The sequence below is a fragment of the Nelumbo lutea genome, chromosome 1 (genome assembly GCF_056320005.1).
Source record: "Nelumbo lutea isolate HS-2025 chromosome 1, American lotus-T2T, whole genome shotgun sequence".
Classification (NCBI taxonomy): domain Eukaryota; kingdom Viridiplantae; phylum Streptophyta; class Magnoliopsida; order Proteales; family Nelumbonaceae; genus Nelumbo; species Nelumbo lutea.
Genome location: NC_142684.1, coordinates 100,844,366 through 100,988,544, shown reverse-complemented (window position 1 = coordinate 100,988,544; position 144,179 = coordinate 100,844,366). Strand labels below are relative to the sequence as shown.

Here is a 144,179-nt window from a genome sequence, read left to right as displayed (position 1 = left end):
ATTCCCTCCTGCAGGCTTCTGAAGCCCTGTCTCCTGGACGATCCAGTGCAGGATTCTTTGCCACCTTATCTAGTTTTTTCTGAAGTCAGGACCAGCATAAGGTTTATGTACCAGTCGGCATAATTGGGTCCCTTAAGCTTGTTGTCATCAAGCAACTTAGCAAATTGTTCGTTTTCCATTTTCAGGTAAAACAGCAAAACGTTAGTCCACAACCTTAATTTGATTCATGTTATCTACATAGATATGGCTTTTAATCTATGTTCCTTTTTCCATTTGTTCATCTCTAAGATTTCCCTCTTACCTCAGTGATAGAGATGGCAATATGTCTCTGGAAATGTAGGAAATCACATAAGGTGCGTGGAGCCAACTATTTCAGCTGCATAACCCCACCACCTTTCTGTGACGGATCACATCCACTCATCGTATGATTTTTCCTTTGTCCACTATCAGACAAGGTTCAGAGCCATTTTCAGGAAAACCTTTTTGTCCAGTGAGTGCTCACCCATCATATTCATGTTACGCCAAGGTACCGTGAGAGAGTTCCCATTTTTTGGTGAAGCCCCTCCCACATCGTTCTATGACGCCCCTATCATCTTATGAAACACTCTAACGCCCCTATCATGCTAATGATGGAAGGCCTTTAGAGAGCCCATCATATGGATCTTCAAATCATAGGCACTCATATTACTGGAGGGAACAAAATTATGCCCTAGTTCTAATTTAGGTCAAACCAAAGTGGCTCCCACTGACTTTCATAAAGTCAGATTTCTGGTGGGCCTAAATCGGGTAGGGGTTCCACACGCGACCCTTTTCAGGGTTGTGGGGCCCACCATTCAAGGAAGGGGTCATCCAATGACCTTAGGGGATACCATGGCAATGATGTGCATTCAGCCATGGTGTGTGCAAGAGCCACTAATGTAACATCATGGGCCAAGTGCTTATGGCCCATGGTTGCAGCACATCAAACATCCACACATCACATGATATGGAAGAATTGATCCAATCAATCACTAGCTGTAAAGCCCATTAATCAGCCCAACAAAAACACAATATTAGCAATTAATATCATCTAGGTATATGGGCTAAATAGCAGTTAGCATTTCGGCCCATGTAGCTTTTCTCACAAAAGTGGGCTTTTGTAGTATTAACTATTTAAAACTGGCTTTACAGGTTGGGCTGAATTAATCCCTGCAATTGAACATCAGATTTGGGCTTGAAAGTTTGAGAAATCTGGATTGAAAATAGTCCCCTTTCGAACCCTAGATTCGGTCCAATATGGTCTGAGATGGTCCGAAACTAATTTTCAATTTAAGAATTAATTCAGGAAAGATTTGAAATTAATATTTCTAATTTTAGACAATTATAAATCAGTCATGGACTGTTCACACCACCTGCAAAACAAAGTTACTCACTAGGGTTATAGTTTCATAAACTGCAAAACGCAGAATGCGATCCCTCCATCTGCAAATCTCTAGCGCCGCCGCCTTCTTCAATCAAGAAAATAAAATAAAATATAAATCCTATTTCTATTAATTAATTACATTATTGATTGAATCCTATACATTCAGTCTAGAAAAAAAAAGTATTTTACAAACCGAATTGAACAGAAATTACGCAAAAAGAATGTGCAAAAAATTTGCGCCAAATCTACACTTGGATCTCCATGTATGAATAGTCCATTAAATCAAGAAATAAATAAAGAACAATTCTAAATAAATTTCAGATTTAACAAAAATTAATTTTAGATCAATCGCCCTCAACAAGAAATAGTTTCTTGAAATAAAACAGCAAACTGTGCATACCCGGATAAAACAGCTTCTACCGAGTTGCACGGGTTCAGATCTGATCTTTTGGTTCAAGATTCGAACATGTAGCTCTGATACCACTGAAAGGGATTGTAGGATCCATCACATGGATGCCAAAACTGTTGTGGAATGGGTGGGCGAATTTCAAAAATTTCCTACCTTCCTTCCAACTGGGAATCGTATTCCCTGGTTTTAGAATCAAATTCAAGGATCCTACTTGAACCAAACCAAACCAAATTTGAACCAAAAGAGAATGGAGTGATTATACCTGATCCAGAGAAATAATATCTCCCAAAGTTGGTGTTCATGCCCAAAAAAGACACCAAGATCGCTCCTATTGAAGATGGCATAACAACTATGGAACAAAACCAGTAGAGTGCGTCCTACGCACTGAATCCTTTACAAGAATCCTTTGGAATCAATGAACACCGAACTGAATCAGCCTTTCAGCAAAGACTGATATCAAGAACTCTTTCTTGATCTTTCCCTCTCAGAGAAATCGAACTAGTGGTGGTTGGCGGCAACTGATGGAGAAGAGAACTAGAGAAGAAAGTGGCAAACAGCTTTTTCTTCTCTAGGGTTTCTGAGATCCTATCTCTAGAATGCAGGTGTGTTCTCTGCGAATTCCCTTGGATTCGAATTCTTGTAATTCAAATTAGGGTTTCCTCCACTTGCTTAATGATAAAGAAAACCTCCTAATCATATCAGGAGTTGCCCTTATCCAAATCTGTATTTGGATTAGGACTCTTCTTAATCTTATCTGTAGATTAGATAAGCTTTTGGGCTCATCCTAATCTCAGATCCGCCCCCTTTTAGTGACTAATCAAATCAGCCCAGATCAAAATGGGCTTTAGGCCCATTAAGTAATAAGTGCTCAATAGTCTTCCAAACTGCTGCCCAGTTGGACTTCTTTGTATGGCATGGGACCCAAGCATTGATCTACACACCAGCCACATGGGATCAGCCCAGCCTCTGTTACAAGGCCTAGCCGAATTCACTAGTAAGCCAAGTGAACCCCTTGAGCTCATCATATGGACCCTATAGGCGCAACACTTACACTAAGTGGTCTCTAGGCCAAGTCATCTTATAAAAACCTAGGGACTGTGGGCAGATGCAAGATTATCTCATCAGGTATTATCCTATATGGCCTTACACTTAACCTCTCAGCCCATAATGATCAAGCACTGCCCGACAAGAGAGGACTTCTCCCTCGACTGCAAGGAACAATGCTGCACTCTCTACTCATATGGATCCCGAGAATTAAAACCATTTGCAAATATTTTCAAACCATATATATCTATATATCATATATATATATTTTGCAAAATGAAATTCCAACGATTGAAATCAACCGCTGGCAGGTTGGTTTCCATCAGAGAGAGTGCATCCCCGATCATTACCTTTGTCTAACAAAGGGGTTGATCCTGTCACTATGATCACTCACTCAGAGGAATTCTCAGACTGTCCCAACATACCCAGGTTTTGACCCCCGCTAAGGATATCACTGATTGGCATATCAAAGACAACCCAATCTGACACCTAGTGCAGTACCATAATCAGGTCTAGGGGTCAGGTGAAACTTTCCAGTTTTGCCCATCAATCTCCAAGGTCCAGGGCAATACTGGAAATCTGGTCTGGTTCAAGGGTTTAATTAATCCCACACTGCGTGTACCTTGGGTCTCACCCTGGCGGCTGAGACAAGCCACCCCAACAGTTGGCAGCACACCGGTGTCAGCCTTGGCAGGACAAATCGCCCTAGACTTATCCAACGGCTGTGAACATTTAAAACCAACACAAGTCTCATTAAGTGTCCAGTTTTAGGGTCTTACACAGAAGTATACCACACAACATGAATCAAACATGTTCTTTATTTATTTACATTAAATATCAAAAGTACATCAGAACTGATTGAAGCTAAGGGCATACAAAAAACTGTCTAACAGATCGTACTCCTCAGGAATTCCATATAGTGCTTTGATTCGAGCTACACCCCCGGGTGTCAAACAGCACGGAGTAGTCCCGAATCGACAACCAACCCGCGGAGGAAGGTCAACCTCCCAAGTTGACAGATAGGATCGAAGGCCTCAAACTCCTCAGCCTCAGCCCCCTAGCCACTTGCCTCGCGGGTATTGAGCGCAACAACCTCGACAAGACACCCCGGCTCAGACCCATTACAAGAAAGGGAAGCAGAAGAAGATGAAGCAAAAGAGGAGGAAGAACAGGAAGAATCAGAAGACGAGGAAGACATCTTACTGAACTTCGAAGGTTAGACCATAGAACTAAAGCAAACACCAAGCCGAAGACTACCTCTTGCCAAGCTCCACAAACACTTCTTTCGCAAATGGTAAATTAATGCTCTTCACCCCCCCCCCCTTTCATAGGTCTCTTGGTGATTCAGATTAACGGTGAAGATCAAACGCTGCTCTCTGATAGCTCGGGAAGACGAAACGATGCCACTAACCTCCACACGCATGTTGCCTTGGGAAGGTGAAACAACTCTTCCATCAGCATGACACGAACGTTAAGTCGGCCAGTTCACCCAAAAAACTGGTTCAATCAAGTCCCTCTACTCAAACAGTGTGCTCAACCAACTTCAGAATCAAGTTCCTTAGCTGAAAACCGAAGAGCTCTTCTACGTCACACCATGTGTCACCTACATGGCTGCCTTATCACTTCAGCCACGTCGGCACCACATCATCGGGTAAGCATGACCAAGACATGAGAGTTCCGTACGGATGATGACAGCTCCACTGGGGATTAGGCCTCGGTAGACAACCTCATCCGATTAGGACACAAATCTTCGGCTATAAAAAGGTAACTCCCGCTCAAGGTAAGGGACTTTTCGACTTTCGGCATCCATACTGTTACTCTACTCGGACCAGCATTGTTCTATCAACTGCTCGGCCCGACCACCTGCTCTCTTCACTAATTTGAACATTAGAGTACCTAACCACGGAATAACTCTTAGGGCCTCTGACCACTTTTTTGGTTTCAAATCTTGGAGTACGACTTCGTCCTTCCACCTCGGCTATGCCTAGTTCGTAGAACTATCTAACTGCAACCTTGATTCAAGAAATACCTCGGATCGAGAAGCATTAGAAACCATGGCCGATGACAATTCAACCCGGACAATTCTTTCTAGATGAAATAGTTCGGTAATTATTTTCATATCTTAATTCTCCTATTTCTTTTAAATATAAACTTTGTTTTTTTCCCCTTCTAATTTCCTTTGAGGTAAATGAAAGAAAATAAATTATGCATTGTACAAGTTAACTCATATTAGCTGAAGGCAATGTTTCTACAGTGGGCTGTGAAACCAATGACAACATCCTTCACCAATGATAAAATACATGGAGTCCACAGTGACAGATTTAATGGTTGTGGCCCTATATATTAAAAGAAGCTGGTGTTATCTCTGTATTAAGTTTCTAAATTAGAGCTCAAGTTCATGCTTTCTTTCATTTTTCTACAGAGAAAGTCTAACACGTAATTTGTTCCCAAATTAATTAAAATTTATATATGACCGTTGATATCCTCTTCTGGATGCAATATCCCGTGGTAGAGCGGTGCACTTACCAATCAAGCATGAGAAATATTCTACTTTGGTTGGGACAAAGACAAGCTGCATGTGTTTCTTTATTTGAAAAGCCAGAACATAAGATCGCTCGAGGACCCAAACTAGACCTGTATTTGACGTTTGTGTTTACAGCATATATTTGAAGTTTGAACAGTTGAGAAAAATGATCAACGTGGTTCCTGAACTGATCCTGAATGAGAGCATGAGATGAGGATCTCAAACTGTTGCGACTTCTAGAAGTGATAACTTGAACAGGCTCAGCCGCGAAGTTTGAAGTTTGAAGTAAGAGATAAAACTTGCTAAAAAATAAAAACTTATTCAGAGACGTCACTAAAATCTTAAACAGTTTTCATCTTCATCGTCTCCATTATAACATATCTTATGAGGGGGCGTGTTAATTAGAAAATAAAATCATATTCATCAGGTCGCGGTTCATTGAAAATTGAAAGGAATGAGCTGGCCGGTTTTGAAAGACCGAGAAAGACAAACCTTGATTCTGATCCTGAATAACCAATGACGTCAGACATATTTCAATCAAGTCTACAATGCCAACGGTCTACCTTACCGAGTTACCTATTTCCCTTTCTTTGGTTGGTCATGCAACCCGCTTCAGTCAAATGACGCTTTCGCTAGCTGTTGCCTGTATCACGAGTCCTTGCAAATATATCTATATCTATACTATTTTATAAAACACCAATGGCTTTAAGAATATTTCTGAATTTTTTTAAGGACAAAATTTATTCTTCTGTATTTAAATTTATTGATAAAAAACGAGAGAAAATAGGGTAATCAGTTATTGATATTAAATGAGTTGAAAATAGGGAATTTTAAAATATTCAATCATTCAATTTCCTCTCATTAAATCCAACATTTAAGTTATTAACTTGCATTCATGTTCATTGAATCATACATTTAAGTAATTTTTATTTCTTCTCATCATTAAGTTCAATTAATTAAATCCATACTTAATAAATTAATAATTCTAATAACATAAAAAAGAAAAATACCTAAAAAAAATAGTGTTTTCATCTAGGTGGTGGTAAGAAATTAAACCATTTTGGGTCAAATGGGTCAATCCAGGTTGCCATGATTAAATAATAAAATGAAAAAATAGATTAAATGAAAAAAATTAGGAATTAAAAAAATTGGGAATAGTTTTAACATACATATTAAATAAGAAATGTTTTTATTAATGATGGAAATGGAATGTAAAGTTTAAAACCAATTATAAATAAAAATATTTTCCAATTCTCTCTCATTAAATCCCATATCTAAGATATTTTTTCTCATCATTAAATTCTTGTAATTAAATCCACAATATTAATAAAAATAAATATTTTGAAAAGTAATTAGAAAACAAAAGCATTTTTCCCTTTCGGTGGTGGGCAAACAATTCGACCATTTGGGGTCAAATGAATTAATAAATAATGCCATAATTAAATAATAAAAAATTAAAATAAATAAGTATGAAATGTAAGAAGTATTTTTATTAACGATGAAAATGGAAGGCCAAATTTAAAATCTACCTAGAAATGAAATGATGTCATAGTCAAATAATAAAATTTTTAAAAATAGAAAATACAAAGAATCACAAAAATAAAAATAGGGAAAATTTTGGGCGCATATCTAATGTTATATATTTATAAAAAATAAAATATTGGATACATCTCCAATATTATGCATTCATTATATTGAACAAATATAAGTATTATACATAGGAAATAATTTTATCGATGATAAAATTGTAATACAAAATTTAATGTCTACCTAGAAATCAAACTATTTTTCTTTTTAGGTGGTGGTCAGTGGTTGGGGTCAAATGATAACATAGACAAACAAAAATTAAGTATAATAAGTAAAAATTATATATATAATGTACATGAAATATATAGTTTAAAGAGAAAATAATAGTCAAAGCCAATTGTACATTTAAAATTAGGTTGTAGGATGACCAAAAACCAACAAAATTCTGACAACCGGCTCTGCATTTCAAATTATCAAAACCCACACCATGTCATCAAAGGCTTACATGGTTGTTGCCAACATGGGACTCTTAATCCATGTTGAACATAGCAAAAATCATATACCAGAAATAGGTTTTCAGTTTTTCTCCCACTCCCTTTGTCTCTCAATTTCCCTCCCTTCTCTCTCACTCTCACAGTCATGCCTTGGTCTGTCACTCCCTTTGTCTCTCCCACTCTGATCTGTAGCCAAATCAAAACCTCTGCTTTTCCCTCTCTCTCTCTCTCTCTCTCTCTCTCTCTCTCTCTCTCTCAATCTTTCTCATTCTTCTCCCCCACTCTTCCTCTGGATCAATATCTCCTTCTCCCTCAATCTCTACTATTCTTCCTTAGTCTTTCTCCTGCTTCCTCTCTCATTCTTTTCTTTTTATTTTTCTTACAAACTTATATAATATTAATTAGACCATATAAAAGAACTAAAGGGACCAACCACTTGTACAATTAAGTTATAAATTTTTATCAAGTTGGTGTAAATTTCATAGCCAAGAGTTTCTTATGAATTTTTATCAAAATGGTGTAATGATACCAATTTGATAAAATATTGTATTAATCATCCCTTTTTTATTTTTCTTGTACACTTATACCACTTGTACAATCAAGCTATTTTCTTATCTAGATGGTGGGTCAATGATCTAACTTTTTAAAGAAACCCATGATGTCATAATTGAATAATAAATATTTAAAAAAAAATAGAGCACCAAAAATGAAAATTGTAGTGATACAGTGGACCAAACATGATGTTTGTTGTTTATGTGGCCCCATAAGTTTAGTCTTATTTCTTATTTCTTGTCTTTATACTTACTTACTTGTACTATTATAGGTAGCAGGGCATTTTTGTCCTTTTACCTAATGTTATGTTGAACATATAAATAATACTACCTTGGGCAATAGTAAGTGATTTTGCCCATCACTCTCTTGCTCTTCCTTTTCTCTTCTTCTCTTCTTCTCTCTTCTTCTTCTTTGATTTTTGTTTTTATTTTGAACCTAGAAGTTCTACAAACAACAGTAACTTCAAGTTGGTATCAGAGCAGGTTTAGGTCTGCTTGTGAATATCATGTACGCTCTTCCCAGCCGGCTACATGAGAGTTTGATAGGGTTGGATTTCTAGTTCAGTCCAAGGCCTGATTCTTGGAGATTAGTGGAGTTCGAAGCCTTGCCTAGGATGTTTCTGTTCTTGGAGTTTTCCCAGCAGTCAGAAGAATCAGAGAAAAATTCTTGAAGTGAGATTTAGGGTTTAAATCTCAAGTTGAAGGTGTCGCCCAGAAATTTCTTGGTAGTTTTATTTCCCCTTAACCCTCCAAATGATTGTTACTGAAGGGTGTTCTTTTCTAAAATGTTTGAGAGGTGTGGCTACCTTTTGGAATTTACTGGACTGATTAGGGTTCTGAAGTTTCTCTTTTTTGAAACCTCTAAAAGGTGCGGCAATTTTTTTTGGGAGTTCACTAGATTAATTAGGGTTTCTATTTACTCTGAGTAGCTTACAGAGTGATTAGGATTTCTGATTTCTCTAAGCAGTGCATGGACTTATTAGAGTTTTCTAATATCTCTGAGTAGTGTGCTCATTTTTTTGAAGTTTTTTCGTGGACCGAATAGTTGTTGTTCTTCTATTCTGTCTATGTTTTGTCTCAGAAGGAGAGTCGAGTGTGGTTTTGTTCTTCTTTGTCTTGGTTTTAGCATGGAGTTCTTTGGGGGTGAATAGAAACCTACTGGAGAGGGTGCTGAAAGGGATGTTAGTATGACTAAAAACAACCCTTTCTAGGTTACCACAATCAGATTTGATGGTTCTAACTATTTGGAGTGGTCTCAATCTGCCAAGATAGCAATTAGAGGAAGAGGAAAGTTAGGCTTCTTAGATAGTGAATGCCCTTAGCTCCAATCAGTATGATATACATTATGACATTTATTGTAAATGAATAAAGTACATGTTTGATGCAGGTTATTGTGGTGTGTTTCTGTGTAATACCCTTAAACTGGACACATATGAGATTCGAGTTAGCTTAGAATCTTCACCGTCGTTGGATAGATCTAGGGAGATTTATCCTGCCAAGGCTGACACTGATGTGCCACCAAGTTGGTTCGGGAGGTTTGTCTCAACTACTGGGGTGAGACTTGAAGTACATACAACCAATAACCTAGACCTTGGAGACAGATGAGCAAAACAGGAATGTTACACATGACCCCTAGACTCGATTATGGTACTGCACTAGGTGTCAGATTAGGCTGTCATTGTGTTAGACAGTTTTGTATGCCCTTAGCTTCAATCAAAATGATGTACTTTATGAGTTTATTGTAAATGAATAAAAGTGCATATTTGATTCATGTTCCCTTGGTATGTTTCTGTGTAATACCCTTAAACTGGACACTTAATGAGACTCGTATTAGTTTAGAATGTTCACAGCCAGTGGGTCGGTCTGGGGATACCTATCCTGACAAGGCTGACACTGTGGTGCCACCAAGTCGGTTGGGGTGGCTTGTCTCAGCTACCAGGGTGAGACCCTAGGCACATACAGTGTGGGATTAATTGATTCTTTGAACTGGACCAGATTTCCAGTATTGCCCTACACCTTGGAGATTGATGGGCAAAACTGGAAAGTTACACCCGACCCCTAGACTCGATTATGATACTGCACTAGGCATCGGATTGGGCTGTCTTTGATGTACCAATCAATGAGATCCTTAGCGGGGGTCAAAACCTGGGTATGTTGGGGCAGTCTGAGAATTCATCTGAGTGGGTGATCATAGTGACAGAATCAGCCCCTTTGTCGGACAAAGGTAATGATCGGGGATGCACTCTCACTAATGGAAACCAAGACTGCCGGCAGCCGATTTCAATCGTTGAAATTTGTTTTGCAAAATATATTTTATATGAGATATAAAAGTATATAAATTATAGTTTCAAAATGATTTGCAAAAGGTTTTAATTCCCGGGATCCATACTTGAGAGAGTGCAACACTGTTCCTTGCAGCCGAGGGAGCGGTCCTCTCTTGTCGGGCAGTGTATGATCATTATGGGCTGAGAGGTTAAGTGTAAGGCCATTGAGGATAATACCTGATGGGCTAATCTTGCATCTGCCCACAGTCCCTGGGTGTTACAAGGTGGCTTGGCCCAGGGACCACTTAGAGTAAGTGTTGGGCCCATGGAGCCCATCTGATGGGTTTCAGGGGGTGCACTGTCCATAACAGTGTATTCGGCCAGGCCTTGTAACAAAGGCTGGGCTGAACCCATGTGGCTGATGTATAGATCAATGTTTGGGTCCCATGCCATACAAGGAAGCCCAACTGGGCAGCAGTTTGGAAGGCTTAATGAATACATAACCCTAAATGGGCCTTAAGCCCATTTCGAACTGGGCTAATTTGATTAGTCTTTAAGGGGCGAATTCTGAGATAAGATCAGCTGATAGGATTGGGCCCACACCCTATCCACTCAGAGAGTCCAAGATCTAAATGAGAATTAGATTTGAAAACTTCCTAATTAGATTAGGAGCTGGCTGATCTAATCCACAGATAAGATAAGGATTATCCCTTATCTTAAAGGGACTTCTAATCCAGATATGATTTGGGTTAGCAACTCCTAATGGGATTAGGAGCTGATCCCTTTAAATCTATAAAAGGAAGAGGGGGCGGCAGCCTTTAGACAACCATCACTCTTGTCTTCAGAGCTGAGATCATAAAAGAGAGAATTCTGCACCCTGCAAATTCTCTTTAGCCGCCTCCTTCCTGCAGCCGCCGCCTATAGCAGTTCGATCTCCATTCCTTGGGAGAAATCAAGTTTGGATCTTGATTCCAATCTTTTGGAGAAAAGTTTGGTAGGAGTTGTATTCACAAGCCGTCCAGATGATTCTTGGGAAGAATCAGGTTCTTATGAAGGACACTGTTGATTCTGCTCCACCTTGCACTACGCCATCTTCAGTGGGAGCAAATTTTGGTTTCTACCTTGGGCATGAACACCTCCATTGAGAGATATTATTTCTCTGTATCAAATATTATCTCTCTCTCCTCCTTTTGGTTCAGATCTGGTACAGTTTATGGTTCAAGAATGATCATTGAAAATATGATTTTCTAAATAGGGAATTCGATTTCCAATTGAAGGGAAAGAAAAAATTTTTGAAATTCGCCCCCTTTATTCCGCAATCTTGGGCGTCCATATGATGGATTTCCTATCCCTTAAGGGGTTTCAGAGCCAGGTTCAAATCTTGAACCATTCTGTTTCAGATCTGAACCTGCGCAAATAGGGAGAAGGCATTCTACCCAATTTGCGCAGATATGGGTTTTGGGAAATTTGTTCCCAAAACAGATGGGCAAATAATCTGAAATTAATTTTAAATGAATCTGATTATTATAGTTCTTTATAATTTTTTTTATTTATGGGCTGTTCGTACAAGAAGAGATCAAAATCTTGGTTTGCGCAGGGAGAACTGCAAGATTTGTAGTTTATTGAATTTATTTATTACATTTGGTCTGTAAATAATTTTTTTTAGACTCAATGTATAGGCATTCGATCTGATATAATAATAAATAGAAATAGGATTTCTATTTATTTTTTATTTTGGATCGAAGATGGCGGCGCAAAGAAGGAGATTTCGCAGATGGGAGATTCGCTATCTGCGATTTACAGTTTGAGAAACTGCAATCTGTGATCTAACCTCTGTTTTGCAGGATGGAGTGTGTGAACAGCCCTGATTAACTGATTCTTGTTTTTCTTTTATCAGTTATTTAATTTTAGATTATTTTCTTGAATTAAAGATTTAATTAAAAATCAAACCCCATACCCATTTGAACCAAGATTGGTTCAAACAGTTTGGACCAAATCTAGGGTATAATCAAGGCAGAAAGTCGGCCCTTTTTTTCCCACTAATGGTCCTAAGGATTGATATTTAATTAAATGGTTAATTCGGCCCAACCTGTAAAGGCCCATTTTTAAATAGTTAAAACTGCAAAAGCCCACTTTAAAGGATAAAGCTATATGGGCCGAACTGGGTAACCCTAATTCAGCCCATATACCAAGATAATATTAATGGTTAATATTATGGAATTTTAATGGGCTTCCAATGGGCCTTGCAGATAATTAAATGATTGGATCAATTTATCCCTGCATGAGATGTATGGATGTGTGATGTGCTGCGTACATGGGCCATAAGTACTTGGCCCATGCTCATTCGACAGTGGCTCTTGCGCACACCATGGCTGAATGCACATCATTGCCATGGTGTCCCTTTAGGTCATTGGATGACCTCCCTCAGTGGTGGGCCCCACACCTCATCAAGAGGTTACGTGTGGAACCCTAGCCGATTTAAGGCCCATCGAAATCTGGCTTTATGAAAGTTAGTGGGAGCCATTTTGGTTTGACCTAAACAAAACTAGGGCGTAATTATTTGTTCCCTCTAGCTAATATGAGTGCAAGTGATAGGGAGATTCATATGATGAACTTTTTAAAGGCCTTCCATCATTAGCATGAGGATGGGTCCTTCAGTAATGAGAAACGCACCAGAAAATGGGTTATCCATTTGTTGTTGGGCTTGTTTGAGTGTTTCATAAGATGATACGGGCGTCATAGACCGATGTGGGAGGGGCTTCACCAGAAAATGGGAACTCTCTCACGGTACCTTGGCATTGACGAATATGATGGGTAAGCATTCACTGGACAGAAAGGTTTACCTAAAAATGACTCTGAACCTTGTCTGACAGAGGCCAAAGGGAAAACTCATATGATGAGTGGATATGATCCTTCACAGAAAGGTGGTGGGGTTATGCAGCTAAAACAGTTGGCTCCATGCACCCTATGTGATTTCCCACATTTCCAGAGACAACCTGTAGTCTCCGTCACTGAGAAAGGAGGGAAATCTCAGAGATGAATAAATGGAAATGGATCATAGATTAAAAGTCATATCTATGAAATGAACATGAATCAAATTAGGTTGTAGACTGATGTTTGCTCTTTTATCAGAAAATGGCAAATGGATCTTTTGCAAACCTTCTTGATGACAACAAGCTTAAGGGCCCAAACTACGCCGATTGGTATAGGAACCTTATGCTAATCCTAGCTTCAGAAAAGCTGGCCAAAGTGGCAAAGAATCCTGCCTCGGAGTGTCCGGGAGACAGGGCTTCTGAGGTCCGAAGGAGAGACTTTCTGGAATGGGAGGAGAAAAACTCCCTAGCCCGGTGTTACATCATCACCTCCTTGGACTACCCAATACAGAGGCAGTTCGATCAGATCGAACTTGCCAATGACATATTGGACAGCCTGAGGAAGATGTATGAAGAGCAGAATCGTTCTACTCGACAAAAGTCTTGAAGTAGTTCATGACCACTCAAATGTCCAAGGGCCAACAAGTTCACGACCATTGTCTTCAGATGATGGGTTACATCAACGAACTGGAGGCTCTTAGATCCGGGCTAGACCGCGCAACCCAGATAGACGCTATCCTTAATTCTTTGCCTCCTTCCTTTAATCTGTTCATCATGAACTATAACATGAACAAGCTGAATGTCAGCTTGCAAGAGCTTAGCAATATGTTGCAAAGAGTTGAAGAACTGATTAAAAAGAATGAGCCTGTAGCTATGCTTGTTGAAGCTAGCAAAACGGGCAAGAGAAAGATGAAGGCAAAGAAGCCTCAGAAGAAAGCCACCAAGGGAAAAAGGCAGAAAAAAGACAAAGCATCAAATGCATGTCACTTCTGCAAGAAGACCGGCCACTGGAAATGGAATTGTCCTGCCTACCTGAAATCCAAGAAAGGTAATTTCGAAACTTGTGTTATAGAAACCAATCTATTGGTAGCTTCTGCGTTCTGGTGTATTGACTCTGGGGCTTCAACTCATGCGTGTAACTCACTGCAGGGGTTCAAGGTAAGCAGAATGCTGAGTGAAGGAGAAGTCACTCTCTACTTGGGGACTACTGCAACTGTTGCAGCCGCAGCAATAGGAATCGTGGAGTTAATTTTTAGAGAAGGAAAAGTTGTACTGAAAGATTGTCTTTATGTACAAAACATAAGAAGAAATTTGATTTCTGTTTCAAAGCTGTGTGCAGATGGTTATTCTGTCTTCTTTAGTAATACGATTACTATTAAAAGAAATAACAAATTCATCACATACGGGGAACTGGAGAACGGTCTCTATGTTCTACATCCTTCTCTAGAAGCTAACATAACCGAAACTACGTTGGCTGAAATCCCCAAGAAGAGAGCCCGTGATACAGTTAATCCCACGTGTCTGTGGCATTACCGACTTGGCCACATCGGTGTTGACCAAATCACAAGGTTGGTAAAGGATGGTCCTTTGGATTTTCTAACTGTAGAAGATCTTCCCACCTGTGAGCCTTGCCTACAAGGCAAGATGATGAAACGGCCATTTGACGGTAAGCTTGAAAGATGTACAAGCACACTTGACTTAAGACATACTGATGTATGTGTTCCCCTGAGTGTTAGGACACGGAATCAACACGTGTATTTCATCACCTTCACAGATGATTTCTCACGATATGGTTAGGTGTACCTAATGAGACACAAGTCTGAATACTTTGAAAAGTTCAAATGTGTTTAAAATTTGGTTTTGCAAAATATACTTATATAGAGATATACTTATATATTATGTTTTCACAAATTGTTTGCAAGAGGTTTTAATTCCTAACATCCATGTGAGTGGAGAGTGCAGCACGGTACCTTTCAGACGAGGGAGAGGTCCTCTCTTGTCAGCTAGTGCTTTTGATCATTATGGGCTAAGAGGTTAAGTGTAAGACCATTGAGGGTTATACCTGATGGCCCAATCTTGCATCTACCCACAGTCTTTGGGCCTTCATAAGATGGCTGGACCCAATGACCATTTAGTGTAAATGTTGGGCCCGTTAAGAGCCCATGGTGATGGACTCAGGGGTTTACTATATTCAGTAGTGAATTCTGTCAAGTCTTGTAACAGAGTTTAGGCTGAACCCATGTGGCTGATGTGTTGATCAATGATATGGTCCCACACCATATAAAGAGAGCCAAGCTAGCCAGCATTAAAAGGAAATGAGCCTAAAGGCTTAATGGGCCTAAAGCCCATTTTGAACTGGGTTAATTGGATTAATTAAATAGGGGTGAATCTGGGTATGGATCAGCAGATAAGGATAAGAGGATAAATCTTATCCACTTAAAAAGTCTAGATCCAAATTTGATTAGGAAAGGCTGATCTTGACATGCAAATGTGATAAGGGATTATCCTTATAACTTAAAGAGTTCAAATCCAAATAAAGATTTGGATCAAGAAACTCCTAATCAAATTAGGATATTATCTCTTTGTGGCTATAAATAAAGAGCAGGGCGGATCTAAAGAATTTACAACATAGAAGATAAATCAGTTTGAGTATTTCTACCTTCAATTCCTTCTCTTCCTACTCTTGCCGCCCTACCCTATTTGATCTCCATTTCTAGGAACTGATCAAGATTTGATCTTGATATTGTTTCTTGCTAGAAGGAACAATTCTGAAGTTGTGCTCACTACCCCATTTGATTCTTGCAGAAGAATCAAAGGTTCTTGGTGAAGAATTACCTACTGATCTTGCCTCATCCTAAGTTGTGTCATTTTTAGTGGAGAGATGATTTTGTACATTCTTTGGGCGTGAACACCTGCGTTGGGAGGAGCTTTTTTCCATGGATTCCATATCACATATACTTCTCCCTAATTTTGGTTTCATATTTGATCCGGTTTGGTTACAAGAACGAACCTTGAAAATGTAGTTTTCTAAATTGGGAATACAATTCTCGAATGGGAGAAAAGAAATTTTTGAAATTTTGCCCAACCTTCCTATAGGGTTCGGCCATCCATATGATGGATCTCCCATCCCCTTCAATGGTATCAGAGTAAGGTTCAAGTCTTGAGCCAAATTAGATCAGATCTGGATCTGTGCAAATGGGTAGAAGGCGTTTTACCCGATTTGCGTAGTTAGCGTTTTTTCTGGAAATTAGTTCCCAGATTTATGGGCGTATGATCTGAAAAATAAATCTTTATTATTCTATTATATATAAGGAATTATTCTATGAATGTTTCTTGAATATTTGGGCTTCACGTGTGATGGAGATCGAATCTTTCATGGTGCCAAGATTTGTGCACCCTACTATTTATTTTCTATTCGATTTGGTCTGTAAATATTTTTTTTAGACAAATTGTATACGAATTCAATGTGATGTAATAATAGAAAAATTAGGTTTTTCTATTTTATTTTCATCTAAAGATTGCTGGAGTGCGCAAAAAATGAGAAGAAGATTTTGCATAAAGAATTTTTGCGATCTACGATTTTGCAGATATCAATTATGCAATATGCGATTAATTTTTCTTTGCAGGTTTGCAGGATGTCAAAGAAAATCACAATGCAACCCTCTGATTTCGTTTTCTTGATATTTTGATTGTCTATATTTAATTTATTTTTCAGATCATTATTCTTGAATTAAATCTTGAACTAGACACCAAAACTTGGGCCAATTTGTACCAGACTTGGTCCAAACTGGTTGGACCGAATTCTTGGCTCGATAGGGTTGGTTTATCTGACCCAATTTTGATTTTGGCCAAAGGGTTGATGGCCCACTTCAAGTTTTAATTTGGCCCACCTCTGTAAAACCCAGTTTTAATATATTAAAATTGCATCAGCCATAATTCAGCTATATGGACCGAACTGCTCTTTGCAATTCAGCCCATATACCTAGATAATGTTATTTGATAATATTATGGGATTTATTGGGCTGATACTGATTTAACCTAATTAATTTAGGATTTTATAGATATTTTAATTGATTGGATCAATTTGTTTCATGCATTTGATGTATGGATGTGTGATGTGCTATGTACATGGGTCATAAGCACTTGGCCCATGCTTATTCAATAGTGGCTCTTTTGCACACCATGGCTGAATGCACATCATTGTCATGATATCCATAAGATGATTGGATGATCTCCCTACTTGATGGGCCCCACATCAGCTTCCTCCCAAAGAGGAACCGTACAGAACCCTAGTCGTTGAGGGCCCATTTAAATCTAACTTTGAAAAAGTCAATAGGAGCCACTTTGGTTTGACCTAAATTAGAACTATGTCATAATTATTCATTCCCTCCAGAGAAATATAAGTGCATGTGATAGGGAGATTCATATGATGAACTCTCTAAAGGCCTTCCATCATTAGCATGAATATGGGTCCTTTAGTAATAAGGAGATGCACCATAAAATTGGGTTATACATTTATTGCTGGATTTGTTAGATTGTTTCATAAGATGATAGGGCACCATAGACCGATGTGGGAGGGGCTTATCCTAAAATGGAAGACTCTCTCACTGTACCTTGGTGTTTATGAATATGATGGGTAAGCACTTACTGGACAGAAATGTTTAACCTAAAATAGCAATGAACCTTGTCTGACAAAAGCCAAAGGGAAAGCTCATAAGATGAGTGGATATGATCCTTCACAGAAGGTGGTGGATTATGCAACTGAAACAGTTGGCTCCATGCACTGTATGTGATTTCCCACATTTCCAGAGACATATTTCACAATCTAAGTCACCGAAATAGGAGGGAAATCTCAGAAATGAACAAATGGAAATGGAGCATAGATTAAAAGTCATTTCTACGTAGATAACATGAATCAAATCAAGTTGTGGACTAATATTTACTTTGCCTTTTATCAGAAATGGCAAACCGACAATTCGCCAAACTATTAGACGATAATAAGCTTAAGGGTCCAAATTACGCTGACTAGTTTCATAACCTTATGCTGGTTCTAACATTCAAGAAATTGGATAAAGTTGCTAAGAACACTGCTCTGGATCATCCGATAGGGCTTCTAAGGCTCACAGGAGGGAATATCAAGAATGGGAGGAGAAAAACTCTCTTGCCCAGTGCTACATCATAGCCTCCTTAGACAATCAGATACAATGACAGTTTGATCAGATCGAAGTGTCCAATGATATCTTGGATAGTCTAAGGACCATGTACGAAGTGCAGAATGGTTCTACTCATCAAAAGGTCTTAAAGCAGATTATGACCACTCAAATGTCCAAGAACTAGCTAGTTTATGACCATTGTCTTAAGATGATGGGATACATTAATGAACTGGATGTTTTTGGATCTGGGCTAGATCATGTCACTAAAGTTTATGCCATCCTGAACTCTTTGCCTCCTTCCTTCAATCGGTTCATCATGAACTATAATATGAACAAGCTAAATGTTAGCCTTCATGAACTCAGCAATATGTTGCAAAGTGCCTAAGAACAGATAAAGAAGAATGAGCTCATGGTCATACTTGTTAAAGGTGGCAAATCGGGCAAAAAAAATAGGAAGGCAAAGAAGAAACCTCAGAAGAAAACTATCAAGCCTAAAAAGTAGAAGAAGGACAAGGCATCAGATGCATATCACTTCTACAAGCAGACCGATCTCTGGGAGATGAATTATCCTCAGTACCTAGAGACCAAGAAACAAGGAAATTTTGAATCCTTTGTTATAAAGATCAATAAGTTTGTCACTTCTGCTTCCTGGTGTATTGACTCTGGGACTTCTACTCATGCATGTAATACATTGCAGGGATTTAAGACAAATAAAAGACTGAGTGGCGGAGAAGTGATTCTTTACTTGGGGAGTTCTGCAAGTGTTGTAGATACAACCATAGGAAATATAGAATTGTGATTCATAGAATGAATTATTACATTAAAAGATTGTCTTTATGTACCAAATTTGAGAAGAAATTTGAATTTTGTTTTAAAACTGTGTCGATGGTTATTCTGTTATTTTTAGTAATCTGATTACTATCAAAAGGAATAACAAATTCCTCACATATGAAGAACTTGAGAATGGTCTTTATGTTCTCCATCCTTCTTTGGAAACAAACATAACCGAAATTATGTCAGATAATATCCCCAAGAAAATAACTCGTGATATAGTTAATCTCACATGCCTATGGCATTACCGACTTGTCCACATTAACATAGATTGTATCATAAGGTTGGTAAAGGATGGTCCTTTGGATTTTGTAATTGTAGAAGATCTTCCAACCTATGAACCATGCCTTTAGGGTAAGATGACGAAACAACCATTTACCCGTAAGATTGAAAGATCAATAAGCACGCTTGACCTTATACATATTGATGTATGTAGTCCCATGAATGTTGGGACACGTAACCAGTACGTTTATTTCATAACATTTACCGATAATCACTCACTATATGGTTACGTGTATCTAATGAGAAACAAATCTGAATCCTTTGAAAATTTCAAAGAGTTCAGACAAGATGTTAGTCAATAAATAGTTAGGAAGACACATTAAGGCCCTTCGATTAGATCAAGGAAGCGAGTATCTCTTTGACGAATTCAAGAACTACTTAAAGGAAAATGGAATAATATCACAACTAGCTCCTCCTGCTATACCATAGTTAAATGGTGTATTAGAGAGGAGGAACCAGATGTTATTGGATATGGTCCGATCACTTCTCGTCCACTTGGAATTACCTACATCCTTTTGGGGATACGGATTAGAGACTATGATATACATGTTGAATCGGGTTCCAACTAAATCCGTTCTGAAGACTCCCAATGAGCTTTGGACCGGTAAGAAACTACGTATGAGACACTTAAAGGTTTAGGGTTGTCTAACACATGTTAAAAGAACAAGTGCTGACAAATTGGAATCTAAGATCAATCGTTGCCTATTTGTAGGTTACCCCAAAGGCTCTATAGGGTATTTATTCTATGACCCAGGAGAGCAAAAAGTGTTTTGTAGTCGAAATGCACATTGCTTGGAGGAAAATTACATCCTTAACAATCATTGTCAAGAAGTTGTTCTTGATGATGACAGCTTAAGGGTAGTGGGAAATGTCCCACAAGCTTTAGGTAATAACCAACCTGGGAGATCTGCCCAGGTAACCAGGCCAGTCCATTACGGCTATGACCAAGAAAGTTACTTGGTGGAAGCCACGACAAGTAAGGAGGATCCCGTGACTTATACGGAAGCTATGTTGGACAAAGATTCCTTGAAGTGGATAGATGTCATAAGAGCTGAAATGGACCCAATAGAGGCCAATGGAGTCTGGACTCTAATAGATCCACCCCTTGGGGTAAAAGCAATTGGTTGCAAATGGAACTATAAGAGGAAGAAGGGCCCCGATGGTAAGGTTAAGACCTATAAGGCTCGTCTTGTGGTGAAAGGGTACACCTAGAAAGAGTGAATCAATTGTGAGGGAACTTTTTTGCCCGTGGCCATGCTTAAATCCATTAGGATCCTACTAGATATAGCAGCATACCATGACTATGAGATTTGTCAAATGGGTATCAAAACTGTGTTTCTGAATGGAGATCTTACTAAAGATATCTATATGCAGCAACCGCAAGGTTTCATAGCTGCAGGTCAGGAACACATGGTATGCAAACTTAATCGATCCATATATGGACTTAAGCAAACTTCTAGGAGCTTGAACATGCGGTTTGACTCTACCATCAAACAGTTTGATTTTGAGCAGAATCCAGATGAACCCTGTGTTTACAGGAAAACTAGTGAGGATAAGGTTACGTTCTTGATTTTAACTACGGTGAAAGTATGGCGTTTACAGCAATTATCCATGAAAGATCTTGGAGAAGCCTTTTATATCTTGGGATTTCAACTATATAGAGATAGATCAAAAAGGATAATAGGATTATCCCAGTCTACTTACATTGACAAAATAGTCAAGAGATACAGTATGGAGAACTCTAAGAAAAGAAATGTTCCTTTTAGGCATGGAGTCACTCTCTCCAAGCGTATATCACCCAAAACACCTGAGGAGATTGAGGGCATGAAGGAAGTTCCCTATGCCTCTGCCGTAGGGAGCATCATGTATGTCATGCTGTGCACTCGGCCAGACATTGCTCAGGCTATGAGTGTGGTAAGTAGATACCAATCTAACCCAGGACAAGAGCATTGGACTGTTGTGAAAAACATACTGAAGTACCTTCAAAGGACAAAAGAGTTTTGTCTGGTATTCAATGGCAATTAACTATAAATCATTGGGTATACAAATGTTGATTTCCAGTCATACCTAGATGATAGAAAGTCCATATCTGGATACATCTTTATGATGGGGTCCTGCGCAGTTAGTTGGAAAAGCAGCAAACTAGGGTCCACTATAGATTCCACAACCGAGGCCTTACCGCAAGTGAAGCTGCCAAAGAAACCATCTGGATGAAAAAGTTCATTCAGGAATTAGGAGTTGTCCCGTCCAGCACATCTCCCATTTCACTGTTGTGTGACAACACTGGAGACATTGCTTAGGCTAAAGTGGTACAAGCTCACTCGAAGTCAAAGCACATCGAAAGAAGTACCACGTACAGCGGGAGTTAGTTGGATGAGGGGACGTCCAAATTCAAAAGGTAGCGTCAGCGAAGAATGTAGTAGACCCATTGACTAAGCTACTAACGCAGAAAGTGTTTGAGAAACACGCAGAAAGTATGAGACTCCGACTTATACCCGATTGGACCTAAGTGCAAGTGGGAGCTATTAGACAGTGTATGCGCTTAGATCCAATCAGTATGATGTACATTATGACATTTACTGTAAATGAACAAAGTACATGTTTAGTTCATGTTATTGTGTTGTGTTTCTATGTAATACCCTTAAACTAGACACATATGAGACTTATGTTAGTTTAGAATCTTCACAATTGTTGGATAGATCTAGGGAGATTTATCCTGCTAAGTCTGACACTGATTTTCCGCCAAGTTTGTTGGGGTGGCTTGTCTCAACTGCCAGGGTGAGACCTGAGGTACGTACAATGTGGGTTTTCTTGAAACCTTGAACCAGACCAAATTCCATTATTGCCCTAGACCTTGGAATTAAATGGGCAAAACTAGAATGTTACACCTCACCCATAGACTCGATTATGGTACTACACTAGGTGTCGGATTGGGTTCTCTTTGATATGCCAATCAGTGAGATCCTTAGTGGGGGTCAAAACCTGGGTATGTTGGGACAATCCGAGAATTTATCTAAGTGGATGATCATAGTGACAGGGTCAACCCCTTCGTTAGACAAAGTGAATGATCGGGGAAATGCATTCTCTCTGATGGAAACCTAAACTGTCAGCACTGGATTTCAAATGTGTTTGAAATTTGGTTTTGCAAAATATATTTATATAGAGATATACTCATATATTATGTTTTCACAATTTTTTTGCAAAAGGTTTTAATTCCTAGGATCCATGTGAGTAGAGAGTGCAGCACTATACCTTGGAGCCAAGGGAGAGGTCCTCACTTATCGGGCAGTGTTTTTGATCATTATGGGCTGAGAGGTTAAGTGTAAGACCATTGAGAGTTGTACCTGATGGCCTAATCTTGCATCTGTCCATAGTCTTTGGGCCTTCATAAGATGGTTGGACCCAATGACCATTTAGTGTAAATGTTTGATCTTTTAAGAACCCATGGTGATGGACTCAGGGGTTCACTGTATTCAACAGTGAATTCAGCCAAGCCTTGTAATAGAGGCTAGGCTAAACCCATGTGGCTGATGTGTAGATCAATGATAGGGTACCATGCCATACAAAAAGAGCTAACTTAGCCAACATTAAAAGGAAGTGAGCCTGAAAGCTTAATGGGCCTAAAGCCCTTTTCGAACTGGATTAATTGGATTAATTAAATAGGGGTGAATCTAGGTATGGATCAGTAGATAAGGATAAGAGGATAAATCTTATCCACTTAAAGAGTCTAGATCCAAATAGAGATTTAGATCAGGAAACTCCTAATTTGATTAGGAAATGTTGATCTTGACCTATAGATAAGATAAGGGATTATCCTTATCACTTAAAGTGTTTAGGTCCAAATAAAGATTTGGATCAAGAAACTCCTAATCAGATTAGGAGATCATCTCTTTGAGGCTATAAATAAAGAGTATGGCGGATCTGAAAAATATACAACCCAAAAGACAACTCAGTTTGAATGTTTATGCCTTCAATTCCTTCTCTTTCTACTCTTGCCGCCCTACCCTGTTCGATCTTCATTTCTTGGAATTGACCAATATTTGATCTTGATATTGTTTCTTGCTAGAAGAAACAATTTTGAAGCTATGCTCACTACCCCATTCAATTCTTGTTGAAGAATCAAATGTTCTGGGTGAAAAACTACCTGTTGATCATGCCTCATCCTAAGCTGTGTCACCTTTTGTGGAGGGAGGATTTGGTACACTCTTTGGCCATGAACACTTGCTTTGGGAGGAGAATTTTGCGTGGATTCTATATCATGTATACCTCTCCCTAATCTTGGTTTCATATTTGGTTTGGTTTGGTTACAATAACGAACCTTGAAAATGCAATTTTCTAAATTGGGAATACGATTCCCGAATGGGAAAAAATAAATTTTTGAAATTTCACCCAACTTTCTTGTAGGGTTCGGCCATCCATATGATGGATCTCCCATCCCCTTCAAGGCTTTGTGACTGGAGATACTAAGGAACCAGCCAAGGATGACTCTTCCCATTCCAAATGGGTTCAAGAAAATTATCTTGTGATGGCATGGTTGTGCAATTCGATGCAGCCCCATATTAGTAGAAATTATCTTTGGACAAAGACTGCCTAGGATATTTGAGACAATATGAAAGAAACTTACTCCTACCCACTTGATGTGGCTAGGGCTTTTGAGTTAAAAATGGAAGTTAACAATCTAAAGCAAGGGGAGAAACCTATATCTGTTTATTACAAAACTCTGAAATCCCTATGGCATGAGATAGATCACCTTGAAACAATTGAGTGGAAGAGTAATAAAGATGCAGTAACCTATAACAAGCTGGTTGAAAGGAATAGAATTTTTGAATTTCTTGTGAGTCTGAATTCTGATTTTGACATTGTTAGGCACCAGCTTTTCACTAGGGAAAATGTTACCTTTTCTCAAGCCTAATCTCTGGTATATAGTGAAGAGAGTAGAAGGAAGGTTATGCTTGAAAATTCTCTGACGGAGTGGCATTAGTAGCTGCAAGACGCAAGTATAGTGGTGAGAGGGAGAAAGAGATGAAGAATGAAGGAAAGAAGGGTCTGTTTTGTGAGTATTGCAAGAAACCTAGGCACACAAAATATACTTGTTGGAAACTTCACTCAAATCTTGTGTCGAAAAGACTCAGGAATAAGAAAGGGAATGCAAATGCTATTGTTATATTAGATGGCTCTTCTCTTCAAGGACCTCGATCCACTTCTTTAGAGGCCATTGTTGCATTCAGGGCAGCATTGACTCAGCTGGAGAATGAATTGGGCTTGCAGGATCATCTCAATCTGTCTCTACTACTACTGCACCTCCTTCCTCCACATTAGCATTTGCCCACTCAGGTACAAGAGCCACTACTTTTCATGCCACTACCCTAGGTAACACTAACCCTACCTGGATTATTGACTCTGGTGCATCGGATCATGTGACAAGTTTTTCTTCATTATTTACTTCTTATAACTTGTTTTCCGACAAGGATAAAGTATCCATAGTTGATGGCTCCCTTGTTCCCATTTCTAGCATGGGAAACATCAGAATCTCTGATGCCATTATTTTATCATCAACTTTGCATGTACCCAAGCTTAGTACTAATTTACTGTCAGTTAGTAGCCTTACAAAAAGCCTAAATTGCTTAACAACCTTCTCACTTGACCATTATATTTTCCAAGATCTAGTGACAAGGAAGGTGATTGGGACTGGCCATCAGATGAATGGAGTCTACCTGCTCTAGCACCCCTCAAGAAGTGATAAAAGAGTTGCGAAGTCTTTTGTTTCTAAATCTGTTAGTTAGATTATGTTTTGGCATAATTGTTTAGATCATTTGTCTTTTGGATCTTTGAAAAACTTGTTTCCTACTTTCTTTAAGTCAGTTCAGATATCATTTTTGAAGTGTGAGAGATGTGAACTTGCAAAACATTGTAGATCTTCATATTTTTTGAGTAATAAAAGAAACAATACTCCTTTTGAAATTGTGTATACTGATGTATGGGAGCCATATCATATTCCTGCTATGGGGGGGTACAAGTATATCTTATTGTTTGTTGATGATTACTCCCACTTCTCATGGGCTTATCTTATGCATTCTCGAGATGAAGTCCCTACCTTAACCCGTGCCTTCCATCAAATGGTTCTCACTCAATTTGAAGTTAAAATCAAAATTCTCATATCTGATAATGCCAAAGCATATTTCACTAAACATCATAACTCATATCTTCTTGAGTATGGGCTTGTTCATCAGAGCACTTGTCCTCATACACCTCAGCAAAATGGGGTATCCAAGAGGGAAAATAAGCATATCTTGGAAGTTGCAAGAAGTATTATGCTGAATTCTCATGTTCCCATTCGTTTCTAGGAGAGATGCTATTAATACAACTATGTACCTCATCAACTGAATCCATTCTCGTGTTCTAGATATGAAAACTCCATTTTCATTGTTGTATCCTGAGAAAGATTTGTAACCATCCCTCTTAAAGTTTTTTGCTGCACTTGTTTTATTCAAATTCTAGGACCCTATCATTCTAAGTTTGATCCTAAAGCTGCAAAGTGTACATTCCTTGGCTATACACAAAATCAAAAGGGATATTGTTTCTATGATCCTAGTTCTAGTTCTCGGTTTGTATCCATGGATGTTACCTTTTTTGAGGATGTCCCCTATTACCCAGGTGTTTCTTCTTAAGGGGAGAATATGAGAAGGATCATCCCTATCTTGGAGTTCCTTTACCTATCCCTGTTCTTAAAGGAGAGTTGTGTAAAAAGGGTACTTGTCAAAGGTGTGGGGAGTTGAGAGTTTACCACAGGAGGTGGAGGTAGGTTAATTTCAGTGCCCATAACCAGTCCATGCCAGTTCCTCTCTCCTCTGTAGTTCCAGATTCAGGTACTTCTCCCTCATTGCCTGTTGATGCATTATCCTCATCTTCTGAGCCTCTACCCCCTCCAGATGATCTTGCTTATCTCAGTTTATCACCTATGGTCATCTTTCACCATCCTATAGGTCCTTCTTGGCATCTATCTCTGCTATACCTATTCCTAGATCTCTATAGGAAGCTCTTGCAATACCTGAGTGGAAGAATGCAATGGAAGAAGAGATGGGTGCCCTCATTAAAAGTAAGACTTGGGAGCTAATTGACAAGCCAAAAGGAAAAAAAAAAGTGCAGATGGGTGTTCACTATGATGCATAGTGCAGATGGCTCGATTGAGAGGTATAAGGCTTGGCTGGTGGCAAAGGGATATACTTAGACTTATGGCATTGACTACCTTGAAACCTTTGCACCTGCTGCCAAGATGAACACCATTAGAATTTTACTATCCCTTGCAGCAAATTTCTCATGGTTTTTATGAAGCTGCTATAGGAAAGAAAGTTTGCAAATTGCAAAAGGCTTTATACGGTTTAAAGCAATCTCCAAGAGCTTGGCTTAACAAATTTAGATTGGCTCTTGAAAGGTTTGGCTATGTACAGGCCCACTATGATCATACTTTTTTCATTAAGAGAAATGGTGCTTCTCTCACCCTTCATGCAATGCATGTTGATGACATTGTTATGACCGGTTGTGATCCTGATGAGATTGATTCTCTCAAACTTCATGAAGAATTTAAAGTGAAAGACCTTGCTGGTCTACGCTATTTCTTGAGGACATTGGAAAGTAGGAGTTAAACCTACAAACACACCAATTGAGCTTAATCATAAGATAAGTGTTGAAGGGGGTGAGCCTCTTGAAGACAAAGCAATGTACCAACGACTAGTTGGAAAGCTCCTTTATCTATGTCTCATTTGCCTTGACATCTCTTATGTTGTTAGTGTGGTCTGTCAATACATGCATTCTCCTAGAACCACTCACCTATTGGTTGTAGAAGGAATCTTTGTTTACTTGAAGGAATGTCCAAGTCGGGGAATACTTTTTAAAAATAATGGTCATATGAAAATTGAGATGTATACTGATGTTCATTAGGCTGGATGTGTTGATGATAGAAGATTGACTTCAGGATATTGTGCTTTTGTTTGAGGTAACCTTGTGTCATGGCATAGTAAGAAGCAAAATGTTGTTGACCGTTCAAGTGCTGAGGCAGAATATAGGTCCATGGCCCATGGTGTGGCTAAAGTATTATGGTTGAGATCTCTTGTCAAGGAACTAGGGATTGAGTATTGATGAACCTACAATTTATCTATATTTTATGAGGTCTTTGCATGAAATTTTATGATGGTTTAATTAAATTTTGCCCTATTTTAGCTTGATTGCAAGAAAGATTTCAGGGGAGCCAAATCAACAAAAAGTAGGCAAAAGTAAGAAAAGAAAACCCAAAATTTATCAAGATCAGCCCGGCCCAGCCATGAGAGCAAGAGAATTTCATTCGGCCCAAGAAGAGCAAGTGAAACTCTTTGGAAAATCCAAGGGAAGAAGCCTAGCAAGAAGGAAATTTCGGCCCAGCCCATTTTTAGCCCAAATAACAGCCTAGAGTGTAGCCCACATGAGCTCAAAAGCAAGCTAAGTTGTAGCCCAAATAGCAGCCCAAAGGGAGTTAGGGGCGGCAACTTCTAGGAGTTTCTTGAAGAGAAGGAGGGAGCACTCTAGAAGGTTCATGAGGGGTGTAATACACCCCATTCTAGAGGCTTCAAGAAGAGGCAAGAGCCCCCTTGAAAAACTATATAAGGAGGCCTCTAGGAGGGGAGAAAGTTGTTCAATCGCTTGAGAGGAAGGCTCTCCCACTCTTAGAGGTTCGGCCACCTTGAGAGAAGAGAAGAGAAGAAGGTGAGTTCGAATTGAGGGTTTGTGATTCAAAGATCTTTTGTAATAAATCATTTGTAGTTTCATTCTCTTTTGATTTGAATTCAGTTTCTTAGTTATATGTTCTTTCTTCTTTCTCCTTGTTTCCATTCTTCCTTGATGTATTTTAGCTTGTAAAATTTCAGTTCAGCAATCTAATTCTTTTTTATTCATTCAAATGGTCATGCATTGTACTTGAAGTTTCTTGAATAAGGGTGTGATTGTAGAGTAATTCGGCCAACTAACCTTCAAAACTCAAATCTGAATTCTCAGATCTGAGATTGCAAGATCTGAATTGCTTGAAAGAGAATTCAGATCTGCAATTTTCAGATTGGGTGAATTAATCTACAGCTTGGAATTCCTAGAGTGCTTGAGAGAGACTCTAGGAATTCAGATCTACTATTCAAGAACTGAATTGAGTGCAAGGTTAAAGATAACTTGCACAATTCAGTTGGTGATCAATTCAGATTTGAATTGATGCCTTAGAAGTGTTTGAAGAAATGCATGCATGGGGATTAGATTCTTGCTAGAGATAGAAGAACCGTCACTCATGCATAGGATGAACATGTGCTTGAGAGAGGTTGTTCATGACCATGGGGTTTCACCAAACCAAGGCTCAATCATGATTTATTCGAATGATCCAAATTGATAGATTGTTGAATTCTGAGATTGACATTTACTGCTTACTCTTCTAACCTGAATTGAAGGCAATTGGGCCAATGATTTAGATAGATTTTAATTTAAGATTTCTTAGCTTTCATTAGAGTTTTGATTTATTTATTGATCAGATAAGAAGTGCTCAATTTAGTATTGGTAATTGTTTCCTAAATCCTCGTGGGAACGATACTTCACTCTCTACTTTATTATTTGAATGGCTAGTGCACTTGCTAGTGTCACAATGAGCAACACATCAAGTATGAGAAACCTTAGAGGTTGTATTGTGATAATCAAGTTGCCATCAATATTGATCATAATCCTATCCAGCATGACAGAACTAAACAAATTGAGGTTGACTGTCATTTCATCTGCGAGAAAGTTGCTTCTCAAGATGTTTGTTTGCCCTATGTTGCCTCTGATATGTAGGTTGTTGATCTCTTTACCAAAGTAGTCACTAAAGTCAAATTGGAATCAAATTTGTGCAAGTTAGGAATGATAAATACCTATTCCCAACTTGAGGGGCAGTGTAATGATACAATGGACCAGACATGATGTTTCTTGTTTATGTGGTCCCATAAGTTCAGTCTTATTTCATATTTCTTGTCTTTATACTTACTTGTACTATTATAGGTAGTAGGGCATTTTTGTCCTTTTACCTAATATTATGTTACTGCCTTGGGCGGTTGTAAGTGATTTTGCCCATCACTCTCTTGCTCTTCCTTTGCTCTCTCTTCTCCTTCTTTCTTCCTTTTCTCTTCTTCTTCTTTGATTTCTCTTTTTATTTTGAACCCAAAAGTTCTGCTAACAGCAGTAACTTCAAGTAAAATGTACAAAATTTTGTCAAAAACATTTGAGAGCATAGTTCCTGTTCATCAACTTAGGATGAGGACATCACTTTCTATTCTTTGAAAGGAGTGAACTGAGAAACCCTATTCATCCACTCCAATGAGGTCATCTTTTATACCTAATAATCTGTATTGGTGACCCCAAATTACAAAACAATCACATGATGATTTGTCCATGATTAGAGGTGGATTCAAGCTAAGTCAAATATCTAGCTATTTTAGCTTGGCTTGCCAAAAGAATGTGAGGCTCGAGTTAGAGACTTGAGCTTGAATTTGGCTTGACTCAAAAGCTAGTATTGATGTTGCATGATCCGGTGCTCCCTGCTGGCAAACAACTCGGATGACAAACTAAGTAAGTCGCTTGGTTGAATTGCAAGAGAGAAGTGATCAAAGTGTTCAGGTTGCGCTACCCGAGGTAGGCACTCCAATGCTCAAGTCAGTGAACTGATGTTTGATAGCAAAAAAGTTAGAGAGCTAGAGTGTGAGAGATAAATATCGCATACCTCTTCTGTGAAAGGGGATGCCTTTATATAGGCCATCATCCATGAGCTCCACAAAAGCACGTCCAAGATATCCGGCCCATCTAGTTTGGAGGTGGTTTCACGCCTAGAAACGGACTCCACGTAAGAGGGTAGTGCCTATCCAATTGTGCCCAAAGTGGGCAGGGTGATAACAAGCTCTTCTAACATGGCATCATGATCCGGAGGAAGTCAAAGGTGACAACTCACTTGAAGAGGAGCTCACATGTCATGTCATGTAAGCGACTAACTGAGTGGTTACTAGGTCGGCAAGGACAGATCACATCTTATGGCGACCTGGCATAGTCCGATATATTTGCAAGTCGTCCTACCGATGTAAGGAAGAGGAGTCCGCGATAGGGGCGAGGTGCTTGTTGTGCTTCTGAAGTCTGCTTGCATTGTGTTGACTTGCCATCTGACAGTTTTTGGAGCCATGTGTCATGATGTCAGTGGAGGGCCTAATCCGCCCTCATCAATTGCCCCCATTCCCGATCTAAGGTCAGCTTAGTAAAGGGAGTGGCTCGCTGCTTGCTCTTGGCCTGGAGTGACGCTTTTGATCGGTCTCTACGGGCTTAGTCTTGGCCATCCGCTTGGTCTAGGAGGATTGTCGCGTACATTTTGAATTCAAATTTTGAATTTTGTCACCAAGCATCGACATGGCTTGATTGGGTAGGCAAATTCAAAATGCAAATTCGTCACTAAGTGTTGAAAGGGCGTGCTCCTCCTATGGGTCATTGGATGGAGCACATCTCCACCATCGATTTCAGAACAGTCTCGCTATATATAGCCCCCCCCCCCGATGGCGACGGGTCCCCACTGCACTATTTTTTGAGTCTTCCAAAGGATTGCTTGAACGAGATCTCGAGCAGTTCACAAACAAGTTCAGTTTTCTATGCAAGGCTAGTCTTCTCTTAGTTCTCAGTCAGTTCTTATTTTTACATTATGCCTAGTGGGTCAAAGAGGGAGTATGCCCAGGTCACTCGAGACAAGGAGGGGACCTTGGCTTGAGAGCAACAAGGATCCCATAGAGGGGCCTCGACCTCTCAACAACCTAAGACCAGATCAGAGTTCATGTTAGAAAGTTTTGTATGCCCTTAGCTTCAATCAAGATGATGTACTTTATGAATTTATTGTAAATGAATAAAAGTGCATATTTGATTCATGTTCCCTTGGTATGTTTCTGTGTAATACCCTTAAACTGGACACTTAATGAGACTCGTGTTAGATTACAACGTTCACAGCCAGTGGGTCAGTCTGGGGAGACCTATCCTGACAAAGCTGACACTGTGGTGCCACCAAGTCGGTTGGGGTGGCCTGTCTCAGTTGCCAGGGTGAGACCCTAGGCACATACAATGTAGGATTATTTGAATCTTTGAACTAGACCAGATTTCCAGTATTGCCCTGGACCTTGGAGATTGATGGGCAAAATTGAAAAGTTACACCCAACCCCTAGACTCGATTATGATATTGCACTAGGTGTCGGATTGGGCTGTCTTTGATATAATAATCAGTGAGATCCTTAGCGGGGGTCAAAACCAGGGTATGTTGGGACAATCTGAGAATTCATTTGAGTGGGTGATCATAGTGACAGGATCAGCCCCTTTGTCGGACAAAGGTAATGATCGGAGATGCACTCTCACTAATGGAAACCAAGACTGTCGATAGCCGATTTCAATCGTTGAAATTTGTTTTACAAAATATATTTTATATGAGATATAAAAGTATATATATTATGGTTTTGAAATGTTTGCAAATAGGTTTTAATTCCCGGGATCGATAGAAGAGAGAGTGCAACAATGTTCCTTGCAGTCAAGGGAGAGGTCCTCTCTTGTCGGGCAGTGTATGATCATTATGGGCTGAGAGGTTAAGTGTAAGGTCATTGAGGATAATACCTGATGGGCTAATCTTCCATTTTCCCATGGTCCCTGGGTGTTACAAGGTGGCTTGGCCCAGGGACCACTTAGGGTAAGCATTGGGCCCATAGAGCCCATCTGATGGGTTTCAGGGAGTGCACTGTCCATAACAGTGTATTCGGCCAGGCCTTGTAACAAAGGTTGGGCTGAAACCATGTGACTGATGTGTAGATCAATGTTAGAGTCCCACGCCATACAAGGAAGCCCAACTGGGCAGTAGTTTGGAAGGCTAAATGAATACATAACCTTAAATGGGCCTTTAAGCCCATTTCAAACTGGGCTAATTTGATTAGTCACTTAAGGGGCGAATTCTAAGATGGATCAGCTGATAGAATCGGGCCCAGACCCTATCCACTTAGAGAGTCCAAGATCTAAATAAGATTTAGATCTGGAAGCCTCCTAATCAGATTAGGAGATGGCTGATCTAATCTGCAGATTAGATAAGGGTTATCCCTTATCACTTAAAGGGACTTCTAATCCAAATATGATTTGGGTTAGCAACTCCTAATGGGATTAGGAGCCAATCCCTTTGAGATTATAAAAGGAGGAGAGGGCGGCAGCCTTTAGACATGCAATGCTATCCAAAGATCCTTGTCTTTAGAGCTGAGATTACTAGAAGAGAGAATTCTGCACCCTACAAATATTCTCTTGCCGCCTCCTTCCTGCAGCCGCCGCCTACAACAGTTCGATCTCCAGTTCTTGGGAGAAATCAAGATTTGATCTTGATACCAATCTTTTGGAGAAAAGATTGGTGGGAGTTGTATTCACAAGCTGTCCAGTTGATTCTTGCGAAGGGTCAAGTTCTTTTGGAAGAACACTGTTGATTCTGCTCCACCCTACACTGCGCCATCTTCAGTGGGAGCAGATTTTGGATCATTCATTGGGCGTGAACACCTCCATTAGGAGATATTGCTTCCATGTATCAGGTATTATCCCTCCCTACTCCTTTTGGTTCAGATATGGTTTAGTTTATGGTTCAAGAATGATCCTTGAAAATATGATTTTCTAAAGAGGGAATTCGATTCCCAGTTGAAGGGAGAAAAAAATTTTTGAAATTCGCCCCCTTAATCCGTAATCTTTGGGCGTCCATGTGATGGATATCCTATCCCTTCAGTTCAGACCTACCGAACCAAGTGGGGAGGAGTTAATTGCCTTGGTGGCAACCTTCAGATCCCTGAGTCCTATGGCTTCATCCTGCCCAGAGAGAATTAACGTCCTTGGAACCATGGACTGACTTAGGTATGCATCTTCAAAGAAGCAGTTATTATCGGGCTTCATTTCCCACTATATCCTTTTATTTGAGAGGAGATTGCACATTACGACATCTTCTTAGGGGAGATCCACCTAAACTCAATTAGGACACCGGTAGGGATGATATCCATTTGTTTTCACCTCGGCTTTGAGCACAACTTTGATATCTTCTTCAGGCTCTGCCAAATAAAGAAAATGATCTAGGAGGCTTACTATTTTTATTTGAGCTACCGACTTGTTTACAAGCTTTTGAGTAGCTTCCCTTCAAAAGTGGCGAACTGAAAGTTAAGGTACTTCTTGTCCCAAGAAGACAACTGGCCCATGGATACCACTTGGAGGAGTGAGTTGAGGAAGGTTCCTGACATTGAGTTCAACGGCGAGCTAGCAGACCAAGTTTTGTTCCTCATAGAGCGGCAGCCCTTGGCTAACGAGTTTTTGGCCAAACCGATGCTCGTTGGGGCTGGTCTGAGTCTTGTGTGTAGGTTTCCTACATTACTCTTTTGTTTTGCTGATTTATTGTGATTTTTCGGTCTGACCAATCCCTTCTTTTGGCAGGTATGTTGAGTACGACATTTGTTCTAGCCATAGCGAGGAGGGTGGCCAATTCCACCTATGCTTCAGAGACATGTAACATCATATAGATGAAGGCTGAGATCAAGTCCCTTTGGTCACAACTGGAAAGTGCTCGGTTGGAAGCCTAGGAATATTGTTGATGGTTCCTTGACATGTCATCCAACCTTACTCACCAACTAGATTAGGCGAAGGGAAACATTGCCAACCTGACCACCGAGGTAGGAGAGCAAGCTCAACAACTCGAGGATAGGCAAACTAAGTACACCAAGGATACCCAGTGCATGAACTAGGTCAATGCCAAGGAGTTCCAAAAGGCGGTTGAGTTCAAGCATGCGAAAGAGGAAGTTGTTGTGCCACCTTAGGAAGTGATTTCGCCTATGTCGTTGCTACCTTTGAGAATTGCATCTGAACTACAATTTTGGCCATGCCTTGGTCAGGTCAGCTCTAAACAAGGTGAACAACCAGATGGACGTTGTGCTGGACACTTCAAATGACCTGGTGGAGGATGGCGAGGATGAGGCCAAAGAGGGTGTTGGAGAGCATGATGCTGAGTATGAACTATAAACTACCTCTTTTCTTGGAACCCCCCCCCTTTATATATTGTACTCCATGCCTCCGAGCTCATTTTCTATTGAATGAACTAATTTTCTATTTTTTTTTAGTAACGGTGTACTTCTTTTTCCTTTTTTTAATGAAGTTGACCTTTTACACATGCTATATCACCCTTTGCACCTTTTATTTTCTATTTTAGAAAATAGGCTATGTAAAATGCGAGCTGAGTTGATGAGGTGCACCAATGCCTAGGTGCCAAAGTGACTAGACTTACAATTTTGGCTAAGTCAAAACGCTGTCAAACTATACATCTTATTGATTAAGTCAAATCATTGTCGAGTTGCTAATCCCTTCGGAGGTCGGCATAGGGGGCCTTAGAGCTTAAAGCGGTTTGACAAGGTTTATAGCTCGTACATGCCTTTGTTGGTCGCCCTTAAGACTCTCTAGAGGCCTTCATAGTTTGGACCCAGCTTTCTCATGCTGGGCTCAAGCACCATAACTTTCTTGAGTACCAGGTCACTAACTTGAAATTAACATCTCTTAACTCGAACGCTATATTACAGAGCTACTCACTACTGGTACACCACGGTGTGGATGTAGGCCAAGTCACAAACTTCTTCCACTATGTTGAAGTTACTCTGCAGCTCATCCTCGTTAGCCTCTTCGTCATACACCTCATACCGCAAGGTCAACACTTCGATCTCAGTCAGGATGATGGCCTCCATCCCGTACACCAGGTTGAAGGGAGTCTCATCGGTCACTGTCTTGATGGTAATTTGGTAGGCCCATAGAACACTGGCAACTCATCCACCAAGAAACCCTAAGCTCGGGAGAGTCGAGCTTTGAGTCCACGGAGTATTGCCTTGTTCATAAGTTTGTCTTGATCGTTCACTTGGGGGTGGGCTACCGCGGTGAAATTCTGTTGGATTCCCATCTCAGCGCACCAATATTGGAACTTAATATCCTTGAACTGATTCTCATTGTCTTATATCAGCACCCTAGAGAGTCTAAACCTGTAGACAATTAGTCTAAAAGAAGTTCTGGACATTCTGAGCTATTACCGATACAAGCGGCTCGGCTTGCACCCACTTCGTAAAATAGTCCACTGTGACCACTGAAAACCTCCTCTACCTAGTCGCAGGTGGGAAGGGATTGAGGATATCTATCCCCCATTGTGTAAATGGCCATGGGGTAGTACGGTACCTCAGGTTAGCGGCAAACTGATGTGGTATGTTAGCGTGTCACTAACACTTTATGCACTTCCAAACGAGTTATGTTGCATTTGCCTTCATATTTGGCCAGTAATAGCCTTGTCGTAGAGCTTTTTGGGCCAGTGCCCTGCCCCCTAAGAGTCCTACACAGAGACCTTCATGGATCTCATGTAACACCTGATTCACTTTGTTGGGTACAAGCAACGCAAGTAGGGGAGCGTGAACAACCTGTGATATAGTTGCTCGTCAATGATTACATAGCGAGCTGACTACTGAATCTACCCTCAGAGTTGGATTGTGTTCTACTGGTAGGGTCTCATAGAGCAAATGGTCAACAACCTGCTCTACCACCCTTTCTATGCTAGGTTGTGGCAAGTCTTCAATGTAAACCATCCTCTTTGTATTGTCTATAGCACCGACCAACTCTAAGAGCATGTCAACTTTGGTGTTTTCAAACCTCTGGACTTGCTGGATATACCAAGAGCTGAATTTGGGCAGGAGCTCTCTAACCCTGGCTAGGTAGGCCAACATGGTGGACTTTCTAATCCTCATACTACCCAATCACTTGGTTCACCACTAGTAGTGAATTGCTACACACAACGAGATGCTTCACTCCGACCTCCTTTGCCAATAATAGTCTGATTACCAGTGCCTCATACTAAGCTTCGTTGTTCACGGCTTAGAACGTAAATCAGATAGCGTACTCTAGTTTCACTTTGCTAGACCCGTAGAGGATCAATCATGCTCCACTACCATGTAGTTAGAAGAACCATCCACATGGAAGATCCAGGGCTCCTCATCCCAAGTCGAGTCAGGTGCCACACTAGTAGTAGCCTCCGAGGTGGTCACAGGCTCCACAACCTTAGGGGTTGGCATGGTAAACATGTACTCAGTGACGAAGTCTTCTAGAACCAACGTCTTGATTGCTAGGTGCGGTCAAACCGAATGTCGTACTCATTGAGCTCGATTGCCCATTTTGTCAACCTTCCCGAGACCTTGGGCTTCTGAAGAACTTGCCTCGAAGGTTGATTGGTTAAGACTATCATGGTGTGGGCCTATAAGTAAGGGCACAGCTTGTGGGCTGGTGAGAAGGTCAGCTTCTCGATATTGGGATACCTAGTCTTAGCGGCACGCAGGACCTTACTCACATAATAGACAGGTCACTACACTCTGTCCACTTCGGGAATTAGTACCGAGCTGACTACCTCATCACTCGTAGAGAGGTAAAGTTTTAGCTTATTTCCAGATTCTAACCTGGTTAGCAATAGCGGTGAACTTAGATACCTTTTCAGCTCGTTAAACGCAAGTAAGAACTTTTGGGTCCACTCAAAGTCCTAGTTCTTTTTATGGATTTAAAGAACGGAAGGTACTGTCCAACTGACTTGGACATAAACCAGTTCTAGGCGGTTATCCGACTTGTTAGCCTTTGAACCTCTTTAATTGACCTAGGGGGTCTCATATTTAAGATGGCCTGGATTTTATCCAAGTTGGCTTTGATGCCATGTTAGTTCACTATGTACCCGAGGAACTTGCTCGATGTGACTCAGAAGATACAATTGTTCGGGTTGAGCTTCATGTTATATTTTCTTATAATGTTAAAACCAATATTCATATCGAAAATTAGGAAGTTCAAAAATGGAGTTTTGACAACCATATTGTCAACATCAACTTCAATTTTATTGCCAATTAATTCAAAAAAAAATTGTTTACAAGATGTTGATAGGTCGCTCCAACATTTTTCATGCCAAAGGGCATCACTTTATAACAACAAAGGCATGTTTCAGTTACAAATGTCGTCTTCTCCTAGTCGGTTGAATCCATCTAGATTTGGTTGCAACTGGAATAGGCATCCATGAAGCTTAACAGCTCGAACCCTGTGGTCACATCTACCAAGCGATCTATCCTAGGGGGTGGGAAGTTGCCCTTTTGATAGGCTCTGTTGCGGTCATGAACTATTTCAAGACCTTTTGTCGAGTAGAACGATTCTACTCTTCATACATTGTCCTGAGACTGTCCAATATGTCTTTGTCAAGTTTGATCTGATCGAACTGCCTCTGTATTGGGTTGTCCAAGGAGGCAATGATGTAACACCGAGCAAGGGAGTTTTCCTCCTCCCATTCTTGATAGTCTCTCCTTCGGGCCTTAGAAGCCCTATCACCCGGACGCTCCGGGGCAGGATTCTTTGCCATTTTGTCCAGCGTTTCAGAAGCTAGGACCAGCATAAGGTTCCTGTACCAGTCAGCATAGTTTGGGCCCTTCAACTGTTGTCATCAAGCTGTTTTGCAAAAGATCCGTTTGCCATTTTCTGATAAAAGAGCAAACATCAGTCCACAACCTAATTTGATTCATGTTCATTTCATAGATATGGCTTTTAATCTACGATCCATTTCCATTTATTCCTCTCTGAGATTTCCCTCCTTTCTCAGTGACGGAGACTATGGGTTGTCTCTGGAAATGTGGGAAATCACATAGGGTGCATGGAGCCAACTGTTTCAGCTGCATAACCCCACCACCTTTCTGTGAAGGATCATATCCACTCATCATATGAGTTTTCCCTTTGGCCTCTATCAGACAAGGTTCAGAGCCATTTTCAGGTAAATCTTTCTGTCCAGTGAGTGCTTACCCATCATATTCGTGAACGCCAAGGTACCGTGAGAGAGTTCCCATTTTCTGGTGAAGCCCCTCCTACATCGGTCTATGACGCCCCTATCAACTTATGAAACACTCAGACAAACCCAACAGCAAATGGATAGCCCATTTTCTGGTGCGTTTCCTCATTACTGAAGGACCCATCCTCATGCTAATGATGGAAGGCCTTTAGAGAGTTCATCGTATGAATCTCCCTATCACATGCACTCATATTAGCTGGAGGGAACAAAATTACGCCCTAGTGTGATCTAGGTCAAACCAAAGTGGCTCCCACTAACTTTCATAAAGCCAGATTTCGGTGGGCCTTGAATCAGCAAGGGTTCCGCACATAACCTCTTAATGAGGTGTAGGGCCCACCACTGAGGGAAGTCATCCAATGACCAAAAGGGACACCATGGCAATGATGTGCATTCAGCCATGGTGTGCGCAAGAGCCACTGTCGAATGAGCATGGACCAAGTACTTATGGCCCATGTACGCAGCACATCACACATCCATACATCTCATGCAGGGATAAATTGATCCAATCAATTAATTATCTATAAGGCCCGTTGGAAGCCCGTTAAAATTCCATAGTATTAACCATTAATATTATCTAGGTATATGGGCTGAATTAGGGTTATCCAGTTCGGCCCATATAACTTTATCCTTTAAAATGGGCTTTTGCAGTTTTAACTATTTAAAACTGGGCCTTTACAGGCTGGGCCGAATTAACCATTTAATTAAATATCAATCCTTAGGCCCATTAGTGGGAAATTAGGGCTGACTTTCAGCCTTGATTAAACCCTAGAATTGGTCCAAACAGTTTGAACCAATCTCGGTTCGAATGGGTCTAGGGTTTGATTTTAAATTAAATCATTAATTCAAGAAAATAATCTGAAATTAAATACTGATAAAAGGAAAAACAAGAATCAGTCAATCAGGGTTGTTCGCATAATCCTTCCTGCAAAACAGAGGTTAGATCACAGAATGCAGTTTCACAAACTGCAAATCGCAGATAGCGTTTCTCTCATCTGCAAAATCTCCTTCTCTGCGAAATATCCTTTTCTGCGCCGCCATCTTCGATCCAAAATAAAATTAAATAGAAATCCTATTTCTATTAATAATTACATCAGATCGAATACCTATACAATGAGTCTAGATAATAAAAAAAATTATTTACAGACCCAAAAAAATTCAAGAACTGTAAAATCGCAGGTTCCCTGCGCAAACCAAGAATTCGATCTCCTCTTGTACGAACAGCCCATAAATCAAGAAAATTATAAAGAACAATTCTAAATAATAATCAGATTTATTTAAAATTAATTTCATATTATTTGCCCATCTGTTTTGGGAACAAATTTCCCAAAAAACCATATCTGCGCAAATTGGGTAGAACGCCTTCTCCCTAATTGCGCAGGTTCAGATCTGAAACAGAATGGTTCAAGATTTGAACCTGGCTCTGATACCACTAAAGGGCTGAGAGATCCATACCATGGACGCCCAAAGATTGCGGAATAAGGGGCAAATTTCAAAAAATTTTCTCTCCCTTCAACTGTGAATCACATTCCCTATTTAGAAAATCATATTTTCAAGGATCATTCTTGAACCTTAAACTGAACCAGATCTGAACCAAAAGGAATAAGAGAGAATTATACCTGATACGGAGAAGTAATATCTCCCAATGAAGGTGTTCACGCCCAAGGAAGGATCCAAAGACTGCTCCCACTGAAGATGGCACAGTGCAGGATGGAGCAGAATCAGCAATGTTCTTCCCCAAGAACTCTGTCCTTCGCAAGAATCAGTAGAATGGTACGTGAGCACAACTTCCTTTTCAATCCTTTCTCAAAGAACTGATGTCAAGATCCAATCTTGACTTCTCCCACAACTGGAGATCGAACTGGCAAACAGGGCGGCAAGAACAGGGAGGCGGCAAGAGAGTATTCGCAGGGTGCAGAATTCTCTCTTCTTGATTTCAGCACTAAAGAGGATCTGATGTATGTCTCCTAAAGGCTGCCGCCCCCTCCTTCTTTTGTTAACTTAAAAGATCAGCTTCTAATCCCATTAGGAGCTGCTTATCCAAATCATATTCGGATCGGCCTTCTCTTCTAGTGATAAGGATAAACCCTTATCTTATCTGCAGATTAGATTAGCTTTCTCCTAATCCCATTAGGAGGTTTCTAGATCTGAATCACATTCAGATCTAGACTCTCTGAGTGGATAGGATTAAGACCCTATCCTATCTGCTAATCCATCTCAGAATTCGCCCCTTTAATTAACTAAATAAATAACCCAGTTCGAAATGGGCTTTAGGCCCATTAAGCTTATGTGCTCACTTAACCTTCCTAACTGCTGCCCAGTTGGGCTTCCTTGTATGGCGTGGGACCCTAACATTGATCTACACATCAGCCACATGTGTTCGGCCCAGCCTTTGTTACAAGGCTTGGTCGAATACACTATTAAAGACAGTGCACCCCCCAAAACCCATCGAATGGGCTCTATGGGCCCAACACTTACCCTAAGTGGTCCCTGGGCCAAGCCACCTTGTAACACCCAGGGACTGTGGGCAGATGCAAGATTAGCCCATCAGGTATTATCCTCAATGGTCTTACACTTAACCTCTCAGCCCTTAATGATCATACACTGCCCGACAAGAGAGGACCTCTCCCTCGGCTGCAAGGAACAGTGTTGCACTCTCTACTTATATGGATCCCGGGAATTAAAACCTTTTTGCAAACATTTTAGAAACCATAATATATATACTTTTATATCTCATATAAAATATACTTTGCAAAACAAATCTCAACGGTTGAAATCGGCTGCCGGCAGTCTTGGTTTCCAACAGTGAGAGTGCATCCCCGATCATTACCTTTGTCCGACAAAGGGGTTGATCCTGTCACTATGATCACCCACTCAGATGAATTCTCGGATTGTCCCAACATACCCAGGTTTTGACCCCCGCTAAGGATCTCACTGATTGGTACATCAAAGCAACCCGATCCGACACCTAGTGCAGTATCATAATCGAGTCTAGGGGTCGGGTGTAACTTTCCAGTTTTGCCCATCAATCTCCAAGGTCCAGGGCAATACTGAAAATCTGGTCCAGTTCAAAGATTCAATTAATCACACAATGTATGTGCATAGGGTCTCACCCCGGTAGCTGAGACAAGCCACCCCAACCGACTTGGTGGCACCACAGTGTCACCTTTGTCAGGATAGGTTTCCCCAGACCGACCCACTGGCTGTGAACATTCTAAACTAACACGAGTCTCAATAAATGTCCAGTTTAAGGGTATTACACAGAAACATACCAAGGGAACATGAATCAAATATGCACTTTTATTCATTTACAATAAACTCATAAAGTACATCAATTTTTATTGAAGCTAAGGGCATACAAAACTGTCTAACTGCTCCCACTTGCACTTAGGTCCAATCAGGTACTAATCGGAGTCCCATGCTTTCCACGTGTTTCTCAAACACTATCTGTGATAGTGGCTTTGTCAATGGGTCTGCTACATTTTCCGCTGACGCTACCTTCTGAATCAGGACATCCCCTCTACCAACAATCTCCCGCAGTACGTGGTACTTCCTCTCGATGTGCTTCGACTTCGAGTGGGCTCGTGGATCCTTAGCTTGAGCAATGGCTCCATTGTTGTCACACAACAATGGGATGGGTGATGTGTCAGACGGAACTACTCCCAACTCATGAATTAACTTCTTCATCCACATGGCTTCTTTGGCAGCCTCTATTGCGGTAATGTACTCGGCCTCGGTCGTGGAGTCTGTAGTGGACCCTTGTTTGCTGTTTTTCCAGCAAACAGCACACGATCCTATCGTGAAAACATATTTAGATGTAGACTTTCTATCATCTGGGTCTAACTGGAAATCGGCATCTGTATACCATTGGATCTGTAGTGAGCTACCGTCGAATTCTAGACAAAACTCTTTTGTCCTTCGAAGGTACTTAAGTATGTTTTTCACAGCAGTCCAATGCTCCTGCCCTGGGTTGGCCTGAAATCTGCTTACTACAGTCACTACCTGAGCTATGTCAGGATGAGTGCACAGCATGGCATACATGCCATCAATCTCCTTAGAAGTCTTGGGAGATATCTTCTTGGAGAGAGTGACTCCGTGCCTGAAAGGAACATTTCCTTTCTTGGAGTTTTCCATGCTGTATCTTTTGACTATTTTGTCAATGTAGGCAGATTGGGATAATCCTATTATCCGCTTTGATCTATCTCTATAGAGTCGAAGACCCAGTATATAGGAGGCTTCTCCAAGATCTTTCATTGAGAATTGCTGTGATAGCCATACTTTCACCGTAGTTAACATACCTACATCATTCCCAATGAGTAGAATGTCATCTACATACAGAACCAATAAGGTAACCTTATCTCCACTGTACTTCCTGTAGACACAAGGTTCATCCGGATTCTGCTCAAAGTCAAATGATTTGATGGTAGAGTCAAAACGGATGTTCCAACTTCTAGAAGCTTGCTTAAGTCCATAAATGCATCTATTAAGTTTACATACCATGTTTTCTTGACCTGCAGCAATGAAGCCTTGCGGCTGCTACATATAGATATCTTCAGTAAGATCTCCATTCAGGAATGCAGTTTTGACATCCATTTGCCAAATCTCATAATCATGGTATGCTGCTTCAGTAAGATTTCCTCATAATCGATGCCCTATTTCTGAGTGTACCCTTTCGCCACCAGACGAGCCTTGAAGGTCTCAACCTTACCATCGGGGCCCTTCTTCCTCTTGTAAATCCATTTGCAACCGATTGCTTTTACCCCGGAGGGTGGATCTACTAGAGTCCAGACCCCATTGGTCTCCATTGAGTCCATCTCTGCTCTCATGGACTCCACCCACTTCTGGGAATCTATGTCCAACATAGCTTCCATGTAAGTCACAGGATCCTCCTCAGTAGTTAAGGTTTCCACCAGGTAACTATCCTGGTCATAACCATAATGGACTAGTGGTCTGGATACCCGAGTGGATCTTCTAGGTTGGTCACTACATGGAACTTGTGGGACATCTCCCACTGCTCCTGAGCTCTCCTCATCAAGAACAACTTCCTGACGATGGGTTTGCCTTTCCCTTTCAGCGCGGCCATGTAGAACTTTCAAGACTCAAGTTAATCATGCCGCACCACTCCAACTCCATAATCTGTTGGGAATTTCATTGATAGATGATAGGATGACACCAAGACTCTAAGGGAGTGCAGGATTGGCCACCGTAGAATTGCGTTGTTGGGTGAGGGAGTTGCAACCAATAGGAAGTCATGGTTGAAGTGTACTCGGTTCGGTGTTGAGCCTGCTATCACTAGTACATTAATTTGGCCTAGGGGTCATACAACCTCTTCGCTGAAGCCGACCAGAGGGACGTCGGCTGAGAGCAGGTCCTTCCTTCTAGCTCCATCCATTCGAACGCCTCCATGAAGATAATGCCCGCCAAGCTGTCAAAGTCAACCAGAATCCGCTTTACCTCAAAGTCATTTATCACTAACTTGACCGTGAGGGCATCATCATGCGGATACTGGATCCCATGAGCATTATTCTCGGTGAAGTAGATCACTTCCTCCACTTGAGGGCACTTCAATGGTCTTTGTTCTAGTCTCTGCTCAACCATGGTACTTCTATAAGCTGGTCGGCATGTCAACTTCGGTCCTCTTGCTTGATGAATTTCTTAAGTTAACCTCAGCAAATTAGCTCCTTGATCTTGTCCTTGAGGTTACAGCAATTTTCAGTGTCATGGCCAATGTCGCAGTGGAAGTGATAGTACTTGCTTGGATTCTGGTTGGTAGGGTCCCCCCTCATCCGAGGTGGCCATCTAACATACTCGACAAACTTGACCTGCATGAGAATCTCCCTGCTCTTCGCGTTCAGTGCGGTGTAGTTCCAATTCTGAACAAGAGGGGTGCAAGAGCAGCGGCCTGAGGATCTATTGCTTCTATAGGGAGACCTACTTCTTCTGCATGGCGACCTATTGCAGGGGGATTTGTTGTGTCGTGGTGGCCTACTCTTTTTCCTTTTCTTGCTACTCCCTGATTCATCCTCCGATTTCTTTGGCTTTCTACTAAGCTCTAATCAAGACCCAAGCGCTTTTTTGGCCTTTGTGAACTTGGTGGCCTAATTGAGGAACTCCTCCATAGAGGTTAGAGGGTTCAACTCAACCTCCCAACGCAAGTTAGGGTGCTAAACGTCATTGACTGCTACAATGAGATGAACGACTGGGCTGGGGTTAGGGATCTATAGCCACTCCAAGTTGAATCACTTGATGTAATTCTAGAGCTTTTCGTTAAGTTGTTGGACGATGTTGAGTAGGCAGGTTGCTGACTTAGGACATTGTTTGCTTGTTGTGAAGTGAGTAGTGAAGAGGTCAGCGAATTGACTCCAATTCTTGATTGAGTCGGTGACTAGTCCCGAATACCACATCTGAGTTGTACCCCAGAAAGTGGTTAGAAAGGCCATTGTGAATGTCAGAAAACTATTGGTTGTTCACTAAATGGTCGATTAAATGGAATCGCCACCCATCATAAACAAATAATTGGGAGTGATGGGCCTCTTGGACTTAAATTTTGTAAAATAATTAGAATAAATAGTGACTCCATGCTAATAAGCCAAGATGAGGTTAGCCTGGGTAAGCATAGAGGGAGAGAGGGAAGGGGTTAGGAACCCTCTCTCCGGTTGGTGCAAATATGGAATTTCTCCTTTTTCCTTGGATTTGATGTAAGAATTTGGGTTCACCCTAATTTGGGAGGATTTGAAAGCTTCTCTCCTCTCCTCTAGACCAACCCCATTTTGGATGTAGGGGTTTGAGCAAAAGGATGAATTCTCACCCCTTTTCTATCAGGCCCCACCTTCGGGCTTGGCTGTTTGGCTTGAAAAGCGTAAAGAAATTCTTCACCCTCTCAAGACATTGGAGGACATGCTAACTCTTACATCCAAACTTAAACTCAACACAAAAAAACTAACTAGCAGAAAGCACTATAAAAGCATATAAGAATGATCTATAGCTATGCTATTAGATAAAGCTTCATGTGGAAATAAAGGAGATGAAGTAGAACATTTTACCTCCTATAACCTGAAACAATTGGAATTCACTGATTTTGGAGCTTTTGTCAGCTTGGACGATTGTCAAATGGATTTTTATAGGTGGTCTAAGAAGGTTGATGACACAATAGAACTGAAACGGTTGTAACAACAGGAAGAATAGTGTCTCAGCAACCAAGAACAGAGGAGGAAGGCTAAGTTATGTTCCATGACATAGCCTCTCGATCGTTCACTCTCTTTTTTCCTCAAAGAGGCTTCAACCCAAATCTTCTTTTTCTCCTATTCGTTTTCCATCTCCCTCTCTCACTCAGTCTCTCTCTTCGAATCGCTCTGCTCTAGCCCGAGATCTATCTCGGCTCTCTTTCTCTTCCTAAACTTGAGAGTCTCTCTCCGCTCTCAGCATGACGATCCCTCTCTATTTGAAAATCACTATCTCTACTCTTAGTTCGGTAGCCTTTGAAAAGGGGAACCATCGACAGAGCCCCTCTTCATTGTCCTCTCATTCAAGAGAGCCAAAATGATCCTTCTCCCTCTGAGAACTCCCCTCTCCCCCTTGGGAACAATGATTCTCTTATTTATAAAGTGGGGGAGAAGCATAACACCCTATCGAGATGCCAAATCAAGGGATGGGGTTCTAATGCCGAAGGCGAAGGAAAGGTAATGGTAGATTGACATGGGGTTTTTCAGGGAGTTTAAGAAGGGGTCTAATTGTAAGAATTGGTTTTCTCTATGGGTCTTTTATGGATTCTTAGGGTGTGAGGAAGGAGAGATTAGGTTAAAGAAGGGGTATTTTGGGAATTTCGGTCAAAGGGTATTTTGGAACATTGATTTGAGGGTATTCTAGGAATTTGGGAGAAAAGGGCATTTTGGTAAATTGGAATGGTATAAAGGTAATGTAGGAGGGGTACTTTGATAATTTGGTATGGAAGGGATATTTCGGTAATTTTGATAAAAGGGGTATTTTGGAAATTTAGGGAGAAGGTATTTGGAATAAGGGTATTTTGGGTAGAGGGGTATTTTGGTAATTTGGCATGGGGGCATTTTAGGAATTTGAGGGGTATTTTGAAAGTTATGAAGGAAGGGTGTTTTGGTAATTTGGTTAAGGGGTATTTTGGGGATTTGGAATAAGGATTATTTTAGGTAATTTAGATAAAGGGGTATTTTGTGTAATTTGACAGGAGGGGGCATTTTAGGAATTTGAGGGGTATTTTGAAAGTTTTGAAGGAGTATTTTGGTAATTTGGTCAAGGGGTATTTTGGAGATATGGAATAAAGGTTATATTAGGTAATTTGGGTATAGGGTATTTTGGTAATTTGACATGAGGGGCATTTTAGGAATTTGATGAGTATTTCAAAAGTTTTAAAGGAGGGATATTTTGGGGATTTGGAATAAGTTATTTTGGGTAATTTGTGTAGAGGGGTATTTTGGTAATTTTACATAATAGGGCATTTTAAGAATTTGAGGGGTATTTTGAAAGTTTTAAAGGAGGGGTGTTTTGGTAATTTGATCAAGGGGTATTTTGGGGATTTGGAATAAGGGTTATTTTACATAATTTGTGTAAAGGGGTATTTTGGTAATTTGATATATGGAGGGGTATTTCAGGAATTTAAGGGGTAGTCCAGAAGTAAATTTGTAATTTTGGGAAAGTTTGGTCAAACCTAGTCTAAAGGTGGTCGAATCGGGATTCTAGATGGATGGTTGGGATTTGGGGTCAAAATGAATGGGCGATATGGATTTGATAATTGAGAAGAGTTTTATGTGTAGGAACCAATGAGATTGGTTGAAATAGAATCTTTTTAGATGTATGAGTAATCGTGGGTATTTTTTACTGAAATTTGGTAGGGTGAGGTGTTTTGGTGTGTTTGGGGGGGTTCAATGATGATGTTTGATTGGTTTAAAGGGGTTGAGATCATAAAAAATTGGGTTAACGAGGAGATTCGGAATGGAATCTTGGTTTGATGGAGGGGCAAACAAAGGTAGTTTTGGGTGAAATTTCACAAATTAAGGTTTTTGGACAGTCTAAGGTGATTGGCAGGGTTTAATAGGCCCAATTGGGCCTAGGTTGGGGCTGATTTAGAAGGATAGTGGTTCGATCGATCTAGGGCTTTAAAATGAAATCTTGGTGCGATAAAGGGGCAAATAAAGGTGTTTTGGGCTGACATTTTATAGGTGGGGATTTGGAGATGTTTGGGATCTGATGGTGATGTCTAATCTGATAATTGAGGTGCAAGTGGGTGTTGATCCGGACCATCGAATTGGTATCGAGTAAATTTAACAATGGATTTAAGGACTTTAGGGCTAAAAGTCAGGATTTTAGGGTATTTTGGAGAGGTTATATGGATTTGATTGGGTGTTTGGGGTAAATTGGAGGTTCTGGTGGCGGAACGAGCAAAAATCGGGTGTTGATAGCCATGCATAGGCTCGCATCATTGGCCCTGTGAAGATTCATCAAAGCTTGGAAGTTGTCAAGGTGGTCAACCAATTCGGTTGTTCCATTGTAGGACTCCAAGCTAGGGACCTTAAAATCCTTAGGCCATGGGGCCATGAGGTTCTCAACAGCTAATGGTAAGGTGCAGGTCACTGATTATGCTGACGAGGTAACGATCTAGCTCACCTCTTTCTTTTCCTCTTCCTTCTTTGCCTCCTCATTATCATTTGGGGTAAGGTAGTCCTCCCTACGTTGCGGTGTGAACATCTACGATGCCTTCTCCTAAATCCCTCAGTGGAGCTAGTAGCCTTAGACGTCTTGGGTTGACTTGATTCCATAGTAGAACCTAGCTCAAATCGTCGTGATAGCGAGGTGGATCCAGTACTTGGTCTTGGTTCTAATCACCGGGCTGTTGGTTCTGGTTCACGTTTTAACTAGCAACTTGGTGTTGTTGGTGATGTTGTTGATGTTAATGTTGTTGTTGTTGTTGTCGTTGTTGCATCCCAGCCATTGCTGCGAAATGACTCTTCCATGTTCTCATTTGTAGGTCTATCCCATGAATGAACTGCACTAGCTCATAGAACTGGCGGCCATGAATTCCAACAGGAACCGGGGAGGGATCGACCACTAGAAGAGGCACATTTACAATGGGTAGAGGAAGGTTTAGATTATGTACAGGGGGAACACCTAGTAGGGTCAGGAGAATTGTGAACTGCCCAATCATGACAATTTGATTCTCCTAATTTTGTGTGGGCTGGTCCTGATCCCCTACGATAGTGTTGTCAATGTGTATGTTGTTGTTGTTGGCGTTGTTGATGGGGTTGTTACTTCTGGATGCCATTAGGTTAAGATTTTAGTAGACATGTGAGAACTCAGCTTTTGTGTAACGTGTTCCCACAAACAACGCTAATTAATGTTGCACAATTCGGTGCTCCCTATTGGCAGATAGCTTGGATGTCGGACTGAGTAAGTCGCTTGGTCGAGTTGCAAGAGAGAAGTGATCAGAGTGTCCATGTTACTTTACTCGAGGTGATCACTTTGATGCTTAAGTTAGTGAACTGATGTTTGATAGCAAGAAAGCTAGAGAGCTAAGCCATGACCTCAATGAAGCACATTTGAGATCTCCAACCCGTCTAGTTCGGAGGTGGTTCCATGCTTGGAGACGAACTCCGCATAAGCGAGTAGTGCCTATCTAGTTGCGCACGAAGCGGGCGGGGTGATAACTAGCTAGCTCTTTTGACATGGCATTGTGATCCCGGGGAAATCGAAGAGGAGCTCGCCTGTCGTATCACGCAAGCCACTGAGTAATTACTAGGTCGGTGGAGGCAGATCACTTGTTATGCCGACTTGGCGTAGTTTGATCTATCTACAGGTCGTCTTGTGGAGGTAAGGCTGAGGAGTCCACAATAGGGGTGAGGTGCTTGTTGTGCTTCTGAGGTCTGCTTGCGTCGTGCTGAGTTGTCATCTAGCGGTTTTGTGGAGACACAATGTCACGATGTCACTAGAGGACCAAATCCGCCCTCATCAAGTATGTTCTAGCTTAGTTCGAATCGAGCTCAACTATGAGCCAAGCTTTTTGTAAAAATTAAAATTTATACATATAAAAATTAAAAATATTATACATATAAAATATTATATTATAATAAAAATTACGTATATGCATGTATATATGTATGTATGTATGTATGTATGTATGTATGTATGTATTAAGCTCAATAAGCTCGTGAGCCTCATGACTTGAGTTTCATTAGGCTCAAAGCTTGGCTGGATTAGCAAACAAGCCTATATATTGGGCTTGAGCTCGACTCAAAGCTTGGTCTAAATTAAGCCAAATTAAGCTTTTCATGAGCCAAGCTTTAATAGCTCATGAAAAGATCTATTCATTTCCAACCTATCCACAACCTGTTTGCTAACTTGAAAACATGTCTTATCTCCTCTTGCAAGGTGATTAATAGTCTTCTTCAATTTGTATAAATATTTAGGTTAAGTTTGCATCTTGGTAAATGATTTACCTAGGTAAATGTATTTATCTGGACATTTGTTTCTTGGGAAAAACTTACTTGGTTAATAGCACTTATTAGTGTTCTTTTATTCCCCAGGTAAAGGTATAGAATGACTAATTTATCCAAAAAGTAACATAATTAAAGGGACAATATTGTCTCATGGTGTTCATGAGTAAGTAATTTACTTAAGTATGAAGAGAGTATTATTTTTTAGGTAAATGAATCGTTTGGGAATCGTTTTGTCCCATAGGATCCATTAATATTAGGAAACAAACATGGATTATTATTTTGTGTGGGACCTGCCAACTTACCTAACCCTACTTTTCGAGAAACGAAAGAGACCTTAGTACCTACAATTCTACAATGAAAGATGCAATGTTAACTTTGATAGCTCTGAAAAGTTAAGTTTTTTACAAAGAGAACAAACAAAAGAAAGGAAAGAACTTTGCAATCCTCTGATTCTATGGCCTTGTTTGCTTTTCACTTATTTACCTGGGTAAGTGTTTCTCAGGTAAGTGCATTTACCAATACAAAAATCCATTATTAAAAGGGTGTTTTTGTCCTGTCCAATTGTTGGCAACTTTCCCCTATGTGGGAAAGTTATTTGCCCACCTCGGAAATGGGTCACTTACCTAGGTAAATAATTAGTGGTACCTAGGAAAATAAACTTTCCATAGTCTTCACATAAATCTGAAAAAAAGAACATGGATTTCATGATCAATGGGATTCACTTGACCAACTTTTCTTTTGCTCTTAAAATCTAAAAACCCCTATGAGACAAATCTGCATGAAATAGTAGAAAACCACAAAAAAAGTAAAAACTTTGACTATTGGGGGCATTTTTGAGAATATCACATTACCATGAAAATGAGTAAACTAGTAATTGCCAATTAAATTATTTTGACCAGAAACAAAGACATGGGCGTGAATAGGTGAACTGCCCAATCCAAAAAACGCTCTCAACAGTATAGACCAACAGCCAAAGTTATCTCAAATGAACAGGGATTTCTAGTTTCTTCCTTTCTATGTATGGAAATCCAAGTGAAAGAAAGGCATCTTCATCGGAGTGGATGAATTGGGGTTTCTCAGTTTGTTCATTTCTATGGAAATCCAGAAGACCAGATATGAACGAAGGCGTCTTTCATTTGAGTGGCTGAACAGGGTTTTTTCGTTTCGACTTGTCTCAAATTACGTGGATTCGAACGAAAAATCCCTTCGACTCCAAACGCACCGGATTTGGAGTGATTCGAGTCCAAATGCACCGGATCCGGAGTGTGTCCCAAACCCAAAAGCCAAAATTAGTGTACGCGAAGCAAAAATGCCTTCGAGTCCAAACGCAGAGGATCCGGATTGCCCCTTGTGTCCCCCTTTTTGGCTCTGTAACCGCCTCGCGCTTGTTTTGGAAGCATCAGACCGGATTAATTCACTTTCTTTATCTTTTTCCCCGGAGTTTCGTCCTCTTGGACATGCCATTCTCAAGCCACCTTATTCTGAAGAAATATTCTCTTCATTTCTCTGTTCTTCACACCCGTCTGAAGTGCTATTCCCCAGCTAAAGCTTCAACACAGCATGAGGAGCAGAAAAAACGAGAGTTTTATTAAAATGAGGATAGCCATGTCGGATGTCATCTGTTTTCCTTCGCATTAAATTAAGACTTATCGCAGAAAAGAAAGGTCTTTTCGGTTGCGGGGAATCGAGGAGAAACAATGGAGTGGACAACGGTCCAGCATCTGGATCTTCGCCGCGTCGGTCGAGGCCTCAAACCCTTGCAGCCTCACGCGGCAGCATTTCATTCCACTCAGGCGCTCGTAGCTGCCGCCATCGGAAACTACATAATTGGTATGCCACTTCTGCTTCTGCTTCCAATGCATTGTTCTTTTCTTTTCTATTGTTATTTTTTGAATGGTATGTCACGCTTCCCGAAATGGAGAAATTTACATTGCGAGAATAAATTTGTTGTCTGACCTTATCATGTCATGGTATCCCAAACTTGAGATCTGGTCATCTCATCCGTCAATATTTCGATTGCTACAACTCTCCCAAAATCGATCAAATAATTTTGAAATAACAGAGTTCGAAAGTTGTTCCTGAAAGAGATCTTGTTAATGATAGAGGGTGGATTTAAGATATCACCAATCTATTGAAAAGTACTTGAGATAGTCCAACCATGAATAAGGGAAGGGCGACAAATCCAATTTCATTAGGTTGTTGGTGGTGGCAATGGTAAGCGGCATACTCTATAATAATTATGCTACAGCAACTTATTGCAATTAATACAAAATAGGATAAACATAACCCAACTTTCATGTGTTGTGGTGGCAATGCTTTGTGGAATTAATGTGGCTTGAACAAACTTCCAAACTATCGTATCTCATAAATGAGTCAGGATTCTTGTATTCTCACTGATACTGAACTAAAGGAACATAGAAAAAGATGATAGAGTCACATGACTATCTTAAGAGAAATCTTGTTTCAAGAATTCCAAGAATTTGCAGAAAATTCAAGATGCAGATTACATGAGGTGCTTACAACCCCGAAAGACAACTCCAATTCTTATTGATTAGGAAAGAAATCCAGATGTTCTAAAAAAGATAATCTCAGAAAGATTGCATAAAGAAAGAGGAAATAAAAATGGGCATAGATTTGCTCTTTGGGGCAACCAGTTATAAATTTTGTTTACAAAATATCTGTGTGCCATTTGATTTTGGCACTCCAAAATGTCACATAATATGGTGAAAAAAATACTATGGCATTGTACAAGGGCAGCAATTTAATGGGGATTGTGAGGGAGAGAAATGTGAGAACCTTTGAAGGCAAAAAGCTTGGGGTTGGTTTGCTAAAGGACTGTATAATAGAAAGAACAGTGATTGAGAATGTGTGCCTTAGGCATGTGTCTAGGTGCATGGATGAGGTGCATTTCAAGGCTTGTGCTTCGCTGTTATGCTCCTGGACTGGCGTAACAGTGTTTGGCTGCTCACTGGTGGAATAACAGAGGGGAAGGGAAGTTTGGCAACAATAGAACCCCCTCTTCCATTTATTTATTAAGAGCTTTATATGACCAGCCTAACAGATTTTCCTGCCAATACAAGAATATGTAGTATAGCAACTAACTGACTCAAATCACTCTGCTAGCAAACTTATACAAGACACTGATATTCTGACCTAGTGTTGTTACATTCCCCTCCCCTCAAAAGGACCCTTGCCCTCAAGGGTCAAAAGAAGGAAAATGGGACTGAATAAAGGACCAGTCTTCCAAGGTGACTGGAACATTATTTCATTTAACCAAACACCTCTTCAATAAAACAACAGGTTCCACCTTGAAATTTCCCTCAGGATCAACCAATGGCAGGGTAGAAAAGGGAACAATGTGAACACCAATCTTGTTCTTAAGTAGTGAGGCATGAAATATAGGGTGTACTTGAGCCTGGGAAGGTAAATCCAGCTTGTAAAGCAACTGAGTCAAATTGTTGGAGTACTTTGAAAGGCCCATAGTACATTGCGGTAAGCTTGAAAATCTTTCTTAAGGAAAAATAGCTTGTTTGAAGCTGCAACTTCAGATAGATCCAATCCCCAACCTCAAAGCTTCATTCTGACCTTTTTTCATTAGCTAATTGTTTCATTGGATTTTGAGCTTTGGCTAAACTTTCCTTGAGGATTTGAACCATCTTCTGTCATTGCAAGACTAAGACCTTTGCAACTGGTACAATACTACAATAGTCACCAAGTAAGGTTCCAGTGACAGTTATAGAGGAGGGTAGCCAAATAAGGCTTGGAAGGGAGGCATGCCAAAAGCACAATGGAAGTTAGAGTTGTACCGCCACTGTGCTAATGGCACCTATTTAGTATCAAGGTCTTTTGCTTCTGGCCACACATACATCTTAAGTACATTTCCAAGCATCTGTTAAGCCTTTCAGTCTGCCCATCTGTTTGGGGATGATAGGCAGAACTCATCCTGAGTTGAACTCCCATGAGTTTGAATAATTCTTGTGAAAAAGTACTGATGAAGACTTTGTCTCTATCAGAAAAAATGCTGCTTAGAACGCCATGCAACTTACAGATGCTATCAATGAATAACAAGGCCACGGAGTGGGTGGTATATGGGTAAGACAAAGGGAGAAAGTGGCCAAATTTGGTAAATCGATCAACAACAACCAAAATGGTATCTTTACCCTTTGACTTGGGAAGACCCTCAATGAGATCCATAGCTATTATCAATCTAAGCTTGCTGGGGAATATACAAGGGTTGTAATAGTCCTGGGTAGGGGAATTCTCTGATTTAAATTATTGACAAATATCACAGGCTGAAACATACTCTTTGAAGTCCCTCTTCATTCCAGGCCAGTAAAAGAGTGACTTGACTCTCTGGTAGCTTTCATTAATGCCAGAATGACACAGCTGAAGCATGTAGTCTTTATAATTTGATTCTTGATAGTTCCTCGCTGTCCCACGTAAAGCTTACCCTTGCACCTCAGTACACCTTGGATGTAAGTCAGGCTTGGTTTGGGGATCAATAATCAATGCAGATATTAGTTCTTGAGCTTGCTCATCATCTTCCTAAGAGTCAATGAGCTTGGAAAGACAATGAGGTAGGACGGTGGAAATGCTACAATAACCACTTGTCTCGTCCTCTAGCCTTCGTGATAGAGCATTGACAACTACATTTTCTGATCCTTTCTTATAGCTGATTTCATAATCTAACTCCAATAGCTTTATTAACCACTTCTGTTGCAGGGGCTGTAGTGACCTTCTGCTCCAAAAGGTATTTTAAACTTTGGTGATCTGTCTTAATGACAAAATGATTTCCATATCAGTAATGCCTCCACTTGGTGAATGGTGACAATTATAACTAGAGCCAATTTTTTTTTTTTCATAAGTGGACAATCTAAGATGTCTCTTGCTCAGGGTCTTTCTTAGGTAAGCAACTGGCCTTCCATCCTGCATAAGGACTGCTACAATGCCATTGTAACTAGCATTAGTTTCTTGCACAAATGGCTTGGTAAAGTCAGGTCAAGGGCCTGCCGGTTTCTGCATAGTGTCATTATTCCTGTAGAGATGATAGGCCGAATGAGCCATAGGACATTATTGTTTCATTTATTTCTGTCCATGTTTTATTTCTTAGTTAGTGGGCTTGTTTTATTTCTTTTATTAGTGTTTTAGTGCTGGCTGCCCTACTAAGGGTATACTTGTAATTGTTACTCTTTTACAATGAAAGATATAAAAGATAATTGTGGGGGCTGGAGAGAAGTTCGACTTTTCTCTCTTCCCTCTTCCCTTTTTTCCACCTTCTTCCTCTATTGTTTCTCTCTCTCTCTCTCTCTCTCCCATCTTCTTTTCAATCTTCTTCTTTTCTTCTATTTTCTATCTTATTTCAGATTATTGCAGATGGAATCTACAACTTGGTATTAGAGCGGTGGTCCTACCTTCTTCCTTTTTCTTCTCTTTAATCCCATACATAGGTTGTATCTAGAGTTGATTGGTTAATTGATTAGCAAGTATTCAGCCCAATTAGAGGAGGTTTTTGGAGAAGAGTGTAGTGCTTGTTTGGTGCCCAATGCAGGTTCTTGGAGTGTTTCCCAAAAAACCTAGCTAACTAGAGAGTTTTTAGACTAAGGGGTATATAGGGAGTGTGAAAGTGACGCTTGGGGCTAGAATAGAAGCATTCTGATTATCTTTGAGATCAATCCAAGTTGGAAGATTTTTGGAGCCTTTGGTAGGAGTGGCTCGACTTTCTCCCTTTCTTCCATTTTGCTAGGTCTAGTGAAATCCCTGTTTTGGCCATTTGAAGAGCAATTTTGTCCTTAGGGAAGTAAATCTTGACTAGTAACACCATATTTTGATTTTTGTTTGTCTCCATTTGATCAATGGAGCAAACTGGAGGTGAGATGAAACACTCCATAGATTTCTGGTTTGGCCTAGAAGGGTCTATGGAGACTCTGTTGAGCGCAGTAACCTCTGTGAAGTGGGATGGAACCAATTTTTTGGCATGGTATTAGTTTATAAAGATTCATTTATGTAGCAATATTTTAAAATGCGGAGGCGTGACACGAGGCATTCCACTACCTAGAGGTGTGTGGCGTAGTTTAGAACGTAAGAGGCGTAAGCCTCCTTAAGAGGAGGGGGGTTAAGAGGAAGAAGGGAGAGGAAGGGGAGGAGGAAGAAGAGGAAGGGGGGATCTCATTTTTTCTTTTTTTTTTTTTATAATAAAAATCTTTTATATTAAGAAGAATAAAGATGCATAACACTAGTTAAAAGGAGGGGTCTTGTCGAAGCGGAGGTGAAGCCTTCCCAGCCGAAGCAGAGCAAGACCCCCCTAACACACACACACACACAAAAGAAAAACAAAAAAGAATGGGCAGCATTGAAAAGGGGGGTGGGGTGTGAAGCCTCCCCAGCCGAAGGGGTTAGGGGCAAACCACTTTCTTTACCCTTATCTTTTCTTCCCTTCCCTTCCCTTCCCTTTCCCTTTCCTTTCTTTTATTTTCCTTTCCTTTACTTATTTTCTCTTTTCTTTTTTTTCCTGTCTTTTTATATGAGGTGTGCATAAGGCACATGAGGTGTATGCCTCTAGCACGCCTCATGAAAAAAGCACATGGGGCGTACGTCTTAGAGGTGTCAGCGCCTCTAGCATACGCCTCAGGGTGTTTTGTAAGCGCCTCTCCTCCAAGCATACGCCTCCCACACCTTTTAAAACACTGGTATGTAGTAGAGGGGAATTGGGGTAAATCACTACGGCCAAGAAGAAACTTGCGGAGGATGATTCTACCTATGAGAGGTGGATGCAGAAGAACTACACGATAGTAGGCTGGTTAGTGAATTCCATGAAACCTCATATTAGTCATCATTATTTGTGGATGGAAGCTACAAGAGAGGTATGAGACAGTGTTACAGAGACCTATTCCTAGAAGTTGAATGTTGTTAGGGACTACAAGTTGAAGAATGATGTAAAAATTTAAGACAGTGGGAGAAACCTTTGGTTGTTTACTTTTCTATGCTGAAATCTCTTTGGCAGGAGATTGACTTGGAGATTGTTGTGTAGGGGTGTACTAAAGATGTTGAGACTCATAGGAAGTTATTGGAGAGGAATCAAGTGTTTGAGTTTTGCATTGGACTCAATCCCGAGTATGATATTGTCAGACAAAATATTCTAGCAAAAGATAAAGTGACCTTATCCCAAGCTTATGCCATGGTTGAGCAGAGTCGGGGATAGGTACAGGTTACAGAAGTCTCAACGGATCAATTTGTCAATACTAGGATGGAACTAAGGGTTGGTACTGAGAAGAAAGATGTAGTATGTGAGTATTGCAAGTAACCTAAGCACATGAAGGATACCTTGCTAGAAGCTACATCCAGAGCTTATACCTCCTTGATTCAAGAACAACAATAATGGTAAGAAGAGTGAAACTGGGAAGAGTGGCAATGCCAAATCCACCTCTCTTGAGGTTGAGAAAGCTTCCAATGATGAGAAATTAGTGGAAGAACAATTTGTAACTACTAAAGTAGAGTATGAGAATATGGATGACTCATTAGCCACTTAGAGTCTGCTACTGCAACTAGTACATCTTTAAGAAATGGTTCCTCTTTTGCCTATGCTCATTCAGGTATTTGTGTATTGCGAACCATGCTTCTATCTCAAGTAATTGTAGGATCTCTTGGATAATTGATTATGGTGCCTATGACAATATGACTAATGTGTCCCATTTATTTTATACTTACCAACTTTTGTCTAGTTGAGACAAGATCTCCCTTGCTGATGGATTTCTTGCTCCTATATCTGGCAAGGGAAACTATAGAGAAGATGGACCTAATGGCCCATAGACTGTTTTCTTATTTCTTTTCTTTATGTTCTTTGCTGTAATGGGCCTTTCTTATGTTATGTCTTTTTTACAATTATTCGCCCAGTTAAAGGCCTCTCGGTAAACTATTGAAATTAAGTTCATGAAAAGGAATTAGGGTGTAAGAGGAGATTAGATTCGAAAATCTCTCTCAAAACCCTTATTGCCGCCACCTTCTTCTTCCTCTTCTCTCTTCTTGATTCTCTGTTTCTGCTGTTCTCTATCACTTATTTGCACCTTTTCAAACAGTCCGTTTATTTTAGAAGGTTGTTTTTCTTCTTGGTATTGAGCAGGCTCTTCTTTTTTCTCTTTTCTCCTCTTTTTTCCCATACACAGTGTGTATGGAGAACTGAATCGAATGAATAGTTAAAGAAAATTGTTCCAACCTAGTTGTTAGTGGTTTTTTGGAGAGAAGGAGGCTATCCTTGTCGTCACTTTGACAATATCAAGTGTGTTGCCCGAAACCCTAATTAACTAGAGAAGTTTGCTTGCAGGCCCCATAGGGAGTTTGACCTAGGCGCTTAGTGATTGAAAAACTTCTTGTACTTCATCTTGAAGATCGATTCAAGTTGCTTGGTGTTCTGTGAAGTCTATAAGGTGCGACTAGGTTTTCTCTATTTCTCCTGGGTTTCTGGTGATGTAGTTAATAGGTACGGCTACATAGAGGTTGATTCACAACACATTTTTTCCTATTTTCATTGATTGTTAATTGAAGTTGTTAGAAGTTATTTTTGGAGTGTTTTGAGAAGATGGATCCTTCGGAGGTTGAAAACAAGCATGTTGCTGAATCCGGACAGGTTCTAGGGTTCTCTGTTGACTCTCTACTGGCTGTGACCACAGTAGATGGAACCAATTATTTGCCATGGTCACAATCAGTAAAAATTCATGTCTGTAGTAAAGGCAAGTGGATTATATCTCCGAGAGCAAGGAGGCTCCCTCAGAAGACGATCCGTCCTATGAAAAATGGATGCAAGAAAATTACACTATAATTAGATGGTTGGTAAATTCAATGCAACCTCAAATCAGTCAACACTATTTGTGGATGAATTCAACGAAGGAAATATGGGACAGTGTTGCTGAAACCTATTCTCAAAAATTGAATGTAGTTAGGGCATACAAGCCGAGGAGTGATGTGAAAAATTTAAGGCAGGGGGAGAGACCTTTGGCTGTTTATTTCTCAATGCTGAAATCCCTTTGGAAAGAAATTGACTTGATGGAAACTGTTGCCTGGGAAAGTACTAATGATGTTGAAACCTACAGAAAACTAGTTGACAGAAGCAGGGTGCTTGAACTTTTGACTGGGTTGAATCCTGAGTATGACATCACAAAATAGAACATCTTATCCAATGATAGTGTTTCATTGTCTCAAGCCTATGCCTTGGCAAGTAGTAAAGAAAGCAAGAGACTAGTCTAGGTTCAAGGGGCTGGTCTAAATGACCACTTTGCTAACATGGGGTTGAAACCTAAGGGAACTACAAGAAGTCTAGGTGGTTCAGGTGAGAAGGAAGTTATTTGTGAGTACTGTAAGAAACCAAAGCATACAAAAGACAAGTGCTGGAAACTGCATCCGGAGCTTCTTTCCTTTCGTTTCCAAAAGAAGACTGATAATATGAAGACAGGAAACGCCAATATTGCTGCTGGTCCAGATAATGACAGATGCCTAACCGAAGAGAGGACAGTTAGCAATTGTGAAGGCAGAGTATGAGAAGTATGGAAGGATGATCAGTCACTTAGAGAGTGTTGCCTCTTCTTCCAACTCTTCGGGAAATTCAACATCTTTTGCATTTGCTCATTCAGGTATATGGGCTTTTGCCAATCATACAACTATTTTAGATAATCGTAGGATCCCTTGGATTATTGATTATGGTGCTTCTAACCATATGACCAGTCTTTCCACCTTGTTTATTTCTTTATGATTTTGCTCCTATCTCTGTCAAGGGAACCATCAAGGCTACAGACTCTCTATTACTTCCTTCTGCTCTTCATGTACCCAAACTAAATACAAATTTGTTATCTGTAAGTAGCCTAACTAAGTCTTTGAATTACAATGTAACTTTTTCCTTCCTACTGTGTTTTTCAGGATCTAGAGTCTCAGAAAGTGATTGGGAGTGGCCATGAGGCGAATGGAATATATCTGCTAGATACTCCTAGACAAAGCCTGGCCTTTGGATCTACATCTTAAGAGTTTGTCAGTTGTGTCATGTTATGCCAATTTTTGTTTGGGTCATCTTTGTTTTATTGCATTGGGTCATTTATTCCTAGAACTATTTAGGGAATTAATTTGTCAAGTCTTCATTGTGAGTTGTCAAAACATTGAAGAAGCAGTTACCCTTTAAGTAATAAAAGATCTTCTTCTCTATTCCATATTGTGCACTCTGATGTGTGGGGGCCTTACCACTTACCCTCTATGGGTGGCTAAAAATATCTTATCTTGTTCATTGATGAATTTTCACGATATAGTTGGATATTTTTGATGAAGTCCCGTGATGAAGTTCCCAGACTTGTGAGGCAGTTCCATGAATTTGTTCTAACCTAATTTGGTATTAGAATAAAAATTTTCAGATTCAACAATGCAAAAGAATATTTTGAGAAAAACCTAACATGTTATCTCACTGATTTAGGGGTTATTCACCAAAGTTCCTGTGTTAAGACTCTAGAACATAATGGAGTTGCTAAAAGAAAAAACTGACTTTTTGTTGAAGTTGCAAGAAGTATCCTGTTTGTGTCACATGTCCCTACAAGATTTTGGGGTAGAAACTCTTATTCTACAAGTAATAAAAGATTTACAAGTTCCGTTTCATATTGTTTACTTTGATGTGTGGGGGCCATACCATTTACCATGCATGGGTGGTTATAAATGCTTTATTCTATTTATTGGTGACTTTTCTCCTTATACTTGGCTTCACCTTATGCGTTCTCATGCTGAAGTACCCAAACTTGTGAAGCAATTCCATGAATTTGTACTTACCCAATTTGATACTTGCATCAAAATATTCCGATCAAACAACACAAAGTGCTGAACTACATGGCCCCTCATCAGTTGTTGTTCCCTCAGTCCCCTTTATTTTCTATTCCCATGAGAGTTTTTGGTTGTCATGCCTTTGTCCATTTGTCTCCGTCTCGAGGTAAGTTAAACCCTTGGTCCATTCCTTGTATCTTTCTGGGGTATCCCTCATCTCAAAAAGGGTATTGGTGCTTTGATCCCGTTAGTCATAAGTTTTTTGTGTTTATGGATGTGTCATTCTTTGAGTTTGAACCATTATTCCCTGCTTCTCCTCAGGGGGAGAGTAGTAGTGTAGAAGAGGAGAAGCAGGTTCAGGTCCGCCAAGTCTCTCTTCCTTCTATTCCGGACCTTGCTCCCTTTTGTGTCCTCCAACGGGCACGCCGTAGAGATCAGCAATGTGATAGAGATGTGGAGCAACCAAACATTGGGCAACCGACACTGTTAGACTCCCAGGAGTAAGTCCAAACCTTATTGCACCTACTGATACTCCTACTCCTACTGTGGATGACCTTGACATTCCTATTGCTCAAAGAAAGGGAGTCAGGTCATGCACTACCAAACACCCCATTACCCAGTATGTCTCCTATGGTCACATTTCCCCCTCATACTGAGCCTTCTATCTGTAGTTCATTGCATCCCTATTCCCAGAAATGTTGCAGAAGCCTTAAAATGCCTTGAATGGACAGATGCTATAAAGGAGGAGATTAATGCCTTTCATAAAAATCAAACTTGGGAATTAGTGGATCTTCCAAGGAGGAAAGACCTAGTGGGGTGTAAGTGGGTGTTTACAGTTAAACACAAGGCAGGCGGGATAGTTGAAAGGTACAAAGCAAGATTAGTAGCCAAAGGGTACACTCAAGTGTACGGGGTTGACTATGATGCAACTTTTGTTCCAGTAGCTAAGATGAACTCAATTAGGGTCCTCCTGTCATTAGTTGTTAACCTTGACTGGGAATTGCATCAACTGGACATAAAGAATGCTTTTTAAATGGTGACTTAGAGGAGGAAGTATACATGGTTCAACCCCTTGGATTCTGTGCCAAGGGAAGTGAAAATAAGGTGTGCAAGCTGAGAAAGTCTCTTTATGGTTTAAAACAATCTCCCAGAGCTTGGTTCAGTAAGTTTCACATGGCAGTTTAGTAGGTAGGCTTCAAACAATGTCAGTCTGATCACACACTCTTTTTGAAGAGATGTCAGGAACAGGTTGCTGTATTGATAGTGTATGTGGATGATATCATCATTATAGGAAATTGGAATTCAGAAATACAAAAATTGAAACAATTCCTTGCATCTAAATTTGAAGTGAAAGATTTAGGTCCCCTAAAGTATTTCCTAGGAATTGAAGTCGCCCGCTTAGAAAGAGGCATCTTCATTTCTCAAAGGAAATACACCCTTGATCTATTACAAGACATAGACAAATTAGGAGCAAGGCCAGCAAATACTCCCATGGATGTTGATTACAAGTTGGGTGACTGTGATAGTGAACCTCTGAAAGATGTGAAACAGTTCCAAAGGTTAGTGGAAAAGTTGATTTATTTGTCCATGACCCGTCCAGACATTGCCTATTTAGTTGGGGTTTTAAGCCAGTTCATGCACTCTCCTAAGAAACCACACATGGAGGCAGTAGAGAGAGTTCTTAGATACTTAAAAAAGTATCCCGAAACAGGTCTACTATTCAGTAAACATAATCACCTAAAGGTGAAAGTTTTTACAGATGCTGACTGGGCAAGTGCCGTGGATGATAGAAAGTCCACAAGTGGGTATTGCACATTTGTGGGAGCAAACCTAGTGACCTGGAAAAGCAAGAAACAAAGTGTGGAAGCAAGGTCAAGTGCTGAATCTGAATATAGAGCTATGGCACATGGGGTGGCTGAAGTCCTTTGGCTAAAAAATCTTCTAGGGGAGCTTGGAGTTGTTGTTCATAATCCTATGTCTCTTTATTGTGATAATAAGGCAGCCATAAACATCGCCAGCAACCCTGTCCTACATGAGAGGACCAAGCACATTGAGGTGGACAAACACTTCATAAGGGAAAAATTGGAAAAAAGAGAAATTTGCATCCCTTATGTCAACTCCAAGGAACAACTCGCTGATGTCCTCACAAAAGGACTTCCATACTCGCGACACAATGAGTTATGTGACAAGCTGGGCATGATAGACATATTCAGCCCAACTTGATGGGGAGTGTTGTGAGGCTTATTTAATTGTTATTTTACAGTTGCTGTTAGTGTGCTGTCAGCCTACGATGCTGTCAGCCAGTTAGTTTCTTTCTTTTTTATTAGTTTGTTACTAGGGAGTGCCACCAGGGGCATACTTGTAATCTCCCATTCCTTTTATATTAAGTTAATATAAATAACTAAACTGGTGGCAGCCAGAATAGTTTTTTTTGCTTGTCTCTCAATCATATCTTCCTCTTCTCCTCTTTTCTCTCTTCTCTTCTCTTCTCTTTCTCTCTCTCATCTCTCTCTCTCTCCATCTTTCCAATATTATTCTTTTTTTCTATTTTCTATTTTCTATTTTATTTCAGATTATTACAGGTGGGATCTACAACTATTCCTTAGCCACTCAGTCTCCAGATTTGTGTCCCCCTCAATGAGTAGTCTATTATCATTCAATTAATCTTTTTTTCAAGGATATTTGATCTATTTATGGGGCTTTCTTTTCCAGAATTCTTTTTCCTAATTTCTTTTATAAACATTTAATGCTGCTTGTATGGTTCATTTCTTGACTAATGTCCATTTTTCCAGATTTGATTTGCTATCTAATATCTCTCAATATTTGTACGTGCAGAATTTGATGCACTTACAGGAAGCAAGATCTCTTCTATTGATATTGGTGCTCCTGTTATACGTATGTCATACAGTCCCACTGGTGGGCATGCTGTGATTGCTGTTCTTGAGGTTCTTCTTCTTTACAGATTTTCATTTACCTTCCACTTGGTTTTCTATTATCTTATATTCCTAAATAAGTCAAGAGGGAATAAGAGTTTTTCCTTTCAAAACTCTGGTGTGGAAACTTGTTTGATCAAGTGTTTTCTGGTTGAAATGCTGGAGGTTAAATCTGTATCCAGTCCAACCCTCCCAAGACCCTGGATATCTGGGATTAATATTGGGTTGCGGCCTCTTTTTTAATTAGTGAAGTGCCTATTTTCTTTATTTCTATGCCTTGTTAGCACCAACTTTGAAAATTTGGATTTCAAATACGTGTATATAGAAGTATAGAGAGTGGGTTTGCTAATCGGGTCATTTAATGAGCTTCTGTAAATGACCAACGACTCTAACATGTGGCAAGTTAGTTTGGGGTTCAAGAGGAGTCTCTGAGTTCCACTCCCCATCTTCTGTTCATGGAAAAACATTTTTGGTCCAAAACACTGCTATGTCTGGAAAATAAGTCCACTTGGATAAAGTAAATTTCAATTAAAAAATTAAAACTCTGAATAGTTAATAGTTGTATATAACCACCAATACAAGGTGGCTCCATGGTTGAGCTGAATTGGCCACAACATCCCTCATGGAATTACAGAAATAGGTTGGTTCATGTTTGGAAGCGCCCCACATGACCTACTGAATTTCTGCCATATGGAGGGAGGATGTGCTCAATCTCAATAATCCACCAAGTAGGTAACCATTTGGATTGGGCAATTGTCCAACCTATACCCCATATTGGATTATTGTTTTCCCCAAGTCATAATTTGTTGTAACTTTCAATTTTTTTTGATCAATAACAAACCTTTTCATTAAATGGAAGACTAGGGAATTACAGAGATGGGGAGAGGTAAACTGTCTTAACTCTCCCCAAAACTGAAAAACTAAAAGTTACAACAAAGCCCAAAACAAATGATTTCTTCCCACCCCTTGTTTGGGCAGTGCATCTGCAAAGGAATTAGCACACCTTTTGACCCACTACAGTCTCACTTCCATCCCCTGAGTCAACCATTTGAACTATCTCTGTTCATTAATGTAAGACCACATACTATTATCCTTCTTTTTAAGCCATCCTATCACCACTTTTGAGTCACCTTCAATGACCAATCTACTAATATTTAGTTCCTTGTCCCCTTTTGCGCCTTCCAAGACTGCCAAGATTTCAGCTTGGAGTGAGTCCCCTTCTCATTCTTGTCCTGAAAACAAAGCAGTGACTACACCATCCTCATTTCTGAAAACCCCTCCAATCCCTGAAGGCCCAGGGTTACCTTCACTACTGCCATCAAAGTTCAATTTAAGGAAACTTGAAATTGGAGTCCACAAAGGATGGGAAACAACTCTACTAGGAGCTGAGTCTGCAACTTCCTTCAAGCTATTTGTAACTTTCAATATTTTAATATTACATTTACTAAAAGAAGGGTCTATTCTGGCAATGTGGCAAGTGTTTTTGGCTCAAATTTGATCCACAATAGAGAATAGAGAGAGAGAGAGGAATCTGTAGGGTCATTTTGAGCTCCAAATGAATTTTCCATATAGAGAATAGGGAGTGGAATCTGTGTGCGTGTGTATGTTCAGGATGAGCTTTTATGCCTATCTGTAACTAAGTTCTCTTTATTTTATAGGATTGTACAATCCAGTCCTGTGACTTTGACACTGAGCAAACTTGTGTGTTGTATTCACCTGAAAAGAAGATGGAACAAGTTTCTTCTGATACCGAGGTCCATCTTGCATTAACACCTCTCCAACCGGTTGTATTTTTTGGTTTCCACAAACGGATGAGTGTAACAGGTTTCTTGTCTTCAGTTCCTTACTTATCAATTTTCTCTTTTGCGATTGATTATGGCCTATAATTGTTTATAAATCTTGAGCTTGCTGGGCTGCTTGAAGTTGTTGGAACTGTTGAAGGTGGAAAGGCACCGACAAAGATAAAGACAGATCTGAAAAAGCCTATCATCAATCTTGCTTGTCATCCTCGCCTACCTGTTCTGGTAAAATGCTTAGTCTGACTTGAATAATTTTAATTTTCTTCTATCGGACAATAAATATGGACTGTGTGGTTCATTATGCTTGATCTTTTCCTTTGGGAGAGGTTTTGACAATTTTCCTTGTTGGTTTCAGTATGTAGCATATGCTGAAGGTTTGATTAGAGCTTACAACGTTTATACTTATGCTGTTCATTATACACTACAACGTATGATGGGCTTAACAATTTATTTTATATACTATCAAATTATTTTATTCCATTTTAAGGCTCTTTCTGTTGAATTTCTGTAGTTATCTCCAATAAATAAAATTCCTTTCATTCCTCTGATGCAGTTGATACTACTATTAAGCTCATTGGTGCTGGTGCATTTGCCTTTCATCCAACCTTGGAGTGGGTATTTGTTGGTGATAGACGGGGTACACTTTTGGCATGGGATGTATCGAATGAGAAACCAAGTATGATTGGAATGTAAGTTGCTTGTGGTTAGGTTTAATAGCTCTCTAGTTTTCTGCTTTTTTTTGAGGATATTATGAGATTTTTTTTTTTCATTTATGTCCATGTTACCATCTTTTGCTTAGTCAATAATATTACTCTGCGTGTTTGTGCACGTAAGCACTACTGTACATTTGCTCTACAGTAATTATAGAATGGCTGAGAAAGTTGTCCACATCTCAAAGGGAATTAAATTGGAGCTTAAAAACTTCAAAGATAGTATTTAATAATATGCTAGTGCTGGTCTATCATATTGATTAGCATAGGCAATGGCCTAGATAGACTCAATAAATGGTTAAACCAATCATTCAAGCCAAGGATAGCATGCACTGCCAAATTGCTTGATAAACAAGTAGTCAAGATCAGTGTTAAAAAGCTGTTGATAAGATGTATTATGTAGGTGAGCAATTAGTAGTCTATTATGAGATAGACTGCTGTCTTGAAGGTGTCATCCCAGAATGTGGGTGGAGAAGATGCGCCAGATAATAGCACAAGACCAGTCTTGATCACATGCCAGTGGTGCTGTTCAGGTGCTCCATTTTGTTCATGTGTATGAGGATATGAGGCCCTATGCATAGTGCCATGAGAATGAAGGATCTTAATAGAGTTTGGAATTCATCACCTCCATATGTTTGAAGTGATATAATATTCTTACTAAAGTAGGTTTCAACTGATTGATTAAAATCAAGAAAAACTGATGCAAGCTCAAATTTAAGACGGAGAGGAAAAGTCATATGTATTTGCTGAAATGATCAAGAAACAACACATAGTAATGAAAGCCATTCAAGGAGGAAAAAGGGGCTAGGCCCGACACATCAGCAAATATCAAATCAAGAGGACCATTACTAATAGAAGAAGAAGATGACAATGAAAGACAATGCATCTTTCCTTTCTGAAAAGCATTACAAACAGAAGAAATTGACTTATTTGTAGAAATTGAAAGATTACAATGAAACATAATGTGATGAATCGACTTCGTGTTAGGATGACATAATCTACTGTGCCATCCCAAGATAGTCGTTCTTTCTCCAACATAAGCTATCGACTTGAAGTTCATAAAGTCCATAATTACTCTGGCATCAAACAAGGCGACTTCCCATTGTTTGGTCATTAATCACAAAGAAGTCAGTGCCTCAGTGGGAATTGGTGACTCTACAAGGGCTGAGATACTAGCTGTGGTACGAGGAATACAAGTTGCTAGCCAGCTTGTAGTAGAGAACCTAAGTTGATAGTTGAAAGGGGACTCCAAAGTGGTAGTGGGCTGGCTGTCAAAACCAGAAGTAGCACATTGGGGTTACAGGGATCTTCTGAAGAAAGTTCATTGGCTTACAAGGAATATGTCAATTCATTTTCAGTGGGTCAGCAGATTGGCAAATGCCATGGCTGACTCTTTGGCTAAACAAGGGTTATCAAGGGATGATCTGTTCTGGGCTACCTTATAATTGTAATTCATGATAGTGTGTGTGCTTAATTGCTTAGCTTTAAGGGGAGGTAACATCTCGTGCCTCCTTTTAGGATGACTGTACACCTTTTCTATTCTATGCTTAAAAATACCACTCATTTATCAAAAAAAAAAAATCACAAAGAAGTGAGGAAGAATTCAATAGAGACATTATTGTCTCTAGTTAACTAATGTATAGAAAGCAAATTCTTGATGGCCAACAGACATAGGATATCATTCATATGACGAATTATATTATAGAAACTGTTTTCTTGGTAAAAAACCAGTAGAAAGTCAGAACATAGAGAAGAGTGAAAAATATTTGGAGTCAAAACTTGGGCTGGCAGTACGAACTTCTATATTTATATTAGGGTGATCAAAATATAATAAAAATAATGGAAAAATTACATGTGTCCCTGCAACACTAAACTGCAGTTTTTAATAGTTTTAACACTCCCCCTCAATCATGCCCAACTTGTCACAGAAGTCATTGTGCCGCAAGTGATGTAGACCCTTTGTAAAATTGTTTACAAGTTGCTCCTTGAAATTAACATACAGAGTGCACACTTCCCCATTAACAAGTTTATCCCTGATAAGTGTTCGTCAACTTGGGCTGGCAGTACCAACTTCTATATTTATATTAGGGTGATCAAAATATAATAAAAATAAAGGAAAAATTACATGTGTCCCTGCAACACTAAACTGAAGTTTTTAATAGTTTTAACACTCCCCCTCAATCATGCCCAACTTGTCACAGAAGTCATTGTGCCGCAAGTGATGTAGACCCTTTGTAAAATTGTTTACAAGTTGCTCCTTGGAATTAACATACAGAGTGCACACTTCCCCATTAACAAGTTTATCCCTGATAAGTGTTCGTCAACCTCAATTTGTTTAGTTCTAGCATGAAGAATAGGGTTGGCTGCAATGTTAATGGCAGCCTTATTGTCACAATACAAGGCATGGATCTATCAACTGGAAAACCTAGCTCACTCAACAAATTCTTTATTCACATAACCTCAGCTACTCCATGGGACATTGCTCTATACTTGGCTTTAGCATTAGACCTAGCCACTACAGTTTGTTTATTGCTTCTCCATGTAACTAGGTTGCCTCCCATAAATGTACAATACCCACTTGTGGACTTTTTGACATTAACTGATCCAACCCAATCAACATCTATATACACTTCAACCTTCAATTGCCCATTCTTTTGGAATGGTAAATCAGCTCCTGGAAACTTCTTTAGGTACTTGAGTATTCTCTTGGTTACCTCTAAGTGTGTGGTCTTAGGGGCATGCATGAATTGACTAAGAACACCCATGGCATAAGCAATGTTTGGCCGGGTCATGGACAACTATAGGAGCCTTCCTACAAGTGTCGGGAATTGTTTCACATCCTTGATAGTCTCACCACAACAATCACCTAATCTATAAGCAATGTTTGGCCGGGTCATGGACAACTATAGGAGCCTTCCTACAAGTGTCGGGAATTGTTTCACATCCTTGATAGTCTCACCACAACAATCACCTAATCTGTGGTTTGGATCAACGGGAGAGTCAACTGGATTAACCCCTAGTTTTCTTGAATCCTGTAATAGATCTAGGATGTATTTCCTTTGAGAAATGAAGATCCCCTTTTGTGAGTGGGCCACTTCAATTCCAAGGAAATACCGCAAGGGACCTAGATCCTTTACTTCAAATTGAGTGGCTAGAAACTCCTTTAGCTTTTGGATTTCAACCTTCCAATCGCCCGCGATTACTATGTCATCAACATACACTATCAAGGCTGCAATCTTTCCTTCTCCTATTTTCACAAATAATTTATGATCAGTCTGACACTGTTTATAGCCAATCTGTTGCACTATTAGATGAAACTTGCTGAACCAAGCTCTTGCGATTGTTTTAGTCCATACAAAGATTTCTTTAGTCTGCATACTTTTTGTTCTTTGCCTTGGGCACCACTTAGATGAAAACACTATTTTTTCTAGATGGATTGGCCTATTTGACCCAAAATTGTTTAATTTCTTATGACCACCTAGATGAAAACACTATTTTTTCTTGGTGGATTTTAAAAGTATAAGTTTTTATCTTATTGGAATTATTAATTTATTATGTATGGATTTAGTTAATAGAATGTAATGATGAGAAGAAACAAAAATGCTTTAAATATATGATTCAAATATTCAATGACGGTGAATGCAAGTTAAGACCTTAAATGTTGGCTTTAATGAGAGGGAACTGAATGCATTAAATATCTTAAAATAACCTCTTTTCAACTCATTTAATATCAATAACTAATTGCCCTATTTGCTCTCATTTTTTATTAATAAATTTAAATATGGAGGGGTATATTTTGTCCTCAAAAAATTCCAGAAATATTCTTAAGGCTATTCGTGCTTGGAACTATTAATTTAATATGTATGAATTTAATTAATAGAATTTAATGATGAGAAGAAACAAAAATGCCTGAAATATATAATTCAATGAAGGTGAATGCAAGTTAATACCTTAAATGTTGGATTTAATAAGAGGGAATTGAATGCATTAAATATCTTAAAATTAGCTCTTTTTAACTCATTTAATATTAGTAATTGATAATCCTATTTGCCCTCACTTTTTATCAATAAATTTAAATGTGCGTAAATTTTGTCCTTAGAAAATTCCAGAAATATTCTTTAGGCTATTCGTGCTTTTTAAATTAGTATAGATGTGAACAATTGCAAGACACACCATTCTTCTTCTTATCTTCTCTTCTCTTCTCCTTTTTTGTATTGACTTATATGAAGTATTTATATACAATTACATGTATTTGAAATTTAATTTTAATATACAATAGAATAACAACATGATTGTTGGATAAGTATCTTTATATAGTAGTTGAAGTTGATGTGGAAGGCTTCTCTAGTTTTTGGCTTGAAGTGGGAGACCTCTCCCAAATACCCTCCATGTATACCATGGTGGGACTTGTTTCCTTTTCCATCCCATATCATTTGCGTGTACTAGTGGGCTATGTGATGAATGCAGGCAATGGATAGGACTCATTAGGTTTGGTTTCTTACATTCTTAAATTTTAGGCCAAGATATGATAGTGGACACTTACCTTTCTGAAGTTCTTTATCTGATGGCATTTACATTGTAATTAGGGTATGTTATTCTAATCTATTTTCCACTCAGTTTATATAATGATTTGCTTTGAGTACCCTTTTTCTGTTTTTATTATTGGATTTGACATTTTATTTTTAAATTCAGAGTGCAGGTGGGTTCGCAGCCAATTACATCAATCGCATGGCTTCCTATGCTGCGGTTTCTTGTCATTGTTTCCAAAGATGGAACTCTGCAAGTGTGGAAAACACGAGCTATAGTTAATCCAAATAGACCTCCTATGCAAACAAATTTTTTTGAAACTGCTGGTTAGCTCACTTCATATCAAAATACTCTTACTTTTTATTTTTCTCAATAAAAATTCTTTCTATTTTTTATATGAAAAGTTGAACACATACAATATATAGTGAGACTCTATTTTTCTTTTCCAGTTCTCAAGGAAACAGTAGTTCCAAGGTAGTGATTGTTATGATTCTTTTATTACTTTAGCAACCTTATTTAGTGTCTTTCTTCCTTTTATCAGCACCTTGAAAACTAAGTACATGTAGATTGGAAAAGTAGATGTAACCAAAGTTATACATTCTCTCAAAGACATGTAGTTCTTTTTCCATATCAAAAGCTTCTTAACATATCTATCAATCACTCTTTCCTCAGTTGCCCCTCAAAGTAGACCTACCTATGCAACTTCAAGAGAGAAGATCTTGCAACTGAAATTCAGTAAAGGCACCCAATTCCACATGAACCAAATTAATACCTTCCAATTGATTCTTCTCCAATTAGTCTTTAAACTTGAAATCCTCTGAAAAAGCTGAATTGGAGCCTTCAATATCTAGATACCTATAATACCTTCATAGAAAAAAAATACTCATAATCATCATCCAAGTCTTATCCCAACTATATGGAGCAAATTGAAGGTTATATACTTAGATGCAATAACCTCATCTTCCCAGCCTAAGTCCTCTCAATAGACCCTTGCTAGCAGCCCTACAAACCAATCTTCTCAGAACATCAGCCAACAAAGTAAAAAAGAAAATCAGAAAGATGGTCTCCTTGCCATAAACCTCTTTTGTCAGGAAAAGAAGCATTAGTAGAACCATCATCTATCTAAACATTTGATCAAGAGATGCCTTTCATTTCTACAGGAATTGAACCAATTGATGTTACACGAATACTTTCTCAACAGGATGGAGAGGCTGTTTATCCCTTGCCACGCATCAAAGATTTGGTAGTTCACTCAAAATTGAATTTAGCAGCGTTGCTGTTTGCAGTTAAGTTTTCTGTTATACAAATAATTTAATCAGAGATGATTTGGAATCTTATTTCTAAAGAATAAGGGTTGTATCTTTTTAACAGAAAGTGACAGCTGGAGGCCATTTGAAAAATAGGGCTGCATACACTAGGGAAGGAAGGAAACAGCTTTTTTGTGTTCTTCAAAGTGCAAGGGGATCCTCAGGTGATCATTTATTGATGCCTAGAAGAAAAAGTTGAGCACTATTTTAATAATGACTTGTAAAAGTAACTGGCCATCCGTTTTTTTTTTTTTCAACATTTAACTACGATGGTTTACCTCTATGCTGCACTGGTTAGGTTGTGATACCATGATTCATTTTCTGTGATATCATGATTGATTTTCTGCTTTTTTCATGTGAATATTTTAAAAATGATGATGTACATTATAATGCTATATGCTTGATCATATCATAGGCATTTGCCCAAACAAGTTTGTTCTATGTGCTCTAGCAGGTAGGGAAAAGAATTGCAATATTATAGATTATGCCTGTTTCTCTGTTTATCCTATTGAAATGATTTGGTTAAACTCATGATTCCTTATGTAACGACATTCATAATTCTAGTCATAGGTAAAATTATGCTGGAAATGTTGCATAATCTGTCACAATAGGTTACCAAAGAAGAAACTTCCACAGGAAGCTCCTTGCCTGTTTTCATTTAAAATTTCACCAATTTGGTAGTGGAGGTTTTCAAGACATACTCTCAAACCAAAAGTTGCAACTCTTATACCCTGTTTTAATGGTTCGGCTGGTTGCAGTCCTGGATTGGAAAGAAAAGAGGAAAAGAGGAGAAGAGAAGAGAAAGAGAAGGAGAATAGGAGAGAAGAGAAACAATGGTCTCAACTGGAGAGAATTATCTCTCACCAGCCAACGTCAACTTTATATAGATTAGCCAAAGAATACAAAGATTATTATCTCCCTACTTATGTATGGGACATGTAACTTAAAGTGAAACAAAATGGAAAAATCACAAGTTAATAAATAAGAGGAGTGACTAAAATAAGTAAATAACCCTCCTTAGACGACTTTAACATACCCAAATGTTATGCCCATTGAACGGTTTTAAAATATTGCCTAGTTGATGATTTTTTAATCTGTCCTAAATATGTCAAAATCATATTTAGTGATCCATCCTTTCTTTGAAGACATGGTCATCTCATTCTTTTCTATGTTCTCTGTGAAATAGAATATCCATATCTTATACCTCTGTCCCTAAATTCTCAATTTCCCATCTTTTTTTTTCTCAAACATTTATTCTAGAATTATCCATTCTAAATGAAAGGGAAATAATGATTATGATATTTATTATTTACTTCTGTTCAACAGATTTCCAAGAAAGGAAAAGACATTCTTGACCAAAGATCTAGAATGCTTACCCACCTTATGGATTTTTTTTATCATTAACTGTTAAAGCTTTTGTTAATTATGAGGGAAGAATATGTGTAATTACAAAGTACATTGAAATGGATAACTAGCCTCAGCTAACTGCCAGTAAGATTATCAATTTCAAGTCCACCCTTGAGGTACTAAAGCCTAAAACATCTTCTCTCTTGCTATCTCCTTCTTTGCTAGTTCATCTGATAGGTTGTTAACAGATCAACTTGCCTACTTGACACTTGTTCTCAGGTCCGTCATCAGGTCTTTAACCTCAATATATGCCTATGCTTTCATGAACTTTCTTGATCTCTTTGCAGCCACCTAGTTACAACCTGTTAATCCCACCACCTGGATTTTTCAAAATTCAAATGAACATCCCTTATGGATTTACACTGTTTCTAAATTCCTAGAATACCTCAAACAAAAATATGTTAGGCAGTGTTTTGTATGCTCAAAACTTTGTGCTGATAGGATGAGGAAGGAAGTGAGGAAAGTTTCACTTTGCGGATCCATAGATTCTGCTCAAGCCAAAGTAAAAAAAGATGCTCCAGTTTTGTGGAAATGGCCTGGGTTTGGTTCATAGTTGTCAAGGCGTCGCCTAGGCGCCTCGCCCAAACGCTTTGACTTTTAGCAACTAGGCTCCGTTGTAGGCGACTAGGCGCCCGCCTAGGCGACAAAAATGACAAGGTGGGTGCCGTTTATAATATCATTTATATTGTTGTATCTTATTATGTATGTGTTAATACATTTTATTATATGCTATATATATCAATAAACTTTGTTTTAATGTTTTACTATTGAAATTTAAAAGATCAAAGGGTTTTGAGGAGAGAAAAAGAAAGAAAGAAAGGAGAGGAAGGAAAGAATAGAATTATAAAGAGGTTCTGCTTTTTTCTATTCTCTCTCTAATTAAATAAAAAAAAAACTCCATCCCTGTTTTTTTTATTTTACTTTCTATCCTGAATATTTATCATATAAAGTTAACCTTCTTTAGCTGCTAATTTGCGGAATTTTTAGAGGAAATTTAATGTTCTTAATAAAGAGAATTGCTATTTTTTCAATTAATATACATGCTGAATGGTATATGCAACTAGGGAACTAGCCAAAAGTTAGATTTTTATATTATAAACTTTTTTATCACCTAGGCGCCCCAATGTCACCCAGAATCGCCTAGATGGCTTGAAAACTATGGTCTGGTCTAGTAAAAGCAAATGTGCATGGTAGTTTCATAAAGGGTGTGGGTGGTTGCAGTCTTCATTTGGCATCTGTGTTTTATGTTGCTAAGTTTCCTTTCAGTCTTTTGTCTATTAGTAAGATGACTCAAACACTTAATTGTTCTATAACCTTTTTCCTCCCTCATCATGTTTTCTAGGATATTATGGTGAAGATGATTGGTGGAGGTTGTGAAGTTGGAGGGCTGTACTACCTGGATGACAATGGTTTACAAAGAGATCTTCACTCTCCCCATTAGTGGCATTATCGTTTGGTCATCCCTCCATTCATGTTTTGAAGTAATTGGTCCTTAGTTGAGAGTCAGTTACTCAGTTAGAATGTGAGTCATGTGAGCTTAGTAAACATCAAAGAGTGCATGTTGTTCCTATAAAAGATAATAGAGTTATGAATCCTTTTGCACTTGTTCATTCTGATATTTGGGGTCCCAGTCGTGTGCCATTGTATAATGGTTTCAGATATTTTGTAACTTTCATTGATGACTATTCAAGAATGACATGAATGTATTTAATGAAAGATCATTCAAAGTTGTATTCTGTTTTTCTCTTTCCATGCTAAGGTAAGAAATTAATTTGGCATGTGCATTAAAGTTTTTCGTTCTAATAATTATAAACAATGTTTCCACAGTAGCTTTTAATTGTATTTTGATTCTTGTGGTATCATTCAGTAGTCTTAATGTACTTATACATCTCAGAAAAATGGTGTAGTTGAACGAATGCAATAGAGACTACTTGAGCCTTATTGCTTTAGATGTCTATTCCCAAAATCTATTAGAGAGTGATGCTGTTCTCACTTCCTATTTTCATATAAACTGAATGCCTTCTACGATTCTTGGTGGCCAGACCCCTTTCTTTGTATCATTCCCTTCTAGACACCATTCACTCTTATGTTTTTGGTTGTGTATTCTTTGTTTAAAATTGGGTCCAAGCCATGACAAACTTGATTTTTGAGCAGTTTGGTGTGTGTTTCTTGGTTATTCCCATACTCAAAAGGGTTATAAATGCTATGACCCTATTCTTCATATGGCCTTCATAGTTCTAGATCTTACCTTCTTTAAGAGCCTACCCTACTTTCATGGATGGGAACCCTCTCCTTCTGTTTATCTTCCTTCTGATTCAGGTGATATTTTTGTTCCTCTTCCCACTATTAATGAGCCTTTATGATCGTCGATTAACAAATTGTATTGCAAATGAGATTGAGTGCCTACACTAGTATTAGGACTGTCTCCCACTTTGGCTTTCAACCCACCACTAATGTCTCAATAATTGCCAAATCCTCCTCAGGCAGGCCTTGATCTTCCCATTGCTCTTTGTAAGGGTAATCGTGCTTGTACTGATTATCCTATTTAATGATATGTTTCATTGGCTCACTTTTCTCTTGTCCAACAAAAATTTATTTCTCTTGTCTTTTGTTTCCAATTTGTGTCCTGTCTAGGAAGCCATTGCCTCACCTGATTGGGAAAATGTAATGGATGAGGAATTTCATGCACTTCAGTCCAACCATACTTGTGACCTCACCTCCTTGCCTCCTGGAAAACAAGCAGTGGTTACTGGTAAGCATTGATGGGATGGTAGTATTGAGAGGTTCAATTCAAAGCTTGAATGGTGGACAAAGGCTATACACAAACGTATGGTGTTGACTACTCTAAGACCTCCCTAATCATTTTGACTGGCCCCGTTTTCAGCTTAATGTCAAGAATGCCTTCCTAAATGGTGATTTGTAGGAGGTGTACATGGAGTAACCTCCTGGGTATGTTACTCAAGGGGAGGTAGGAAATGTGTGTAGATTTTGGAAGGCTATCTATGGACTGAAACAATCCCCATGGGCTTGGTTTGCCTATTTTAGTAGTGTTGTGCAGGTATTTGCCCCGAAGCAGTGTAGTGTTGACCATTCTATGTTTAGCTAGAATACCTTGTCTAGGAAGATTGCCTTGGCTATGTATGTTGATAATATAGTTCTCATAGGTAGTGATGCACAAGGAATTATTGAATTGAAGAATTTCTTGCAACAACATTTTCAAATTAAGGATCTACGTTCCTTGGAAATATTTCTTGGGCATTAAAGTTGCCTGTTCTAAGTGGGGAATCTCCTTGTCATAGAGGAAGTATGTTTAGCTAGAATACCTCATCTATGAAGATTGCCTTGGCTGTATATGTTGATAATATAGTTCTCATAGGTAGTGGTGCCAAAGGAAGTATTGTATTGAAGAACTTCTTGCAACAACATTTTCAAATTAAGGATCTAGGTTGAAATGTTTCTTGGGCATTGAAGTTGCATGTTCTAAGTGGGGAATCTCCTTGTCAAAGAGGAAGAATGGTTTGGATCCATTAGATGATACTGGGATTACGTGCTAAGCTAGTTAAGACACCTATGGATCCCAATGTGAAGATTGATGGTCAAGGGGAGAGTTTGAATGATACTAGAAGGTATAGGAGACTAGTTGGCAAGTTGATCTACCTTACTATCACCTTCCTGATATTTCTTTCAGTGTAGGTGTGTTGAGCCGGTTTATGCAGAATCCTCTAACTACTCATTAGAAAGGTGTTAGAGTGTTGAGGTACTTGAAGGGTGCTCTCTCTCTTTCTCTCTCCTGGACTTCATTTCTTCTTCTTCTTCCTTTTACTTTCCTTTTGGAGCTTCTCTTGTTTGAATCTCTTCCTCATTTCTTTTCTTCTTTATTTATACTTCTATTCTCTTATCATTTCCTTTTATCACAAGAATAGAAAGGAGGATAAGAAGGATATATTTTGTCATCACTGCAAGTAGTCCAAGCATTACCTGGGATATTGGTTGGAAGCTTCATCCTCATCTTATTCTATCCCGACTCAAAATAAGAAGGGAAATGTAAACATTGTAGTGAAAGATGAGTGTCTAGGGCAAAATTTTACTTTTTCATTGGAATCTATTTTGGAAACTAGAGTTAGAGCTGAGTTGGAGAAATATGGGAGCTATCTTAGTGAGATATAACCAGTGCTAGTGCTTCATCAAGAGGCTAGCAAAATGGTGGAATTTCCGGAGTAGGACATTCTATTTCCCTTGCACATACAATTAGTACATATGCCACTACCAATCAGGTTTCCACTTTAGGTAACAGGGAACCTCCCAAGGTTATAGATTTAGGAGCCTTGGAACAAATGGCTAGTGTATTCACTATTTTCTCTTCTTACCAGCTATGTTGTAGTAAAGATAGTCTCCATTGCTAATCTTCCATACCCGCATAGCAGAAAAAAGGCCTTATACCATTACTTTACCATCTTTTTTGCATGTTCCAAAGTTGCATACTAATTTTTTATCTATTAGTAGTTTTACCAAGTCCTTGAATTGCTTAATAACCTTTTTTTTCCTAATCATTGTGTTTTCCAAGATATGGAATCAAAGAGGACGATTGGGAGTGGTCCTAAGGTGAATGAAATCTACCTTCTAAATGCACATCTTAGTCATCAAGGTCATCGTGTGAGTAGCAATATTGTTGAGTCAAAGTTTATGGGTCAAATTTTATTATGGTATAATTAGTTAGGGCATGTCTCTTTTGGTTCATTGTGTTGCTTGTTTCCCTTGCTATTTAAGTCTATGAAGGTGTCTAGTTTGGAGTGTGAGAGCTGTCATTTAATAAAACATTGTAGACATTCTTTTTCTCCAAGTAGAAAAGAAGTTCTTCACCTTTCGTTATTGTTTATACTGATGTGGGGACCTTATTCTATTCCCTCCATGGGTGGTTATCATTATTTTCTTCTATTTGTGGATAGTTATTCTCGTTATTCTTGGATTTGTTTGATGCATTCTCATGATGAGGTGCATTCTTTGGTTCAATGTTATCATCAGATGGTTATCACACAATTTCAGGTGAAAATTAAAGTTTTAGGTCATATAATGCTAGGGAATATTTTGAAAAATAACTAGCATCTTGTTTGTTGGAGCATTGGGTTTTTATTAGAGTAGTTGTACCTTTACACCATAACAAAATAGTGTAGCCGAGACTCAAGAGAAAGAATAAACATATTGTTGAGTAGCACAAAGTCTTATGATCTATGCTTCAGTTCTTATTTGTTTTTGGGCGGGATATTGTTTCCATTGCTATTTTCTTGATCTACTGGATGCCATTGTATGTTGTTGAGTTCATGACCCCATATAGTCTTCTTTTTTCTAAGGGGGAGATCTTTCATATTCCCTTGTGGGTGTTTAGGTGCAAGGTTCCGAATATCAATATAGGTTGATACACCGGGCGTATTGGCCTGTATCGGTGGATTTTTTATGTTTTATTTATTGTTTTTGAAAACCGATTTAGAGGGGTCGGTTTAAGTCCTGGCTACCCTCTAAACCATGGCTTGACCCGATACACCCCTTGTAGGGGCGTATCAAGAAGGCCTCGATATGATACGTATCGGCCGATATGTAACGATATTTTGAATCTTGTTTAGGTGTACCTATTTTGTTCAAATCCTTGGTCCTTATTGTATTGAGTATGATCCCAAAGCCAATAAATGTTTTTCCTTAAGTTTTCTCAAAACAAAAGGGGTAGTGTTGTAATGATTCAATGTGAGGGAGTCGATATGTCACTATGGATGTTACCATCTTTGAGTTCACTCCTTTCTTTTCTTGCGTTTCTTCCTAGGGGGAGTGTTTTGGGGGTGAAGCTATGAGAGTGAACATCCTATTTACTCCACTTCCTATTCCTGCTCTGTTACCTACACCTACTACACCTGTTTCCTTGTCTCAACTACTATATGTTGCATCATAGTTTTTCAGGCTGTGTAGGAGGGTTGATTCTGATGCTCGTAGAGATATTATTCATGCACCTGCAGGAGAACCCACATCACTTTATTGCTCCAATTGAGATCTCAGATTCTCTAGACATTGACACCAGTATGCCTCTTGTTTCACCTCCTACAGCTAATACTGGTGATGATACAACACCTCTTGCATCTGCTACCATTGATCCAAGCACATAGTACCATTGATGATTTTCCCATTCCACTCCGTATGGAGAAGAGAAAGTGTACCACTTCTATAGAGATGTGATTCAGTCCAATAAAAAACTGTAAAATATTTCAGATTATAACAAAATAGAAAGAAAAGAAGGAGTTCGATGGTCTCCTCTTCCACCTCTCTATTCTTTTATTAATCTTACTAAGATTGAATAAATTATAAGTCTGCCCTTAAGCGGGCGTCCAGCTCATCAACATACTTAAAGGAAGCATAAAAAGAATTGATGGCCCATAGAGAAAAGGCCCATTAAGAACCAAATCAACAAGGAAGAACTGACAATAAGATAGTAATGGGCTAGGGCCCATTCAGCATAGTCTCTCTACACTCCCCCTCAAGCTGAGTATAGATATCAATCATCCCCAACTTGCTTATATAGTCAATTAGCTTTCATTTAGGAACACCTTTTGTCAAAACATCAACCAATTGTTCTTTAGAAGCAATAAATGGCAGGAAGACTTTTCCTGAAGCAATTATCTCCTGTATAAAGTGCCTGTTAACCTCTATGTGCTTAGTTCTATCATGCTGAACAGGAGATTATGTGCAATGTTGATGGCGGTTTGGTTGTCACAATATAACATCATCGGATTCTCATAATCAATGCCCAATTCTTCTAAAAGTGGTCTCAACTACAAAAGCTCTAAAATTCCATTTGTAATTTCTCTGTACTCTACTTTAGCCAAGGATCTAGCCACTACTGAATGCTTGTTACTTCTCAATGACACAATGTTCTTTGCCACTATAGCACAATAACTTGAAATGGATTTCCCATCATCAATACATCCAACCCAGTCAGCATTAGTGTATGCTTCCAACTTCATATGTCCATTCTTAGCAAACAAGATACCTTTCCCTGGAGTCACTTTCAGGTAACACAGAACCCTCTCAACAGCTGCTAAATGTGTATCTCTGGGAGAGTGCATGAACTGACTAATGACACTAACTTGATAGGAAATATCTGGTCAAGTCATGTAAAGATAATAACAACTTCCCAAGCAGTCTCTAGAACACTACCCTATCAGTCAACAGTTCACCATCAGTAGTTGAAAGCTTGTGATTGAGGGTTATAGGAGTGGATGTTGGTTTAGCACTCAGTTTTCCAGTTCATGGAAACTTCAATTCCCAAGAAATATCTGAGTTCACCCAAATCTTTAATCTTAAACTCAGTGTTAAGAAACCTTTTGAGATGAATCACTTCCTGAGTAGTGTTACTAGTAACCACAATATCATCAACATAGACAATCAGAAGGGTCACAAAGGAATTTCTCCTCTTAACAAATAGGGTATGATCAGGCTGAGTTTGTGTAACCAAAAGTAAAAAGGGAAGCCCGAAATCTCTCAAACCAGGCTCTAGGAGACTGTTTGAGGCCATAAAGAGACTTTCTCAATTTACACTTTCCCTTATATCTCTTTTACATACACCCCTAGAGGTAATAACATATAGACCTCTTCATGTAGGTCTCCATTTAAGAAAGCATTTTTAACATCAAATTGATGAAGTGGCCAATCAAAAGTAGCAACCAGAGATAGCAAAATCGAACTGAAGTCATTTTGGCCACTAGGGAAAAAGTCTCCAGGTAATCAATACCATACATTTGAGTGTATCCTTTAGAAACCAAACGGGCCTTAAACCTCTCAATAGTACCATTTGAATGATACTTGATTGTGAACACCCATTTATAGCCAACTGGTTCCTTCCCCTCAGGAAAATCCACAATTTCATAGGTATTGTTCTTATGCAAAACATCTAGTTCAGTCATCATATCATCCCTCCATTTTGGTTTGGATAAAGCTTCTAGGATAGACCCGGGAATCACATGTGTAGAAAGAAAGGCAAGAAAGGAATAATAGGTGGGGGAAAGAAGGCTGTAGGATAGGTGTTTGGAAATGCAATGGGTTGTACACTTCCGTTTGCCTTTACGAAGGGCAATAAGGAGATCAAGGTTTGGGAATGTATCAAAAGTGGTAGAGGAGGATTGACCTATTACCTCAGTAGTGATGGGAGGTGCAAGAGGCTCAATTGAAGGTGTGGAAACAACTTGCTCATACCTGAGTCTTTGTCTTTGGTACCACTTTTGGACAATGGGATGGGAAGTAAATGTGAGAGGATGAGCTAGAGGAGGAGGGGGAGTAGGAACACGTGAAGCAGACCCAATAAAAGACTTAATGAGAGGAGACTCAATAGAAGAATTAAGAGGAACCAGGAGAGGAATAGTTGGTAACACCGAAAACAACTCCTCTAAATGCTCCCCCTTAGGAAGTACCAAAGAAAGGAATAGACTTCGCAAATGTGACATCCCTGGAAACAAAGTGAATGCCACAAACTGGACCAAAACAATACCCCTTTTGTGTGAAGGCATATCCTTGGAAGACACACGTGTGCTTTAGGCTCAAACTTATGTCTTTGATGGCTGTGAACATGAACATAGCAAGTGCACCCAAAAGTTGAAACAATTCCTTGCATCTAAATTTGAAGTAAAAGATCTAGGTCCTCTAAAGTATTTTCTTGGAATTGAAGTTGCTCGCTCAAAAAGGGGCATCTTCATTTCTCAAATGAAGTACACCTTTGATCTGTTACAAGACACAAGCAAGTTAGGTGCAAGGCTAGCAGATACTCCTATGGATGTTGATAATAAATTGGGCGATTGTGATGGTGAACCTCTGAAATATGTGAAATAGTTTCTGAGGTTAGTGGGAAAGTTGATTTATTTGTCCATGACCCGTCCAGACATTGCCTATTCAGTTGGGGTCCTGAGCCAATTCATGCACTCTCCTAAGAAACCACACATGGAGGCAATAGAGAGAGTCCTTAGATACTTAAAAAAGTATATAAGAACATGTCTACTATTTAGTAAACATGATCACCTAAAGGTGGAAGTCTTTACAGATGCTGATTGGACAGGTGTTGTGGATGACAGAAAGTCCACAAGTGGGTATTGCACATTTGTGGGAGGAAACCTAGTGACTTGGAAAAGCAAGAAACAAAGTGTGATAGCAAGGTTAAGTGTTGAAGCGGAATATAGAGCTGTGCACATGGGGTGGCTGAAGTTCTTTGTCTAAAAAACCTTCTAGGGGAGCTTGGAGTTGCTTTTCATAATCCTATGTCTCTTTACGGTGACAATAAGGCAGTCATAAACATCTCTAGCAATCTTGTCCTACATGAGAGGACCAAGCACATTGAAGTGGACAAATACTTCATAAGGGAAAAATTGGAAAAAAGTGAAATTTGCATCCCTTATGTCAACTCCAAGGAATAACTTGCTGATGTCCTCACAAAAGGATTACTCGTGGCATAATGAGTTATGTGACAAGCTGGGCATGATAGACATATTCAGCCCAACTTGAGGGGGAGTGTTGTGAGGGTTATTAATTTTGTTATTTTACAGTTGTTGGTAGTATGCCGTCAGCCTAAGAAGTTGTTAGCCAATTTTTTTCTTTCTTTCTTACTTGTTTGTTAGTAGGGAGTGCTGCTAAGGGCATACTTACATTTTCTTATTCTTTATATTAAGTTAATATAAATGATAAGTTGGGCGCCGCTAGCTAAAGTTTTTTGACTCCCAATCTTTCTCTCTCTCTCTCTCTCTCTCTCTCTCTCCCTTCTCTTCTCCTCTCTCTTATTTTCTCCTCTCTCTTATCTTCTTTCTCGTCTCTCTCTATCCAGGAAAGATAACAATTATTCGAGGATGAAATGGCTTTACCTTATGAAAGAAATGAGTGAATTGTTTTCTATCTCCAAAAATTTAACGTTGCTATTTGCAATCAATTTGGTGTATACATTAAAATTCTTCATTCTAATAATGGCCACGAGTATTTTTACTCACCATTTCAGGAATATTTGGAACAACATGGTATTATCCATCAAACCTCGTGTTCCTATTATCCATCAAACTCCAAGAACTGGGCAATCTATAGCAGCAGATCGATCAGCCCTTTACTACTTCATGCAGTCGGCTGATCTAGGGCTGCATGAGAATGTTTCAAGAAACCCTAGCCCAAGTAGAAATCTGCTGAATTAAAAAATATGAAAGAAAGTAGTTTCTTGAAGAGAGAAGGAAGAGAGAAGGAGAAGAAGAGAAGAAGATAAGTTGAAAGAAAAGAGAGCAATAATCTGGCCGCCCCCTTCACTTAATATTTATACTAAAATAATAGAACAGTACAAAGACAACTATGCCCTTATAGGGCGGCAAAACATAAAACAGCATATATAACACTCAAAAAACATAATAAAATTTGGACTCACATAACTACTGTGGTCCCCACCTCCTATCTAACAACTAACATAAAACATCTACTCAGAAAAGCATCATAAAACTAATTAATCTTCCACATTACTAATTCCACTCTTAAATTCCAATTATAATGATTCTATTCATAGAATAAGCAACATGAATATTTGAACCATCATAGAATAAACAACAAAAAACAATTTTTTTTTTTGTCATTTTCCTAGTTGAAGATGGATTCTGAAAAATTGATATCTGAGCCATCATGTTGTTTATTTATTTATTTTTCTTATTCATCACAAAAAAAAACATGATGGTTCAGATATCCTTTTTCAGATTCCAACTTCAACTAGGAAAATGACAAAAAAAATTTACAACTTTAAAACCAAGGCAACCCAATAATAGTGACATCCAAATAAGAGCTTTAACTCCTAAAATACCTTCATTAACATTTTCTGTCCTACTAAACTAACTTATTGTAAATAAACAGAAATTAGTAAAAATAGAAAATAATGATTTTACTATGAATAGTAACTATGGAAATTACTATAAATAGTAAATGCGATGGTTACAATACATGATAATTTCACTTTCTCAGAATAATAAATTTCTTGAAGACTTAAAAGCTGTATTCCTAAGAGACCAACAAACTAGAAAGCAATTTGGAGAGAGAAATCATCACACTTTTGAGAATAATTACACTGATATATAGATAAAATAAAATGAAATCTCAAGGGATACTATGTTCTTGGTTAGGACTTAGGTGTACAAAAAGCAAGGGAGTCCATCTTAGCACTTATTTTGGGGGTTGTACCTTTTTTTGTTTGACGCTATATATGCTTTTCTCTTTTTGTATGTTTTCCCAATGTACAGTTTGTCAATGTACATGGGCTTTTATAAATTCTATTTTTGGCATATTAATACAATTCAATACTTTAACTTCTTGAAGAAAAAAACAAATTTAAAAACTCAACAATACAAGAATCCAAAACTCGAAAAAAAATTACAAAATTGCCATTGGTTGAGAAATTGGGAGAAAACTGGATTCTTTTTTTTACAAGTTTCTTTTTCTACCTATCTTGTTGACTAAATAAGGGTTATATAACTTTTTCATTTCCCAAAATTATTCTTGATGTCCTATTAGTAGTTCTTCTAATGCTTGGCACATGATAATCTTTTACTGAATATATTAATTGCTGGATATTCTTTGCAGCTTCTGTTTTGAAGGAAAAGCTTTCGTATTTAGGTTCATCTGGAATTTTAGCTGACCATCAGCTTCAAATGCAATTGCAGGAACATCAGTTGAAGGGGTAGGTTAGGACTTATATTTTCCATTTCCGTTGTTTCTTTTTTTTTTTTTTCTTTTGTTGAAGGCGGTAAACGTATCTATTTGTATGAATGTCTAAGAAAAGAAAATGTACAAAGCCTCAAGGCTCAACAAAAAAAGGATAGCAAAGCTGTTCATTGAGCAATGAGGGTTTTCTATACGATGTATACAGTAAATGCTCTAGTTGTTTAAGGTGAAGCCTAAAAACAAAGGAAGAAGAAGAGAAAGGAGGAGAAGAAGAGAAGAAGAAGAAATGTTACGAAGGTGTGTCTCGAGTTACTGTTCACACCAGAGACTCAAAATTTATAATGTTGCTGAAAGTACAAGTTTGCCCTTACTTGAGCACCTAAAACAAAGAGGAAATAAAAAAGTACCCAAAAAAAACCCTTTCATCATATTGCATATTCTCAACGCTCCCCCTCAAGATAAGTATAGATATCTATCATGATTAGCTTGCCTAGGTTATTATCGAACTTTTGGCTTGTGAACTCCTTTAGTAAAGCAATCAGCAAGTTGATCCTCAGATCTATTACTTGCAAAATATGTGATTCTACATTGTTTTGACAAATGACAAACTTCACAATCAGGACTCAAGTTTAATACTGACTCAAACAACTTTGAAAACAAAAGTTTAATAGAACCAAAAGATAACATGACCAAGACGACAATGCCATAGTCGTAAAAGACTCAATTTTTGACTTGTAGAGGACTCAGCCTGACACAACATTCCTTGTTCCAAAGCTTTATAAAAATGGTAGACTCTTTCAACTTCAAGTCCACTTTCAATCGTCCTCCCCGTGCTCAAGTCTTGAAAAACATAGTGGATAGGAAAGAAAGTCACAAAGCAATTATGAGATTTAGTAAGAGAACTAATAGATAATAGATTTTTATGCAATTGGGGAACATGAAGGACAAATTTTAAGGAAAGGTTGTGGGAAAGCTTAAATTCACCCAAACCAGAGATCGGAGCTGGGGATCCATCAACAACTGTAACTTTACTTTTACCAGTGGTCAATGTGTAGGAAGAAAAAGAAGAAGACATACTAGTCATGTGGGCACTGGCTCTACAGTCGACAATCCATGGGTTATTAGTGGAGAGGCAAGCAAGTGCAGTACCTGACTTAGCATATGCATTGGAAGGATTACTAGAACCAGAGGATGTCCCATTCTTCCATTAGATTAGAAGACTCCTAAGAGGAAGTCATAGGAACCTACCCTGAATCCAAATGAGCTTTGATACCATGTTGTTTAAGGTGATGCCTAAAAACAAAGGAAGAAGAAGAGAAAGGAGGAGAAGAAGGGAGAAGAAGAGAAGAAGAAATGTTACGAAGGTGTGTCTCGAGTTACTGTTCACACCAGAGACTAAAAATTTATAATGTTGCTGAAAGTACAAGTTTGCCCTTACTTGAGCACCTAAAACAAAGAGGAAATAAAAAAGTACCCAAAAAAAACCCTTTCATCATATTGCATATTCTCAATAGCTCTCAACCTGGTAGTGAGATCCCCCTATAAAGATCATTTCTTGAAATTCTCTCACTCTCAAGACTATCAGCTACCCAGTTGGTAAATGTAGGATCCAAGTGGAATGAGGGCACTTTGGAATTGCAGCGGATATCTTGCCTATTTAAGTAGTATTGCCTCGAATGATCAATTGGACCTATCCCTATTTCTGTTCCATTCTATCTCTATCAAGCAGTCACCTCAATAATGATCCTTAGATGCTCTGTTGGGAATGATCCTTCTGTACTATTACTTTTTCCTCTGGAAGAGCATGCACTCAATTAACTTTTTATATCAAAAACTTCCTCTGGGATGATATTGCTCTTAACTTTCTTGGCTTTCTCTTTCCCCATACTCTTCCATGAATATGCATCTATTTTTTTGTTAGTGCAGTTTGTACAAGAATGAACACAGCAGATTTGGGGTGTGTCTAATGTGTCATCCACACCAAGAAGAGGCTATTTATATTAAAATATGTAAAATGACACTTCTGTCCTTGTAACACAATAAGTAATGTACAAGGTAAAAGAATAGAAAAGACCTAACCTCTGTTCGGAAGCCTCTCTCGGGAAATTAAGCACACTGGATACCTTGCAAAAGAAAAGATGTCAACCAAGTAGGTTTATACAAGAGAGAAGAAGACAGATTTCTCGGGTTAAAGAATTGAATAGTTCAGCCCAACCCCAAGAGCCTCAACATAAAGATTAGTAAAATAATAATATTTACAGAAAAGGCCCTTGAAGGGCTAAAGAGAAAATAACAAGAAAATACAAGATACAATACAGCAAGGACTACACTAATATGGTACATTAGTGAGACTCTTCACACTCCCCCTCAATCTGATGCAAAGGCATGAGCAACGGTTTGCTTACAAGGAATAAGTGTCTGGATCTCGTCATGGCCTTCATAAAGATGTCTGCAACTTGCATATTGGAGGCAATATGAGGGAGAGAGATAGAGCCCCCACGAAGTAGGTCACAAATAAAGTGACAGTCCACTTCAATATTTTTCGTCCTTTGATGAAAGACAGGATTAGAGGCAATCTTAATAGCATGTGTTGTCTGCATACAGACGTTTGGGTGTAGGAGAGGTGTGACCCAATTCTTGAAATAAAGATTGAAGCCAAACAACTTCGCTACAAATAGATGACATTGCCCTATTCTTTGCTTCTGTAGAGGACTTGGAAACAATCTGTTGTTTCTTGCATTTCCTTGAGATTACAGAGTCATCCATGAAGACACACCACCTAGTAGTGGAACGATGTGTGTCGGGGCATCCAACCCGATCTGCATCAGCATAGGCCCTTAGATGTATAGAGGAAGATGAAGAGAAGAAGGGACCCTGTGATGAAGTGCCCTGAACGTAACGGATGATCCAATGTATTGCAGTCAAGTGGAGTTGACGTGGGATAGAGACAAATTGTCTGACAACCTGAACTGCATGCGAGATGTCAGGATGAGTCATGGTGAAATAGATGAGAGATCCCACAAGTTGCCTATAGAGGGGGGCATCAGGAAGCAAGGGATCGTCTGACTTGGACAATTTGACATTCATCTCTAAGGGAGTGTCTGCCCGTTTGTCGTCAGTAATACCGACCAACTGGACAAGATCAGAGGCATACTTGTGTTGGCAAATGAAGTATCCCCGGGAACTCCTTTGAACATCAAGTCCCAAGAAATAGGTAGAGGGCCTAAATCCTTCATGTGAAAGGAGTTGTGAAGAAGAGACTTGAGCTCCTGAATTCCTTCAATATCATCTCCAGTCAACAACATGTCATCCATATATAGGAGGAGAATCGTAAGACCTTGGGGTCTTTTCCACACAGAGAGAGTAATCAAAAGCACTTTGGTTATACTCGGCTTGCACAACATCTCAGAATTTTTCAAACTCGAGGAGCTTGCTTTAGCCCATAGAGAGATTTCTTCAATCGACAGATGAGGGAGGAATCACTACAGTACCCTAGAGGAGGCTTCATATAAATAGTCTCTTTTAGGTGTCCATGAAGAAAGGCATTTTTCACATCTAGTTGAAAGATATTCCAAGATTTTGCAGTAGAGAGGGCTAAGAGAACATGGACTGTAGTGATCTTGGATATTGGGGAAAATGTCTCCTCACAATTGATGCCATACTCCTGTATATAGCCCTGAGCCACAAGCCGATCTTCATAGCGGTCTAGAGACCCATCAGATTTCAACTTGATGGAGTAGACCCATTTGCTTCCAATAACAGATCCATTTGAAGGTGTAGGAACTAGATCCCAAGTGCCATTCTCGTGCAAAACTTGAATCTCTGCATCCATGGCATCTCTCCATTGAGGATTGCTAATGGCCTGTTGGTATGATCAGGGAATAGATGTGGAAGACAAGACAACAGAAAAGGAGCTATGGTCTAAAGGAAAACCATAGCGGTCAGGTTGTCTAGATATACGGGTAGAACGACATAAAGGAACTAGAGAAACATCCGAGGGGTCTGAAATAGGAATGTCACTTACATGGTTATGTAAGACGAGCAAAGGATCTGGACCGGGAAGAAGAGGGGTCATAGACGTAGGTATTGGACCACAAACTTGCCTGCGAGAGAAGACAAGATCTTTCTTAGCAGTTGATGATGGAACATCCTGTGAGTCAAAGTCATACAAAACAGAAGTAGATGGTGCTGATAACTTGGCAACTCCTGAGAAAAGAGATATGCTCAAGAAAAATCACATTCAGAGAAATACAAATATGACGTGCAAAGGGATCGTAACAAAGAAATCCCTTATGGTTAGGACTATATCCAACAAAGGTACACATGACAAATTGAGCTGAAAGGTTTGAACATTGACGGGGGGGAAGATGAACAAAACATAGACACCCAAAAACACATAAATGGGAAAGATTTGGGGGGGACGGATTTTTTTTGGTTCTTTCTCTCTTGTTTGAGCTGTAGCTGAGCCCCGACTAGGGTTTTCAAGTAATGGGAGCTTGGGTTTTGAGGAGTCAACCTATTTTGGCACCTTCCAATCCCTCTATCGCTGCATGTTTGTGCGAGAGGCCAGCTTGATGCCATTGTTACTGTAGCAGGACTATTTTAGGAGGAATTCTACTTTAGGTTCAAGTCTGAAATCCCTAAAAATCCAACTTATTTTTTGGTTTACAGCTTGGTATTTTTGTGCTTATTGATGTACACTTGAAGTGCTGCATGTTACTTGTTTTTCTGTCAATATCAATTGGAAATCTCCAAAGCCACTTTCCCTATAGGCCAATGTTTTGTCCTTCACTTTCCATGTCTCAAACCCCCACCTGAATTCCTATGGGACACACCCTTGTTGCATTGTCATATTTAAGTCTGTCTTTGTCAATGCAATATACATGCTACACAAAAACTTAACTACTATCCTCATTTGTAATAATGGAGTAGACTTGATGAAGGAAGCTCATCTGTATTAAGGATCTAAAATTTTGAAGTTTGTACTCAGGATTTACCTCAAATAGAATTTCTAATATTCTATTTTGTTCCATTAGTTTCCAATTCTTCTCATCTGTGTCTTTGGTACCCAAACTCACCAACTGGTATTGATCCATCTCTTCCTACTCTGTAAAGAATCATGTAAAACTTGGATAGCCTCATATCCCTTTGGCACAGTTGTGAAGTAAAGATGGAGATGGGACCCTTTCTATGTTTTTATGTTGACAATAGGTTTCAGCAGTAGTCTCCATATTTGTTTAGCAGTCTCAAAACAATAATCCTTTACTAATCTTAGGTTGCATGAAGTGAAGAAAACAATACATAATAATAAAGTTCTTAAACTCCTACTTTTCAAAATGCATTTGTGGGATCAAGTATCTGTGTGAGGTATCCCATTTTCCTATACCACATACATTTTCATAGCCAGGATCATTTCAAAAATTACTATGACCCAACTTCATTCTATGATCTTCTGACTAAGATTTTGTCTGAAGCCTCCAATTAATGTTATTTTGGAAGAGATCACATCGGGACCTAACATGATGGATACATTTTTAACCAGTTCTTCAGAACATTTGCAAATAAGATGTCAAATAAATGGTACCTATGAACAACACTTGGACAGGTGCTGAGTGGCCAACTGGAAAAGTACCTCCACTTGAAGCACGATCAGAGTGTTAGAACTAATAGTCTTAGTTGGAAGTTGATGTTGTTAGTACCCAATGATTTCCATGGTTAGAAAGATAGATCTCTCAAAAATTCTCTTATCCCCATTTGGCTTGATTGTGATTTGATAAATTCTCAAGAGCCATTAAAATCTTTAAAGGATATTAATAATAGAACCTCAATATAAACCTCTCAATAGGCTGACTTTAACCTTAGGCAATACTCTGTAACTTGAAATTCAATTGTTTGACTGTCAATTACGAAACTATTCTCTTTTGATGATTTTGGGACTATATGACTGACATTAAGATGGCTGATTGGACCTTGATATTGGATAGCTTCAGGAAGGGATAAGGTTCTATCTTCTATCATTTCTATGCTTTGTTGCAATCAGTGACTCGAATGGTTGGTTTCCCTAACCTTGAAGCAAGTATAGTGTGCCTACCAGCTTTTACACATATATGTATATTTTGATCTGTTGCTAATTGGAAAAAATTCTGTACCCTGAAAGTTCATATCATGTTATGGTTCATTTCAGTTATAAAGTGTAGGGCAAATTGTGGATTTCTGTTTGTCTGTCTTTGTTCACCATACTATGTTTTCCTCATGATTTTTTATTTGGATGAAATTTTTTACCATTAATTATATATAATTCTCTTATTAAGCATGGTGATAGTGTATTCTTTATACCAGTTACAGTCAGCTTAATATATCAGATATCGCACGGAAGGCATTTCTTCAAAGTGTATGTTCTTTATTCAAGTGCTATCCTTCTCAAATGTGGTTTTTGTTTTAGTAGCTCAACTGCCCATCTGTTCTATATGTACTAAAACAACATTGTTCATGCTTTCAGTGTTCTTTTTTGTGTTTTGTTTTTTTTTGGTTTTCCTTTTTTTCTCTAAAAATATTGAGTAAACCTATTAAACAGTATCAACATCAGTACCCTACAGAACTGTCTTCAGATGTTTTGTTCTCCCATGCATAGCTCTCTTTCTCATTCTTGACATAAAAAAAGTCATGATGATGTCCTCTTTGTGAGTGTTGTTGACATTCTCATTCTTTTGATACAAAAATATAAATAACAGTTAAATTGATTGGCTTGGTAATGGTCTCGTAGAATACACCAGTTATATCAATTGTACACCACCTTTGTTAACTAACAAAATTTAGTTAATAAAATAGGGGTCATTTTCTTAAACACCCAATGTGGTTTAACGTATTTAGTATTAACTAAAACCTACCTTTCTATTTGCATATTTCTGAAACACCCCTACAAGTTGAACAAACTATAATTAATTGACCTTTTTCTATAAGGAACTGTTTCTATTTTCATTTGGGAATGGCTACTTGCCCTCTTAAAATGAGTATAAAATGTGAAAGGACATAGGCCTAGGGTTTTTTATTTTGAAAATACCCCTACCCTCTCTCATATCAACCTTATAGAAACAAAACCTAGGGGGTAAAATCAACATTTTGGTTTTTAGTTTCTTTTGATTAAATTTGGTCATGTGGACATTAAAATATCATCTTCTACTTCTGTCTTCAAATAACAGTAACAAGTAAAATGGTTGGAAACTATGGGGGAATGTCTTAATAATGTGCATACTTATAGCGGTGGCAATTGGGCGATTTGGGTCGAGCTTCAACCCAACCCATCTAACCCGCCAACCCATTAATGACCCAGGTATATAAAATTAAATGGGTTGGTTTCAACCCAACCCGCCCAAACCCATTTATATTATATTTATGGACTTAAAAAACAAACTAACTCTCTTAACAAATAAGTTGGTCATAGCTTGGTGGTAATAGTAGTTACCATTTACAAGGGTAGAGCTATTAGCTGCTGTACAAGGGGTGCAATTTGTAACCAGCTGGGGGTACAACACCTAATGATCGAGGGGGATTCCAAAGTGGTGGTGGGTTGGTTGAAAAATCCTGAAGGTGGTGGGTTGGTTGAAAAATCCTGAAGAAGCTATGTGGCGTTACAAGAATGAAATGAAGAAATTCAGTTGGTTGACAAGGAATATGTTGGTCACTGTACAGTGGGTGGGGAGATTAGCAAATACGTTGTCAAATGTGTTAGCCAAGCAAGGGGTAAATAGGGAAGAATTGTTTTGGGCTCAGCTGTGATTCCTGTTTTTCTTTCCTAGTTTACTTGTAAGATTCGAGGAGGGGCTGCAGCTCGTGCCTCTCCCTGTGATGTATAAATTCACTCTAAAACAACTTCTAAACTAAGAAATTTATTATCATTCATCAAAAAATAGTAGTTACTATTTACACAAGTGGTGAAGGTTCAAATCATATTACATGCATGTTATTTTTACACAAGCGGCAAAGCCATTTGACTATGTTAGGATTTCGGGTTTGACCGAACCACTTAGGTTCAAACCGGTCAGATCAACATGAACTATCTAATTGGATTATCTTTGAGCTAATCACATCAAGTGTGGTTGAATTGTTTAGATCTGGATAAGTCCGGTCGGACCGGACCGGACCGGTTCAGTCAATGGTGGATTGACTTGGACAGGCCAATATCGGGTTTGTGTATGGGTTTGGGACCGAACTGACTAGCCCAAATCGGGTCGATCCGGATTCGGGTCAGGTTGTGTGGATATTGGTCTAAGTGGACGGTCTAGATCGGGCAAAGCACACGGATATCGAACCATCCCGCCTGGGGTCTATTTTGGATTCAGGTCAACCCGGATCGGTATATGCTAGATCGGGTCAGACCACATTAAAATGGTCTAGACTCGGGTCAAATTGATTTGGATTTATGTTGGGTGAAGTGTGTTGATTCAAGACAAAACTAAATTTAGTCAATAATTAATAGAAAATTAATGCATTAATTATAAATTATTTAGTTCAAATGAAGAAAATTAAAAGAAAGGATAAGGAATTAATATTTATGTCTGTAATGGTTAACCCAATGGTTATCCACAACCCAACCCAACCCAACCCATTTAAATGGGTGGGTTGGGTGATGGGTTGATCACACAACCCACCAAGTTAATAGGCAGGTTGGGTGAAAAATTGCCACCCCTACATACTTATATTAAAATAGGGGTCCGTAAATACATTATATTAAATTAATTCAAGGGGCTCTATGTAAACGACCCATAAAATAATTATATTAAAATAGGGGCCATCAAGGCCTGAGTTGGGGTTGGCACCTATGATAGGGGCTATTCCCTAATATGGACCCCAAGCCTAGGCTGCTTTGGGCCTATGTTCTTAAATACATTATATTTAATGAATATAATGTATATTATATAACATACACTATATGTATAAAATTTATGTTATAATTTATATCTATAGTACTATTAAAAGTATCAATGAGAATTGGAACTTTTGTTTGACCAAAATACGCTTATTTTTGAATTTGGTCCCTCTTTAATTGTGAGGGCAGAAAATGTAATTTGAACTACTATTTTTCACCTTATTTAATTCCCTCTCATTAAGTATTATATTTAAGATATTAACTCCCATCATCTTTCATTGAATAATATTCTTGACTAAAATGCCCTTATGTTTTTATTGGGCCCCTCTTTAATTGTGAGGGCAAAAAATGTAATTTAAACTACTTTTTACCTCATTCAATTACCTCTCATTAAGTCTTATATATAAGGTATTAATTCTCATTCTCTTTCATTAAATCCTATAGTTGATCTATTCTTTTCTCACTAATAAATTCTATCATTTTTTTCTTGAAATAAATTTTTTCAATTAGATCTATATCCAATACTTTTAACAATATAAAAGCCCATGTTTACAACCAACCCAAAAATGATACCATTCTTCCATCCTGGTGATGGGTAAGTAATTCAACCATCCAAGTCAAATGGGTTAACTCATGAAGTCAGAATTAAATTATAAAATATAAAAAAAAAATAAAAATAAAAAAATAAAACAAAACAAAAACTCACTAATATTTTATATTAATCATATTAAATAAAGATAAGTGTGACCCAAAAGTTAAATGGTTTTGCCATTTGGTGGTAGGTCAATGGTACAACCTTTTAGGTCAAATATGTTATTGTTAACCCTTGATGTCATAATTAAATAATAAAAATTAAAAAAACACAAAAAAGAATAATTTTGTACAAGTCATTTGGGCACATCTCTAATATCATATATTTATTATATTAAATAAAAATAAGTGTGATAAATAAGAATTATTTTTATACACAGACATATAAAAAATTGTTGAAAATTTTGGAAACATATCATCATCATCATCATCATCAGTCGTCTAAAATTGCCATGTGCAAAGCACATGTGCACTTACTAGTAAATATAAAATACTATATAGTATATTTATGTGTGATTTTCGAGGATGGGCTTGAAGTGTTAGGCCTAGGCCTGGTCCAAAAATTCATGGTCTAGGTTGGACTAGAAATGATCACCCTAATTAAAAAACTCACTTAATAATTTTATATTATAACCAATATTATAATAATTGTAGTTAACTTTAAGTTGGGTGAGTTTAAATTCTTTTCAATTATTCAAAATAATTAATTTAATAATTTTAAAATTAATTAATAAAAAATTGTAATTATTTATTGAAGAAAAATAACTATAAGAAAAGTAAGTAGTAATATTTAAAATTAATTGATAAAAATGGAAGTATTAAATGGAATCAATTCAAATGATTTTAAATTAATTTAGGTAAGTGTAATTTCTTGACTTCTTTTTAACTTCTTTAAGAATGTTTTTAGTTCTTTTAGACTTGGCACTTGCCAATTAAGGTTAACTGGCTTTATCATTGTTGAGAGATATATTGTATTTGGTTGTATTTGTAATATTGATAAGTTATGGACCTATATGTATTTATGTTAGAAAAAGGGGCTTATGTGTAATTCTAATGTATTTCGGTCTTTTGCTTATTTAAGCAAGTGGTTATGTGAGATTAGGGAGTGAGGAAGAGTGAGTTAAGAGGAGAGTAAAAGTGTGTGTAAGAGAGAGAGAGAGAGAGAGAGAGAGAGAGAGAGAGAGAGAGAGAGAGAGAGAGAGTTGTATCTCTTGTTCTCATGGTAGATATGTTTCTTCTCCTCCCGTGGATGTAAGCTACCAAGCTGAACCATGTTAAACCTTGGTGTTTCTCTATTTCTTCTTTTTTTGAGTTGCTATTATATTTTATTTTATTTTGGTTGACATGGTATCAAAGCTTTTTTATGTTGTTTAACAAATAACAAGCATTAATATACATATGGAGACAAAGTTATGTATATATACTTACATACTACAAACATACAAAGTCAAATCTTTTTCAAGTTAGACTGGATCACTTGAGGCTTCAATGAAACCTAGTTCAAAATAAACTCAAATTCACATTTTTCATCTATGTCACTAACCTAACTTTCAACTCAACCCATCTTTTCCAAATTGAATCCAAGCTAATCCGGTCCAATTTGCACTCCTATTTGGTAAGGTTTTGTAAGAAATGGGTGATTCAGACACAAGTTTTTGGCCAAAATGCCATCAACAGTAACAAGAAATCCCACAAAATAGCCATAAAAAGCCAATAAGACAAATTAAGCAGTTATGACACTTCAAATTGTGTTTGTTATTGAAGTTTTGTCTATCCATGAACCCATACTACTTATGTACAAGAGTCCAAACTGGCTTAAGGTCAAGGCACAAGAAAAGATATTTACAAACTAGAAAAGTGTTTTTATTTGGAATCCATGAAAATATATTAATAAAAATTAATAATTAATAAAAGCTTATATCTTAGCAACTGGGGAGAAGGGTTCATCAAAATCAACACCATGTGTTTGACTAAATCCCTTTGCAACCAGTTGAGCTTTAAGCCTTTCAACTGTACCATTAGGTTGGAATTTCATTGTATACACACACCAACATCTAACAAGCTTCTTACCAAAAGGAAGAGGATCTAAGTCCCAAGTACCATTTTGATGTAGTGCAAACGTTTCTTCCATAGCTATTCTGCACCTTGGATTAGATAAGGCTTTCTGTAAGGACTTAGGTACAGAAATAGTACAAAGAGAGGTAACAAATGCATAGGCTAAGGGAGACGAACTTACAAGAGAAAAATGGCTAATAGGGTGTGAAGTACATGAATGTTTATCCTTCAGGAGAGGAATGGGAAGATCCAGATCCAAAGGTGGCTTAGTAATGGAGGGCTCTGTAGTAACGGATATTATAGGATATGATCACCAGACTTAAAGATGGCAAGGAAGGTTTGAGCCAGAGGCCTCTTCACGTAAACCTATTGAAGGCGGCTTGGGATAAGCAAACTAAGAAACCTATGGAGAAGAATTACAAAGAGGAATAGGAAGAGGAATATCACCAGTAGAAGATTGAGAATTATTATTACTGGTAGGGAAATATGGAGTGGATTCATGAAAAGTTACATCTGCACTAATAAAATGACGACAAAGAGATGGACTGTAGCATTTATACCCTTTTTGAGTTTTGGAATATCTCAAGAAACACACTTAACTGCATAGGGTTCAAGCTTATTTCACTGATGGTCAAAAAGATGAACAAAGGAAACATATCCAAATATTTAGAGGAATAATCCAATGCTGATTGGGCTGTGACCATGATAGATATGAAATCTATTGAGTTATTGTACTTTTCTTGGAGGAAATCTTTTCATCTAGAAATTAAGAAGCGAAGTGTAGTTACAAGAAGCCATGCAAAAGTTGAGTATAGGGCTATGGCCCACACCATTTGTGAACTACTTTGGTTGAAACACTTGCTTCAAGAGATTGGAGTGGTCATCCCTAAGTCTATCAGATTATATGTGGCGATCAGGGAGTAGGCCAATATAGCTTCAAATCTAGTATTTCATGAAGAACCAAGCATATAGAGGTGCATTGTCATTTTGTGAGGAGAAAAGGCCACAAGTGGGGAGGGGGACATTGTTACTCCATTTGTACGGTTTGAAGAATAGTTAGCTAATCTCTATACCAAAGCTATAACTCGTACAAGGATGGATTATATCTCTAACAAGACGGGGCAATATGACATTTATGCTCCAGCTTGAGGGGCAGTGTTAGAAATTATATACATCAGGGCAGAATAGGTGTTACACCTTTTATGTTATTAAGTAGGGGTAAAATTGTAATTTCAAATTATTTTATGTTCTTAATAAAACAAGGGCAGCAGAATGGAGAGATTAGGAAACCGATCTCCTTCTGTACAAACCCTATTTTCTTTTCTCTTTCTCTCTTCATCTTTTCTCTATTCTGCCTTGATTTCTCTTGAATTCAGATAAGTTTTTCTCTTATTTTCTTCACTTATAAACTCTGTTTCATGCTGATTGCAATTGACAATTCAATAACATTCTGAAATCCTTTACCAAGTTTTATCATATCCAATCCTTCAAACTGCTTGAGACTTTAAATCAAATGCTAGAGGTGGGGAACAGGAAAACTAATATTGGCATAGTATTATGGTGGGGAAGACCATTTTGTCAATAACTTTCTGTTCTACTTTTGAACCCCCAAAAAAAACGGCAAAGAGAATCTCTCTTCAATAAATCTTTTCTCTGTTACCACCAACATTCCTTGCCAATTTCAACTAGCTGATTAGCACTGTTAGGTTGAAGAACCAATAAGGCCCATAGTTTTTGATACTATAAAGTATAAAATGCATCTGAAGTAAACATATGTGTTATCTAATCAGAACAAGAAAATCATGTGGCTTAAATACCATATAACTTGAAGTGGTATGACACTTTAGTATTTGTAAGTTTGTTATTCTCCTTTGTCTTTGGTTGTCGTTAACTTATTGTTGTTCATGTACTTTCTTTATAGCACTTCATGGAAGGTCATGCCAAAGATGCCCCAATATCTCGGTTGCCTATTATCACTATTTCAGATACCAATTATCTTCTGAAGGACATGCCTGTTTGTCAGGTATCCTAGGGAATGGCAAATCTAAGATTCTGTTATATTGCTGCTTTGCCCTTTTCTTTTTCCTGAGGTTTGCTATTAATTGTACTTGCAGCCCTTCCATTTGGAGCTGAACTTCTTCAATAAAGAGAGCCGGGTGCTTCACTATCCTGTGAGGGCATTTTATGTGGATGGCATTAACCTTATGGCTTACAATCTTTGTTCTGATTCAGATAATATATACAAAAGGCTTTATTCCGCGGTAATATAAATGTTACTTCATGCGATATTTTTGTATGAAGGAATAAAGACAATTAGATTTTACGTTTGGTGTTCAATGTTTTATGATTAGACACCATGAGTACAATAACTTGTATATGTGATGACTGTGCATTGTCTATTTTCAGGTGCCTGGATATTTAGAATACTATTCAAAAAAGCTGCTTCACAGTACCAAGCAGCACCTGTTTCTTGTTGTTTTTGTGTTCAGTGGTGCTGCAAGTGAGGTTGTTCTTTATTGGGAAAATACTAATTTTCAATCATCTAACAGTAAAGGAAGCTCACTTAAAGGTCTGCCTATGTTTCTAAGTTTTGCATATTCTCTCTCTCTCTTCCTCTGTGTGTGTGTGTGCATTTTCACATGTGTATTTTCTCTATGTGCTCCTACCTCTGCTTATTTGTGTTGTGTAGGTTGTGATGCAGCATTCATTGGCCCTAGTGAAAATCAATTTGTGATTCTTGATGATGATAAGGCCCGCCTGGCTTTGTATATTCTTCCAGGAACGACTTCACAAGAAGTTGGTGAAAATAATGGAACACTTGAATCAAACTCAACTTATGATACAGATGTTAGTTCAGTTCGTGGTCCAATTCAATTCATGTTTGAAAGTGAAGTTGATCAGATATTTTCTACACCACTAGGTGACATGAGCAAAAGCACCTTTATGTTTTATGGCTTTGCAGTTGATATTAAGTTCATGCTGATGATAGTTTTATTTTGTTATAGAATCAACTGTCATGTATGCCTCTAGTAGCAGTCATATTGGTTTAGCAATGTTGACCCAAGTATATCATTCAACTGATGGTGTTCAATATATATCAACAAAAACTGAAGGGAAAAAGTCAATCAAGTTGAAAGCAAATGAGGTTGCTCTCCAGGTAACTAGTTCTCCAGTTCATAGTATTCACTTGACATGTTTTGGATGGGTCAGATTGGTTAAAACGAAATGAAATAGGAAGAGAACCATTTATAAAAGAAGTACACCTACTTTAAATTGTTCTGCTCATTAGGCAGCAGGATGTATAGATCCTCTTATTTGTTTCTTTCTTGTGCTTTTTGTGACTTTTTCTTAAGTGGGGGTATATCTGTAATTTGTCCTTTTATTTATAATAAAAGAGTGGGGCGGCTGTTACAGAAGGAACACAGAAAACCTCTAACAGCTGAACCCCTTTTTCTCTCAGTTTCTCATTGTTTTCTTGTGGTCAATCACATGGTATCAGAGCTGTGATCAATCTGGGTTGTTTCTAGTGGTGAATGATCAGTTTGATTGAAGGGTTTCTGGAGCACCAGTTGGAGGATCGACAGGGGGCTGAAAGGAAGTGGTCGCCCATTAGTCTAGGAGGCAATCATGACTCCAGTTGTGGTTTGTGTGTTGTCCTGGCAGTTTTCTGAGAAGCCCTCTTCTTGGCAGTCCAAAGAGGGATAATTGTTTTTTATCTGTTTCAATGTAGAAACAAGTTGTTTGCATAAGAAAGTGATTTGTAACTGGTTCCTGGGTGTGTGATATCAGCTTTTTTTTTTTTTTTTGACTTTTGGTGGTGGTTTTGAACCTTTTTGGCTGGTGTGGTGGCAGTGAGACTGTGAAAGTGTGGTGACAGCCGGGTGTGACAATATTAGTTGGTGGCTGTTCGAGGTTTGTCTTCTAGAGCTTAAGTGAAGGTGTTGCAATCCTATGGCTTCAACTAGTGGTGAAATAAAATCTGCTGTAGGGTTACTGCATGATTACATAACAGTACAGATGACCTTTGTCAAGCTGAATGGTCAAAACTATGTTCCTTGGTTAAAGTTTGTAGATGTATTTCTTATTGCTAAAGGAAAGCTGAAATATGTGAAGAAGAAAAAAGCCCAAAAGTGGTACTGATGGGTATAACGAATGGCTGCATGAGAATGCATTGATTATGACCTGGTTGGAATAACATGGAGAACCACATTAGTGTAAAACTTATGTTTTTAGATGCTGCAAAAGAAATAAGGGATCATGCCAAGCAACTATATGCAGGCCAGGATAATGTTACAAGGTTGGATCAACTGTATCAAGAGTACTTCACACTTCAGCAAGGTGACAAAAATATTGAGGAGTATTATGCTACTCCTAAAAATTTGAAGAATGAGGTGAATGTGTATCAAGCTCTATCTACAGACCTGAAGGTGCAGCAACAACAAAGGGAACACCTTGATGTAGTTCGTTTTTAGTCTGGTTTGAGGGATGAGTTTGGACCAGTCTACACTCAAATTTTGGGAAGTAGTGATCTCCCATCCCTTTTAGATGTCTTTTCCCATATTAGAAGAGCTTCCAATTCACATGGTGAGAACAGTCTTATGTCTGAGAGGTCTGCCCTGGTTGTGAGTAGAGGTGGTTGTACTAGTAGAGGAGTATGTGGTAGAGGTACAGTGAGGGGTGGGAGCTGTGGAGTTCAAGGTGGTTGTGGTGGTGGATGAGGTGGAGTATGTGAGTGCAGCCACTGTGGACTTGAGGGACTCGCAGTGAATTTTTGCTATGGTTTACATGGTCCACATCTACTTGGGTCAATCATGCTTCGGCTAGAGAGGATCATGGTGTTGGTGATCAATCCGGATCTCCTACCCACAGGACACTACATCCGTACATTGGGAACCTCACCCATGAATACATGTAAATATGGAAGATGTTCCCAATGTACAGCTGTAGTGTCCTGTGGATAGGTATGGGTAGGAGATCCAAGCTCGTTGGTGATGATATTATTACTGCCTTTTCTTCTAGGAAGGAAAAGGAGCTGATAGCCTTCATATGAGAAGAGCACAAAAAACTTCTTTTGTTTTCTTCCTGTAACATTGCCACCCTTGCCAAAACAGGTATGGCTTGTCTTGCTTCTTCCAAATCATGGGTCATAGATTCTGGAGCCTCTATCTCTCAGTCTATTACATTGGTTGATGGTATCAGTGTATCGCCTTCTATTTTGAATGTTGCCAAGTTTCTCTTTAGTCTTATGTCTGTTAGTAAATTAACTAAGACTCTCAATTGCCCGATCTCATTCTTTCATTCTTATTGTGCCTTTTAGGATCTCAAGATGGGGAAGACGATTGGTGGCAGGCATGAACTCGGAGGACTGTACTATCTAGACGGTGGAGGTTTGCAGAAAGCTCTTCAGACTACCCTTATACCACTTAAATGGTATATTTTAGAGTGGGCCATCCTTCACTTCTTGCCCTTCAGAAACTTGTTCCGAGTTTGGCATCTATTTCAACACTATGGTGTGAATCATGTCAATTTAGTAAACTCCATTGAGTGTCCTTTGTTCCACAAAGTAATAAGAGTCTCAAGTCCTTTTTCTCTTGTTCGTGTAGATGTATGGGGTCATAGTCATGTTAAGTCTTATAATGGTTTTTGCTATTTTGTTATAATTGTTAATGATTACTCCAAGATGACCTAGATTTATTTAATGAAAAAGTGTTCAAAATTGTTTAATATCTCTGGCTCTTTTATGCTGAAATTCATAATCTATTTGGCACTTCTATTAAGGTGTTTAGGTCTGATTAGGCGAAAGAATATTTTTTTGGACTCTTTCAATCTTCTTGTTCACACACACCCCAACAAAATAGTGTGGCTAAATGGAAGGTTAGACACTTAATTGATATGACCGAAGCGCTTTTGTTTCAAATAATCATTCCTAATGTCTATTGGACTAATGAATGCTTACATTGCGTTTTCTTATAAATCACATGCCCATATCTATTCTCAATTGTGTGTCCCCATTCTCCCTTTTGTTTTAATCCACACTTCCATTTCTTTTTACTTGTATTTTTGGTTGTGTTTTCTTTGTCCATTCCCTCGATCATAGGTAGGATAAGTTGGCATAGTTTTCAAGGCACCAAGGCGAGGCTAGGTGACAGGGGGGCGCCTTGTTGCCTAGTCGCCTAGGCGATGAATTTTTTTAAGTAAAAATCACATATCCTAGGGTAATTCCCTAGGTTCCATAACCAACTTTCTTTAATAACTATCCATAATTTTCATAAGAAAATTATAAACTTCATGTTTAAGTCTAGAAAATCAACATATTTATGAGAAGAAAAAGAAGAAAGGAAAGAAAATTCAAAAAATATAGGGGCTGAACCCCTATTTTTGTTATAGGAAAGAAGAAAAGAAAAGGTGGAAGAAAAAGAAGAAGAAGAAGAAGAAATGTGTTGATTAGACAAAATTCTAAGTTCTTCCCTTATTGGTTCAGATTTTGAAGTCATTGAGGGTTCAATACAGCAGTTAGCAATGTTTGTGTTGATTAAACCCTAACAAGTAAGAAAATAATAAAAAGAATTAGTTTATAAACACAAAAATGAATATTTTTCTTTAATAATGTCTATTTTATAATACTAATCTCAAAAAAATAACAATATAAAAGTATTTTATTACACAGTATGCAAAACTGCTTGGTGACTGAGCGAGGCGAGCCTCCAAGGGCGCCTTTTCGCCTGGATGTCGCCTTGACAACTATGTAAGTTGGATCCCCATGCTAGTAAGTGTGTCTTTTTGGGTTTTATTCTCTAAGTCAGACGGATTATAAGTGTTATAGTCCATCTCTTTGTCAGTCATTTATTCTTTGTTATGGACGAACACAATCATAGGCAGCAACACGCACAACAGCACGCACCACCCGACAGCAGCACTTAGGAGACGCACGCACCATCCGGCAGCAGCACTAGAGAGGGGCCCACACGACAGCTCAGTAGGGTGGGTCCACACTTATCTTGCCACAACAGCTCTGCTCGCCAACTCGCTGCCAGCTGCATTATCCCTCATCCCTTATCCTTATCTTATCTTATCTTCTTAGTAAGAGTTTTGCTTGCCACTAGAAGTAGGAGTTTGAGTTTGATATGGATTACCCTAGCCTAGCCGAATCCAACAAGGAATCCCCTTTTGTAATCTCCTACGCCCGGGCCCATAACATTCTTCTTGTTGTCTCTTTGAAAATGTACCATTTGTTCTCCCCTATTGAGCCATCAGAATCCCTTCCACTTCCTTTACCCCTTCCTCCTACGAAAGAGACTTCACTTGTTACCGTTCTCATTGACCTACCACCCCTTACAACTACCACCATTACGCCTCCTCCCCTTAGATGTAAACCAGTCCTTAAAATAGGTGTAAACTTGAAAAATTAGAGAGAAAAAGGAGGAAGAAAAGTAAGAGCAGCAGTACAAGAGAAGAAGATGGAGAAAAGAGGAGGAAGAAGAAGAAGGTCGAATAATCCTTCCCTTTCTTCTCTAATCCTTTTTGCTAAAAAAATGTTAAAATAATTACAAGTATGCCCTTAAGTGGGTGGCCAGCTAGGCAATGACATAAAGAGATCAAACAAAAAGAAATAGCAGGCCCATTAGCTAACAGGAAAATAGAAAAAATATTACAAGGGAAGATACTAGGACCCATTCGACCCAGTCTCTTTACACTCCCCCTCAAGCTGTGCATAGATGTCAATCATGCCCATCTTGCTTATATAGTGTGTCATTTTCCCTCTCGGAACTCCCTTGGTCAAGATATCAGCCAATTGTTCGTCTGATGTGATGAATGGCAAACAAACTTCTCCTGAGGAAACTCTTTCCCTTATAAAATGTCTATCAACCTCAATGTGCTTAGTTCTATCATGTTGAATAGGATTATGTGCAATATTGATAGTTGCTTGGTTGTCACAGTAGAGCATCGTTGGCTTCTCATAGTCAACCCCCAATTCTTCTAAAATGGATCGTAGCCACAATAGTTCTGACACTCCATGTGCCATTGCCCTGTATTCTGCTTTAGTTGAGGATCTAGCAACTACAGACTGTTTCTTACTCCTCCATGACACAATGTTCCCAGTGACCAGAGCACAATAACATGAGGTGGATCTCTTATCATCAATACATCATACCCAATCAGTATCAGTGAAAGCTTCCAGCTTCATGTGTCCATGTTTGGCAAATAGAATACCTTTCCCTGGAGTACCTTTGAGTAATACAGAACCCTTTCTGCAACTACTAAATGAGTATCTCTGGGAGAATGCATAAATTGACTAATAACACTTACTGTGTAGGAAATGTTCGGCCGAGTCATGCAAAGATATAACAACTTCCCAAGCAGTCTCTGAAACACTCCCTTATTAGATAAAAGGTCACCATCTGTAGCAGAAAGCTTATGATTGGGATTAATAGGAGTGGAGATTGGTTTAGCTCCAAGTTTACCAGTCTCAGCAAGGAGGTCAAGGGCATATTTACGCTGAGAAATGAAGATACCATTCCTTAGATCTAGCAACTTCAATGCCCAAAAAATACCGAAGATCTCTCAAATCCTTGATCTCAAATTCAGAGTTAAGAAATCTTTTGAGTTTACTGACCTCTTGAGTGTCATTACCCATGACCACAATATCATCAACATAAACTATCAAAAAGGTCACTAGAGAGCCATTTCTCTTCAAGAATAGGGTATGATCAGATTGAGTTTGTGTGTAACCAAAGGAGACAAGAGCAGCCCTGAACCTCTCAAACCAATTCCGAGGAGACTGTTTGAGACCATAAATAGATTTTTGCAGTTTACACACCTTGCCTTGCATTTCTTTCCCATACACCTTTGGAGGCAAAGACATATAGACATCTTCATGTAGGTCTCCATTCAAGAAGGCATTTTTAACATCAAACTGGTGTAGGGGCCAATCAAAAAAGTAGCGGCTAGAGATAACAAAACCTGAACTGAGGTCATCTTAGCTACAGGAGCAAATATCTCAAGATAGTCAATACCATACATCTGAGTGTAGCCTTTAGCAACCAACCTAGCCTTAAACCTCTCAATAGATCCTTAAGAGTGATATTTAATGGTAAACACCCATTTATAACCCACTGGTTCCTTCCCTTCAGGCAAGTCAACAATATTCTAGGTATGGTTCTTATGCAAAGCATCCAATTCAGCCATCATAGCATCCCTCCATTTAGGTTTAGATAAGGCTTCTGGTACGGACCTGGGTATCACACGGGAAGAAACAGAAGCAAGAAAAGAGTAGTAGGAAGGAGAGAGAAGGCTGTAAGGCAAGTGTTTGGAGATACAATGGGTTGTACACTTCCACTTTCCCTTGTGGAGAGCAATAGGAAGGTCAAGGTCTGGGAAAGATGTAGATGGGTCAGAGGAAGGGTGACTTGTTACCTCAGTAATGATGGGAGGAGCAAGAGGCTCTTCTGTAGGAGTGGAACCGACTTGCCCATGTCTGAATCTGTGCCTTTAGTACCACCTTTGGGGAACAGTATGAGGAGGAATTATAAGAGAATGAGGTGGAGGAGGAACAGGAATATTGGAGGTAGGTCCAATGGGAGAAGTGGACACCTCATAAGAGGACTCATGAGGAATGGGAAGAGGAACAACTGGAGACATAGCAAAGGGTTCTTCAGATTTCTCCCCCTCAGGAGAAATACTAAAGAAAGGAGTTAACTCAGCAAATGTGACATCCCGAGATACAAAGTGGGTGCCACTAACTAGGTCAAAACAGCAATATCCCTTCTGTGTGGAGGCATATCCTAGAAAAACACATTTACGAGCCTTAGGTTCAAATTTGTGCCTTTGATGGTTGTGAACATGCACATAGCAAGTGCACCTAAAAACACGGAGAGGAAGAGAAAAAAGATCATCATCCGGGAAGAGAAGGCTAAAGGGGGTTTTGAAGTTAAGAACTCGGGAGGGCATACGGTTGATCAAAAAGGTAGCAGTAAGAACATCATCTCCCCAAAGTTTTTGTAGGAACATGGGATGCAAATAGGAGGGATCTAGCAACTTCAACCCCATGTCGGTTCTTTCTTTCCGCCACTCCGTTCTGTTGTGGAGTGTAGGAACAAGAACTTTGATGAATAACCCCAAAAGTTTCAAGATAGGCGGAGAAGGTTTTCTCAAAATACTCCTTAGCATTATCAGAACGAAATATTTTGATCCGAGTGTTAAACTGGGTGAGGATGAGTTCATGAAATTTTTGCACAATAGCTGGTACTTCATCCCAGGATTTCATGAGATAAATCCAAGTGTAACGACAGTAGTCATCAATAAAAAGGATAAAGTACCTGTAACCCCCCATAGTTGGCAAATTATATGGCCCCCACACATCAGATTGAACAATATGAAAAGGAGAAAGAGATCTTTTATTGCTTATTGAATAATAATGTCTACAATGCTTTGCCATTTCACATGACTCACAATGAAGACTCGATAAAGACACTCCCTTAAACATATCTGGAAACAAATGACTCAAAGCAGAAAAAGACAAATGACCAAACCGAAAGTGACATAACAAGACTTTGTCAATAGACTCTGACAAGACTGACTCTAAGGCAACTCCATGAGGTGGTCCAAAAGCTCTATCTGGTGTATCTAGCAAGTATATTCCGTTCGCCTCATGGCTACTCCCAATCATCCTTTGAGATTGCAGGTCCTAAAAAACACAATGAGTGGGAAAAAAGGTTATGCTACAATTCATGGATTTAGTTAAGCTGATAACAGATAAAAGGTTTGTATTAAGTATAGGGACACAAAGGATAGAGGATAATAAAGGGTGTCAAAGGTCTTTATATCCTCTTTACTAGAAATGGGAGCAAGTGACCCATTAGCAAGGGATATTTTCTCTTTACTAGAGAGAAGGTGGTATGAGCAGAAGAGATTAGACAGGCTGGTCATATGGTCTAATGCACCGGAATCGATAATCCAAGGGATTTTATGATTACCTGAAACTGAAGCACGATTTGCAGAAGCATGAATACTTGAGTGAGCAAATGCAGATGATGATGATGTGTTGCTGGAAGAGTGAGATGAAGAAATAGTAGCTTCCAAGTGATTTAGCAGCCTCCCATACTTTTCAAAATCCACCTTCATTGCTGCCAACTGCTTAGAACTGTTGTTATTGTTAAACCTATCAGGAAGAAGCTCAGGATGAAGCTTCCAGCAAGTGTCCTTTGTATGCCTCGGTTTCTTGCAATATTCACATATCTGCTCCTTTTTCTCAGTAGGACCCTTTGGCTTTATTCTAGCATGTGCAAAGTATTTTGTAGGTGGACTCTGTAACTAAACCTGTTGCCTACTCTCCTCATTGGTAATCATAGCATATGCTTGGGAAAGAGTAACCTCATCTTTCGCTAGGATATTTTGCCTAATGATGTCAAACTCAGGGTTGAGTCCAATAAGAAATTCAAACAGCCTATTTCTCTCCACCAACTTTCTATACATTTCAGCATCATTCTTACTCTCCCATACAACTGTCTCCATAACATCAATTTCTTGCCATAGGGATTTCAATATAAAATAGTAGATTGCTACATTCTTCTCCCCCTGTCTTAGGTTCTTCACGTCACTTTTCAACTTATAGACTCTGGTTACATTTAACTTCTGTGAATAGGTCTCAGTAACATTGTCCCATATTTCCTTAGCCGAAGACATCCAGAGATAATGCTGACTTATATGAGGTTGCATAGAGTTGACCAACCATCCAATGACTGTATAGTTCTCCTGTATCCATTTCTCAAATTCAGGGTCTGTCTCTTTGGGTTTCACTTTACTACCTGTGAGATACCCGAGTTTTCCTCTACTACAAACATAAATTCTTATAGATTGTGCCCAAGCAAGATAATTTGTCCCATCTAGCTTAATTGTGGTCACACCAGTCAAAACAGAATCTACCGAGCCAAGGCTGGAAACCGGCATTTGCTTGAACTCACTTCTATATGGCTCCATTAATCAAATGAAAATCAAAGAACCAGAAATTTGGTCTATGTAAATTTACTTGAAGTCAAACCAAGATGCTTGAAAACTAGGGTTTTACTCCGTTCAACTATTGGGGAGGAAGAGAGAAGATGCAGCCGCTCCTACCATAGCTTCCCAATCTCTTCCAAACCTGAACCGCCCTCCTTTAGGATTCAAAAGACACCTCCCAAGCACAGAGTGCCACACACAAAGCTTCACCTTTACTTGTACCTTCGAAAATCTCTAGTCGACTAGGGTTTTGGGCAGCAACAGAACAACACCACCTAGCAATATCTAGCCAGATTTGAACTCTCCAAACCCTCTACCAACTAGGCCAGAGATCCTCTGAGCTATAGAGAACCTATCTCTCCATACACTCTCTTAATCTAAGGGTGTATGGGAAAAGAGGAAGAAGAAAAGAATGATGAAAGGAACCTACTCTGATACCAAGATGTAAACCAGTCCTGAAAAATAGGTGTAAACTTGAAAAATTAGAGAGAAAAAGGAGGAAGAAAAGTAAGAGCAGCAGTACAAGAGAAGAAGATGGAGAAAAGAGGAGGAAGAAGAAGAAGGTTCGAATAATCCTTCCCTTTCTTCTCTAATCTTTTTTACTAAAAATTAATGTTAAAATAATTACAAGTATGCCCTTAAGTGGGCGGCCAGCTAGGCAGTAACATAAAGAGATCAAACAAAAAGAAATAACAAACCCATTAGGTAACAGGAAAATAGAAAAAATATTACAAGAGAAGATACTAGGACCCATTCGGCCCAGTCTCTTTACACCTTTCTCATTATGTGTTGTTTGCTCATTTGTCCCCTTCCATTAGCACTTGTAGTTCTTGTTTCTTATGTTTCTCTTCCTTGTTGTGTCTAGGATGCTCTAGAGTCTCCTGCTTAGAAGGAGGCGATGGATGAGGAGTTTCATGCTTATTATAATCTAATCTGCTCTTGAATTCTGTTAGAATAAGGATTGGAGAAGTAATAGAAAGATGAGAAAAAGAAGGAGAAGAGAAGAGGATAGAGGAGAAGAATTCTGGTTCGAACAAGAGAGATTAATCCCCTCTCTAGTCAGCCAAGTTTAATTTATATGTTTCTATTTAAATTCAAAATGACTCCTTTGCCCCTACTTAAGTAAGGGACACAACTACTAATAAAACATTACACATCGGCAACTTAAACATAAACATAATGACCAAAATACCCCTACACAGTCGACATTAAAACTCCCCCTCAAGCTGGTGAGTATATATCATATAGTCCCAGCTTGTTGCATATGTAGTCCACTCTCCCCCGACTCAACCCTTTGGTGAATAGGTCTCTGCCCATTGGTTTCCTGTGTTAACATATGCAGTATCTATCACTCCACTTAGCACCTTCTCTCTCACAAAGTGACAGTCAACTTCTATATGCTTGGTTCTCTCATGAAACATTAGATTAGAAGAGATATGGACTGCGGCCTGGTTGTTACAATAGAGCTTCATTGGAGTGTCAATTAGAATATCCTATCTCCTGTAGAAGATTTCTCATCTACATTAATTCACAAGTAGTATGTGCCATAGCTCTATATTCTGCCTCTACACTGCTTCTTGCCACAACTGTCTGTTTCTTACTTTTCCATGTCACCAGATTACCTCTAAATACAATAGCCTGTAGTGGATCTTCTATCAGAAATAGAGCCAGTCCAATCAGCATCAGTATATCCCTTTATTTCAAGTTTTCCTCCACTTCTATATATTAGGCCACAACTAGGAGCCCCCTTTAAATACCTTACAATCCTTAGAATTGCATCATAATGTGGAACTCGAGGTTTTTGCATGAACTGACTTACCACACTAACTGTAAATGAAATATCTGGCTGAGTAATGGTTAGGTAATCTAGTTTACCCACCAACCGCTTGTACCTTCCAGGATCTTCAAACTCTTCACTCATATCACTACTCAACTTAGTATTTGATTCCATAGGTGTTTCAGCTGGTTTGGTGCCTAATAATCATGTTTCTTCCAACAAGTCAAGAACATATTTCCTCTGACACAAATTAATACCATGCTTAGACCTTACTACTTTTATCCCTAAGAAATACTTTAGTTTACCAAGGTCCTTTCAGATTACAACCGTAAGATTTGATGGATCAAACTATTTGGGATGGGCCCAATCAGCCATGATGGCTATTGGGGGAAGGGGTAAATTAGGGTCTCTTGGGAGATGTGAAAGAACCTTCTAAGGGAGACCCCATGTATACCAAGTGGGTCCAAGAAAACTACTTGGTTATGACATGGTTGTGTAATTCTATGCAACCTCATATCAGCGAAATTACTTGTGGGCAAAGACAGCCAAGGAGATATGGGATGTTATGAAAGAAACTTATTCCCAACCCCTTAATGTTGCCAGAGCTTATGAATTGAAATGTGAAGTGAACACTCTTAAACAATGAGAGAAATTGGTTTCGGTCTACTTCTCTACCTTGAAGTCCCTGTGGCATGAGATTGATCACTTAGAGACTCTTGAGTGGGAGAGTCCCAAAGATGCACAGACCCATAGAAAGCAAGTCGAGACAAACAGAGTGTTTGAGTTTCTAGTAGGTCTGAATTCAGAGTATGATATTGTGCGGCAACAGATATTGACCAGAGATAGTGTGTCTCTCTCCCAGGCATACTCCTTAGTGCATAGTGAAGAGAATAGGAGGAAAGTCATGATGCAACCTCAGCCTCTTACACCAGCCCTTGTAGCTGTTAAACCCAAATCAGGAGGTGATTCAGAAAGGGACATGAAGAAGGAAGATAAAAGAGTTGTGGTATGTGAGCATTGTAAGAAACCCAAACACACAAAAGAAACATGTTGAGAACTGCATCCTCATTTGGTCCCGACAAAGTTGAGAAGCAAGAAGGGTAATGCTCATGTGGCCGTGAACACTGATTCAACATCCTCGTCTGGCACAAGAGGCACACCTTTAGAGACCTTAGCTGCAGTTCGGGCTGCTTTAATACAGTTGGAAAAGGAAGTTGGGAACTCAGCTCAGCCACCGCAGTCACCATCAGCCCCTGCCACATCTGCCTTCACTCATTCAGGTACTCGAGCCTCAACCTACCATGCCTCAGCTCCAGGTACTACTGAACCCTGTTGGGTAATAAATTCAGGTGCATCCGACCATATGACTAGCTTGCCTTCATTGTTTACCACTTATCATTTGTCTTCTGGTAGGGATAAAGTATCTATTGCTGATGGTTCTCTTGTCCCCATTTCTGGCAAGGGTGACATCAAGCTATCAGATACTCTCTCTTTGTCTTTTGTCTTCCATGTTCCTAAGCTTGATACTAACCTTCTTTTAGTTAGTAGTATTACCAAACATATGAACTGCTCAATAACTTTCTTCCCTGACCAATGTGTTTTTCAGGACTTGGAGACAAAGAAGGTGATTGGGACTGGCCGTGAGACGAATGGGATCTATTTGATTGGAACTGGCCATGAAATGAATGGGATCTATTTGCTTGGAGACTGATGTGGGCCCCACAACTATGGTCCCACTGTGTTCGTAGGGTAGAATGTGTTCTAGTGATCCTAGGGTTAGCTGGTGGTCAGTTGGTTATTTCAATTATTTATTTCAGTTTTATTTTGTTCTATTTGTTATGTAAATACTAAGGGCGGATATGTCCTTTCCATGTAATGAGCATAACCTATAAATACTAAAAGAAGTGGCGGCGGTAGAACATTCAGATTTTGTCCCTCCTTTCAACCCTTTGTCTTCTACAGTTCTCTCTTCTCTTCCTCTTCTCTTCTCTACATTTTCTGTTATGGGCCCGGGTGTAGGATCTCGTCATGGGTCGGTCCACGGGGAGAACCTCTAGTTTCTCCTTGCCCCTCCTTTTGCGTGCAGACCCTATCGTGGCGACCTAAGGGGTGATTTGTCCAAGAGATCACCCTAACTCTCCTTTACTCTTCTCTTTGACTGAAATTTTGGATGCTTTACTCTCTAATCACAGCTCCTTAAATAGGAGATTACAAGAGGTGAGAGTCCTTGTAGGAAGACTCCTTGTTGAATTCGACTACTTATGGATAAGACTCCTAACTTGGGAAGGATAAGGCTTCCCTAAGATAAATCAAACTCCTACTACTCTTCTAATAGATAAAGTAAGAAACAGATAAGAACAGATAAGAGAAACTGCTAAGGATAAGATAAGCTGCTGCCCTCGTGGGCCCCTCATCACTGCTTCTGCCGGCGGCGGTATGTCTTCCCCACGAACACATCCACAACATTTTTCTTCTCTTTCGAACCTGAAATCTATTAGGGTTCAAGGCTGATAGCAGTCTTGAACGTCTACATAATAAAATAGTGGGGCAGCTGTTAGAGAAGGAACGCAAAGAAAACCTTTAATGACCGAACCCCTTTTTTCTTCTCCTTTTCTCTCTCCTCTTCTCTACTCTTCTCCTCTTGCTTCTCTTATCCTATTCCATCCTTTTTTCTCTGTTTTTCATTTTTTTTGTTTTTTTGTGGTCAATCACAACAAGTTACCAAACCTTTTGTATTTTGGTGAGTTGAATTGACATTTTATACACATTTTTGTGTGTGAATGTTTGATTAGTATAATTCTCTTGTGATCAATCTCTGTAATATTGATGATAATGATAGTTATCATCTCTAAGGAGTTGTGATGCAAAAATTTGAAGGCCTTAAGTTTTCTTGATTGGCAATGAAATTTTTTATTATTTCAGTATGGAAATGCATCATCTATTTGTTTGACTATTCATTAGGACCTGTCAAAAGCAAGTTAATCTCTTATTGTGTAGCTTGAGGTCAATATTCCTTCTATTGCATTAAAAATTACATGCAAGACTAGTGGAGTTTTCTGATTGGAAATATTGTACCTTCTGTCTTTAATAGGTACACTGGCAAGAAACTCTTAGAGGCCAGGTTGCGGGAATACTGACTAGCCATAGGGTGCTAATTGTGTCAGCTGATCTTGATGTTTTGGCAACCAGTTCTACAAATTCTGATAAAGGACTCCCTTCAATATCCTCAAACATTGAAATACTTCTGACTAAATTTATTTCTTCTGTGTAGTCATATTTTGTCTGCATGATCAAGGTGTCATGTCATTGTTTAAATGCTTAACTTAATCTGTACTTTAGATCCCTTTTATGGGTTGGTCCCACACTTCTTTTTTCTACTGCAACTGCAGTTAGTGTCCTTGGATGGGATAGCAAAGTCAGGACCATTCTTTCAACTAGTATGCCCTATTCAGGTAAATTTTCTTCTCCATTCTCCCTTCACCATTATTCTATAGTTGATTGGGTCCTTTTTGAATATTGGGGTTTTGCAGCCTGGTATTTTCTAGGCACACATGTATTGTAAGTTGGGATGCTCTGTTTACCTCTTTCTTTTCCCTTTTTTCTTCTGGATTTTGAAGGTAAACTTGTTCTATGGATGCAGTTATGGTTGGTGCTTTGAATGATAGACTATTGCTTGCAAATCCAACAGACATTAATCCTAGACAAAAGAAAGGGGTTGAGATAAGGAGCTGTCTTTTTGGCCTTCTTGAACCTCTTCTTATTGGTTTTGCTACAATGCAGAAAAGCTTTGAACAGAAGCTTGACTTATCAGAAATACTATACCAAATAACATCAAGGTTTTCTCCTCTTCTTACTTACAGAGACACTATAACTAACTATTTTACCATTTATAGCTTGTTTTTATAAATTTTTTTCACAATTTTGAGTTTCTTTCGGTTTAGGTTTCGTCTTTACTCTTCCCTTTTGATTAAGTAGGATAGCTTCATTCTTTATAGTTAGAATATGTCTGCTTTATATTTTGTTTAGATTCTACTCATGACCTCTGGTATTTTTGTGTACTATCTAAATGAAGGTTTGATAGTTTGCGCATTACACCAAGATCTCTTGATATTCTTTCCAGTGGTTCTCCTGTCTGTGGAGATCTTGCTGTATCACTATCCCAAGCAGGACCACAATTTACTCAGGTCAGTAGCGAATATGAGGTATTCACTTCATTCTTGAATACCTTTTCTTTTTAACTTACCCCTTCTCCTGAATGCGTATAGATGCTGCGGTGCATATATGCAATCAAAGCCCTTCGTTTCTCGACAGCTTTGTCAGTTTTAAAGGATGACTTCTTGCGTTCAAGAGATTATCCACAATGTCCTACTACTTCTCATTTGTTTCATCAGTTTCAGCAATTGGGATATGCCTGTATCAAGTAAGCAAGAAAGCCAAAACTAAGGGGGGGAAGTCTGATCTCTTGGTCATATACAACTACAAAACCTAATAATGAAACTGGACTAGATATCTTGTTTTCTGCTACACATGTGAAGTTGATGTTGAAAGCGCATGGTTTATATGGTATATTGTTCTGTTTTTTTTTCCTTTTTTCTTTTTGCTATTCAGGTGTGGAATTAATTTTCTGGGTAGCAAATATTATCTAGAAATCCTTGTATATTTACTCAGCTGATGATAATGGAAATGTATTAAATAAGTACCTCCATTCATGGGGCAAATTTTTAGCTTAAAACTCCTTGCTTCATGCCCAACTGAGGATTGTGGAATGAACACTTGTACTTGATCCAGAGGATTCCATACCCAATGGATGGTTGGGAGTGACCACAGAATTATCCCAAATTTCCTCCTTGAAAGGTTTTTTCCTAGATTCACTATCCTTTTGATAGATAACTGAAAAGATTCCATTAATATACAAAAATTACAAAGATTACAAAACTAAGCTAGGAACATGTCAAGCCCCCAAAGCTTGTATAGGTGAAGGAGTTGTTGGCTAGGAGGTTTAGAGGTGGTTATAGAGCTTTCTAGCCAAGTAAGAGTCATTCTAAAGGCATCCGGGGCACTCTGGAAAATTGTAGTCTTGTCTAAGGGTCATGAGTGCTCTGGAGTAATCTAGGGCAGTCTAGAGGTGTCTAGAAGGAGAGTTCTATGCTCTTGTATATTTTAGAGTTTTGTGAGAATGTTCTTGAGCATGAGATTTTCTTCTAGAAGGCTCCACTAAAGAGGTGGAACATGTGGTTGTCATGAGGAGGTACAAATGTGGTGAAGATTAGGAGGTGTCATCCAATGGCTGTGGCAAGGAGGTGATGAGTGGACGGTCAGGATTACACTCCCTAGAGCGGTTGTGAGTCCTATAAGTAAGGGGCTCCTCTCTCATTTGCACACAAGCTCAAACACTCAAGTGCTCGAGAGTACATGGAATCATCTAAGTGTTGTAGCCTTTGTACTAAGTACATAGTGAATGCCATATCATTTTCCTAAGCCATTGTGTGTGTATGTTTCTTAGTGTGTCTGTTGAGTGTGCTAAGAAATACACAAGTGATGTACGACCAACTCATAGAGAAAAGGGGCTTCTGTGTAATTCTGATATATTTTGGTCTATTGCTTCTTTAAGCTAGTGGTTGTGTGAGATTAGGGTTTGAGGAAGAGTGTAGTAGAAATTACTGATTGAAGATTTAGATGAATTCCTTGTGAAGAGAAAGAAGAAGATGAAGAGTTTCAGCAGTAGAGAAGAAAAGAGTAGGAATTCAACCAGAATTGAATTAGTTCTGGCCGCCAACCCCTCATTATAATTTATACTTAACTTAAAGAATGGGATATTACAAGAACACCCTTAGTAGGGCGGCTACTAAAGTAGCTGAACAGTCACAACTTAAAAACATAAACTAATGGGCCTAAAGCCCAACAACTTCCTAACTTAATAACTTAAAATAAGAATAAAAACAAATGGGCCCAATAACTAGAATCTGGCCCAACTCAACAAATGTGATGCCTCAAGTTGTGGTTGTTTGTTGGTGGTGATTTTGTGAGTTGGAAAGGGTCTTTGATGTCTCGTGCTGTGGTTGTTTGTTGGTGGTGGTTGACTTGGAAAAGAGGCTGCAATGCCTCAAGTTGCGGATGTCTGTAAGTTGGTAATGGTTTGTGGTATGGTGACAACTTTATTGGTGAACGTGTGAAGCTCCCTTGGTGTATCAATGAACTGTTGCTTCAGAGGTCCCTTCAACATCTCAAGGTTTATGGTTGTTGCTGCTTCAACAGTAAACCTATTTCCATTAAGGTTGCTTCAACATCCTTACTTGCAAACTCAAGTTGGTTTTCCCACCTTGAGTTTGAGGGGACGTGTTGAGAGAAATATTGTATTTGGTTGTATTTGGGTATATTTGTAATAATAAATTAATGGGAACCTATATGTATTTATGGGAGAAAAAGGGGCTTTTGTGTAATTCTTATATATTTCGGTTTGTTGTTTATTTAAGCTAGTAGTTGTGTGAGATTAGGGTTTGAGTGAGAGAGAGAAAGAGTGAGTTTATTTAAGCTAGTAGTTGTGTGAGATTAAGCTACCAAGCGGAACCACATTAAATCCAAGGTTTAAAATTTTAGTCATCGGGCGTATCGTATCGTATCATATCTTTTAAAAACAGATACGGGATACGCATGGAAATCGTGTATCGTCTTTTTTCATGCGTATTGGACCCGTATCGGGGGCGTATCGGAGGTGTATCGGGGTGTATTGACAAAAAAGATACGGCAAAAAACCGAAAAAAAATAATGGGGAAAAGTAAGATTCTTTCACCCCTCAAATGACTCTAAAACTCCAAACCTTATTCCTAGAGTGCTAGATTTGCAAAATTTTACAAGAAACAAGTGTGAATCATTATTTTTTTTGAAGATTTTTCAAATTTTGAAAAAATAAGGAAAATTAGGTAATTTTTTCAAGTTTTTATAATATCTTATGATTTTTTTTTCTTGAATGTATAAATTTATGTTAATCTACATTTCTTACATCCAAAATCACATTTTTTTGTGTTATCTATAGATTTATGGAAATTTCATGAGATATTTGGGGAAAATATAAATTAACGAAAAATTTGAAAATATATATTTTTTCTCTGCGTATAAAGACCAATTATGTTTTAGATCTATAGATTTATCTATCATATCCATAGAGCAATTGAAATTTCTTCTTTAATAAATATTTTTTGAATATATTATGCAATGTTTATTTATTTTTTTATATTTTTTGAAAATAAATAATAAATAATTATTATTTAAATAATAAATAATTATTAAGTATATTTTCACTTAGAAGTTGTGTTAATGCATATTTTATGGTTGGATAAGAGAGTTGGTTTTTTCCCATCCCATTAAACATTAAAACTTAGGAATTATAATTTATAAATTATAGTTAAGTATAGGATTTTTAATGAAATTATAGTAGGAATCTACTGAATTAAAAAATATGAAAGAAAGTAATTTCTTGAGGAGAGAAGGAAGAGAGAAGGAGAAGAAGAGAAGAAGAGAAGTTGAAAAGAAAAGAGAGCCAACAATCTGGCCGAACAGTACAAAGACAACTATGCCCTTATAAGGCGGCAAAACATAAAACAGCATATATAACACTCAAAAACATAATAGAATTTGGACTCACATAACTACTGTGGTCCCTACCTCCTATCTAACAACTAACATAAAACATCTACTCAGAAAAACATCATAAAACTAATTAATCTTCAACACTCCCCCTCAAGTTGGGAGTAAATGTCACACATTCCCAACTTGCGTAGATCATGTTCAAGCTTGTTCTTTGCCACCCCTTTAGTGAGAACATCAGCCAGCTACAACTCTGAAGAGACATAAGGTAAACAAATTTCTCTAGTTGTTACCCTTTCTCTTATAAAGTGTCTATCAACTTCAATGTGTTTTGTCCTATCATGCTGAATTGGATTGTGGGCAATATTGATTGTAGCCTAATTGTCACAGTATAACATCATAGGTTACTCTTCTTTCACCCCAATCTCACTCAAAAGAGATCTAATCCAAAGAAGTTCTAAGACACCATGAACCATGGATCTATACTCAGCCTCTACACTTGACCTTGCCACAACCGCTTGCTTCTTACTCTTCTAAGAGATCAAGTTTCCACCTACAAAGGTACACACTCCTGATGTAGAACCATCTGGTGGAATTGTCATACTAAGTTAGGAACCTCATCACGTGATCTCATCAAATATATCCAAGAATATCGTGTATAGTCATCCACAAACAAGAGAAAGTAACAGAATCCTCCCATGGAAGGGATTTGATATGGCCCCCATACATTAGTGTGAACAATATTAAAAGCAGAAGTATTTCTTTTATTACTTGGTTTAAAAGAATGTCTACAATGCTTTCCTAATTGACAAGTCTCACACTCCAAAGTAGATAATTGAACAAACTGAAACAACTTTGGGAATAGACATTTCAAATAACTAAAAGAAAGATGTCCCAAGCGATTGTGCCAAAGCATAATCCGGTTCACTGACTCTGACCAACTACTACTGTTGCTGCTAACATGATGGTCCTGATGTCTCGGAATCTCATCCAGAAGGTAGACTCCATTCACCTCACGACGACTCCCAATCATCTTCTTTAACTCCAGATCCTACAAAAACACAATTATCAAGAAGAAAGGTCATAGAACAATTCATATTTTTTGTCAAAGAACTAACAGACAGTAGGTTGGTATGAAGTCTAGGGACATGTAAAACAGAAGACAGAGTTATATCATTGGTCACTGTAACTGTCCCCTTCCCAACAATGGGCATATGTGAACCATTTGCTGTAGAGACTCTGTCTCTACTAGAGAACAACTGATATGAACTGAAAATGGTAGGGGCATTAGTCATATTCTTAGATGCTCCTGAGTCTATAATCCAAGGAGATCCCTCCTTACCTGAAGTGGATGCAAGATTTGCAGTTCCTGAGTCTATAATCCAGGGAGGTCCCTCCTTACTTGAAGTGGATGCAAGATTTGCAGTTCCTGAGTCTATAATCCAGGGAGGTCCCTCCTTACTTGAAGTGGATGCAAGATTTGCAGTTGCATATGAACTATCTGTATGTGCAAAGGAAGTGGTGTAGTTGGCTCCTACATTCTGTTGTCCATCTAGAAGGCTAAAGCTGGGTGAATCTTTTTTACTCATAAGCTGTCCAAACCTCTCAAATTTTGTTCTCACTACTGCTATTGCAATGGATTCCCAATCAGTTTGGGAGAGAGGGGCTGAAGAGTCTTGTAGTGGCTACATTTGCATTTCCCTTCTTGTTTCTTATCCGAATAGGCATAAGATTTGGATGAAGCTTCCAACAAGTGTCCCTGGTATGATTAGGCTTCTTGCAATAATCACACACCAAGTCGTTCTTATCTTCCCTTCCCTTCTAGTTTCACTACTCCCCCAGTCTCCATTCGGCTTAGGTTTTGTTGTACCAACCATAGCCAACTAGTCAATCCCAGGCTGTCTTAGCATTACATTCCTCCTACTCTCATCTCCAGAGACAAAAGCATAGGCTTGAGAAAGTGTCACACTCTCCCTAGAAAGAATATGCTGCCTAGCAATGTCAAATTCAGGGTTCAGCCCTACCAAGAACTCAAAAACCCTATTCCTCTCTACCAGTCTGTGATAAGTTGCTGCATCATTTACACTTTCCCATACCACAGTTTCTAAGTGATCTATTTCCTGCCATAGGTTTTTCAGCATGGAGAAATACACAGCAAGAGGTTTTTCTCCCTGTTTCATACTTATCACCTGATTTCTCAAGTGATAGGCTCTGACTTCATTTTGATTATGAGAGTAGATTTCAGTCACTCCATCCCAAATCTCCTTAGCAGTATTAGCCCATGGGAAATTTTTTGCAATATGAAGTAACACACAGCCAGGACATTACCATGTAATTCTCTTGCACCCATCGGGAAGAGTCTGTATCAGGTTTCTTCTCCTCCCTAGTGAGATACCCTAATTTTCCACGGGCAGCAATAGCCATCTTAGTTGATTGTGCCCACTCCAAATAATTTGTACCATCAAGTTTTACTGTAATAATGATCCCATACCAAAAAATATCACTACTACCTCCAACACCCAGTCCCACAATACCGGTAGATTTCATATCGGTTTTCCAACTCTCCATTTTACTTCAAACAGTTCAACAGTAAGAAAAACATAAATTGGAGACCTTCAAAAAATAATTTGATATCACACACACAGAAACCAACCCTTCTGGAAGAAGAAAACCCTAGCTGGAGGGAAATCTCTCTCCTCCCCACGCCTCCCAACAAAGAGAAAAGTAATCTATCATTTCGGGAGAACTAGAAAATTTCAGAAACCAAACCGCCCTCTTCAGAAAATCAAAAGAAAACAAACAATACCCGGGCACCCAAGATCAGATAAAAAAAAAAGAGTCCAACTTTTCTGGGACTCTTCCCCGTACTCTAGTTCTTCCTAATTTTGATGTCGAACAGTAGATCACCTTCCTGATGTCTAGATCCCACCAAAAACTCCAAGAATTGGGCAATCTTTAGTAGATCAATCAGCCCTTTACTGCTTCACGCAGTCGGCTGATCTAGGGCTGCATGAGAATGCTTCAAGAAACCCTAGCCGATGCTCTGATACCAAGTAGGAATATGCTGAATTAAAAAATATGAAAGAAAGTAGTTTCTTGAAGAGAGAAGGAAGAGAGAAGGAAGAGAGGAGAAGAAGAGAATAAGATAAGTTGAAAAGAAAAGAGAGCCAACAATTTGGCCGCCCCCTTCACTTATTATTTATACTAAAAGAATAGAACAGTACAAAGACAACTATGCCCTTATAGGGCAGCAAAACATAAAACAGCATATATAACACTCAAAAACATAATAGAATTTGGACTCACATAACTACTGTGGTCCCCACCTCCTATCTAACAACTAACATAAAACATCTACTCAGAAAAACATCATAAAACTAATTAATCTTCAACAATTATAATTAACTACAATATATTTCTTCATAAAACCATTAAAATATATTAATTTAATGTATATATACCTCACTTAGGTCTTATATTTAGTGTTGTTATGTATTTTTATGATTTATTAAAGTATTTGTAGTGTTTCAAAGTGTATCTATGTGTATCTTAGTTTTTCTCCGATACGTATGCATATCCAAGGCGTATCTCGATACTTCTCTTAAAATTGCCTTTCCGATACACTTGGCGTTTCCGATACTTTAAACCTTGGTTAAATCTTGGTGTTCTCTCTATTTCTTCTTAATTTCTCCTTGTTTTGCTATTCTATTTTATGTTAGTTGACATGGTATCAGATCTATTTTATGTTGTTTAACAATACAAAAAAAAAAGCGAGTATAGACAACTCTAGCACCCCCCCTGCAGAAAAAAAAATCATTCCTTTACAACTGAACCCAAAACAACTAATACCTATAGTTGTTTGATCAAAGCATCAGCCATGTTATTTTCCAATCCCGGAAACCATTGAACCTTAACTTTTATACTTCTAGTCACCATTTAAACTTCTTGAACTTGTTTCTATATGTCCATAGGACCCTCTCTTTGCTCTACAGCCAACTGATTACCACCTTAGCATCATCTCCCTCTATAAAAAACGGCATCCCTGTGCACGAGACTCCTGCCAATGCAAGGTTTGGGGAGGGGAGGATGTACCTAGCCTTAGCACTGTAAATACATACAGAAGTTGTTTCCAAGATTTGAACCCTGGTCACCTAGGTCTCAATGGAGAAACCAACCATTGTGCCAAGCCCACTCTCAAAATCCTTATAGTTAGTCTATTTAACTGCATTTCATTTTCCTTTTATACATCCTGTAATACCGCCAACAGCTCAGCTCTTATTGAGTCACCTTCTCCAATTGGTCTACAAATCTTAATTTTATTGATTGGTGTTGCAAACACTTCTCCCAATTTTCAGATGATATATTCAATTGAGAAAAGTGAGTGTTTGCTGATTTGCTAGAAAGGAAGAGCAAGAAGAGAAGGAAGAGAAAAAAAGAGAGGAGAAGAATGAATTGGTGGCAAAAGTATTCTCGGCTGGCCCTAGAACTTACATAATTGAAATTTCAAAATCTACTTTTGTACTTGAACCCATGAACTCTTATTTTCATAAATTGCTTAATTACCACTAATCCACCTCTTTTCTTTTGTTAATTAATGACTATTGTACATATTACTTTGTTATGCACTATTTTAAAGAAAATATAAATTAAAAGACTTGAACCCTAGTCATTTGCTTTAAAAGTTAAGAAACTTGCCATCCATCCACCATATTTAAGTATATTAAAAATTGTAAAATATGTTATATATAGTATTTATATGATCCATATTTTATATATGTATATGCCACGTCATCATGGTTCGACCTCCGATTCAACCCTGGTTGAACCTCTAACTCGTGAACCTCTCCCTTCTCTGGTTCTATACCCTGCCCAGTTCTTTGAGCATTGGTTATTAAAGTTGTAGATTATATAAAGTTCATATGTTTTTAATATATATTTGAATTTCCATGGTGTATCAAAGCATATCCAGAATCCAAATATGTTTCTTTTAATTGCCTCTTCAATATCTTTATATTTTTCAATGACAATATTCATAAGGTAATAATAAAATACTAAGATACTAATTATTAGATACTAATAAAATAATAATAACAATAAAGTACTAATAAAATATTATTGTAACATTATTAATGTAATAATAAATAATAAATTATTAATAAAGTTGTAAAAATATTAGTAAGATAATGACGAAATAATAAAATATTAATAAATTAATAACAAATTAATAATATAACAAAAACAATAAAGTAAAAATAAAATAATAAAAACAATAATAATATATTAATAAACTAATACAAAACTGAAAAATTTCAACTGATTCTGGTTCTAGGTCCAAATGAATCAAATAACAATGATTGGAATCTGCTCCAATTCCCGTGTAAAACAAACAGGCATTGAGAATGGGTGAATCTAATTCTGTTTCCAAGAGATTTTGATTTTGATCCTGACCATGAACCAAATAGACCCTTAGATTATTGATAAAGAGAACTAAAATAGAAGTGGGGTAGTTTCCAATGTTCTTGATCATTGCTAAGCCTACAAATGGTCTTGATGCATAATTCCCATTTAAATGTGTATTACATGTTGAAAAACATTTATAGAGTGGTGTATTGCTCTTACAAACAGTATGGTAAATGCAATCTATTCAATGTTATGTGCAATAAACGAAGTGGCTAGTATATTTAGCATGTGGGAAAATGGAAAATAGACATTAGATTATTTTTCTTCGAGTACCTAGTACTCTTGAAAATAGGGATTGGAGTTTGTACATAGTTAAGTTCTAGTTGTAAAGTTTAGAGATGTTGAAGAGAGAAGAAAAGAAGAAGAAGTGTCGAGAATGCTTGGTGTGGCACTATTCAGACCAAGAGGCTTTTCATTTCTTCTTCATAAGCAAAATTACAAAGGTGCCCTTGAATAGACGTCCAAATACCAAAAAAATAAAAAATGACAGAAATTCCCTCACACTCTTAACACTCCCCCTCAAGCTGAGCATAGATATTTATCATGCCCAACTTGTTCAAATTGTTGTCAAGCTTTGATTTGGGAACACCTTTAGTAAGACTATCAGCCAACTAGTCTTCTGACTTCACATAAGGTAGACAAATCTCTCCACTGGCAACTCTTTCTCTAATGAAATGCTAATCAACCTCTATATGCTTTGTACGATCATGTTGAACAGGGTTGTGGGCTATGTTTATTGCAGCTTGATTGTCACAATATAATATCATTGGAGTATCAATTTGCACTCCCATTTCTATCAACAAGTTCTTCAACCACAACAATTCTAAGACTCCATGTGCCATAGCTTTGTACTCTGCCTCTGCACTAGATCGAGCTACAACCGATTGCTTCTTACTTTTCCAAGATACAACATTACCACCCACCAAAGTACAATAGCTAGAAGTAGACCGCGTATCATCAATAGAACCTGCCCAGTTAGCATCAGAATAGGCCTCTACCTTCAGATGCTCATGATTAGAATACAATATCACCTTTCCTGCACATCCCTTCAAATAAGCAAGTACCTTATTCACTGCTTACATATGAGATGATCTAGGCTTGTGCTGTATTGGCTGACCACACTCACAGCATATGATATATCTGGTCTAGTCAAACACAAGTAGAGAAGGCAACCAACAAGTCTCTGATACACACCTTTGTCAAGAAGAACATCTCCATCATCAGCTACCAACTTATGATTGGGATCAATTGGAGTTTCAGTCGGTTTACAATCCAATTTTCCTACCTCTTGAAGCAAATCAAAGACATATTTCCTTTGAGAAATATAAATGCCCCTCTTTGACCTTGATACCTCAATCCCTAGGAAAAACCGGAGATTTCCGAGATCCTTAATTTCGAATTCAATAGCAAGGAAAGACTTCAGTTTAGCAATCCCAGAGATATCATCACTTGTGATAACAATATCATCAACATATACTATCAACATAGTTATTTTTCCATTTGCTCTCCTAATAAACTGGGTATGGTCAACTTTGTGATTGTGAGAAGCCAATTTTTAAGACAGCTTTCCTGAATCTTTCTAACCAAGCTTGAGGGGACTGTTTAAGGCCATAAAGGGATTTCTTCAAATGATAAACCTTTCCTTCACTCCCAGGGATGTTCACTCCTGGAGGAAGTTCCATGTAAACTTCTTCTTGAAGGTCTCCTTAAGGAAGGTGTTCTTAACATCCATTTGATACAAGGGCGAAGAATAGTGGGCAGCAAGAGACATGATAACTCGGATTGAATTCATCTTGGCTACTAGCACAAATGTTTCCTGGTAATCAATGCCATAAGACTAGGTGTACCTTTTTGCCATGAGTCGAGCTTTGTACCTTTTAATTGAGCCATCATCTTTATGCTTCACTATGTAAACCCACTTGCATCCTACAGGAATTTTACCTTCCAGAAGAGAAACGATTTCCCATGTCTAGTTTTTTTTAGTGCCTCCATTTCCTGGTTCATAGCATCCTTCCAATGAGGGAACTGCTCTGCCTCAGTAACATTGTGAGGGATAAAAACTGAAGCAATAGAAGAGATATAGGCACAATAAGAGGGTGACAAAGTATCATAAGAGACATAGTTTGAGATAGGATACATAGCACATGTTCGTCTTGCTTTACAAATTGCAATAGGAAGGTTGAGATCAGAATTTACAAGAAGAGGCTCAACAATAGATTCAACACAAGCATCAGAAACAGGAAGAGGTTTAGAGTCCAAATTACTTGAGTCTGAGAGCTCAAATTGTAATGGACATTCAATCTCTAGAGTCATCCTCTTTCTTCGTCTGACGAACCACTGATGCCAAGACCGAGGCAAAGGAGGAGGCAAAGGAGGACTACTACGACCACAGGGAGGAGGAGGAGAAGAAGATTGACAGCATCAGTTGCAAGAATTGGCATACAAAAAGGAGTCCGATCTTCACTAACATCCTCCCCTTGAAGAGAAGAACAAGAGACAGAGAAGAAGGGAGTAGACTCAAAGAATGTGACATCTTTGGACACATACTTTTTTCCAGAACAAGGGTCATAACAATGACACCCCTTTTGGACAAAAGAATATCCCAAGAAGACTCACTTGATTGACTTTGGATCAAATTTCAGCCTAGAAGTACTCATGTCATGGATGAAGCAAACACACCCAAAAACCTTGGGAGGAAGATGGAATGTATCCTCATCAGGAAAAAGAAGTTGATGAGGAGACTGGAGATGCAGGGTCCGCGAGGGAAGTCTGTTAATAAGATATATAGTTGTTTGAGTAGCATCCCCCCAAAACCGAGTTGGAACATGCATCTAGAATAACAAGCCTCTGCCAACTTCAAACACATATTTGTTTTTCCTCTCCGATACCCCATTTTGTTGGGGAGTATGAGGGCAGGAACTCTGGTGAATCACTCATTTTTCTTCAAGGTTTGTAAGTGCTTCTCAAAGTACTCCTTGGCATTGTCAAATCTGATAATCTTAATCTTCTTCTCAAGTTGTCTCCACCATACTAAAAAATCCTTTCACAATTGAAGGAACTTCATCTCGGCTCTTCATCAAATACAACCAAGTATACCGCGAGTAGTCATCAACAAAGAGAATGAAATATTTGTAGCCACCCATACATGGAATATAATAAGGTCCCCGAACATCAGTATGTATTAAATGAAAAGCAACATTACTTCTTTTGTTACTGCAAAAAAGGTTTTTCTACATTGCTTTGATAGTTGACAGACTTCACATTGTAGACCAGAACTAGACAAGGACTCAAACAAACTAGGAAACAAAAACTTCAAGGAACCAAAAGACACATGCCCAAGACGATGATGCTACAATTTCAGTTGACTTAGTTTCTCATCATGATAAGACATAGACCAACACATCAACCCTAACATTGGAGACTGATCAAGAAGATAAACTCCATCAGCTTCATGTCCACTGCCAATTGTCTTCCCCATACTAAGTCCTGAAAGACACAATGAGATGGAAAGAAGGTTACATAGCAATTATGAGACTTTGTAATAGAACTAACAGATAAGAGATTTCTATGCAATTGTGGAACATGGAGTGCAGAGTTCAAAGAAAGGCTATTGGTAAGTTTAACTTCACTCAAACCTAATATTGGGGTCTGGGATCCATTGGCAACGGTAATCGTACCTTTCCCTGAAAGGCATACCAGTCATATGATCACTGGCTCCTGTATCAATTATCCAAGAGCTAGAGGACGGGACATGACACATAAATGTAGTACTTGATTTTGCAAAGGCACTAGAAGAAGCATTTGAACCAGTAGATGTAGGCAACCCGCTCTTTTCAAGATGGAGTAAGATGTCTCTCAATTTTTCCATCACATCAGAGATGACATGAGTATATGCCAGAGCAGGAGGATTTCCCTTAAGCATGTGAGTCTAAGAATCATGACTTGCAGTAGCAACATGAGCATTTACTTTCTTTCCAGTTTTAAACTTCTTAGGTTTCAAGTGTGGATTTAGTTCCCAACATCTATCCTTGGTATGCTTTGGCTTCTTACAGTATTCACAAAATACCTCTTCATGTTTACGAAAACTCTGCTTAGGCTTTGTGGACACAAGAGCAATGTGCTCACCTACAGACACTTGCATCATAGCATTCCTCCTACTCTCTTCATTCTGTGCAAGGAATATGCTGTGAAGAGTGACAAAATATCAGCACTAAGGATGTGTTGCCTAATGAAGTCATAATCAGCATTCAGCCTAGCAAGAAAATCGAAAACTCGAGTTTTTTCAATGTACTTCCTGTATTGTTAAGCATCAACAGGATCTTTCCACTCCAAAACCTCAAGATGATCAATTTCTTCCCAAATTGATTCTAAGGTGGAGAAATACATGGCCGTTGATTTCTCCCCCTATCGCATATTACATGCTTCTCTTCGCAACTGATAGATTCTAGTAGTGTTTTTCACTTGAGAATAAGTTGCAGTTAGTCTATCCCAAATATCTTTAGCTGTTGGAAGGAACATATTAGTTACGGGCGATGTGTGGCTGCATGGAGCATACAAGCCATGACATAACCAGCAGATTATCCTGCTCCCATTTGGACTAGTGTTTCGTCTTATCTTCCTTACCGGTGATAAATCCTCCAAAAACAAATTTCTCACCAACACCAGTCTTCCAACAACAGCTGAACTCCCAAACACCTTTTCCACAAGGTTAGACACGAGTTACAGCAAAAAACCTAGGAAAAATACATACTGGTAGCAAAATATAGGAAGAAAAAAATTCCCAAAAAAAGTTTTAGGGCTCTAAAAAATTCAAGACTACTTCCTACAGTCCCAGGGGTTTACCACGACTCAAACACAAGAGGTTTCAGCAGCAACCAATCCACCATACGAGCATGCAAGCCCTAAATTCCAGATCTGGATTTTTCGCCAATTTTCATTCGAAAAATCCAAAAAAAAAATAAAAAAGAAATTCAAACCACCATGAAACTTACACTAAAATTCCCCTAAAATCAGGGCAAATCAGCAACCATCAAAAACTCATGAAGATGTCGCCAACTATATGGACTGCTGACATCAACCGATGGCATGCTGACATCAGCAGATCTGTCTATGAGTCACGACCAGCAGCAGAGAGTTTTCTTGATCATGCGTAGCTTTGATACCAAGTTGTAAAGTTTAGAGATATTGAGAATGCTTGTCGAGAATGCTTGGTTTGGCACTGTTCACACCAAGAGACTTTTCATTTCTTCTTCATAAGAAAAATTACAAAGGTGCCCTTGAATAGGCGCCCAAATAAAAAAAAAAAAACACAAAAGGACAGAAATTCCCTCACACTCTTAACAGTTGGCACTGAATGTTCTCAACTCAACAAAACCTTATCCCAAATATAATTTGGCATTTAACATGCATGGATGATACATAATAGTCACAATTTCTCCCTACAAATTGTCTCCAACATATTTAATGTATAAGCTGTGTGGTTCTGTAATAATGTATTCATTTTAAGCATCTGTTGACATTTTAACTTTCTTTTTCATGAAAATGTAATGTAATGTATTGTAATATTGTTGACATCCTGACTCCATATTTGTTTCATCATCACCAAGATAATATAAGCCTTGTGCAAACTATATGCCACTACTTAAATCATTTCTTATTACTTCAACCCATGTCCTTTTTGGTCTACTTCTAGCCCCTTTGACTTGCAACAGATCACTTTTTGTTTACATTCTTGTGATAGTAATACCAAGGTAAATGTTATTTGGCCTCTTTCGATTTTGTCTTTTCCATATATAAGCATTATTATATATTCCTAGAGGTGCAGTAAGTTGAAAATTTTATGAATTATTTCTAGGTGGTTGAGAAAACTTAGCTGATTGGAAGTTTCATTTTCTTCTTAATGCCTATGTGCTTTTTAAGTTATAATTGACTCAATAAATTGCAGGTATGGTCAGTTTGATAGTGCAAAAGAAACTTTTGAGGTTATTGCAGATTTTTGGAGCATGCTTGATCTATTTATATGTCACTTGAACCCCAGTGCTATGCGGCGTCTTGCACATAAATTGGAAGATGCTAGTACTGATTCAGAATTGAGGCGATATTGTGAAAGGATTTTAAGAGTCCGCTCAACAGGATGGACACAAGGTATCTTTGTCAACTTTTCAGCTGAGAGTATGGTTCCTAAAGGACCAGAATGGGCTGGTGGAAACTGGGAAATAAAGTCTCCTACTAACATGAAAAATATACCTCAATGGGAGCTGGCTGGAGAGGTAACACCATATATGAAGACCAATGATGGTGGCATCCCATCCATCATTCCAGAACATATTGGTGTTTACTTGGGTGCAATTAAAGGAAGGGGCAATGTAGTAGAAGTAAGGGAAGAGAGTTTAGTCAAGGTTTTTACAACTGCAGCTGGTGAGAACAAAGCCAATGGGTTTCAAGCTTCTGTTGCTAAGCCTATATCTGCCAAGCTCAACAGCATAGCTGGTGGAGATGCTAAGGTGCATTCTTTTAATGATTTGGAATCTCTCACCAAGAAATTAGCAAGCACAACAGCTGCAGATGAACAGGCAAAAGCCGCTGAAGAATTTAAGAAATCATTATATGGTGCCTCTGCTGATGATAGCAGCAGTGATGAGGAGGGTGGAGTGACCAAGACCAGAAAGTTTCACATACAGATACGTGAGAAGCCAATTGCATCGAGTCCAGTGGATGTCAATAAGATTAAAGAAGCCACCAAGCAATTTAAACTTGGTGATGGTTTAGGTCCACCCATTGGTAGGAACAAATCATCATTTGGGGGATCCCAAGATCTTGCATTGATTCTATCTCAACCAGGTTCTGCAACTGTAACTGCTCCTGTTTCTTCTCCTAATTTATTTGGAATTGATTCATTGCTACAACCTGCAACAGTGAAACAAGCAACCCCAACAGCTATGGGTGTGGGAATTAATTCTGGTCCCATCCCTGAGGATTTTTTCCAGAATACAATTTCATCCTTTCAGGTTGTAGCTTCTTTGCCTCCTTCAGGGGCACATATCACAAAATCAATTCCGAAATCTCAAGAAGTTGACAAAAACAAGGTAACCACTAACCAGGTTAATGCAGCAGCTGATATAGGTCTTCCTGATGGAGGAGTACCCCCTCAGGCAACTCAAAAGCCAGTTATCCCACTTGAATCCATTGGGCTTGCAGATGGTGGTGTGCCACCACAGTCCATGGGTCAGCCTGATATCCAACCACAATCCCAGGTTCCAGTTGCTCAGATCCCAATATCATCGCAGCCTCTTGATCTGAGTGTACTTGGTGTGCCAGGATCTGTCAGTTCCGGAAAGCCTCTTGTTCGCCCCACTTCCCCACTTTCTGCTGTGCACCCTGGAAAAGTAAGTGCTTCCTCTTCCTCTGTTTTCTGATATAAGACTATTAGTATACATGCCCTCAATCAACTACAGCTGGCCCATAAAGGCCCTGCTTAGTCCATTGCTAGAAGCCCATTTCTGTCGATGTCTGGCTGACTGCGGGCAGGAAATGGCTTGAATGGTGTTTGGCTGGTCCTGTAGTTTATTTCTGTCCAAGATTGGAGGAGAAATGATTCTTTGCAGGAATTATAATATAAATATACTTGACATAATATAATAATATGATATAGTTATAATATATATACATTTTATAGCAAATAAAAAATATTTTTCTAATTGTATAAAGACATTCATGTATGCATAAAATATTACAATAATTAAAAAAGGCCATTACCCAATGTTTATCCCAGCTCTCTGGGTCTTGGGAAGGGTAGACTGGGTATGGTCCTAGCATTCGGTATTTTCTCATACAAAGTGGCCCCTATAAAATATTACAATACTTACAATTTAATAATACGATGTAATTATTATATATTCTATATAATATAAAATAATATAATAAATTATAGTATTATAAATAATAGGTTTATTATCAGAAACAACCCTCAACTTTTCACAACTTACCCTGACTTTTTATACCTTCAAAGACCCCCCCTGTCAGACATTTGCTATTAGAAAGCTAACAATATTTGCAAGATCACAATGATAGCCCTCTATTCAACTCCATTCTTTGATCCAAATTTCCAAAAATAGGCTCACCTATTCACACTTACCCTGACTTTTCCATACAATAAGTTTGACTTTATGATGTTATTTTCAATAAACAAAGTAAAGATCGTTGAGTCTCTCAGAAGTTGATATTTAATACATTTAAGTTACCAGTGTATTCTATTTGAAATCCTTCTAATTATCTTGTGGTATTTCGTTTTAAATCCATTTGTTAATGGTTTCTGGACTAATTGAAGATACTTTGGATCATACAAAATATATTCACTTTTGAATAAAAATTTATTTATGCTATTTTAAAACTTCAGGTAAGGTGAGAAATACATGGGAAGTACTACAAATTTATACCTTTAGGCATGCTGCAGGCTAGGTGGCTACAAAGAATTGGGATATGAGAATTTTATTTTACTCATTTTAGCATTTACTAAGATACTGCAAGGTGTCCTACCATTTAATAGAATTCTATTAATTTTCTAAAGTGGGAGAGGAGCATCAATCTTCCAATTATGTTTCCAGTGTTTATTGAGATTTACCATGTGCCAAGGAACACGGGCATAGTTTTCTCCTAATGTTCTAAATCTAGGACGGTAAATGGTATCCATTTGTTTTATAATTTGAATTTGATATGTTCACTCTGTTTATAATAATCCACTCTATCTAACCCAATATGATGTAATCAAATTTGACTTAAGACCCCACATTGGTAGAGAGAGAGAGAGAGAGAGAGTAAAATTTACAATTCATTTATAAATATTAAAGTTTCTTTAGTTCATTTTTATAATAATATGTAATTTTTTTATCTTTTTGAGTTTAATTTATTAATTCTATTCAATTTCCAGTTGTAATGCAAATGCGGTTCAAATATGATATAAATCCAAAAGATAAGATTCAATTCAAATCGAATATAAATGAATCAAATATGGGTCTACTTGATTTAGTTTGGTCCATTTACAGCCCTATCTAAATCTTGGTAGTTCCCAATTGCTCTTGAACTATTCTCCTGTTCTCTTCATGGAAGTGTTCCTATATGTCTAAAGCTTAGGTTGAAACCATCTCTACCAGTGAGCATCATTCAACATGGCCATGATAGACAATTATAAAACCATCTACCTTTGAGATTATTTGAAGATGTATGGAGAAAATGGAAGCAACAATGAGAATAAACTTTTGCTAGGTAAAACTATTCTGGAGTAGTGAGGAACTCCAGGATCTATTCACCCTGTGAAAGCCACTCTTGGATAAATGAACCTTTCTATGTTCTATTTCTTCCCCTTTCATTTGTTGTGCTTTGCAGGATCTTGGTTTTAGTCTAGCTTCTTTCTTTCACAGGTTCCTCATGGGGCTGCTGCTTCAGTATGCTTCAAAACTGGACTCGCACACCTTGAGCAGAATCAACTTCCAGATGCACTGTCCTGTTTCAATGAAGCTTTTCTTGCACTGGCCAAGGATCAATCTCGTGGAGCTGACATTAAAGCTCAAGCCACCATTTGTGCTCAGTACAAGATTGCAGTTGCTCTACTTCAGGTATCATCATCTAAGATTTTTAAGTAAATTGCTAATAAGCCATTTAATCCTCAAAGACAAACTTGTGAGAAACATTTAAGCTCGTGGAGCTGACATTAAAGCTCAAGCCACCATTTGTGCTCAGTACAAGATTGCAGTTGCTCTACTTCAGGTATCATCATCTAAGATTTTTAAGTAAATTGCTAATAAGCCATTTAATCCTCAAAGACAGACTTGTGAGAAACATTAAAGCAATCTCCGTTTTACATCTTTTCCTCCTATCTTTTCAAACAAAAGTTTATGGTGAATGATCCTAGAAAGAAACCTAGACTGGACGAACACCATCCAGTAAAAGCAATCTCTTTTTTACATTTTTTACTGTGCATAAGCTTTAAGTGGGATCTGGTGAATTATGGGTCCTTGTACCATTATGTGCCATGCACAAAGCCTGGGTAGCAGCACAATGGAGGTCAAATATGCAGAATACCTAATTGGAGAGAGGCTTACAGCCACAGCATTGGTCTTCCGTTAGTAACATCCACAGACTGCTACAAGATCTATATCGGGATATTAGTTCCCTTTCAATCCATGATCATAAGAGTTTCGCAAAAATTTTAGTGCCGACTGCCAACCTGATGCAACTCTCCTCCTTTATCCGAGCTTAGGACCAGTGGTGTAAGACAAGCTCACACTGGCGGTTTAAGACAAGCCTCCTTTCACAATGGATATGGCATTAAACAGAATGGAATGGCAAGACAAGATTCATGTAGCCGACCCCTTACAGTTGAGATAAGGCTTGGATGATGATGACGATGAGTTTCCTTTCAATCTTGGAAAGTCATTTTTTAGTTTTAAAGTTTTGTTATGCCTCTTTATTGTTGACAAGATAATACATCTTATTTTATTATGACAAGCTAATATATCTAATTTACTGTAAAATTCATGCATCCTATATAGGAAATTGGACGGCTGCAGAAGGTACAAGGACCTAGTCTAATTAGTGCAAAAGATGAGATGGCAAGACTCTCCCGACACCTGGCTTCCTTACCACTTCAAACAAAGCATAGAGTAAACTGCATCAGAACTGCAATAAAAAGAAACATGGAGGTGCAGAACTATGCTTATGCAAAGCAGATGCTTGATCTCCTCCTGTGCAAAGCACCACTAAGTAAGCAAGATGAATTGAGAAGTTTGATTGACATGTGTATTCAGAGGGGGTTGTCCAACAACTCTATTGATCCATTAGAAGATCCTTCCCAGTTCTGTGCCGCTACACTCAGCCGCTTGTCAACAATTGGACATGATGTTTGTGATCTTTGTGGGGCCAAATTTTCGGCCCTTAGAGCACCTGGGTGCATCATCTGTGGTATGGGGAGCATTAAAAGATCAGATGCACTCACAGGGCCTCTTCCTTCACCATTCAGTTGATTTATGCCTTGCCATACTATTTTCGGGACCAGATCCCTCTTGCTGGATGTTTTTCTTGAACCAATAAAGGCATTTTCCAGAACGAAGCCACCATAATGCATCATCCGTTCTGGGGAACTGATCTTTTTTAGGGGGTTGGAGGTGTAGAAGTGGGGGCTTCTGCCCTATTAGTTGCTCATAGTTAGAATTTTCATTTTTATTTATTCTCTTTCCCATACTCATCTTTCCTTTATTTAATTTATCCGTAAATTGCTTATTTTGGATCAACAAAAATTTTGAAGCCTTTGGAGAAACTAGGAATCCGGATTCAGTCCTCACAATATTTTTACTCACACTGTGCTCACAACATTTATCTTCATGCAATTCGAAGTGTTGTGAGCAGTGAGTACAAATTTTGTGAGGACTGAATCCGGTTTCAGAGACGAGACATTTAAAAATCATTATATCATTTGCATCATGTTAATAACCTACTTTGACGAGTGGACGTGTGGGTTTTACATGTGCAATGAGGTGGTTTTATGTTTGTGCCTTTGTGGTTTCCATATCCAGGTTCTCTTATAGACTAAACTTGTCTAGAAAACATGTCAGCCTTTGGAAAGGAAATATAGGATTAGGATGGAGTATAACAAATTAACAATGCTATATTCCGATTTTCAAATGCCACCTATGAAGATCCTCAGCAAATTTTGAAAAAAGGGACACCCATAAAGATAGACATGATTAAACATGGGTCTTACCATGTTTTAGAGCTTTTTTTTGGCAAATATATATATATATATATATATATATATATCAAGACTCAAACGAATTCATACATCAAAGACCCAGCAGTCATCGACTTGCCAGTTCAACAAGTCTGTTAACCATGGAGGACAAAAGGAGATTAATTCTTCTAAAAGGCCCCCTGCAGACTCTGACAGAATTTGTTCTGCGACACAAGAAAACTTAACAGGTAAGTCTTTAGACGGGGAGGCACCTTAAATATGAAAAACTTTGATTGACTTTTTGTCCTCAGTTTTTATGAAACAAGATGGTGTTCATCATTTATTCCTCCTGTGAGAGAGATTTTCAATATAAACTGAGATCAAGATTAGATGGACGAAAATCTGAAATGCATCCAACGTAGGGTCGGGTGTTGCCTCGCGCCGGTTCAATGGATATGAAAGAAAATAATGAACTCGGTGGGATAACATATATAGAAAAGTAGAAAACAGCATTGACATATATAAAGCTAATGAAACAATCATTTTGATGAATTTCTCTTACTTTTCTATTTTCCCCAAGTAACTCTGGTGTAGATTAATCATTAACTCCTCCAAAAGGAAACTCAGTTTTTATTCATCTGGTGGTGGAAGGCCAATGCCTGAAGCCTGATTGCCTTCATTTATCAAAATTCTGAAGGCATCTAGGTTGTACAAGTATACATCATAGGTTTCCCATCTGAAGAAGAGTTAGCTTGGAATTTTAACACTTTTTCGTTCCTCCTCAGTTCACATCGTTTCATTGTCATTAGAGTAAGACGAAGAAAGCACCGAAGAAATCAAACGACATGTTCAAAGCCTTTAGACTTCTACTTCCAAACGAATAAAACCATGGATAAATGTTGGTTGCTTTGCCTTCTAAGCAAAATTTCAAAGTAGCATCAATTAAAATCCTTAGGTCTGTCATCTATTCTCACCGGAAAATGAGGCTTGCAAATCTCAGTTTAGGGGCAATTCGTCTACGCAGTCAGCTTAACCTTTGCAAATCTCTGTTTAGGGGCTTCTTCCTTAATACCGGTGAAGAATAGGTATGGATTCGGTTCACTTATAAGAATCTCACAAGATTATGTGCCTATTGCGGCTTGGTTCGCCATCAATGGAAGAAGTGCAGACAAATCTGCCCAGGTACTAGTCATGAAGTACTCTTAGAAACGGGGAAACGAAAAATAGATGAGCCAGGAGATTGGCTACGGGTCGAGTCCAAACCAGAACATCTCTGCTATCCAGTGTATTGTATAACTCCATCTGCATGCAACCAGCTGCAAATCACCTAAAGAGAAGAGAGTATAGCTCCGACGAGGACTCCGAAAATGATTCAGTTACAAGAATATCTCTCCTCCCTCTCTTGTTTTTTGTTTTATCCTCTTTCCACCCTTAAATGATCCTTGTCTCGCATTGCTTGGGAAATGAGTGGAAGTGGAGTATATTTGTAATCTTGCTCCTTTTATGGGTAGGGACCCGGCGTGGGCGCGGGTGCGTGTACCGTATTTATGGAACCTATCACTGCTAATTCTTTCATGAGAAACAGGATATTGTCAACCTGAACATTACAAGGACTATCAGTATCAAAAGGACTCTAAGAAATCGAAAGTCAATTTGACTAAGGATGTTATCGCAGTCATGGTAACTGAGGTGAACTTAGTTGATAAGCCGAAGGAGTGGATACTGAACACTGGTGCTACCAAATACATCTGTGGGGACCGCAGTTCGTTCTATGAGTATACAACTCAGACTGAAGGAGAGCAAGTCTTCATGGGAAACTCACAAACTTCGAAGGTCATTGGCAAAAGAAAGGTGCTCCTAAAACTGACTAGGAAAAATTCTAATGCTAAATGATACAATTCAGGAGGATTGTTTGTACTGAATGTTTCTAATATTATTATGAAAAAAACCGCTTCTTCTGCTTATATTGTTGAGTCGTTTAATATTTGGCATGCTAGAATAAGACATTGTAGTGCTCCTTATTTAAAACGTTTATGTAAATTAGGAGTTTTGAATGTTCCTATTAATTTTACAAATGAAAAATACCAAGCTTTACAAGTGACTTCTTTAGATATGCAAAAATAGTTCTACTTAGATCAAAAGATGAGGCCAATCAAACTTTCATAAACTATAAAACTGAAGTAGAAAATCAGTTAGGAAAGAAAATAAAAAGACTTAGAACAAATAAAAGAACTGAGTATGATGGACAAACCATTAGAGAATTCTTTGAAGAAAATGGTATCATGCATAAAACCACAGCTCTCTATCAACCTGAATCTAATGGAGTTGTAGAAATACTTAACAGAACATTAAAGGAAATGATGAATGCAATGCTAATTAGTTCAGGTGCACCTCTGAATTTGTAGGGGGAAGCAATCCTAACGACTTGCCACCTATATAATAGAATACCACCCAAGAAGAAAGGACAAATACCCTTTGAACTCTGGCATAACAGAAAACCTAGTTTGAACTATCTAAAAATTTAAGGCTGCCTAGCAAAGGTTGGAATACCTAAACCTAAAAGAAATAAATTAGGATCGAAAATCTGTGACTGTGTGTTTATTGGCTATGCACATAACAGTGTGACTTATTAGTTCCTTGTAATTAAAACAATTAAAAATGTTGGAGAATAACACAATAATAAAGTCTCAAGATGCAAGGTTCTTTGAGCACATCTTCCCTTGGAGAAAAGAAATATTAAATAGAGAACCTTCCCAAAACCACGTTAGAAACTAAGAACAAGTGAGTGCTCAAGGAATCAATACTTCACTTAGGCAAAACCTAGATTTAAGGAGAAGTAAAAGACAAAGAAGAGAAACAAACTTGGCTGACGAAATGTTCACATTTCTGGTGGACAAGGACCCAGTAACCTATCAAGAAGCTATAACTTCACCTGATGCAGTATTTTGGAAAGAAGCCATAAAAAGTGAAATAGACTCTTTAGTCACTAATCATACTTAGGAACTTGTAAATTTCCCAATTGGAACTAAGGCACTAGATTGTAAGAGGATATTTAAGAAAAAATTAAAATTTGATGGCACAATAGACAAATTCAAATCTAGATTAGTTGTTAAAGGGTTTAGACAAAAGAAAGATGTAAACTTCTTTGACACCTACTCCTCGGTTGCAAGATTAACAGCAATTAGGGTTTTGTTTACTATAGCATCCATTTACAAGCTGGTAGTTCATCAAATGGATGTCAAAATTGCTTTCTTAAATGGGGAATTAGAGGAAGAAATTTACATTAGGCAACCTGAAGGCTTCATAATGCTATGACAAGAAAATAAAGTATGTAAATTAATTAAGTCCTTGTATGGCTTAAAACAAGCTCCCAAACAATGGCATAAAAAATTGATAATGAATTATTAACTAATGAATATAGCAAAAATGATTTTGATAGATGTGTCTATAGCAAATTTGAAAATAATACAGGAGTCATGATTTGTCTATATGTTAATGATATGCTAATAATGGGAATTAGTCTAGAGGTTGTAAAAGAAACAAAACAATTTCTAATGTCCAAATTTGATACCAAGGACTTGGGTGAGGCTAATGTAATCTTGAGGATCAAAATCCATAAAAAACAAGAAAGTTTTATTCTCTCCCAATGTAGAGAGTATTCTTAGAAAATTTGGACACTATGATTATAAACCAGTTAAAACACCTATTGATTGTAGTATTCACTTAAAGAAACATATAGGAGAACTTGTTTCACAAAAGGAGTATGCAAGTATAATTGGATCTATATCTTACTTAATGAACTATACAAGACCAGACATAACTCTAGCTGTGGGAAAATTAAGTCAACATACTCATAATCCTGGAAATGAACATTGGGAAGCTTTAGTAATATTATTAATATATTTAAAAGGAATCATAAGCTTTGGTTTACATTATTCAGGTTTTCCTCTTGTTCTAGAAGGCTTTATTGATGTGAATTGGATTTCAGATTCAAATGATAGTACTTCCACTAGTGGATATGTATTTACTCTGGGTGGAGGAGCAGTATCATGGAAATCGATAAAGCAATCATGCAATACAAGTTCAATAATGGAGGTTGAGCTCATTGCACTAGAATTGGCGGGGTCCAAGGCAGAATGGCTAAGGAATTTGTTGACATATATACTACTTTGGTCGTGGTCGGTTCTGTCCATATCTCTCCATTGTGATAACCAAGCAGCAATACCCATAGCCAAGAATTAGACGTACAACGGTAAAAAAGGCACATCCACTTAAGGAATAACCTGGTAAGACAATACCTCAACGAAGGTACAATCGCTCTAGATTTTGTAAGGTCTAAAAAGAACCTTGTAGATTCGTTAACCAAACCACAAACTTCTAAGGTGGTTTATGAGGCATCGATAGGAAGGGATAAAAACGAGTTATGGACACCCAACCTATGTGAAAGGAAATGTTAGACAGTTTTGTATGCCCTTAGCTTCAATCAAAATGATGTACTTTATGAGTTTATTGTAAATGAATAAAAGTGCATATTTGATTCATGTTCCCTTGGTATATTTCTGTGTAATACCCTTAAACTGGACACTTAATGAGACTCGTGTTAGTTTAGAATGTTCATAGCCAGTGAGTCGGTCTGGGGAGACCTATCCTGACAAGGCTGACACTATGGTGCCACCAAGTCGGTTGGGGTGGCTTGTCTCAGCTACTGGGGTGAGACCCTAGGCACATACAGTGTAGGATTAATTGAATCTTTGAACTAGACCAGATTTCCAGTATTTCCCTAGACCTTGGAGATTGATGGGCAAAACTGGACAGTTACACCCGACCCCTAGACTCGATTATGATACTACACTGGGTGTCGGATTAGACTGTCTTTGATGTACCAATCAGTGAGATCCTTAGCGGGGGTCAAAACCTGGGTATGTTGGGACAGTCTGAGAATTCATCTGAGTGGGTGATCATAGTGACAGGATCAACCCCTTTGCCGGACAAAGGTAATGATCGAGGATGCACTCTCACTAATGGAAACCAAGACTACCGGCAGCCGATTTCAATCATTGAGATTTGTTTTACAAAATATATTTTATATGAGATATAAAAGTATATAAATTATGGTTTCGAAATGATTTGCAAAAGGTTTTAATTCTCGGGATCCATATAAGCAGAGAGTGCAACATTGTTCCTTGCAGCCGAGGGAGAGGTCCTCTCTTGTCGGGCAGTGTATGATCATTATGGGCTGAGAGGTTAAGTGTAACACCATTGAGGATAATACCTGATGGGCTAATCTTGCATTTGCACAGTCCCTGGGTGTTATAAGGTGGCTTGGCCCAGGGACCACTTAGGGTAAGTATTGGGCCCATTGAGCCCATCTGATGGGTTTCAGGGGGTGCACTGTCCATAACAGTGTATTCGGCCAGGCCTTGTAACAAAGGCGGGCTGAACCCATGTGGCTGATGTGTAGATCAATGTTTGGGTCCCACACCATACAAGGAAGCCCAACTGGGCAGCAGTTTGGAAGGCTAAATGAATACATAACCTTAAATGGGCTTTAAGCCCATTTCGAAGGGCTAATTTGATTAGTCACTTAAGGGGCAAATTCTGAGATGGATCAGCTGATAGGATTGGACCCTGACCCTATCCACTTAGAGAGTCCAAGATCTAAATGAGATTTAGATCTGGAAGCCTTCTAATCAGATTAGGAGATGACTGATCTAATTTGCAGATAAGATAAGGGTTATCCCTTATCTTAAAGGGACTTCTAATCCAAATATGATTTGGGTTAGCAACTCCTAATGGGATTAGGAGTTGATCCCTTTAAGATTATAAAAGGAGAAGGGGGCGGCAGCCTTTAGACATGCAAGACACACATCCTTGTCTTCAGAGCTGAGATCACCAGAAGAGAGAATTCTGCACCATGCAAATACTCTCTTGCCGCCTCCTTCCTACAACCGCCGCCTACAGCAGTTCGATCTCCAGTTCTTAGGAGAAATCAAGATTTGATCTTGATACCAATCTTTTAGAGAAAAGATTGGTGGGAGTTGTATTCACAAGTCGTCCAGTTGATTCTTGCAAAGGGTCAAGTTCTTTTGGAAGAACACTGTTGATTCTGCTCCACCCTACACTGCGCCATCTTCAGTGGGAGCAGATTTTGGATCCTTCCTTGGGCGTGAACACCTCCATTGGGAGATACTGCTTCTCTGTATCAGGTATTATCCCTCCCTACTCCTTTTGGTTCAGATCTGGTTCAGTTTATGGTTCAAGAATGATCCTTGAAAACATGATTTTCTAAATGGGGAATTCGATTCCCAGTTGAAGGGAGAGAAAATTTTGAAATTCGCCCCCTTATTCCACAATCTTTGGGCGTCCATATGATGGATTTCCTATCCCTTCAGGAAATCCCTGGAATTAGGTTGAATGGGTAAAAACGAGTCACTAGATGACTTGGGAAAGCACTATCATTTGTGTCCCATTTCAGATGCCAAGGTAAGATAGTGCTCACTACAAATTGAGGAGGTTGAGCATGAGGCTCTTAATCAGTTAGGAATAGTGTGAGCAGTGCACACTAATAACTGACCTAAGTGAATGTGAAGTGTGGCCGCTTCTAAGAGAAATCTAGGAATGACTCTCTAAAACACTCATGATTCCAAGAGGGGAACAAGGCCGAAATGTTCCAAAAAAAAAAAGAACCACTAAAAACTGGTGAGTTGAGTTGGTTGGTCAGTTAGCTAGTTACGACAAAGAGGAAAAGTTGAAGGAGTCTGACTCCATCCGTACTCTGTAACATAGCCTGTCATACCTAAGTGTTGATTGAAATCCAAAAGACATCACCATGAATACTTTTCTCACTGCGATGCTTAGACTGTTCGATTTTCTTATAATTTTGAATCTTGTGGGGGAATTTTAGAGGGAGATCCAAATTTACAAGAATCTCTCTCCTCCCTCTCTTGTTTTTTGTCATTTCCTCTTCCCACCCTTAAATGACTCCTTGTCCCACATTGCTTAGGAAAGGAGTGGAAGTGGAGTATATTTGTAGTCTTGCTCCCTCTATGGGTAGGGACCCATAGGAGGAGAGGACTATAGATATTCCATGCATGAGGGGGTTAGGGGTTCTTTTCGCACGCGTGCTGAGCCAGGCCGGACTGGGCTAGGTTGGGGCACGGGTGCACGTGCGCGTGCGCATACGATGCACCAAATTATACCTTTTTCCTTCTTAAACTGAGTCATTTCAATTTTGAGTTTAATTTCAAATTAAAATATTTTCTTTTTTGTGTCTCTTCTTCCTCCTTGTGTCTCTTCGAATAGGTGCACTATTCTAAAGAGTCTCTTGTTTGAAAGGACACATCTGTGTCCATTTGGGTCTGAGAGCACTCTATAAGAAGAATATTGGCCGACCCAGTACAACACCATTTTTTCGACATTCTTGTTTTCTCTGAGAAATCTGAGCATCAATCTTTTGTGGTTTGCGAGGTCTAGTAAGCGAGTGCATGCTTACCAATGGCCTATGGGTTGTTTTATCTTGGCGACCAGTTTGCGATCACCCGACTGCACCATAGGGGAAAATACGGTTTTAAGGAGAATGACCAAGTGTCATGACTCAGCCCTCCATCTTCCTGCAATTCCCAGTTTCGAGTTCCTGCAGCAACTTCACACCATTGCAACTTTGGTTTGGAAAGCAATTACCGATAAGTTCCATCTGCTCTCTTTACTATTATTACAACAGGCAATGTTCGTTGGAGGGAGTTATCCAAGTTGCTTTAGGACCCTGCAAGAATAGCCAAATTCCCCCATCAAAGCCCTCGAAACATGAAGTTGGTGAGTCTTCGAAATGGAAACGAGCTGAATCGAACACTTGGTCAACTCAAAAGCAGAAAGCGAAGGGCACCAAGACTCTTACTCATTATTCTAAGCCCACCATGTAAACGGAAATCCAAGGGCTAAACCTACAACAAGGATTGTTAGAGGGAGTAGTGTATGTGGTGCAACCACCTCTCAAACCAACTGAGTGCCAGGAGCAGCCTATTTCTCCACAAAACTGGCTATCCTTTTTAAATATATCTAACTTGGAGAATAACCTATAGGGAATTAATTGGGATCACTGAAACTTGGAGGAGAAGCTCTGAGGTGTGTTCGAAGACACTATCTTTAGAATGTTATTTGCCCCCACTGAGTTTGTTGTTGGGTTACAGGAAAATCCATTCCCAGTATACAATAAAGCCTTGGGCAAGAATCTACAACCAGCAAAGGTGAACAGTTTCTGAAGAAACCTTATGTGAAACAATAGCAGATCGGACTGAGAAAGGCAAGAGCGATTTTTGAAACTTGTGTTTGCAATTGCTTAATTCATGCTCCTTAAATAATTTCTGAAGAGTCTTGGAGCAAAGGAAGGTGCTAGTTTAGAAAAGGCCTCTAAAGTTCCTCATTGCGCCACACACACGTGCGCGCATGTTGTGCGGTAGCAAGCCTCCATTCTCTCATCTTTATACCTAAGGAGTGTAAATAATCTCCTATTTAAAATCCCAAAACAAGTCTTGTAATTTTTCAATGTGGGACAAGTTAAAAATTGATTTTAATAAGAGAAAGCTATTTTTCAAGACATGTGTGCAAGTATGTTTTTCATATAATTGATCAATCAAACCCATTGGATTTAATCTCATGGCATCCAAGAAGAGGCAAGCCTAGACTCCCTTAAATCTTTTTTTAGCTTTGAGGAAGCGAAATGGTGAAAATATTGGGAATCACTGTCGAGTTAGCAACAACAAATTGTCGCCCTCACATCCATTATAATTCAAGTATTCTAAACCTTCTATATTTGTTTACTCTCACTTGTAGAAACAATATCTCAATTTTTTCTTATATATCTTGTTAAGTTTTTTTGTCTTTATCTTAAGAATGTGTATTTTTGCTTGGAACTTAAGAGGGGGGAGAGTCAAAGAGACGCAACATACTTTGACCCATTGGTGTAAAACATGGAACCCCGATTTTCTATTTATCTTTTAGACAAAGTTAAATGAAGCCAATGCTCTAAAACTTAGTAGAAAATTGAGTTACTTTAATGTAAGAACTCTTGAAGCATTCGGTAATAGAGGAGGTTTAATGGGTTGTTGGAAAGACAATATCCTAGTTAAGGTGGTGGACTATTCACAACATTTCATCGAGCTAGATATTGTCTTACAAGATTGTGTCTTAAGCAGATGTGCCTTCTCTTACCATTG

At 38.7% G+C, this 144,179-nt stretch overlaps 1 protein-coding gene across 3 annotated transcripts; it reads left to right on the top strand.

The window, feature by feature from the left end:
* Positions 1 to 51,145: 51,145 nt before the first annotated feature.
* Positions 51,146 to 134,536, top strand: LOC148876434 (uncharacterized). Of its 3 annotated transcripts, XM_088966825.1 has the most exons (25): positions 51,179 to 51,583; positions 63,371 to 63,480; positions 65,127 to 65,292; positions 65,392 to 65,492; positions 65,623 to 65,695; positions 65,821 to 65,956; positions 70,670 to 70,830; positions 71,665 to 71,789; positions 71,876 to 71,975; positions 84,838 to 84,934; positions 91,258 to 91,309; positions 98,352 to 98,453; positions 98,545 to 98,691; positions 98,837 to 98,999; positions 99,120 to 99,350; positions 99,436 to 99,587; positions 113,293 to 113,421; positions 113,536 to 113,653; positions 113,842 to 114,037; positions 114,274 to 114,385; positions 114,467 to 114,621; positions 129,190 to 130,085; positions 130,359 to 130,630; positions 132,662 to 132,856; positions 133,793 to 134,536. In XM_088966825.1, exons 1-25 carry the CDS (start codon positions 51,451 to 51,453, stop codon positions 134,261 to 134,263), a joined length of 4,593 nt encoding a protein of 1,530 aa, XP_088822951.1. In that variant the 5' UTR covers positions 51,179 to 51,450; the 3' UTR covers positions 134,264 to 134,536. The 3 variants fall into 3 exon arrangements, with proteins under 3 accessions (XP_088822949.1, XP_088822951.1, XP_088822950.1); XM_088966823.1 differs by having other exon boundaries at positions 51,146 to 51,583; positions 129,190 to 130,630; XM_088966824.1 differs by having other exon boundaries at positions 91,264 to 91,309; positions 129,190 to 130,630.
* The last annotated feature ends 9,643 nt before the right edge of the window (positions 134,537 to 144,179 follow it).

Coding starts and splice junctions, on each gene's coding strand:
- LOC148876434 (XM_088966823.1), top strand. CDS start 51,451: ATGGAGTGGACAACGGTCCAGCATCTGGATCTTCGCCGCGTCGGTCGA. Junction 113,654..113,841: donor AACTAGTATGCCCTATTCAG/GTAAATTTTCTT, acceptor CTATGGATGCAG/TTATGGTTGGTGCTTTGAAT. Junction 132,857..133,792: donor TTGCAGTTGCTCTACTTCAG/GTATCATCATCT, acceptor CATCCTATATAG/GAAATTGGACGGCTGCAGAA.